The 125,836-nt window shown below is 51.4% G+C and overlaps 5 protein-coding genes and 3 non-coding genes across 12 annotated transcripts; 3 read left to right on the top strand and 5 right to left on the bottom strand.

The window, feature by feature from the left end:
* Window positions 1-13,470: 13,470 nt before the first annotated feature.
* DUOX2 (dual oxidase 2) lies at window positions 13,471-34,737 on the bottom strand. 2 transcript variants are annotated; one of them, XM_012507386.2, is made up of 34 exons: window positions 34,537-34,737; window positions 33,906-33,989; window positions 33,550-33,639; window positions 33,146-33,310; window positions 32,361-32,548; window positions 31,977-32,178; window positions 31,697-31,863; window positions 31,243-31,303; window positions 31,021-31,117; window positions 30,482-30,572; window positions 30,116-30,218; window positions 29,384-29,547; window positions 28,601-28,776; window positions 27,802-27,920; window positions 27,289-27,426; window positions 26,985-27,098; window positions 26,593-26,795; window positions 26,110-26,295; window positions 24,604-24,829; window positions 24,424-24,517; window positions 22,271-22,479; window positions 21,702-21,771; window positions 21,252-21,335; window positions 20,547-20,725; window positions 20,160-20,390; window positions 19,881-19,980; window positions 18,824-18,873; window positions 18,428-18,555; window positions 18,052-18,205; window positions 16,648-16,880; window positions 16,257-16,415; window positions 15,755-15,910; window positions 15,382-15,510; window positions 13,471-15,091 (listed from the first exon to the last, which is right to left on the bottom strand). In XM_012507386.2, exons 2-34 carry the CDS (start codon window positions 33,973-33,975, stop codon window positions 14,969-14,971), a joined length of 4,659 nt encoding a protein of 1,552 aa, XP_012362840.2. In that variant the 5' UTR covers window positions 33,976-33,989; window positions 34,537-34,737; the 3' UTR covers window positions 13,471-14,968. The 2 variants fall into 2 exon arrangements, with proteins under 2 accessions (XP_012362840.2, XP_003266907.2); XM_003266859.2 differs by having other exon boundaries at window positions 33,550-33,635; window positions 33,902-33,989; window positions 34,537-34,725.
* Window positions 34,738-34,890: 153 nt separating this feature from the next.
* Window positions 34,891-38,975, top strand: DUOXA2 (dual oxidase maturation factor 2). The gene is made up of 6 exons (XM_003266860.3): window positions 34,891-35,317; window positions 36,362-36,419; window positions 36,689-36,823; window positions 37,081-37,294; window positions 37,660-37,874; window positions 38,272-38,975. The coding sequence occupies exons 1-6, from the start codon at window positions 35,171-35,173 to the stop codon at window positions 38,463-38,465; spliced, it is 963 nt and encodes a 320-aa protein (XP_003266908.1). The 5' UTR covers window positions 34,891-35,170; the 3' UTR covers window positions 38,466-38,975.
* Window positions 37,935-50,410, bottom strand: DUOXA1 (dual oxidase maturation factor 1). Of its 2 annotated transcripts, none has more exons than XM_030814145.1 (6): window positions 50,389-50,410; window positions 43,420-43,595; window positions 42,738-42,795; window positions 41,142-41,355; window positions 40,653-40,870; window positions 37,935-39,919 (listed from the first exon to the last, which is right to left on the bottom strand). In XM_030814145.1, the coding sequence occupies exons 2-6, from the start codon at window positions 43,564-43,566 to the stop codon at window positions 39,660-39,662; spliced, it is 897 nt and encodes a 298-aa protein (XP_030670005.1). In that variant the 5' UTR covers window positions 43,567-43,595; window positions 50,389-50,410; the 3' UTR covers window positions 37,935-39,659. The 2 variants fall into 2 exon arrangements, with proteins under 2 accessions (XP_030670005.1, XP_030670004.1); XM_030814144.1 differs by lacking the exon at window positions 50,389-50,410 and adding an exon at window positions 41,643-41,777 and having other exon boundaries at window positions 39,627-39,919; window positions 43,420-43,589.
* A 120-nt stretch (window positions 50,411-50,530) lies between these two features.
* On the top strand, window positions 50,531-86,141 carry DUOX1 (dual oxidase 1). Of its 2 annotated transcripts, XM_030814143.1 has the most exons (35): window positions 50,531-50,635; window positions 52,015-52,206; window positions 52,459-52,565; window positions 54,406-54,489; window positions 54,686-54,850; window positions 55,645-55,832; window positions 56,015-56,216; window positions 56,330-56,496; window positions 56,898-56,958; window positions 57,074-57,170; window positions 58,471-58,561; window positions 59,601-59,703; window positions 59,962-60,134; window positions 61,446-61,621; window positions 61,844-61,962; window positions 62,539-62,676; window positions 63,767-63,880; window positions 64,584-64,783; window positions 65,443-65,628; window positions 67,987-68,212; window positions 68,452-68,545; window positions 68,823-68,998; window positions 71,182-71,251; window positions 71,673-71,798; window positions 72,424-72,602; window positions 72,879-73,109; window positions 73,962-74,061; window positions 74,558-74,607; window positions 76,418-76,545; window positions 81,413-81,566; window positions 82,316-82,548; window positions 82,797-82,955; window positions 84,107-84,262; window positions 84,365-84,493; window positions 85,339-86,141. In XM_030814143.1, the coding sequence occupies exons 3-35, from the start codon at window positions 52,508-52,510 to the stop codon at window positions 85,459-85,461; spliced, it is 4,656 nt and encodes a 1,551-aa protein (XP_030670003.1). In that variant the 5' UTR covers window positions 50,531-50,635; window positions 52,015-52,206; window positions 52,459-52,507; the 3' UTR covers window positions 85,462-86,141. The 2 variants fall into 2 exon arrangements, with proteins under 2 accessions (XP_030670003.1, XP_030670002.1); XM_030814142.1 differs by lacking the exon at window positions 52,015-52,206.
* A 1,646-nt stretch (window positions 86,142-87,787) lies between these two features.
* SHF (Src homology 2 domain containing F) lies at window positions 87,788-121,357 on the bottom strand. 2 transcript variants are annotated; one of them, XM_030814141.1, is made up of 8 exons: window positions 120,909-121,357; window positions 118,983-119,337; window positions 98,741-98,882; window positions 95,804-96,010; window positions 94,154-94,294; window positions 92,765-92,936; window positions 92,501-92,620; window positions 87,788-88,704 (listed from the first exon to the last, which is right to left on the bottom strand). In XM_030814141.1, exons 2-8 carry the CDS (start codon window positions 119,289-119,291, stop codon window positions 88,518-88,520), a joined length of 1,278 nt encoding a protein of 425 aa, XP_030670001.1. In that variant the 5' UTR covers window positions 119,292-119,337; window positions 120,909-121,357; the 3' UTR covers window positions 87,788-88,517. The 2 variants fall into 2 exon arrangements, with proteins under 2 accessions (XP_030670001.1, XP_030670000.1); XM_030814140.1 differs by lacking the exons at window positions 118,983-119,337; window positions 120,909-121,357 and adding an exon at window positions 108,000-108,530.
* Window positions 118,817-118,888, bottom strand: TRNAH-GUG. Its single transcript has one exon. It is a non-coding gene; the product is annotated as a tRNA-His (tRNA).
* TRNAH-GUG lies at window positions 120,594-120,665 on the bottom strand. Its single transcript has one exon. It is a non-coding gene; the product is annotated as a tRNA-His (tRNA).
* TRNAH-GUG lies at window positions 121,333-121,404 on the top strand. Its single transcript has one exon. It is a non-coding gene; the product is annotated as a tRNA-His (tRNA).
* The last annotated feature ends 4,432 nt before the right edge of the window (window positions 121,405-125,836 follow it).

The following is a 125,836-nucleotide window of genomic DNA, read 5'->3' as shown; positions in this document are numbered from 1 at the left end:
TCCATTCCTGAGAGAATTAATCCAGTCTTGCCAGAGTGAAAACTCACTACCGCGAGAATGGCACCAACCCATTTGGGAGGAATCTGTCCTTATGACCCAAACACTTCCCATTAGGCATCTGCTCCCAACACTGCCACACTGGGGATCAAATTTCAACATGAGTTTTGGTGGGGACAAACTCAAACCATAGCAGGTGTTAATATGCAGATCTTAGATGCTCAGACCCCAAGAGACTTGGCAATTTGTAGAACCCTTAAGGATCTTTGCCTTCTGAGTGATTCAAAAGCATTTGTCACATTGCTGTTTCATTCTGTGGGCACATATGTGTATGTAATGCTGTGCTTATATAGCTTAACAATACTGTGTAGATTTTTGAGTGCTCTTGCATATTTGCACTACCTGCTTTCAGGAATACCAAAGGGAATCATATCTCTTGCCACCCATCATGTGAGATAGGATAGGGCTGCTAGTGCTGACAGTATTAAGGTTTAATGATTCTCAGGAACTTCTGGAAAAACTGTTATCAGTAAGCAGGAGTCCAACACATGATCTGTGAGAAAGTGAATGCGGAAAAAGCTAGGAGGCAAGGCACTAGTCATCCAGGACAGACTGAAGAAAGTGACTCAGCTCTGGCCTTTGGGGACTGGGGCTGCTGGTTCTGGGGAGCAGCTGGGCTTTCGGCATAGCACAGGGACAGACAGGCTCTAGCCAGAGCCCTCCTGGGCCAACCCCAACTTGCCTTCCCCTGCACCACACACTAAATCCCCACACCTTGCTGAACACCCAACAAAACTAGGACCTGAGGAAGGCCCTTGCTCCTGCCATGCTGCCTTCCTCCAGAATGGGGTTCCAGAGGGAACAATGCTTCCGAAGGGAAGACAGACATTGCCAAGGTGGTTGGCTGGGGAAGTTTCTGTCATCCAGTCCGTGTCTGGCCATGGGCCTGTGGCTGACTGGAGGGACAGCTCTCCTGCATTTGCAAGAGGCACCTGTAAAGGAAGAGACCAGTGGGTTGTGTAGATGTCTTGGGCTCCCTATAGTAAGAAAGAGGTGGGTACGTGTTAGGCTACTCTGCTTCCTGATGACCTCGAGCAACTCACTTGACTCCTTCAAGCTTCAGGTTCCTCATCCTTTAAGTGGGAAAAATAAAACAAGCCTCAGGCTTGTCATAGGGACAGAATAAAGAAGCTTGATGTTCTTCCCCTGGTGAATGGCACTCTGATTATGCTTATTAAGTGCTTGTGCCCCTGTCCTTGTCTCACCAAATTTTCTCTCTTGACCTGTCAAATGAGTAGGATGAATGACCCTCAAGACTTTTCCAGCTCTGAGCCCTGAGTCTGCAAAGGTGCTTGAAGGTACGTGAGGAGTTCCCAGGGTGGCAGAAAAGGCCTCAGCCTGGCCTTGACCCAGCATTCTCAGCAATTCCACAAACCTGCCAGGGAAAGAGAGATGGCGGCAGGCCCAGAGGCCAGGCAGGGAGGAGGAGAGGAACCAGGTGTCAGCACTTAGGAGCTGCCTCTTACCGGCCTGCTCTGCTCTGCTCCCCTGATGCCCCCCTGAAGAGCCGCTGGACCCAGGAGCCCTGGGCAGTTGGTTCACATGGACAGGGACCCCCAGAAGCCATGACCAAGTCTCACACCTACATTATGGAGGCATCCCTAACTGGCTGGCACAGTGCCTGGCATGTAGAAGGAGCTCTGGAAATGTCTGTAGCCTGAGAAGCAACCAGACCTCACTCCCAGCTCCCAGCCATTTCCATCCTGCCCCTTAGCCTGAGCTAAACGCAGAGCAGCCGGGAATCCTCAGGCCGGCAGTGTCAACACGTAGTGACTCACTGTGTGGAAGGGAAGCCAAACCTCAAGGACCAGGAGGGGCACGTCCAGAGACTGCAGCAAGAGGAGGGCTCGCCTGGCCTAGAGCCCCCTGCCCCAGAAACCCACCAGAGACAGCCCAGGGTGCAAATAAGACAACTGAGCTGGACGTCACTGAGGGACAAGGAGTAGGACCAGCTGCTCCATCCAGACCGTTTTGGCTTCTAAGGGGGAATTGTGGGGGACCCTGTGGTGTGGTGAAAACAATACCGGACCAGAGGCAGAGTTCTGAGTTCTGGGCCAGGGTTCCCAACCCATTAATTTTAGGAGAGCTAATAGTGAGTACGTTCTTTTTTTTTTTTTTTTTTTTTTTTTTTTTGAGACAGAATGGAGTCTTGATCTGTTCCCCAGGCTGGAGTGCAGTGGTGTGATCTCAGCTCACTGAAACCTCCTCCTCCCAGGTTCAAGCAATCCTCCTGCCTCAGCCTCCCAAGTAGCTGGGATTGCAGGCGTGAGCTACCACACCTGGCCTTGTGTATGTTCTTGAGTATCCAGGTTGGAGTCGGTGAAACCTCTCAGAATTGTTATCTCTACAATAGAATGCTGAGCTTCTGTGAACAAGAATAAGGAATGAATCACAGCAGCTGAACCTGGGTGCCCACTATAGGCCAGACACTATTCTGAGAATACCAAATATCTTAACTCATATAACCCTCACAATAACCCTATGAGAGTAATATCATTGCCCCCATTTTAAGGCTGAGAAAACTGATGTACAGAGGGATTAAATGATTTGCCCCAGATCCCGCCTAGTTCCTACATACATATGTTTCAATATGTGCAGAAAATAATGTTCAGGCTGATGGACATCAAACTATTAATAGCAGTTAGCTCTGGAGGAAAGGACTTTGGGGTTTTGTGTTGTTTGCCCAGTGGGGTGGTTGGGGACAGGAGGACTTCCATTTTTTACTGTATAAATTCCTCTATAATTTGAAAAATTTTAAAAAAGCATGTTCATGTATCATTTTTGTAAGTTAAGAAAAACTAATAAGAATGTCACACCTTGCTGTGGCTTTCAGGCTCAGCTGCAACCTTTTCATTTCCAGAAAGCCCTTGACTGCAGCCATTTCCTAGGAGCAGTGGAAGGGAGGGAAGCACCCACTCACCACTACGACCCTAGCAGACCCCTGGGCAGCCTGGGCAGGGCGATCTGTCATACCATAGACCACGGAGGTTTGTTATGAGGCCTCGATGGCCGTGGGAGGACAGTTAAACAGATCCCGAAAGCGCTGGTTCCGAAAAGCCAGCTGCTTCCTTTCACCAGCGCTCGGTCTTTTAACTAACTATCTACTTTATCTGATGGTCAGCAGAGTAACAGTAGGGCAGTCCTTGGCACCTCCTTTTAGGTTGTGTGCCTGTATTTTTGGTTTTAGCCATGTTTTGTGGACTCTGAGTCACTGAGCTTTGTTTTTGAATCAAGATTACGAGCCTTTCACTTTTCTGAGGAGTTCATCTGGTTTATGGCTGTGACTATGATGCCTGCACATGCATCCCGCCTTGGATGTGCCTTTATTACTTGCTTCATTTGCTTTCTTTCCCTCTGTATCACCCCCTGTGATTTCTGTAGAGGACTTTGTTTCCTGGGTCCTTTTAAATTAGGTCAGAAGGAAACATTATTTTATCCTTTTAGTTTTTAAACTGGTTTTACCTTAAGAAGCTTTAACAGACTATTTTTTGGCCGGGTGCGGTAGCTCACACCTGTAATCCCAGCACTTTGGGAGGCCAAGGTGGGAGGATCACTTGAGGTCAGGAGCTCAAGACTATCCTGGCCAGCATGATGAAACGCTGTTTCTACTAAAAATACAAAAAGTAGCCAGGTGAGGTGGTGTGCCCTGTAATCCCACTTACTTGGGAAGCTGAGGCAGGAGAATCCCTTGAACCCAGGAGGCAGAGGTTGCAGTCAGCCGCGATCAAGATCACGCCACTGCACCCCAGCCTGGGCAACAGAGCTACACTCAGTCTCAAAAAAAAAAAAAAAAAAAACCCACGAAGCTTTAATACACTATTTTTTTTATCATTCCTACTATTGATATCTATTAATAAGTGGGTTATCTTTTGACTTTGTTTTAAGGAAATGTAGATGTGTTTTCTCCTCTAGCCTTACTCACCCTGTGGTATTATATCCCTGTCTAAAAACTGCTGAATCTCCCTGTTTACCTCCTGGGTACTTCTCACAGTATCATATCTGATAATACTGTTCAATCAGACCTCATGCCATTTGACATGTCTCAGCTAGTCTTTCCAATCGCTTCTCCATGTGCATATCCCCACAGTTCGTAATGATTAGCTCTGTACCTGAAGACATGTGTAGATTAATTCTTTCAAGCCTTCCATTTCTTCAAATATTCTACCAAAGGGGAAAAATAAACTCGGGTCCTTACCTTATGTTGCGAATTTATTTTCCTTTAGGTTGTGCGGCTTCGCTTTCAAACTGTTCTCTTTTCTTTCCTTTTCTTTTTTTGGAGACGGAGGCTCGCTCTCTCGCCCAGGCTGGAGTGCAGTGGCGCAATCTCAGCTCACTGCAGCCTCCACCTCCCAGGTTCAAGCAATTTTCCTACCTCAGCCTCCCGAGTAGCTGGGACTACAGGTGCATACCACCACGCCTGGCTAATTTTTTGTGTTTTAGTAGAGACGGGGTTTCACAGTATTGCCCAGGCTGGTCTTGAACTCCTGAGATCAGGCAATCTGCCCGCCTTAGCCTCCCAAAGTGCTAGGATTACGGGCGTGAGCCCCCACACCCGGCCAAACTGTTCTCTTTTCTAAGGCTTGAGAAGTAATGTCCAAAGACATCTTATTCTAGCCTCTTAAAATATCTCCTTCCTAGCCCTCTGTAACCACTCACAAATACTACGCCCACATCTATATTATCTTATTTGATCTCATCTCTGAATTCAGAGTTGGCAAGTAGATATGTAGAGAAATGTCGTGGAGGATCATGTTGCTCTCTGAGCTTCACAGACATCTCATTTTACCCTCACATTTGGCAGGAAATTGAGGCTCATAGTAGTAATGGAACCTAAATAAAGATAATTGGCATGTCAGGATTTGAGCGCCAGGCTGGTTGCTCCAAAGGCCATTCCCTCAACCACAATGACTGTGTATTTTCTTCATGATATTCTTGGTCACCCTGTTGCCCTTGTACCTTGTATTCTCTTTGTTTAACTGCTATACCCATCAGGGATTTTTCTTTTTGCATTATGATCAACTCTATTTAATTTGGCTCTATTTAGACTTTCTATGCTGGTATTCTTGGCATTGCTAATTATTTGCTGTCTTCTATAATGAGGTTTTAACTCAGGGAAAAATAAAAAGTCCCTACCTTACCTCAAACTCCATTTTCCTAGAGGACTCCATTGTTAACAATTTAGAGTATATCCTTGCAGACATACCCCAAACACTATACCCACACATGTATACTCTCTCTATATATATATATACACACACACACTACACATACATACATATACATACACATTAATTTAATTTTACAAAAATGGGATTATATCCTGGTTATACAGTCAGCCCTTCATATCTATGGGTTCTGCAACCATGGGTTTAACCAACTGAGAATTGAAAATATTCAGAAAAAAACTCCACCAAGTTCCAAAAAGAAAAGCTTGGATTTGCTGCGCACTGGGTACTATGTTGAATCCACACAAACGAAGTGATGTGTTGGTGTCATATGAGGTGCTGTAAGTAATCTAGAGATGATTTAAAATATATGGAAGAATGTACGTAGGTTGTATGCAAATATTACACCATTTTATATAAGGGCATCTACAGATTTTGGTATCCTTAGGGGGTCCTGGAACCAATACCCCATGGATACCAAGGAATTACCATATATATTTCCATGTCAGTAAATGTAAATCATATTTATTCCTTTTCATGCCAACATATTGAATGGATGTATATAACATAACAGCCATTGCACATCACATAGCACCTGTTGTATGGCTGCACCATGTATCATCAGGCATCATTCATCATTCTCCTGTTATTGGGTGTTTTGGTTTCTTCCAATATGTTGCTATTATAAATCAATGAATTTCCTTGCACATAAATCTTTCCATGTAAGTGCAAATTTTTCTATAGGATTCTTAGAAGTAGGACCATTATCCTGAATGATATTAACACAATTATCAAGCATCACTCCTATGCTTCCTTGGGGGTAGGCAAAAATATTTTTCTCTTTTTCTTTCAGAATAAATGCTACTGAATGAGTTGGAGATTTGTTCTTCAGTATTTGTCCCATTGTTTTTTCCTTCGCTGGCCTCCTTTTTCCTTTTGATGGTGAAACGTTGATCTTTTAAATTTTGTTTTGACACAATCATCATAATTAAAAAGCAATAAAAGTTTGATTTTGACAACAGTCATCACTGTAACACATCAACTTTGGATTTTTCTCTGCCGGCCTTCAGTCTTTGTGCATGTGTAATCATGATTATGAAAGCAGTATATACTTGTTATTTTAAAATCTCAGAAATGCATAACACAGAAAATAAAAGTCACTCTTAGTTCTACTCCACCCACAGAGATAAATACTGTTAACGATTTATAGGTAAATGTTCTCATAGTCACAATCAAAATACAGATACAGTTTGTATCTGTATACAGTAGAAATAGAAGTACTATTCCTACTTAATGATATATAAGTAAATATTTTCATAGTCACAATCAAAATACAGATACAATTTGTATCTGTATACAGTAGAAATAGAAGTACTATTCCTACTTAATGATATATAAGTAAATATTTTCATAGTCACAATCAAAATACAGATACAATTTGTATCTGTATACAGTAGAAATAGAAGTACTATTCCTACTTAATGATATATAAGTAAATATTTTCATAGTCACAATCAAAATACAAATAAAATTTGTATCTGTATACTGTAGAAATAGAAGTACTATTTCTACTTAATGATAAATCTTAACTTTTTTTTATCTTTTTTTTTTTTTTGAGACACGATGTGGCTCTGTTGCCCGGGCTGGAATGCAGTTGGCATGATCTTGGGTCACTGCAACCTCCATCTCCTGGGATCAAGCCATCCTCCCGACTCAGCCTCCCAAATAGCTGGGACTACAGGTGCACGCCACCACACCTGGCTAATTTTTGTATTTTTAGTAGAGACGGAGTTTCAACATGTTGCCCAGGATGTTCTCAAACTCCTGACCTCAAGTGATCCACCCACCTTGGCCTTTCAAAGTGCTGGGATTACAGGTGTGAGCCACTGTGCTGGGCCACCCTTATCCATTCTGATGTGCTTTTAAAATATTTGTAATTATAGTTTTTCCAAAAAGAATTTTGTTTGGATTGGAATCTTGTTTTTTTAAGACATGGTCTCACTTTGTCACCTAGGTGGCAGTGCATTGGCATGATCATAGGTCACTGCAGCCTCAAGCTCCTGGTTTCAAGCTATCCTCCTACCTCAGCCTCTTGAGTAGCTGGGACCACAGGTGCGTGCCATCACACCTAACTAACTATTTTATTTTTTGTAGAGAAAGAGTCTCACTATGTTGTCAAGGCTGGTCTCGAACTCCCCTTCCCAAGTAGTCCTCCCACATCAGCTTCCCAAAGTGCTGGGATTACAGGTGTGAGTCACAATACCCAGCTCTTAAAACAAATTTTTCATGTATATTTTTTCTTATTATGAATATTTTATATTTTTGAACAATGTACAAAAGTATAAAAAGGAAAATAAAAACAAATATATCATCACTTAGAAATACTCTTACCATTTTGGTGTGTTTTCGTCTATAAAAGTAAATATTTGTCTGGATTTCTGGTTATTTTCCTAGGACAGGTTCCTACAACAGGAATTAGTGGAACAAACCTTTTAAGATTCTTGAGATATTTTGCTAAAGTTCCTGAATGTAAGATTGCTCATCTAATAATTTTCATTGCACATGGTTATATAATATTCCATTTGGTTGTATAGTTTACTTAATCATTCTCTGATTGTTGGACATCCAGACAATTATGGCTTCCTGGGGTTACCGAGAGAATTACACGAGAGAGCTATTAGGAAACCAGACCTTGGGTCTGACGCAGAGGAAATCTTCATTACTCTTCCTTTGCCTACCCCCTGCTTCAACCACTCCAGGTAATGGGCTTCCTGTCCCCCAGAGAACTCAGCCCTAAATGCCTCCCTTCCCCATCTGGAGCCACTCCAGCACATTCCCCAAAGCTTATGCCTTCCAAAGATGTCAGCCTCTTCTGAATCCTGACGAGGTGCGGCTCCTGTTTTCCGGAACGACAGTGGGTGTTATCTCCATATCACACTGGGTGTTGGCAGATCCAAAGGTAAGAGGAATCCAAAGATGCTCTTTCCTTCAAAAGATGCCATCTTTTGAAGAGGCTGTGGAAGAGGAACGTAGTCCAATCAGCAGGATGAGTACTCCAGCCCAGCGATGAACATGTACACGGACCTTCTTTATCCTTCAAGGTTAAGCTCAAAATCCCCCTCTTGCAAGGACCTTTTCTGAATTCCCTTTCTGAATCCACTCACCTTAGCATTTAATCAGTTGCTTATCACATAGTGTAATGTATTCACGAAATATCCCATGAGAATGTGCTCTCTGTCTGGCACTTTACTAGGCAGCGGAAAAATGACAGTGAACTATAGGCATAGGTCCTGCCCTCTAGGGGGCTTATAGCATAGAAGGAAAGAGGAACATTGAGCAAGCATTGTGCTTGCTGGTGTGACGAGTTACTGTACTTTCTCCCCAGAGCTGGATTGGTTTTTGGCTCCTGGAGGGCAGGAAGTATGTCTTGCTTTTCTTTTGGACCCTGTGGGATCTAGTATGATCTGTGTTCACAGCAGTTGTTCAATGAATACCATCAGAACAATTAACAATGGAAAATATATTATGAAAAAGCTTGGTTGCTTATACCTTTAGAGGCATCAGGATGCAAAGAGCAGAGACTCTGAGATATCACAGGATTCAAACCCTTATTTTGCCTGTTACTAGCTGGATGCCCATGGGCAATGTACTCTGAGTCCCACATACCTCATCTATACAATGGAGGCAGTAATACCTTCTCCAGAGAGTTATTGTGAGGATTAAGTGAGGCAATTTATGTAAATGTGTTACAGGACCCAACACAAAGTAAACCTGTAAATATTAGTTCCCTTTCCCCAGACTATTTAATCTTGGTTGAGAGGCCAAGGAAACTGTTTTCTTCTATCCATTTGAGACACCGAGTGCAGAAGGAAAGAGTGAAGTTGCAGGTCTAGAAGGGGTCTTGGCCTAATCCTTTTTTTTTTTTTTTTTTTTTTTTTTTTTTTGAGACAGGGTCTCACTGTCACTCAGGCTGGAGCGCAGTGGCAATCTCAGCTCACTGCAACCTCTACCTTCCAGGTTCAAGGTTCTTGTGCCTCCACCACCTGAGTAGCTGGGATAATAGGCGCCTGCCACCACATCTGGCTAATTTTTGTGTTTTTGCATTTTTAGTATTTTTGTATTTTCCCCATGGGGAAACATGGGTTTCCCCATGTTGACCAGGCTGATCTGAAACTCCTGGCCTCAAGGGATCCACCTGCCTTGGCCTCCCAAACTGCTGCGATTACAGACGTGAGCCACCGTGCCCGGCCAGCCTAATTCTTTTATTTTCTTGGTAAGACAAATAGAGGCCCATAAAACTCAGGTGACTTCCCTCAGGTTACTTGGTGATTTGAGTAGTAATGCTGGAAACAAAACTCAGGTCCGCTGATTCCAGCATCCAGTGCATTTTGGGCAGCCTTTCCTAAATTCGCACTGCCAGCCTCTCACTCTCAGAAAAGCTAGAGCCTTCATGTTACAGTTCTTCTGAGGTCACTGTCCAGGGAAGATAACGATTCCTGTGAAATCAGGGAGAGACTTCCCAGGAAATGTACAGCTCCCTGGAGACAAGACAGGGAGGTGGTCACTTAGTAATTTTCCACTCCCTGCAAGGTCAGGATTGATTGACTTTCACATGATCGGGGTGGCTGGGGAGTGTGTCCCTGGGGGTTAGAGCAGGCCTCCTCCTGGCTTCACAGAGCCAGAACCTGGTGCGACACAAGAAAGTGAGCGGGAAGCTGGGGAAATGAGGAGGGATGATGAGATAGGGGATAAATCTGGACTAGAAACAAGTCACTCACCATTACTCAAGCCCCACAAACCGCAAACTCCTCAGACTATGGAGCTCTGCCTTCAGAGCTTCAGCTTCTCTTACTAATAGGTGATGCTCGTAACGATATTACTAGGTGCCAGGCACAATTAAGGCTCTCCATACATTAGCTTCACCTGAACGCTTGCAGCCTGCTTTTGAGTGACAGGATAAAGTGGTAGTTAAGGGCATGATCTCTGGTTAAACCTTCTGGGTTCAAATCTGGTCTCCTCCCAAAGTGGGAAGATCTGCTTGAGCCCAGCAGTTCGAGACGAGTCTGGGCAACATAGTGAGACCCTGTCTCTACAAAAAACTTTAAAATTAACTAGGTATGGTAGAGCATGCCTGTAGTCCCAGCTACTGGGGAGACTGAGGCAGGAGGATTGCTGGAGCTTAGAAGTTCAAGGTTACAGTGAGCTATGATCATACCACTGCACTCCAGCCTAGGTGGCAGATCAAGACCCTGTCTCTATAAAAAGAAAAACCTGGTCTGTCTTCTCACTTACATTCTAGATAACTTTGAGCAAGTTGTTTAAGCCTCTTCGTGCTTCAGTATCCCTTATCTGTAAAATGGGGATGGTGGTTGTTCTAAGGATTAAGTGAGTTAATGCATTTCAAGTACTTATGATAGCACTGGGCACACAGCAAGCTCTGTATGCATTAATCGTCACAGTTTTGTTGTCATTGTCTTAGAGGGCTTTCTTTAATCATCTTATCTAAAGGGTTCCCCTTAGTCAGTCACTATCATTTCATAGTTTTATTATCTTCAAAGCACTTGTGATCTGTGACCTCCTTCTTCCCTTCCTCTTCCTCTTCCTTCTGTCTTGTTCATTGTGTGTTTTCTTCCACTAACATTTAAGTTCCCTAGAAGCTGTGCCTGTGCCCGGGACATAATAGATGCTCAACACATATTTGTTGAATTGAATTATATTATTAGATCTTCCCAAACCCTATGAAGCAGGTACTCATGTTATCCCCATTTTATGAAGGAGCAAACTGAGGCCCTGAGAGTTTTCTTTGTTTTCTCAAGGTCACCCAGCTACGACTCAAACCCAGTTTGACTTAAGAGCCCTCACTCTTAAGTACTATGCTGGATTGGCTCCTCTTACTCAAAAATTCTTAATAAATAAGGAGATATCTGCACTCCCATGTTTATTGCAGCACTCTTCACAATAGCAAGATTTGGAAGCAAGCTAAATGTCCATAAACAGATGAGTGGATAAAGAAAAAATGGTACATATCACAGTGGAGAGCTATTCAGTCATTAAAAAGAATGAGATCCTGTCATTTGCAACAATATGGATGGACCTGGAGAGTGTAGTGTTCAGTGAAATAAGCCAAGCACAGAAAGCCAAATGTGGCATGTTCTCACTTATCTGTGGGATCTAAAAATCAAAACAACTGGACTCCTGGAGATAAAGAATAGAACAATGGTTACCTGAGTCGAGGGTGTCGGGGGAAGTGGGGGTTGTTCATGGGTACAAAAATAGAAAGAATGAATAAGACATAGTATTTGCTAGCACAGCAGAGGGACTATAGTAAGAAATAATTTAATTGTACATATTTAAAAATAACTTAAAAAGTATAATTGAATTGTTTGTAACACAAAGGATGAATGTTTGAGGTGATGGATACTCTCCCCTTCAAAAAAAGAAAATATGTTTAGACCTATTTCTAAGCAAAAAAGTTAATGTCAGGACAGTATATGAACTATGATTCAGTCATAATGTGTAGGTAAATACAGTATGTGTATACATGTATAAACAAAACCAAATAAAGCGAAAATTCTTAGTAAGTAGACAGGAATTATGCCACATCTTAGCAACGTTCTCCTCTTTCAGTTGAGGCAGAAGTTGGGGCTGGAAAGTTGGAAAAAGGGGCAAAGATCCAGCCTTCATTCCTTTCCTACAGAACTCAGCTTCAGCCCCTCCTGTCCTCATCCACTCCTTTTCCCCCTGGCCCCAAAGCCCTTCCATCCAGTCTCATGCATGTCCTTCTCTTCTCCGTCCACAATCCCATTACCATCCAATCCCACCCAATTCCTTGTCCATCCCTGTTTCATTCTCATCCTTATCCCTATTCCTGGGAGGCAGGGTTTGGGTTGGGCTTTGTCCCAAAGCCTGAGACCAACATCTCTGTAACCCAGAGCAGGGAAGATTTGCTTTCCTTTACATGGTTTATATGATCATTTCCATGAATTCCCTCTGAGTCATCTTCCATCTTTCTCTGGGACATTTTTGTAGCCTCCCTTGTTTGCACATTTTTCAGTCTAATCCCTCCCCTACACACACTTATGCAATGACCTCACTTTCTCAACCCAAGGTATCACCCAATAGCTGCCTGATCCTGCCTTCTAGCCCACTTCTCAAAGAGTTGGTCATAAAGCCCCAGGAAGGGTAGGACCAGGTTAGTATCCAGGCAAGTGTTGAGGCTGAAGACACTTTTAACCTCTCTGCAAGTCCTTGACTTTTATCCCTGTCATTCAGTGGCTTTCTGGGAATCTGTGCAGGGTTAGACAGAGCAGCCAGATCACATGAATACATGCTTAGGGCTGACATCTACAGCCTGACTGGCGTATGGAGTCAGGACTGAGGCCAGGCAGGCTGAGTGCCATCTGAAGTGACTCAAGATAATGGCAGCATGTCCCTCTATCCAGCTGGACATACACTTGGCATTGCCCGGGGTTTGGGCAAGTGTTGGCAGGGGATACATCTTCGGTGATCCTCACTTAGGCCCCAGCATGGCAGGGAAGTCAGGGCTAAGCAGAGACTGTTATGGATAATCATGATTGCCATGTTAATGCCATTCTCCAGTCTAGTAAGGATAGGTGAATTAGGATGGAATGAATAAACATTTTGCATAGTTTTTAGAAAGGCATAGGGAGGAATTGCAGGGTCAGATTTGGGAGTAAATCTAAGGCTGAGACTGAAGGGGCTGGAGTTCGGGATTACTGACTGGTTGTGCACTTACTAAGGGCAGGAAGGCTGGAGGGCTGCAGGAATGATGCTGTTGATAAATAGGTGGACTCATAATCATCATGCACTGCAACTGTAGAACATAGTCTCCTGCCTTTTCTCATCTGTATAATTGTCTGGGCCAATATTGTTATTTGACTTCCCAATACTCTCACAGACATTTGAATAAATGAGGAAGAGGCCCAGAGGAGTTAAGGGATTTCCCTCCATAGCTATTTGCAGATAAAGTGGGCACTAGAATCCAGGTCTCTTGACTTCTGATTGGTGCTATTCCAGTCTTGTCAGAGAGATACCTTCAACATAGGGGGTTGGGAACCAGAGGCATTTGGCCTGGCTGAAGAGGTAGGGTGGGGCCAATGAGAAGACAAACCTGGTCTGAAACTCTCCCTCCACAGGGCCTACTGGCTGGAGAACTGTATGACCCAGCAATTCCACTCATAGATACATACTCAAGAGAAATGAGTGCATGATGGCCACCAAAAGATGGGTACAAGAACACTCACAGAATTTTTATTTCTAATCATTCAAAATTAGAAACAACCCAAACGTCCATCAACAGAAGAATAAACAAACTGTGGTACATCTCTACAATGGAATACTACTCAGCAATGAAAAGGAACAAACTGCTGATACACACAACAGCATGGATGAATTACAAAGGCATTACGGTGAGTGAAAGAGGCCAGTCTCAAAAGAGTACATTTAGTAGGACCAAAACTGGATTTGGTAGAAATCACATCAGTGGTTGCTTCTAGGAGCTAGGGGAGACTAAGTGGAAGGGGGTACAAGGGGAGTTTCTGGGGTGAGGGTGGAAATGTTGAAATGTTCTATGTCTTGACCTGGGTGGTGGTAAAACATGTACATGATTACTTATTATACCTCGATGTAAAATATTTTACAGCTCAGCTTTCTAGGAAAGATCCCAATGAAAAAGGAAAAAAAAGTTAAAGAGCTGAGTATGGAGGAGATGTTTCAGGCCGGCTCTTGTGTAAGGTGACCAGCTGTCCCAATCTGCCTGGGACTGATGGGGTTTCCTGGGGCAAGAGACTTTCAGTGCTAAAACAGGGAGGGTCCTGGGCAAACTAGGACAGCTGGTCACCCAACTCTTGTGGAAGAGGGGAATTGAGAGCGAGTTCTGAATATGTGGCAGAGAGGCTGGAATCCTTTAGCCCCAGAGCCCAGGGACCACTCCAGTAGACGCAGAGAGGGGCCTGCCCAGGGGTCAGGGCAGTGGGTATCACTAGTGACATCAAGAATATCACCGTTGGGGAGGCATCTTTGTTTCCTGGTGCCCTCCTCAAGGTTGCTGACACTTTGGGGATGGGAAGGGGTAGAAGTAGGGCTGCTCCTTTTGGAGCCAGAGGGAAAAGACCTGGAGACAGAGTTGAGGCAGTCAGGCTGTCCAGATTCTAAGCATCACAGCTTCTGCACTGGGCTCTGAGGAGATTCTCAGCCAGAGCCAGTGAGCCTCCTCCTCCCTCAAATGTCGGGCCAAGCAAATACTAAAGCAATGCATTGATTCTGTGGAAGTCAATTAGAGATGTGGGGAGCTATTGGAGACAAGCACTATTGTACCTCTTCACCTCCACACTTGTCACAACAGGGACTGTCCCCTCCCCACTTTGCTTGCCACGCCTGCCATGGCTTGAGCTGGGGTGAGGAGTGGTCTTCATCTTCTTTGGGAGATCCTGACGGGTTGCGTACTTGCTAAGGGCAGGAAGGCTGGAGGGCTGCAGGAATGGTGCTGTTGATAAATAGGTGGACTTATAATCATCATGCACTGCAATTGTAGAACATAGTCTCCTGCCTTTTCTCATCTGTATAATTGTTTGGGCCAATATTCTCCCAATATTGGGAGGGGCTCTGCAGCCCTCCAGCTGAGGCCCAAGGTGGATTCTGATGGAGAGATTGCCAGCAGGGCTGGGCAACTTAGGTGCACAGAAGGGAAGGCAGGATACTGGAAGCAGCAGCCAGGGAGGACAGGCTCAGAAGTTCTCATAGTGGTGCATGAAGTGGGCTCGGTCCTGCCTGTTGACGAGCTGACAGGCCTTCTCTACATTCTTGGTCATTCCTGGAGGGCCGCAGCTGAACACCCCGATCTTGCGCACCTGTCAGGAGATTGGAGAGAGAGAGAGGCCTGCAGCCTAGAGGTGCTCACTCTCCTTGGGAAAAGCTGCTTCCTGAGCCTGGCTGGAATGACTAGGGCTTCAAGCCCAGGCCTTGAGGAGGAGGATTAAAGTGGAGGGGGTGGAAGTCTCCCATTAACACCTGACCTCATCCTAGGGCCAGGCAAGCGGGTGGAGTTCTCTGCTCAGAACAGAGCGGCAGGGTGCTTCAGGGCCAGGATGTCCTGGCAGGACAAGGCCAGAGTCCCAGAGTGGGAGGGAGTGGGACTGACCTGTGGGTGGACCTCCTGCAGGGAGTTGAAGAAGGGCTCGAAGGGGGGACGGCCAAAGTGGGTGATGGAGCGCAGGCCCGTGAACAGACTCCGGTTCAGCACTTTCTGGAAGTGCCGCTCACAGATGTACTGGGGGCACAGGGGCAGGTCAGAGCAAAGACAGTCAGGGCCAGCACTCAGCCTGAGCCAGCCCACATAGCCCAGGAGACAGAGACTGGGGAGGGGAGGGAGCTGGAGGCTGAGGATCAGGCCACCAGCTCTGTGCCTCCTGCCAGCTCAGCCTGGCCGTCCACCCACCTGCCCTGGCCATCCTGCCTTATGCTGCCAATCCATCTGCCCGCCAAGTTGCCCTGCCTGGCATGCCCTAACATACTAGCATGGTGGTCCTGAGGTCGAACTTCTCAGCCAGCTGGGTGATGTAGATGTGCACAGACACCAGGTCCTGGTGGTCGCTCTCCTCCACCTCTCGGATGATGTCAGCCAGCCACTCAAACTGACGCTGGGTCCGCGTCACCCAGATGAAATAGATCTGGGACCACAGGGCTGGAGCTCAGAACCCAGCTCAGCTCAGCCTCCCTAGATCCCAGGTGCCTTCACCTGAGAGGCTGGGAAGCCCCAGACTACCTGCAGACACCAAAGCTGTGGCAGGACCCACCAGCCTGATCCCAGGCTTCCAACTGACAGGTCCCAGCAGAGGCCCTTCTGGCTACACCACCAACCTCCCTCCAAGTTTGGCATCTCAACCACTGGGTAAGAATGACCCCTTCAGACTCAGTTCCTGGAGCCAGGAGCTTTCTCTCATGCTCCACCACTTGATGCGGGGACACAATTCGGCCACCTATGCCCCATTTGATGAATGAGGGAGAGATGCTCACCTTCTTACACAGCATTTGGCTGCCCAAGGATGACTTGAAGACCAGGTCTTTGAGGATGGAGGCAAAGGGGGTGACCCCAATGCCCCCTCCCACCAACACTGATACCTCAAATTTATGCCACTCCTGATGGCCCTCTCCAAATGGTCCATCAAGGTACAGCTGCCAAGAGAGTGGGGAGATGAAATGAGCCTGGCCCTGCCCCAGCTCTGAGACCAGAAATGGAGACACAGGCAGAGGGAGGATACAGAACATCCTAGTCTTTTCTGAGGCACCCCAGTCCTCTCCCAGGCTGGCTTTGGGATGGCTGGAGCTTCTAGTCTCAGCATAGGGAAGGGCAGAGATCCTCTGCCAGTGCCAGAGGCCCAAAAGCAGGGTTCCCAGTGATGGGCACCTTTGGGTATCCAGCACAGCCATTGCCCTTTGGGGATGAGTAGATCTCCCTGAGGCGAGTGGTCCAGGGCCCCACCGCCCGGATGTGCAGGCTGAGTGTGTCCTCATGGGGCGCAGAGGTCAATGTGAAGGGGTGGTACTCGGTGGTCCCCAGAGCCAGGCAGGCGATGCGCACCCACTGCCCTGACTTGTACTCAAAGCCTTGGGGCCTCTGGAATTGTAGGTAGGTCACTCCTGAAGGTCATAGACAGGGAAAAGCACAGATGAGAAGGCCTGCTCCTGGTACCTGAGGACTGGCAGGCACCTGTCCTCTTCACACCCCTGAGGCCTGGGGAGTAGTCACATGGTCTGAGCAAGCGGGGCTCCTGGGGCTGGGAGTAGGAGGGTCCCCTTCTCTGTTTCCCAGGTAATGCAAGAGCTGGGTTTCTCTGCTCCCCTGTTCCAGCCCCTCTCCTCCTCTCTACTTCCCTCTTCCCATGGAAGGCCCAGGCCTCATACCACTGCCTTGAATACCAACCTGCTGGGTAAAAGGACTCAGGCCCACCAGGGACCATCTCAGTGGCTACCAAACCTCCATTTGAGGGTTACCTTTCTACACACCTCCTGCACTATCATTTATCTAATGCTTTTCTTTAAATTGACTAACTTTTCAATTTATCTTGGCAGGGAACTTTATTGCTAAAGTAAGTGGAAAACAAGTATCATGTGTCCTACATAGAAAATAACATATTTTGTTACCAAATTTTACCTGGATACTGTTCGTATCAGCTATAGCTGAGCCTCAGGCCTGATCTCTTTGTTGAAAAAGGAGATTAGCAAGTGCTGGAGAGTAGAAAGGCATACTAACGCCACTCTGAGATTTTGTCCTTAAGTAATCTCAATTGAAATAACATTGCAATGAGATTAATTTTTTTACAATGTGAGTCCTGAAGGTTAGACAGTCCTGCGATACATAAAATCGTCTTTTGCCACCCTCTATGATGATACCAATCCCGACTTTGGCCAACACTGACTCTCAAGAACAGACTGGCAATCTGGGCATTTGCCTGTCTCTGAGAGAAGGAACGGGACAGACATATGTGACTTTCTGCCCTGCACTTCCCCTGCACCCAGACCACACATGTGGGGGCCTTTCCCATCCTCAAACCCCTCTGTATGTGTGTTCAGCCACCTCTTCTCAGGGTCACTTCTCACCATCTGCAAGTCTCCTGGGAGCTAAGCACAGCCCTTCCTGGGTCTACTTCTATCAGGAAACCTTCAGGAACCCCCAAGAGTGTTTTTTGTTGTTGTTTTTGGAGACAGAGTCAGAGGCAGTGATGGGGTCAGGAGGCATGGTGAGCTGTCTCCCCATGTCTGAAGATTTGGCCTCTGTCACTCCCGACCCAGGTCAGGCCGGGCCTGATACCTGAGGGCAGCAGCTCCGCCTTCACCACGCTGATCTCCACCTTCTTCCGGCTCAGGCTCACCAGCTTGTCACCCCCATAGATGATTGCCGGGACCAGGAAGTAGATGTGGAAAGTGGGCAGCTGGATCAGAGCATAGCTGCCGTGGATGATGAGCTGGAGACATGGCCAGTTAGTACAACTCAGGCCCAGCCAGGCCCCTGCCCGGCACTCCCTCTTGCCCAGACGCTAGGCCTGTGCTGGGGAGATAGGGCTGAGGTCTGGGGTCTTAAATCTCAAAGTCTCATTCTGAAATCTTGGATCCAATTCTCCCTCCTTCACCTTCCTGTCCCATCCTGAGCTCCCTGCTCCATGGGCTGGCCCAGGGAAGTCCCTCACCAGGGCATAGAGCAGGACGTAGAGGTGGTGGGTCAGCCAGAAGCCCCGGAAGCTGCGGCGGCGGAAGTGGTGGGAGGCGAAGACATACATGATGGCCAGGATCAGAAGCAGAAGCACACCTGTCATACCTGGGGGCAGGAGGACAGGGCCAGTGAGTAGTCTCAGGACTTCAGCTTGGGCTAAAAAGACAACAGCACATTCCCCCATCCTTCCCTCCTTCCTCTCTTGTCCCTCCAGGGCCCCCAGAAAAGCCTGTCTGGAGGGATTGGAGCTGGGGGCTTGTCCTGAAGGCTAGAAACAGATCCCATGGCCACTATAGACAAGTGAGTATTCACAGAGAGATGGAGACGAAAGCAGAAGTCCTCAGACACAACCCCTAGGTCCCACATTTCCTACCTGGGACGGTCTGGAAGAACCACCAATAGAACTTCTGGGGAAGCTTGGACCTGGGGGGCAAAGGCACCTTGAGCCTCTGGCTGGGGCAGGAGGGGTTCCAGCACTGTCACAACACAGCATGACTCCTTTCCTGCTGGCCCTGACTGCTGAGGGTATGGGGCCTCCACCCAGTTGGCCAAGGATCCCTCCAAGGAACTTGGCACCAGCCTTCCATGGTTCCACCCTCCGCAGTCAGCAATTTTTCCTTCTGTGTTATCCTGAACTCTCTTACTGTGGTTGACCCCTGCTTCCTTGAGTCCCTGGTTCATTATTCTGTAAGCTCCAGGAGGGCAGGGATTTTTGTTTCATTCACTGCTCCATCCCTAGGCTTAGAACAATACAAGGCACACAGCAAATCTCGGTAAGTAGTTGTTGAATGACTGCATGTATCTTGACATCCCTACTCTGGCATCTGGGTGGACACATGGGACATGCTCCATAAATGTCTATCCAGTGAATGGATAGAAGGCAGAGATGTCAGGTATCTATGAGAAAGAGTCTCCGACTTCATCTCCCAAACACCTTTCCTGGCCAATCAGCCAGCTTCCTTCCTGAGGGCAAGAAGTTTACCTTTCAGCTTCCCCCAGGGGACTAGCTTAGCACTGAGCTTCTTGCTGAGTGTCTGGGACTGTCTATTTCTTTTTTCTTTTTTTTTTTTTTTTTTCAAGACAGAGTCTTGCTCTGTCGCCCTGGCTGGAATGCAGTGGTACTGATCATGGCTCACTGCAACCTCAAACTCCTGGGCTCAAGCAATCCTCCTGCCTCAGCCTCCTGAATAGCTGGGACTACAGATGTGCACCACAGTGCCCCGCTAATCTTTTTTACTTTTTGTACAGATGGAGTCTCACTTTGTTGTTCAGGCTTGTCTGGAACTCCTGGCCTCAAGCGATCCTCCTGCCTCAGCCTTCCAAAGTGCTGGGCTTACAGGTGTGAACCATTGTGCTCTGCCTATTTCTTTTTCTGTTCTACCCCTGGGCCCGCCCTATGAGTCTCAGGAGAAACCTTCCCCAGAACTGACCCATCATTCACAAAGACGTTGGGGAATACGCAGGCCAGCAGGCTGAGGGGGCTGACTGAGAAGATGTAGACATTGACTGCGTGGCCAGCACTGTGCAAAACTGGAAGAGACAGACCCTGTTAGAGACGCCAAACAGGACAGACTCTACCTCTGATCCCGAGGGAGAGAGGAGGCATGGGGAGGAGAGACGGAGGTATAAGGAGTTCCATCTCCCCACTGTTTCCCCCAACTAGACTCAGGGTGCTGCAGCAAAGAGGAAGAAGCCTGGGAGTCACATACTGGCCAGGACAACAGCAGCCATGGCGATCCAGCGGTGAAAGTCCACCGCGGCGTCAAAAGGCACATAGCGGTTGAGGAAAGTCTCTCGCAGGAAGGTTATGAGGTTGCGGCACATGGTGAGCAGGATATAGGAGAACATGAAGGAGACACTGGCCGCCGTGCCTCGCGACAGGATGATGCCCACGAGGGTGGTCTGTGCAATGTCCGAGGGTGGTGAGGCAAAGCCATAGTCTGGGGCGGGAGTGAGGTTACATTAGCTTGGCACAAGAGGCCAGGGTCCCGAGCCCTGGGCTCTCCCATGCAGACTCCTAGGATCAGAGGGCTTTCCACTCTCTCCAAGGGTCAGAGCCTGCTCCCTGCCCACGGCCCACAGCCTGGAACTCTTACAGTAAGCACGATCTGCAAACACGCCAACACAGATGGCCGAGAAGATTGCCACACACACAACGTGCCTCCGGTAGTTCTCCACGAAGCGCTTGTACTGCTGCAGCTTTTGGGTTAGGAAGCCTCGCTGCATCTTCTCTTGCAGTGCCTCTGTGTACAGCCGGGGAGTGGGCACCGCTGCCCTATAGCAAGGGGAGGCAGGGCAGCAGTGTGGTAAGGGCCCTCTGGCCTTCCCTTAATGCCACCCCATGAAAGGTGACCTGGGGATCTGGCAGGCATCAGAATGGGCCACAACAGATGAAGGGAAAAAAGCAATCTGGGGGCTTCTTCCTCCTCCAACCCTTTACTTCCATCTTTGCTCCATCCACCCACTCACTGTCTCCCTGCTACTCCCCCTCCTCCTGTCTGTTCTATCCTTGTTTCTTCCTGATCCCAGCACAGGCCTCAAGGCTGTGCCCAAAGCAGGCAGGAGCCAGGAGACCCCTTACTATCATCCTGTTGAGCCAGGACCCTTGCCTGAAGAATGGGGTGCGGAGGTTGGAAGAGGATGAAAAGTCATTCAACACAATAACCCCTCAGTCAGGTCAGGAACAAAGGGAATGAGACTCAGGATGGTCGCTTATATGTCAAGGATATGTGGGTGGGGCCTAGGGACCCTGAGACTTCTCTCCATGTCTCTTTGGGCCCAGAGATTTGGGAGACACTCACTTTTTGCCAAACCTCTTCTTCAGTCCAGGGCCTCCCAGCTCTGGGGCTTCTGGGGCAGGGGGCCCCAGTCCCTGGGGGTGGGAGCTGAGAAAAAGAAATGGGGCTGTTCTGCCCTTGTCTTTGCAGCCAGGAGAACAACTCCCAGGGCAGAGCATGGGGCAGAGGTAGGGAGTGGCTCCTGGTACCAGGCAGGGGACAAGGCACAAAATGAATTAATAGGATCTCATGATTTGTTTTGTAGAATGATTCTGGCCTGGAATGGCAGGGAGAGAGCCAAGCATCCGAGTAGCATAGGGTGAGAGAGGCAGCTGGAATTTTTGTGCTACCAAGAGCTACTTTTAAAGGGCAAATGCTTGATTTTACCGGGGGCTGATCAGCCAGTCCTACCCCCTTCATTTCTCTGCAGGAGGCTCAGCCAGGCCGACCTGCCAGAGCCCCATTCCTGCTCACCGCTCCCCAGGTGTCCGAGTGATGAATGAGACTCGAGAGCTGATGTTTTGTTTAAAGATATCTCTAACACCTAGAGAAGCGAACAAGACGCAGGACTGGCTTCCTCACAAGGGCAGTGGGGTAGGATGGGAGACTGTGCCCTCCTCCCTTCTGGGAAAGTCATGTCCAGATCTCTGACTCCAGTCCTGTTTCCCTCCTTCCCCAGACTAAGCACTCACTGTACACAGGGCAGACAATGTGGCAACTTTGCACAAGAAAGGGGACATCTTCTTAGGTGGACACAACCCTGCAGGTCCTTTGTGTAAAAGAAACAATGCCTCTTCTTCTGGCCAGATATATCTTAGACCAACGCCGGTGGCTGTGAGCAGTGTGTGGGATAGATTTCACCCTGCTCCTTGACCTCAGTGGGTATCGTTGTGCATTAGACAACTTGCACACCTACATGTGCCACCCCAATTACATGTGCTTGGTTCTATACTAGGTACCAAGGACTCAGAAAAGAGTAAGACCTGGGTCCTGCCCACCGGGAACTCTCATTTTGAGGACACGCCCCCCTCCCTGACGCCAACCATTCCTCACACACTCACCACCTCCACCTCCACCTTTGACACAGAGCTGTGTGAAGCGGAGCTCGCTGTCATGGTCCCGCAGCATGAAGTGAAAATCCTCCCATGTCAGCTCCTCCTTGTCCTGGAATCCCGACTCCCGGAACATGGACTCCACCACCTCGGCCAGCTGGGCCTTGGACAGGCAGTTGTTGGAGATCTCGATGAAGGACCTGGAGGAGGACCAGAGACACAGCAGCCTGTCACCCAGCAAGGTCAGGCTTGGGTAGGTGCAGGGTGGGGCAGGCCCCAGATTATCTAATGTGGTTACCAGTGACCCGGGAAATGGCACTGAGAAGGCGCTCCTCCAGCCTGCAGCTGACACTAAGCTGGGTGGGGTAGCCATGGACTCAAAAGGCAGAACAGAATTGAAAGTGACCTTGACCAATCAGAGAAAACAGCCCTCAAACAGGAGGCATCTACAACTGGGAAGATAGCCCACTGAGTGCAGGGATGTGTCCAGGGTGTGCATGGCCCTCTCTCGTGGCAGGCTGTCTGTCCACTCTCTTCTGCTGATGCCTCCCACACCACCCCTGGGTTCCCCCTTTCATAGTCCAGTGGGGGCACCAGGCAGCCGGGTGCCAGGGAGGGGACCTAGCTGCAATGCTGCTGCTTCCTTGTGCCAACACCCCGGGGCACAGGAGGGAGCGTCTCCATGCCCAACCTGATAGCACCCACAGTGGCACCTGCAATAGCCAAGCTCTATTCATAGGTTGTGCCTCAGGACAGAAAAGACAGACTATGCAAGTTTGTGTAGGTCCGGCAGCAATGCCGTGCCATGCTGGGCCTATAAAACACAGCAAGCACAGCCATCACATTAAAAACGTCGTCCCACTGACAGTAAGCAAGATACACACTGAGTTACAGGACAAGAAGGTAGGAATTCACCAGGTGTGGTGGCTCACGCCTGTAACCCCCGCACTTTGGGAGGCTGAGGTGGGCTGATCACCTGAGGTCAGGAGTTCGAGACTAGCCTGGCCAACATGGTGAAACCCCATCTCTACTAAAAATACAAAAATTAGCTGGACGTGGTGGCACATGCCTGTAATCCCAGCTACTTGGGAGTCTGAGGCAGGAGAATCACTTGAACCTGGGCGGTGGAGGTTGCAGTGAGCCGAGATCGTGGCACTGCACTCCAGCCTGGGTGACAGTGACTCCATCTCAAAACAAACAAACAAACAAACCAAAAAAAGAAGGTGGGAACTCAGCCCTTGGAGGCAGGGACCCTCTCCTAGATTCCCTTCAGCCTCACCTGGGGCTGGGCCTGCAATGACATACCCAGTGAGGTACAGACTGCAATAGCTTTGCCCTTTCAGAAGCCCTTGTCCAGTTGGGGTATCTGGACTATGTGAGGAATGTAGCAGTTAAGGGGAATGCTTACTGCAATGTTAAGGCTTAACAGGAATAGAAAAATTAAAATAATGTGGGCTGTTACATCTATACTTTGTATTCATTTGCTCACTTATTTCATTTTGTCTTAGTTATGTGTGAAATGCCTGCCCTGTGCCAATCACAGGGATTCAACAGGGAACAAACCCTGCCCTTATGGCATGGAGGGGAGCTGTGTTACTGACGCATTCATTGTCTTCAGGAATGACAAGCACAAAGCTGGTTTTTTTTATCGGCACAACAAAACCAGAAAGGGCTTAAGATGCGAGAAGAAAGAATGGTTGGAATATGGAGAAGCCTTCCACGTTTCTCCTCCTGACTATCATGGTGATGAATATTGGAGCAGCGACCCAGGTCATCCATTCACTGTTTCACTGGGTAGAGCACAGTGTTGGGCATGCCGTAAAATAGTTCACAAAGATCCAAGGGCATCCAAAAGGGATTAGTGGATTTTTGTCATTGGCCATATTGGTGTTGGGTTTTTGTTGTTTAACTAGGGAGACTTTTCTGGCTGGGGTTGACAGTCCAGACAGAGACTCTCCCAGAGGCAGGAGCCAGTCAGGTAAATATTTGAAGGTGGACGCTCTGAGAGTTTAGGATGTAGTGTCTCGGCCACCTCTCAGCACAGATGACCGCATAGCCTCTTTGCCAGCCCTCCTCTGACTAGACCTGTTTCCCTGTTTGAAACACACCAGGAAGTCTCAGGATTAGAAAGGCACACCCCATACCGCATCATGGTGAAGAATTCGTCCTTGGAGAGGAAGCCATTCTCATCCAGGTCATACATGGTAAACATTAGACGGGACTTATCCTCTGGGGAGCCTGGGAAGAAAAAAGGGGATGCAGGTCATCTCCTTGCTGAAAGACCCCTGGATTCTTGGATAGCCTGCCACCTCCCAGCCCCCTACCTTTCATGAAGACCACCAGGATGTCCAGGAACTCTCGGAAGGACAGGTAGCCATTGCCATCCTTGTCAGCCAGAGAGAACATGGACTCCAGAAACATGTCCTGGGGCTTGAGGCCCAGGGACTCGGCAAACTCGGCCCTGCTCAGCTCGCAGGTCAGGGCCTCCCGCACCTTCTGGGAGGAGTCCAGGGGCAGGGTCCCTGCGTCAGCCTGGTTGATGTCCAGCACCTGCACTTGGGCAGCAGCAGAGAGAGGGAAAGAGAAGGAGGTGAAGCCTGTGCTGGAAGCAGTTCCGTGACCCTTCATATCTACCCAAGTCCAAATCAGAAAGGCTAAACTCTGATGGTTCTCCTGATCCTTAGATATACTGACTGGGGCCTCTGTTATCCTATAGATGGGGGAATCAAATCTCTAGCAGCCTGCCCATTTCTCCCTGGGCCCAAGAACTGGGAACTTCATGCAGTGGGCATGGTGCTGGGGTATGGAAGGGGAAGGGCAAAGTTAAGGGGAATGGAAAGTGAGAGAGCCTATACTGGGGACAGAAGATGTAGAGACATGATGGTAGACAGGCAGGAAGGGGCTGGGGCTGTGCTCTCTTGCCAATTCAGATAAGGCTGCCATGTGCCTATGATTTGCCCATTGTGCAAAAACTTTAAAAGTCACGTGTAACAACCATTTATTGTTTTTTGTTTGTTTTTTTGAGATGGAGTCTTGCTCTGTCACCCAGTCTGGAGTGCAGTGGCATGATCTTGGCTCACTGCAACCTCCGCCACCTGGGTTCAAGCGATTCTCCTGCCTCAGCCTCCCAAGTAGCTGGGATTACAGGTGTGAGCCACTATGTCCAGCTAATTTCTGTATTTTTAGTAGAGATGGGGCTTCACCATGTTGGCCAGGCTAGTCTCGAACTCCTGACCTTAGGTGATCTGCCCACCTTGGCCTCCCAAAGTGCTGGGATTACAGGCATGAGCCACTGTGCCTGGCCACAACCATTTGTTAAATGCCTGCAACATACCTAGCACTTGGGCCAATAAGCACTGTACATAAAACAATGCTTTTCAAACATTAGAGTATATCCGAATCATCTGGGGAGCTTGTTAAAACACAGATTGCCAGGCCCCACCCACAGAGTTCCTGGTTCAGTCTGACTGGGTAGGTGCATTTCTAACACTTTCCCAGGTGAGGCTGATGCTCTCGGGTCCAGAGGCCAACCTCTGTGTACCACTCATGTAGACGATCTCACCGAATCCTCACAACAATGCAATGGGATGGATACAGTTTTCATCACTGTTTTATAGATGAGGAAACAGAGATACAGAACAGTGATAATGTGACTTGCCTAAGGTCACAGAGCTAAGTAAAGTGGCAATGCCAGGATTCAGACAAGGCTATTTGTCTCCAGGCCATGGAGTGAGTGGAAGCTTAGTTCACCCACAGGGGGGTTCTATGCAGCCCAGGTTTCCTCCATTTCTGGGGCTGGGCCCATCTCCAAAAGGCACAGATCATCGCACCTGAGCAAAAAGGTGTCTGAAGAAGATCTCCAGGATGCGTTCCCGCTGCTGCTTTGTCACAGCCTTCCTAAATAGCTCCTTCTCGCTCATCTCAGCCACATGGAGGCCCAAAGCCCAGCGCACACAGAAGTCCCGTAGCTGCTGCACAAAGGCGCCCCGTTCCTCTTCAGAACTAAACAGCAGCACCTGGGTGGGAGGAAGGTGGCACCGACGCAGGGAGCTTGCTGGACCTTCTGCTTCAGCCTCCCCTCAACGGATCTTGGGTTGAGGGGAGGAGAGAAAAGCTCCTCCCCATCCATCCAGGCTGGAGCCAGGTGTGTGGACGAAGGGGGTCAGGTTGTGTCTGGGGGCCTCTGAAAGGAGCCCCTCTCCCCAGCAGCAGCTGTCATAGGTGAGCTCTATAGCTGAGGATAGGGTGGCCTCGCTTGTGATAATGGAGTCGTGTGAGGGCAGCCCAGGCAGGGGAGGCAGGACGAGCCATACCAGGTCATACTCCTTAGGGATCTTGAGCAGCAGGGTGCGGCATCCTTGGTTGCTGGACAGGATGAGGTTGACCTGCTGCAGAGGCTGCAGCTGAACCACGCGGAGCACAGTGAGACGCCTGTTCAGGACCTGCAGACACCTGTCTGACAGCAGCTGGATGATGATGGGACTGCTCCTCTCCTTGGGGCCTGGCCACTCCATCGCTGGGGAAGGGATGATTGGGCCAGGTAGTTCAGCAGATGTCCCCAGGTCCCCGCCTTCAGGTCAACTCCACTGTGAGTCTGAGCAGGCGCCCTGGCTTTCCTCTCACTCTGTAACTCGGTTCTTCCTCCCAGACTCCTGTCTCTCCCCTCCCCCGTGCCTCCTCCCTCCTCTGCCCAGCCCCTTCTCACCTGGCACTCCATCTTTGGCTGCTTCCTTCTTCACGCTCTCTTTGACTTTCTTTTGCAGCTTCTTGCGTTCTCGGCCCCGGAAATAGGCCACCACTCCAGAGAGAAGCAGACTCACTGAAGTGGATCAGAAGGAGCAGTGAGGAGGGAGCCCCTCGCCTGGAGCTTCACTGTGGCTTAGGCTACGGCCCCTCCCTTCCAGAGGTTCCTTGAGCCTGGTCTCAAATGGTACCAAATAGCTAGCCCCTCAGGCCAGCAGGGAACGAGGGGCAGGGCCAGTCTGCAGAGAGGCTGCCTAAGAGCTCACCTAAGGGAAGGCAGCAGAGAGCAATGATGGTGATGGCAAAACCAGGGCTGCTGCCCTCAAAGAAGTCAAGCACAGTCAGGGGTGCGCACTGGGGCAGGCCGTCGGTTGTGAGCTGCTTAGGCTGAGGGCAGGGTGCACCTGAGGGAGAGGGCAGGGAAGACCTCAAAGTCTGAGGATCCCGCTACGTGGCCAGACCTCTTTCCCCTCTATCCTATAAAAGACCAAGGTATCATCCGTCTTCCCCAGGCCCACCTCCCTGAAACTGTCTCCCTCAAAAAGTCCCCATCCATATCCTGTCTCTTGGCATCTACCCCATCCACCCCTTCTTGACTGTAGGGTGCAGCTTGTGTGCTAGTTGAGGTCCCTGCTGTGGGAGCCAGCCAAATGCAGGCCTCCTAGTCCAACACAGAAGGTGCCTGCCTCCCTGGACAGCACCAAGTGATTCCCCCGCACCCTCAGTCTTGAACCTTCTGTGGCCACTGTCACTCACTTGTGTTCTCCCAGGGCACTCACCTTTATGCCAGACAAAGACATTGGGCTGCAGGGCACTGGGGTTAATGTTGATAACAGTGACCAGCACGTCCCGCAGGGTGGTATTTCGGATTTCTTCAATCTCCTTCTTGGAGAACAGCCTAAGTTGGAGGAAGTAGAAGTCACTGGGATGGGAAGGGGATGCAGGCCTCCAGCAACCCCAGGCCCAAGGACCCAGGTGAGAAAAGAGATCCAGAGGGGCCGGGTGCAGTGGCTCATGCCTGTAATCCCAACACTTTGGGAGGCCAAGGCGAGTGAATCACTTGAGGTCAGGAGTTTGAGACCAGCCTGACCAGCATGGTGAAACCCCATCTCTACTAAAAATATTTTTTAAAAAAATTAGCCGGGCATGTTGGTGCATGCCTGTAATCCCAGCTACTCGGGAGGCTGAGGCAGGAGAATCACTTGAACCTGGGAGGCGGAAGGTGCATCAAGCCAAGATCGTACCACTGCACTCCAGCCTGGGTGACAAAGCTAGACTCTGTCTCAAAAAAAAAAAAAAGGAAAGAAAAAGAAAAGAAAAGGAAAGGAAAGGAAAGAAAAAAGGAAAGGAAAGGAAAGGAAAGGAAAGGAAAGGAAAGAAAAGAAAAGAAAAGAAAAGAAAAGAAAAGAAAAGAAAGGAAAAGAAAAGAAAAGAAAAAAAGAGAGACCCAGAGGGGTTGGGTAGGGTGTGGTGGGCTGACTGGGAATCAAAGGCTCATAAGGGCTGTCTAAGGCCAGACAGAGGGTCTGGGGCTCAGGCTGAGGAGCAGTTTGAGGTGGGGGCCCAGGCAAGCCTTACCCATTTCTGGTGTTCTCAAACCAGTAGCGGTCACCATCCCGCAGCCGTACAAACTGGTCGAGGACAATGGCACTGAACAGGGGTCCAGGGTCCCCATGGCTCTCCAGGAGTCCCCCAAGGAGCAGCTCTAGCTGGGATAGGTCCTGGTTGTACAGGGCAGCTGTGGCCTCCAACACCTGGGGCACCACAGGAGATAAGAGGTGAGTGTATGTTTGCTGGGGAGGGCAGCCACTGTTGCCCCGTCCCTCGGACACAGGACCCCAGCAGCTGCCTGGCTTGCTGCTCAGGCCTGATTTCCTTTTCTTAGGCAAGCCCCCTCAGGCAGGACAAGTCTGGTGGAAGGATCAGTGTGTCCCTACCCACGGTAAGACCACGGTCAGGTGCCCTAGGACCGTATCATGTGACCATCACCAGCCTGCCTGACCTCAATGATTAGCAGCTTCAGGGCACACAGCCCTTGGGGTGGGACCCTGCAGCAATAGGACAATGGCACCTAACCCAGAAGCCACCCTGCAGGAATGGTACAATGCCACTGCAATAGGAATGTATTCTGGTTAGGAATATATTCTGGTTAGGTTAAGAATATACTCTGGAATCAGATGGCTGAATTTAAGTCCCGCCTCTATGATTTACCAACTATGTCATCAGTAAAATGGGGAAAATGATTATATATACCTTACGGTATTATTATGTAGATTAAATGAGTCAACATATTTAAAGGGTTTGGAACAGTATTGCCATAGGAAAGCTTTAGCTGCCATTATTATCATTACTATTCCTGACCTGGGGGTCCGCATTAGGGTTGAGATCACTCCAGTTCCTTGGGATGTCCAGCCCAAAGGCCAGCAGGGCCTGGCTATAGCTGGGTAGCCCCATATCTCGGCCACGTTGGATGCTGCTGGCCACATAGTCTGTACGGGAGAATTTGCCAGGGCCAGGCCAGTAATCTGAAGAGGAGAGAAGACCAGACTATGGGCTTTGTCCTCTCCATCCTTTTTTGCCCTGCAGCCTTGTACTGACTATTGGCACTATGGTTCTTCCCTCCCGGCTACCCCCAGTGATCCACATGAGATCTGTGCCCATGCTGACCTTGGCTTGCTGCAAGGCCAACGTCACCATGTGCAATCAGGGCCAGTTTTTCCAGTAAGACCATTCCTCTAAGACTCAAGACTGTTCTAGTCACCAAGTAGTAAATTCCTTGTCCTATGCCTCCCTAATTTCAAGACAGGGCTGAATGAAAACCTTTAGAGACCTAACTAAGACCAAAGAGATTGTGGTACCACCCCTCCCCAATACTCAGACATAGTTAATTTAAAATAAAAGCAACACAAAAGTGTAAATTAAGCAAAAAAAAAAAAAAGTTCAAAGTTCATTTTCTTCTTATGGCTCCTTGAAGTCTGTGTTTGTATCTGTGTTCCTGCATCATGAGTGCCCTAGGTCTGCTGTTGATGAACCCAGAGGGATCCTCAGGCTTCCTGGCCCCTTACCATCCACCCCTTCTGGTTCTGAGCTCACCCCTCAGATCTTCAACCACTATGTTGTCCTCCAGCTCCGAAATCTGGGAGGCCATTCCCAGCAGCAGCTCATTCACCTCCTGAGTACTGTTCAGATTGGGGTTCTGTAAGTAAACAATGCACTCAAGATAGGCCCCTACCCAAAACTCAGTCTCTCTCAGCCTGGACCACTTTAGTACCCCAGGACAAAGGGCCCTTGGCCAGTCCCAGACTCTCTTGAGCTGTTGTCCCCGGATAATTTCCTCTACCCTTCATCTCCCATGAACCTGGGGCAGCAACACCCAAGAACTGGGATTGTTGCTTTTCCCAGCCTGTGTGAAGAGACTGACGTTGACCCATCTTCCCCTGACCCTGACCCCAGCCTGACCTCCCGAATCCAGTAGTTGTTGCAGACCCTGAGAGCTTGGGAGCTTTGAAAACCCTCGTTCAGGACGTTCCGGAAATGACAGCTGGCATTTCTGAAATTGAGAACAAAGGATGTGGTGAGGGAATTTGGAGAAGAATCAAAGATGGGGTTTAGTGGGCTGAGGGACTCAGTGGGGGTTCACTAGGATTGAGCAGTGGCCCAGGAACTTCCTTGAACATGGCAGAGATTTGGCAACGTGCATTTACTGAAGATAGAGTGCGCTCCTAGACCAGGTAGGGTAGGGAGAGGAGGGAAGGGAATGACCCAGCTGCTGGACAAATCCTACACCCAGCAACCAAATTTCAGCCCTTAGGAGAGCTGGGGAGATTTCCCTACTAAGCCCACACATCTTACCCCAGGGTTCTGTTTCAGGGCCCCAAATTTTTGCTTCCCCTTCTCTAGTGAAACTGCGAAGGAGTGTGAAAGGCCCCAGCCTCCAAGGCAGCTCATTCTGCACCTTTCTCACTGTGGTGCCCCCTCTCTGCCAACCCCACCCTCACCTCATGTAGACACCAGGGGGCACCATGGTAGAGAAGAACTGCTCAGAGGCAACCACAAATTCCGGGGAGATGCTGGGGTCTAGGAAAGGACGGTATCCTGCAGGAAGGAGACGGTGATGATGGGGAGATAGGCTCCTTGCCTCCACATCCTCCCATCACACGCACCTGTCTCCTTCCCCGCAGGATTCTCAGCACAGGTGTCCTCCTTCCCCACTCCCTCACCTGTATACTCCGGGGGTGTTTTCTGCAGGAAGCTGGGCAGCCACTCATACACAGCGATGTTCTGAGGGGCAGAGAGGGGCGAGGGGAGGCACGAGTTGGATGGGGCGGGGCCTGGAAGGGTCTGAGCCCAAGGACGGCTTCCGTGTGGAGATGAGGACCGGGCAGGGTCAGTCATGGGAGAAGCAACTCAAACAGGAGCGGTGTGAGGCCTGTCCCCCAAAGGAACCAGGGGATTTGAGGGAGTGGGGGGTGGGGAGGTGATAAATAATAATCACCAGCCAGATTTCTCCTATAAACAGCGCGTGCCTCCCTATCATTTACAGGGGCTTCCCCAGACCTCGGCTGTCTGGGGAGGGGTTTCTGGGTGGAGGTTGTCCACAGATGGGGAGCTCCGTGGGGCAGCCCAGGTGCAAGCCCACGGGAGGGAGGACGTCGCGGGGCGCGGACGGCTGACCTGGTAGGTGGCGATGACCCTCTTGCGCGCGTGCTGGAACAGCTCCTCGTCCCCCCAGTCTGGGTGCTGGCGGGCCAGCCTCTGCGCCCACAGGTTGTGGTAGCGGAACCAGAGCAGGCCCAGCGCCTGCAGGAAGGGTTCCCGGTTCCCTCGCTCCGCCCCGAAGGCTGCATCCGACGTGGGGGGCGCAGGGGAGGAGATGAGCGGTAGCGTGATCGTGATCGGGGGAGCCCACACTCGCAGACCCCCAGCCGGCCCCGTCCCGCCCCCGCGGCCTCACCGTACAGCCCCCGGGGCCCGTTCTGCCCGGTGGCGGGGTCGGGCGCCGCCCACATGAGCAGGGGGTTCTGAGAGTCTCGGGGGAAAGCGGGGTCGGGCCCTGACGCCAGCTGTCCCTCGGAGAAGCTCCGCAGCGCGTCGCTCCAGGAGTGCGAGGAGCCATAGATGGCGCTGCCGTCCAGCCAGCCCGTCACCTGGTTGGTCTGCGGGGCACGCGGCGGGTAAGCCGGGTTCTAGGGGCGGTGGCGAGCTAGGGAAGGCCGGGGCCCGGCGGGTGTCCGAGGCTGGGGAGTGGGCGCCTCTCCCCTCCAGGCCCTGCCAGGCCCGAAGCCCCGGCCCCACCTGGCTGGGGTGCCGTCCCTTCCCGCCGCCTTCCCCGCCTCACCAGGTCCCGGGGGTTGCTGGGACTCCGTCCGGTCTCGGGGTCCCAGCGGCTCCTCTGGAAGGGCAGCACCACGTCCCCGCGCTGGTCGGGGTCGAACACGGGGTCTCCAGGTGGGATGCGGATGTTGAGGAACTCGGCGGGGCAGCCGGGCGTTTCCACGCTCACCACGTCGGAAAGAACATGGTAGCCTGCGGGCATGGGGCGCAAATAGGTGACAAACCGTCCTTATTGCGCCCTCCCCAAGGCCAGGGCGTCCTCCAACTGTCCTCAGGAGCCAAAAGACAGAGGTCCCAGTGCCAGCTCTGCCACCAGCTCTGCAGGTTAGCCCCAGGGAGGCTCAATTTTCTAATCTGCAAAGTAAAACTATAGTGAGTTCCCTTCCTACTCAATTCATAAAGCTGTTGTGAGAATCAAAATGATATAATTTATGTAGGGGTACCCCAAGTCAGTCCTCCTCCCTCTGGGCTAGGGAGAGGTAAGATGGTCACAAGCACGTGGTGAGGAGAGCGGTGGCTGGGGAGCTCTGTTCCCAAGAGCTATAATGGGGGTCCAGTGACACCCCTAGTTTGGAGTAAGGCGTCAGAGAAAGGTTAGGGGAGCAAATATCACTGTATCAACATCGCAAAATCTCTCCGAGATGAAGGCAGTCTCGAAGTGCTGCTTAAAGAGGAAATGGTTGGGAGTCTCGGATGGGTCTCCTGTGGACTCGCAGAGGGTATCTGGCCCCTCCCCCAGGCTGAGCAGAGCGCCAGATCAACCCCACTGGTCTCCCCCTTTGCCCTCACCAAAGAAGACCCCCAGTACGGTGCGGTTGTGGAGCGACGGCAGGCCGGCTATGCCCCGCGTGGCTGCGTTGCTGAGCCGGCGAGGGTTGGGCAGCTGCGGCTCCTCCAGAGCCTGATACACACCGTCGGCGTAATTGGCTGGTACGCGGCGCTGCAACCGGCAGCCTGCGGAGGCAGGGAGCAGGGCTCTGTCTAAGCACTCCATCCCCAAAGATCCCCCAAACCTCGCCCTAAGTCTCCCTCAACCCCCACCCTACTTCACTGACAGAACCTTCCCTCAAGGGTCTCTTGGCCCCGGGAGCGCGTAAGATTGCGCTGTGTAGGCAGATTCTCCGCTCAGGGCCTCCCGTGCCCCTGCCCTTCGCGAGCCACGGCCCCAGCACGCCCGGACCCCCAGAACGCACCAACAGCACCACGCTCGTGGTGCCTCAGGTTGTTAAACCAGCCGTCGTAGCGCTGCACTTCCCAGGGCAGTGAGAGTACGTCCTGACTGCCTGTGGGCACAGAGAAGGGCCTCCTCAACACTACGCTCCCAGCTACCCCTCCCGAGCAACGAAGGCCTTGGCCAGTCCTTCCCCAGCTCGCGGAACGCCCCTAACCGGACCCAAGTGTTGGGCCGCACTGGGAAGTTTCCCATCCCGCTGAGCTGCACGGCGAAATGACCTTCCAGTCTCAGGGAGCCGCTTGCCGCACCTCTCCCCTCCCCACCTTCCTGGGGATCCTGGGGAACACCCCGCCGCTAGAGGAGCCTGATACTTGCCCGATGGATCCAGGGATCCAGTCAGAAGAGCTCCCAGGAGCATCAGTGCCTCTGGTCTTGCACGGAGCATGCCAACCCTGCCGCCTGCGGGGTGAGGGTGGGGGTGGTAGGTGGTATGCGAAAGCCACTGTTAGGGCGTCCTCTATGCCTCCCCTCTTGTTCCTACAGCTAGTACTGGAGGAGGAGCGCCAGCTGTTTCCACTTCTGGAACGTAGCTGTTAGAAGCATCACCGAGGACCTGCATCCAAACGCCACTCTTTCCAGGACAATTGGCAGCTCTGGAGGCATTGACACTGTTCCCCATCCGCCACCCCATCAGAGAGTTAACCCCCGACCATAGGAACCCACTGGGCAGGAGTCTTCTGGGGCATGTCAGTCCAGGGCAGGACTGTTCCAGCCTCCCAGGGTGCGCCCAATGTCTCCAGTGTTTCACCTCCACCCGCCCCCAATCCGTCAGGCTCCGCTTCTCCTCCAGGAGGCAGGGAAGGGAAAAAGGTTACTGAGCTGGGAGCTAGGGACCGCAGCACCCTTCCGCAATGAATCCCCCCTTCCCCAATGAACTCCCCTTCTGCAATGAACGCCTGTGCATGATGGGCGAGGGCTAAGGTCAGGTCCCAAACTCTGGTCTAACCTGTGGTTTAGGGTGGTGTTGGGTTCAGATGTCTTCTTTCCTCTTAAAATCTTTGCTTCTGTGCTCTGCTTCTTGCCTTCACCCTCACTCATCCAGCTCCGCCGATCCTCAGCCTCCCCGGCTGCACTCTCACCTTTCTTTCTGGGTCCTTGGTCTCCCCACTGTGCAGATGTGGGCTCAGGACAGACCTGCGCCGAGTGTGAGCATCTGGACCCAGGGCTCACCCTCCTGCTGTGGAGGTGGGGCCCTTATTTGCATGACCTCTTCCCGCTCAGACCAGCCCCTGGGCTGGGACATCTGTGTGGCACGCCGCCCACGCTGCTATAAAAGGGGTCCCGCGCGACTTCCAAACTCAGCGCGAACCCGCAGAACCAGGAAGGTAAGGGCTACAGACAGTGAGAAATAGTTTCGCTCGCCAGCTAGAACAACTCTGTCGGTACCAACCCCAGAGCGTTGAGAGCAGCCCACCTCCACGCTTCCTTAACGGAGAGGTGCAGGACTCAGACTTCACCAGCCCACTCGGTACCGGCCTTGGACGCGAAGAGACGCCAAGGACGCGCTCTCCCGCGTCCAGGCAGCCCCAGCTTGCTGGCTTGCCTGCCTGCCTGCGTGCAGCTCTCGGCCGGCGTGCAGCATGACCCTGTGGAACGGCGTACTGCCTTTTTACCCCCAGCCCCGGCATGCCGCAGGCTTCAGCGTTCCACTGCTCATCGTTATTCTAGTGTTTTTGGCTTTAGCAGCAAGCTTCCTGCTCATCTTGCCGGGGATCCGTGGCCACTCGGTAAGGGTGTCCTCACAGTGCAGGTAGAGTGGGGGAAGGCTCATGGGCAGATTGTCTCCTGAGGGACCCAGAACAGGTAAGACTGTACAAGAGCCTCCATGAATAGTCGAACTGAGGCTCAGGTGGAGCGAAGTCAGGAGTCTGGTGCAACAAGCACCGCTTTCCAAGGATAGGGAGAGCTCCCCATCCTTGGGGAGAAGGACCCCAGCTGGGTCCTTGGGAAGGCTGCTGCAGAGAATGGGCGCCCAGTCCAGTAATCCTGAGGCAGAGTCTAGGCTTCATGTGCTGGAGGGCCTCCCACCTCTCCAAGGACTAAAGCTGCACTCTCATCCCATCCGGTGGGTGATGACCTTTAGGCCAAAAGGACAGATGCCAGCAGCTCAGACTGTGGTGTTCCCCTTTGCACTGGGTTGAGACCCATGTGTGTGGGTGCCCCATCCTAAGAACTGAGACTCCCACATCGGATTAGAAGTTGGAGCCAACTGGGTGCATTGTCTTAGACTTTTCCCCTCTCCCAGAACCTAGGTTGTGCATTTTTCAGTTCTGGGAGGACCCAGCTTTTCCGCATCTTAATCTGTGTTGGTTTCCCTGCAACTGGTGCACCTAGGAGTATCTGCATTCCCACCTCCTCCACTTGGAGATCAGGCCCTGGGGCCTCCCTCTTCTGAGGGAGGTGACCCCTGCGTGCCTAGCACTTCTGGACTCACTGAGCCTCACCAAGCAGTGAGTGGACCAGGAGGCAGAACCAGGACCAGGCGCCAGACAGCTAGGGTAGTGAAGGTGGTGGAAGAGTGCCAGGAAGTGGGAGTGGGGGGGCGGGGTGCTGTTAGGGTAGATGGGAAATGGGGCTAGGGAGGTGAAAGTGCATGGTCACAAAACATCAGAAATGCCAGTAGCCCAGAGGGACTTGCAGGAAAAGCGTGCCTAGCATTAGTCTTAAAGGTCTGGATGTAACTAAAGATCCAGGTGAAGTGGGATCAAGGGTGGTCTTGGGGACTCTGGTTTGGCAGGGCTCAGGCCTGACCTGGGTGCCTATTCCTGCAGCGCTGGTTTTGGTTGGTGAGAGTTCTTCTCAGTCTGTTCATAGGCGCAGAAATTGTGGGTGAGTGTGTGGTGCAGCCCATGGGGAGAGGACAGGGGTGAGGAAGGAGGTGGGCAGAGTGCACCTGGGACAATAGGGAACTGGGGTTGGTTTTCTGTTCCCTCTTCCCACTCTCCAGCTCCTTCTAGGGGCCACTTTTTGGCCCTTACCATGCAACCACATTGGACCTCTAAGTCCCCATCTCTCTGCAGTGTCCCACCTCCCATCACCACTCTCTAATTCCATTTTCCCACCCTCATCCCACCCCCACCGTGTGCCTTTCCCTACAGCTGTGCACTTCAGTGCAGAATGGTTCGTGGGTAGAGTGAACACCAACACATCCTACAAAGCCTTCAGCGCAGCGCGTGTTACAGCCCGTGTCGGTCTGCTTGTGGGCCTGCAGGGCATTAATATTACACTCACAGGTGAGGGGGCTGGGGCTAAATGAACTCCTGGGGCTGGGAGATCCCCGGTTAGGTGAGTGTGTCAGGGGTAACTGGAGGGCCTCTCACATGCCACAAGCTCAAATAGCTTGTGGTTCTCGTGGATTTGCGTTTTCTCCAACCACCACCGAACCCATTTCTCCCGCCGAGAGCGCCACACTCCCACTTTCCTGTCTGAATCCGCTTAGTTGCGAGGTCTCCGACCGTGCGCAGCCCCATGAGCCCGCCTCACCCCGCAGGGACCCCAGTGCATCAGCTGAACGAGACCATTGACTACAACGAGCAGTTCACCTGGCGTCTGAAAGAGAATTACGCCGCGGAGTACGCGAACGCACTGGAGAAGGGGCTGCCGGACCCAGTGCTCTACCTGGCGGAGAAGTTCACACCGGGTAGCCCTTGCGGCCTGTACCACCAGTACCACCTGGCGGGACACTACGCCTCGGCCACGCTGTGGTAAGCGCTGGAGGGAAGGCTGTGTGCACGTGTGTGTGTGCCGGGAGCTGGGCCGTACGAGCGGGAGGATGCAGGCCTCGGAGGCGCTGAGCAGCTGCAGCCAGACCCGACGCGCTCGGGATGGGCATGACAGCCTCGCGGGTTAGAAGATCCACGAGATCTGCACAGACCATCGGAATCCAGAGAGACTCCAGCCACCGCCTGGACCTCAGGAGCCCGCTTCTCCCCCAGGGAATTCCCCTGCGCCGCCGCCATCCCAGCCCCTGGCTTTGGCGCTGGGGTAGGGACAAAGAGGAGCGAGGCTGTGGGAACCCCGGTGGGCTGGGAGAAGCCTGCTCACGGCCGTTCCCCCCACTCCCCGGCAGGGTGGCGTTCTGCTTCTGGCTCCTCTCCAACGTGCTGCTCTCCACGCCGGCCCCGCTCTACGGAGGCCTCGCACTGCTGACCACCGGAGCCTTCGCGCTCTTCGGGGTCTTCGCCTTGGCCTCCATCTCCAGCGTGCCGCTCTGCCCGCTCCGCCTAGGCTCCTCCGCGCTCACCCCTCAGTACGGCGCCGCCTTCTGGGTCACGCTGGCAACCGGTGAGGACCGAGGGAATGGGCCCCGGGGGCTAAGGGTGGGGACAGGATTCGCACCGGGTGTGCACTTTCCAGTTTACAGAATGAATTCACATCTATTCATCTATTCAAGAAACGGCAGTTATGACCATTTTACAGATGAAAAGTGGGGGGCTCAGAAGGGTTTGGTGTCTTGCCGTGTTTCACGTAATCCAGATTAGAGGTGTGTAGGGGGCCGGGGGAGGTAACACAAGGGGTAGGCTCCAAAAGATGGAAGAAGGCCCGGGCATCACGCCTGTAATCCCAGCACTTTGGGAGGTCAAGGCAGGAAGGTCGTTTGAGGCCAGGAGTTCGAGACCAGCCTGGGCAACATAGCCCTGACTCCACATGCCCTCCTTTCTTTCGATCGCCACCGCCACAGGCATCCTGTGCCTCTTCCTCGGAGGGGCCGTGGTGAGTCTCCACTATGTTCGGCCCGGCGCTCTTCGCACCCTTCTGGACCAAAGCGCCAAGGACTGCAGCCAGGAGAGAGGGGGCTCACCTCTTATCTTCAGCGACCCACCGCACAAGCAGGCCGCGCTCCCGGACTTAAAATGTATCACCACTAACCTGTGAGGGGGACCCAATCTGGACTCCTTCCCCGCCTTGGGACATCGCAGGCCGGGAAGCAGTGCCCGCCAGGCCTGGCCCAGGAGAGCTCCAGGAAGGGCACTGAGCGCTGCTGGCGCGAGGCCTCGGACATCCGCAGGCACCAGGGAAAGTCTCCTGGGGCGAGCTGTAAATAAACTTTTTTTCTTTTGTTTTTTAAAAACTGTTTTTCCCATTAATTTTCATGGCTTCTCCGCGCCGGGGTCGCACGCCCTCAGGAGCTTCGCTGGGCTGGAGACAGCCTAGTACACTCTCCGCTGTGCTGTGAAACCTGATTCTCTGCGTGGACTCCAGGGTAATAGGGGCGCCCTCTAGTGAGGCCGGAGGGACCCTACCAGAACTAGCATCTTTCTGAGCCACCCCAGGTGGATGTTAGATGGCAGTGATGCGGCAGGTCACCCACTCCTGGTCCTGAACGCCACTCAGCTAGCTCAGCTGAGTGGGGTGGGAAGGAATAGCGTTTTGGAGTTGATTCCCTAACTTCCCACCTGGCTTCTTGTGAGGTGGTGTCTGAGGGCCAAGGTAGGTGTCAGCAAGGCATAGAAAGATAAATGCCGAGATTCTTGGCAAGTCCTGCAATCTTATTTAGCAAATTTGGGAACTGAAGCTCAAAGAGAATGTGGCATAGTTGGTTAATGTTAGACCTAGGATGAGAAGTTTGGTTTCCCCTCCTTTCCAGTGCTGTCTTTCATTGTACCAAAAGGCCACACAAGCTGGGGAAGCAAAGGAAGAACAAAAGGAACCCAGGAAAAAGGAAAACAAGAGGTGCCGAGGGATGAGAGGAAACCATAGGAGAATCATATGTAACCCCCGCCCTGCCGGTTTATTGGGGTGAAGTTAGGTTTCGGTGAATAGCATCTTGAAGAGGCAAGGCAGCACGGAAAGGCTGGGTTGCTGTGCGGAGACGAGATGGCCCCTGCTTGGCCTTATCATGGCAACAGGCTTTATGGACAGGCCCAGCATCTCTTCAGCCCCTTAGGGCTTTTTGTTTTGCTTTGTTTCTTAACATCAGTATGTACAGCCTCCTTTTTCTACTCCGTCTGTAGATTGGTGCTGGAGGTCTGGTACCAGCCACCTGAGGGCAGTTCTGCTGGTTTTATGGGACTCCAGTGAGGTTTGGAGCCAGACTGGAAGTCCAGGTGGCCTCCACGGGGAGGAATGTTATAGAGCACAGTCAGGATCTTCGGGGTGTGCCTCCTTACAGTATGCGTTGGTGGAGGAAGCCTCTGACAAGGGAATGTCCTGGGACTCTGGACTGTCAGCCATGGACCGGTAGCGGGGGCTCAGGAGTCCACCTTCCTCAGGACTCCACTCCAGCATGGGGTCTTCATCCACACTCTGGTTGAAGAAAGCCTTCAGCTTGTGAGGCTGCATCCTGTGGGCCACCGCCATAGCCAGGCCCAGCAGCACGCACAGCAGTCCTGGAGACGAGGGCAACAATTGTCCCACCTTAGTGCTAGTAACATCTGCCAAGGATATCTTCCCCTGGGAGTGTCAGAACAACTCTAAGGGAAGCCTAGAGCCCCTGCTTCAGGGCAACTTGGGCTCAGAGAGGTGACTGGCTGAGGGGCATGTGGCTGGTGTGGCTCTGTTGTCCTGAGTTTCCAGACTCCAAGCCCAGTCTCCTTCTGTTATATCCCGGGAGAGAGAGAAAGGGGAAGAGGGAGAACTCTGAAAATAGGGAGAGAAAAGAAAAAAACCCTGGGGAAGGGCAGGGCACAGAGGAGCAGGCATGAGGAGGCACATGAGGGAGTAGACAGTGGGACAGGAGAGGAGAATAAGACTGCAGGACAATTTAGGGATGTGTAAGGCAGGACAGGGAAGGGTTTAAGAATGGGGACCCAGAGAAGGGTATTTGGAGGAAGCAAGAGGGGACAGGGGGTTGGAAGATTTTAGAAGCAGCTGGGTGAAGAGAGTTAGGGGATGACAGAGACAGAGAAGATACAAGGGAGTGGGCATCTCTGAGGAGGGAGGGGAAGTGGCACTGGGGAGAGCAAATCAGGAGCTAAGAGATACAAGAGGGTGGGGCTTTAAAGAGGGCAAAGCTATCCTGGCCCCTAGGAACAGACCCGCAACTCTACTGACATGATGCCCCCAGGCCCTCCATCCCTGGCCTTGAGCCTTCTAGTGCTTCTCTTTAGGGCTGGGTCTTACCCGTGGTCAATGTGATCCAGAAAGCAGGCCCCTGGTGAGTATGCAGCACAGAAGCACCCAGGTGCAGGGGACAGGGTGAGGTGAGTGATGTGGCCATGGAGAAGAAGAGCAGAGCCAACAGCTGGAAGATGCCTGTGGCCAATAGCATGTAGCCACCATATACCAGCACAGGCATGGAGAGCATCACATTGGCCAGCAGCCAGCAGAGGAATGCCACCCTGGAGAGCCAGGACCCAGTGAGGACTGGCCCAGGTACTTCTACCTGCTGGTGAATTTGGACGGGCCCAGGCGGAGGTTCAGGGACCCAAGAGTGACCCAAAGATATGAGGTAGGGATTCTTTCCCATGGACTTCCCAAGCCAGCACCATGGGGACTGGTGCCAGGCCGCCCCACCTGAGATATCCACATGAGTGGAGGAGAGATGGGTAGAAACCCTGTTCCTGAATCTAGGCTACCAGGGCCTCCACCCCATCCCCTTCCCATCCTCACCATAGCATGGCTGAGGCATAGTGTCCTGCCAGGCTGTACTGGCGGTATAGGCCACATGGGCTTCTTGGAGTGAACTTCTCAGCTAGGTAGAGCACAGGGTCTGGCAGCCCCTTCTCCAGAGCCTTTGCATACTCCTCAGCATAGTTCTCGCCCAGGCGCCAGGTGAACTCCTCGTTGTAATTGATGGTCTCATTCAGCTGCTGCACGGGGGTCCCTGGGGCACAAGGCAGCTGTGCTCAGCAGGAACCCAAGGGCCAGAGTGGGGCCTAGGTAGGGACTCACCCACACTGGGCAGAGGGACAGGAAGTGGTCTCAACTGAGAGAAGGCAGCTTCCAAGGCCCTGAACTTCCCTTCCTACCATGCCTCTGACCTCCCACCTCACACATCCTCCCAGCCCCAGTGCCAGGCATCCTATAGCTCTTTGGACCACACCAAACATAGATCCCGAAGATGGCAGAGCCTTCCCCCACCACCCCCAACAGGTAAGAGCCCTCCCTCACCTGTGAGTGTGATGTTGACTCCACTTAGCCCGACCTGCAGCCCAATATCAGCGCTGATCCACTCAGAACTGAAGGCCTTGTATGATGTGTTGGTGCTGACCTGGCCCACAGACCACTCAGAACTGAAATTCACAGCTGTGGTTGGGGAGTTGGACATTTGGGAACTCAGATATGACTGGGTATTACTAGGTTAGAGTGAGAAGGAGAACTACAAGGGGTCCATGTCTGTTTTGGTCATAATTGGATACCCGTTAACTAGCCATGGTCTGGCTCATGGTAATTCTGCCAACCACATGTGTGAGATTTCCCTTGGCCACATTCTGTTTACCTCTTCCCTCCCTTTCTCCCTGCTTTAGGGAGAGTCACTCAGGGAGCTGGGAAGGAAGCATGAACCTAAACCATGCCAGGCAAGGCAAATGCAGATAGCTTCAACGAAGACTTTCTTTGAGATGGAGTCTTGCTCTGTCTCCCAGGCTGGAGTGTAATGGCATGATCTTGGCTCACTGCAGCCTCCACCTCCCGGGTTCAAGCAATTCTCCTGCCTCAGCCTCCCGAGTAGCTGGGACTGCAGGTGTCTGCCATCACGCCCAGCTAATTTTTGTATTTTTAGTAGAGACGGGTTTCCCCATGTTGGTCAGGCTGATCTTGAACTCCTGACCTCAGGTGATCTACCTGCCTCAGCCTCTCAAAGTGCTGGGATTCCAGGCATGAGCCACCGTGCCCGGCCTCATGGAGACTTTCATCTCTCCTATTTGGCTAATCACCAAACCAAAGCAAACAGCCCTTTCCCATTTCCTCCCTTCCTCTCTGGGGCCCTCTCCCCACAGACATTCATTTTGACCTCCTTTCCCCTGAATAAAAGTGCTAGGAAAGTTGAGGAGATGCATCCAGCTTGTTTTCCAGGGTGACACCTCTCCAGGCAAGGGTAAGAGTGAGGAGATAAGGCCATGGTGAGAGAGGCATATGGGCAGGGTCTGGAAGCCACCTTGAAGCAAGGGCCCACCGCTGTGGAGAAACAAGGAGAGGAGAGGCAGGCTGCTGAGGGAGTTGAAGGGATGGAGGCAGCTGCCCAAGTCAGCTGCACTTCGCACTCACCCAGGATTGCAGCCCCGATGAATAAGCTGGTCACCACCCGAAGCAGCCAGAACAGCCTCTGAGTCACAAGGTGGGTGGGTTAAGTAAAGAGTGCCTTCCTTCCACATCTACCCTTCCTGTTTCCAGACTTGGGGGAGGGGCGGGAATTCTAAAGCTGAGATCACTTGGTCAATTGAAATCAGAGTGTTTGGCACATAATAAGTGCTTATGTATTTATGTATGTATGTATTTATTTATTAGAGACAGGATCTTACTCTGTTGCCCAGGCTGGAGGGCAGTGATGCGATCTCAAATCACTACAGCCACTCAAGTGATCCTCCCACCTCAGCCTCCCAAGTAGCTGGGACTACAGATGCACACCACGATGCCCAGCTAATTTTTTTTTTAAGACATGAGGTCTATACTATAAACCCAGGCTGGCCTTGAACTCCTGGGCTCAAGCAATCCGCCCATCTCAGCCTCCCAAAGTGCTGGGATTGCAGGCATGAGCCACCATGCCCCACCAGCGCTCAATAGTGAACCGTTGAATCAATAAATGGGGGGCTTTCTGCCTCGGGTTGTGGCGATGTTTTCTCTGCACTGAGTTCTCCTTCCTTAGTCTGGTTGTAGTCACAGACTCTGGACCCCTTAGCCTGAGGCTGAGGTCTCTCTGGGCTGGGGTTTTCAGGACTGGGTTTCTCACCGTCTTTCCCCGAATGCCAGGCAGGATAACAATGAACGTGGCCAGTGCAGTCAGAAAGATCATGATGATGGTGGCCGAAGTGGTGTCCATCGGGAAGGTTGGCTTGGGGCCAGCATAGAAGGGGAATGTGTGTCCCAAAGCAGCCATCTTGGTGAGGTTGTGCAGTGGGGACAATGCTGTACAACAACAATAGACATTTATTGCATGTCCTCAATGTACCTGGCACTGTTTTTAGTGCTGGAAATACAGCACAGAATGAGCCAGAATAGGTTCCTCTTCTCTGGAGCTCACATTTTGTGCATCATCAGACTCTGCTATTACTACCGTTCCACTGCCCCTCAGCCATCCATCTCCCCATCTTTTAGGTGACAGAATGAGGGCCTTTGCCATCAGTCTCCGTTGCCCCATTCTCCTCTCTTAACCTCCAGGTTCCATAAATCAGTACTACCACCACCCTTGGGGCTTCTCTGTTTCTTCTGGGACTGTCTCAAGAAATAAAATTCTCTTCTCTCTCCTTCAGGCCCCTAGCACAGATAGATCACAGAACATAAAAGGAGCTATATTTATTATCAGGTGAAGGCATAAGGTGAAAGATGGTACAGATTACAAAAAGATTGGCTTTCTTCCTCAGTCCCCAAAGGAACAAAGGCCAGGCAGCTCTCTGCTAAGTATATAATCCAGCCACATCATCAGAGGACTGAGTTCCAGACCTGGCACTGCCCACACAGGTCCGTCCAGCTTTCTCAAGCACCCTGGCTCTTGTTCTGGTAACTGCAGAACAGTTGAGCTTCACTGAGTTCACCTAACTAAGCACTGAAGGGGCACCTGCCCTCTATCAGGCAGTGCTGGGGCCAGATGTCCTTCTATTCCACACATTATCAACATTGGCCCTTCTCTTTGATTCAAATTCCCAGGCCAAGTTTCAGCTCAAACCTTAGCTGTGGTCTTCTCTGCTCATCCCCTGATCTGAGAACTTGTTTGACTCTTATTTGTTCTTTTGCAGACAGGATATTGGGAAAATGGTACCTGAACTTAATGTGTTTAGTTAAATCTCAGGCAGAATGGATTGCATGACACACTATTATTTTAGCACAAATAAAGGCGAAAAAAAAGTCTTGCCAATTAAACCATGGCCACCATTGCTGGTGAGTTGTACCTAATTTCAGAGATGTCAAAATGTGAAAAAAAAAATGCATCTTAGAGTCAATGATCCCAGTTTTCCTCATTTCCTGCAGTGTGATCTGTACTGGGGTTTCAGTTTGCCCAGAAGGCTCCATAATTTAGTGTGACCACACATTGTCTTATTAAGCGTTATAATGAAAGAATGAGATTGGGAGTCAAGTAGCTCCAAAGGGTTTGAATTCTGCCTCTGCCTCTTGCAAGTTACTTGACCTCTACAGACATCCAGTTTTATTAAAAATTTGAGATAGTAATGTCTATCTTGTAGGCATCATTGTGAGCATGAAATGAGATTGTGTATATAAAGTGCTAAGAATAGTACTGGAAACAAATAAGCTATCAAGTTGGGAAAGAGGGGGCATTTCGTTACTCCATTTATCTCTTTCTCCAATCTTTCTTTTTGTATTTTAAGTAAATAAAAAATGGAGTACATTTAAATTTTTTATTAAATTCTTACATTTCATTATTTTGTTTGTTTGTTTGTTTGTTTGTTTGTTTGAGACAGAGTCTTGCTCTGTCACCCAAGCTGGAGTGCAGTGGCACGATCTTGGTTCACTGCAACCTCCGCCTCCCAGAATCAAGCAATTCTCATGCCTCAGCCACCTGAGTAGCTGGGATTACAGGCGCGCGCCATCACACCTGGCTAATGTTTAAGTTTTTTTTTAGCAGAGACGGGGTTTCGCCATGTTGGCCAGGCTGGTCTTGAGCTCCTGATCTCAAGCAATCCACCGTCCTCGGCCTCCCAAAGTGCTGGGATTGCAGGCATAAACCACCATGCCCGGCCTCTCCAATCTTTTTTGAAGAGAACCCTGAGCTGGAATCCATTCTGGGACTAGTTTCAGTTCTTTACTAATATTGTCATATTGGACAGGTAAGCGACAACCTCTTGAGTCCTTGGTTTCTTCATCTGTAAATGGATTTCATAATCTCCAGGTCCCTTTTAGTTCTAATGCTGGGATTCTCCTAATATGCCCTAGCTCCCAGCCTTCCTCTCTCCTTCTAAGCTGGCCACCATCTTGTGCTGTCTGTGAGAGTAGCATGGTGTCAGGCAAAGAGACAGAAAGCCAGACAGTTTTAACTTCTAATCCTATCTTTTGGGCAAGTCACTTAATCCCTGAGTGTCAGTTTTAACATAAACTTTTTTGCTTTTTCTTAACTACTCAACTCTCCCATCCCTGAGGAATAGGTGTCTCTCTCCTCTCCTATTCTGTGAATCCATCCTCCTGGGCCCTAGCCATTCATGCCTGCCTTTTCCACCACCTTTATCATCAGTTGTCCCCCTTCCCTTCATAGCATCCCAGCTTCTTTTTGTCTGCTGGCTCCTTCTCTCAAGGGCATACTGAAATTTTCCCCACCTTAAGAACACACAGAAAAAGAACCTTCTCCCTTGATCTTCTTGGTCCCCTCCAGCTACCCTCCTATTTTACGCTATTCCTGTCACAGCCAGGCTTTTGAAAAAACAGTGTATTTTGGCATTTCCACTGCCTTATCTCTTCAACCTACCACAATCTGACTTTTCCTCATCCCTGCCTTCTCCATTAGGTCACTAAGTGTTAAATCCAAAGGGCAGTTTTCGCTTTTCATGATTCTTGACCTCTCTGTGGTATTTAACACTGCAGACCATGCCCCCTTTCCTCAAACTTTACCTCCTTGCACTTCCATCACACCACGTTCTCCAGGGGCTCCTGCTTTGGGCCATCTCTTTGCGGCTCCTCTACTAGTTCTTTTTCCTCCCTGTTAAATGTTGATGCTCCCCAGGAATCTGTGGTGGCTCTCTTCTTTTAGCAGTATTCCAGATTCCCTGGGCAATCTCATCCATTCCCATGGCTGATGGTTCTCAAATGTCTTCAGGTAGTCCTCCTACCTGAGCTCCAAATTCAAAAGGGCCAACCACCCTGTGGACATTTTCACTTGGATGTTCCCTTGGTGCCTCAAATTTTAATAGCCCCTCAAATGGAATTCATTGTCTCTGCCCTGCATTTTATTCTATTGTCTTTGTATGTTTGGCAACATCACCACTGGTCAATCAAATTAGCCAGACACCTGGACCATCTTACCTCCTAAATATTTCTTGAAACTATCCATGCATTTCCTTCTGTACTGCCTCTGTCCTAACCCAGGCTCATCCTCTCTTACCTGGTTCCAGAATAATTTTTTTTTCTAGTAAGCCAATATAATCATTTCACTTCTCTGCTCTGGCTAAAATCTCATCTTCTTACTTTCCCATATAAAGTGCTTTATAACCCGGTCCCACCTATACTCTCTCCATCATTTGCCCAGCCTGGTCTATAGCCATACTGAATGACTGGCCTCTCCCTGAATCTGACATGCTCTTTCAAGCCTTCAATACATTTGCTATTTCCTCTGCCTGGAATGTGCTCACTCTCTTGGCAAATGCCTTTTCACCCTTCAAGTCTCAGCTTGTGTTACCTCCTCTGTGAAGTTTCCTCTGGTGCCATTGGGCCAATGTAGAGGTTCCCACTTTGAACATTCTGATTGCATTTTGAACATACCTTCATGATAACAATGATTACACTGTACTCTAATTGTCTGAACATCTGTCTCCCAATTAGACTGTAATCTCCTTGAGGGCAGAGATTTCATCTTTCCATCTTTGCACCCCCTGCATGTAGAGTATACTAATCAGGCTCTGGATCAAATGAATAAATATGAATGAGTTCCTCTCCCCACAGGTGGCTTCTGATTTTGCACACAAGGGGGAGCTATGCTCCCTTATTGCCGTGTACTATACTTATAATTCAATATTAACTGAGTATCACCAATACAGAGCTAAGGACTGGGCACAAAGGGATTTGACTAACCCTGTCAACTTTTAGTAATTTCTCAAAATTTTCAGGAAGCCTCTTCCAATAGTTAGAGTCTCCGAGACTAACAAAGACCCACATACATCTCAATCTTAGTAAAATGAGTAACTAAGAATTCGTGAATTAAATTATTTTATAAAATATGTGATAGTGGTATTTATTTTAAAGCAGATGTTTACTGACCTAAGAATTCTTTATTTATGACATTTAGACTGAAGCTATTATATTTTTAAATAAAAGTCTATAGGAGGAAAGCCTATAAAATGTAAAATATCTTGGCTAATAAGATAGAAGATAAAGCGAGGCTAACAGCAAGAACACATGTGATATGCTGGAGTTCAAAAAGGAGTATTTTTAATATATGTGAATAAGAGATAATATAATGTATTTTGGTCAGGGTTAAATATTATTCCTGCATTTATTTAAAGGGAGGTTATAAAAAAATTTACAGGAATGTTTCATCTCTATTAACATGTGCTTATAAGAAACACTGACAAAAGGCTTTTTGTATTTTAAGTATAGAACAATGTGAATTTATTTCCAGCTCTCCAAAATGTCATATTTACTAAAGATGACAGAAGCAAAAAAATCAGTTGGTAAATGAAATTTGCCTTTCTTAATTCCTTCTTGTTCCGTTTCATAACTTAGGTCTTCCTTTATTTGCATTACCTAATTTAAAGTTAATTTTTCATGACCCTGACCCTAATTTGGTTTTCATTATTAGGCTAACAGGGCTCATGCATGAAGAGGTGGGACAGAAATGAGAAGACCCCACAGCCCGCAGTCCTGCTTTTCCTACAAAGCTTGTGTTTCCCTGGGGAACATCTTTCTTCCTGGCTTGTCAAGTAACATCTGACAGTAAAATTACTTTTAATGTGAGAAAATCTCATATCAATATTAACTTGACCCACTCCTCCCCTACCTCATCACCATGACTAGGATGTATGCACAGTGTACATTGATATAAATAAGCAGACACAAGATACAGTCAAACATACACCTACAAATTTAGATAAACAGAGACACAGATGCAAGAACCACCCAGATGCTGTCATTCTCAGTAATATAGACTTCATCCGAGGCCCCTGTGACAAAATTGGGATGCTTTCTCATGGGGTGGGGGGAGTTTCCCATACTTCAGGGTCCTCCTTTCTCACCTGGCCTAGGGAGGAGGAGGCAGCATCCTCCCTTTCCAGGCTCCCTTATGTACTGAAGACTTTCCTTATGCTCAATCTTCTTATAAACACAGTTACCCAATCCTTACCCACCACAGGCTGAAGTGGTGTTCCTATGTGTGTATGAGAGGTAGGTAAAACATAAAGTTACAATGTTTAAGAAAATTCAGCCTAGAACAACCTCCAGCCTTCATCATTCAAAGTTATGTGCTAACGTCCTGTGGCCTCTCTTGTAGCCTGACAGGACTTTTTTCCTGAAGTCTTCCCCCTTGCCCACCTCCCCCATCTGCTGGAACCTATAGAGTAAGGGCCACTAATTCTCCACAAGTGGGGAGTGGGTGACATGGCTGGAATTGCCAAGACCTCTGATTGGTAATGCACAGATACTGCAATGTGATGCTTTTTTCTCTGATTGGGGTAGACCCCATTAAACGTTTACAGCTGTGGCTAGCTAAGGGGACCCTGTCAGGAACTCCTGTCCTAGACTTTCCTCTTCAAGGAAGGGGTCTGTGTGTATGTGTGTATCTGTATATGAATGTATATGTGTGTTGTTGCACAAAAGTAGGAGTTAAGTGGAGAAATTGAACAAGATCTGAAAAGTGGATTGGAGGCAGGATTCCCCAGTAAGGGCTGATGTGGATAAGGAATTCAAGGGTGCAGAATCATGCAAGCCAAAGTATCCAGACTCGAGTTAAACTGGGATGACGATTCAATGTCTATAAACCTTGTGGCATTTATGGCCTTAAGAGGTTTTCCTTGCCTCCCCAGTTTCTTATTAAACTGTCTCTTCGAAGAACTCCCACTTGATCCGAACTTGGTCTGGATGAAAGCAGGAAGTGTAACCCTAGGTGCCAGGACGGCAGCAAGCACTTCAAGACCCCCTCCAAAATCACCTGGACCGCACAGATCTAAGAAGCAGCATCCCCCACCACCCACACCAGGACCACTGTTCCCTACCTTCGCCTCTTCCAAACAGTGCGTGGGTGGCAGCCTGCGCCTCTCTCCTTCCCCCGTGGAACCTCACGCGAAGAGCCCCCGGGGGTGTGAGTAAAGAGGGAACCAGGTCCCGACGTTCTGTGAACAAACGCGCGCCCTTACTCTCAGTGGGGCTCCCGTCCGACCCCCACTCCTCTCCTAACTCACGTAAGGACCCGGCTGTGACCCGACAAACCGGGTCTGGGGTGCTTCCAGTCACTCTTCAAGTCACTCCCAAACTTCTCAGACTGCACCCGAGGCTCTGCGGCGCCGCCTCCCTCACCGGGTCTGGTACAGAGAAGGGCTGGGTGCGCCAGGACAGTAGTACCGGGGTCTGCCAGCTCCGCAGAGGTCCCTCCAATCCCCCGTCCTCCTCTGCGCCCCCCACCTATGCCCAGCAATCCCAGCAGCTCCAGCGCAAACCTAGCGATGCAGTTCCGGGTCTGGCGGGGCGCGGGCGCGGCTCGCAGGGCGGTGGGACCCCCGACACCTCACGAGGATCCCCGGAGGGAGACGTGACCCCAGGCTCTTAGAGGGGTTTAGGTCGGATGGGTGACTTGCTTTGACGCCTGGCCTGGTCTGTGGGCGGCAGGTGATCGATGGCCTTGGACTTGGAGCCCAGACCCGACGGTGTCGAGAGGATTTGAGGAGAGTCTCCCCTCCCCATACCCTCTCCGCCTCCCACCCTCTCCCCAGCCCCATGGGACTTGTGAAGGCGGACTTGCTTTTTCCGCCGTCCACACAACCGCACTGGCCGGGCCTTCGGCACCGACGGAACATCTCTACCTGCGCCCCGCGAGCCCTCGCCGTCTCACCTCGCTCGCTGCGGTCCCCTGGAAGCACCTCCGCGGCTCCCCAGGCGCCAGCCTCCATCCCGCCCCACTGCGCCCCGCCCCGTGGCTGAGCCGAGCCGGGCCGCGCCGTCCCCTCCTCACCCCCAGCCCCGCCCGTCCCGGCGCAGAGCTGGAGAGGCACCGGACGAGAGAGGGCTCCGCGGGCTCAGCTGGGAGCCAGGCCGGAGACAAGTTGCAGTCCCGGGCTCTGGTGACGCCGTGGCCGCAGGTCAGATTTGAGAGGGCTTTTCCCGGCCCGCGGGCCTGGGCGCTCCGGGGGAGGGAGCTCCAAGTGCAGGGTGGCGGGGGAGCCGCAGCTCCTCCACGTTATGGAAGAAAGGGGAATGCTAGCTCCCTGCGCCTCCGATCTTATGCTAAGGCTAAAACGAGTCCTGTTAGGGCCTGTCCTCTGCCCAATCAAGGTTTTGAGAGACTGGGTTCTTTGGGACCTGGGAATGTTGGGTGGCCTAGTTTGCCTGGGCCTACGGGTTCTTCTCCTGGCACCAGCACAACACACCAGGGAGGGAGCTTTGGGCTTTAGGATCCAAGCTTTCCCCCTCAGCCCTCCCTTGGGACCAAGATGGCCTTGACCCATCTTCCTCCCACCTCAGGGCCACCAGGGTCACCACTCTAGGGCTTCAGGCTGGAAAAGCAGCCATGTGGGGCAAGAACAGGCAGGCCTATGTTCTCTCTCTGGTTCTGCCGCTGGCTCTGCCTGGGGCTTCACTGCCCTGTCCTGGGCAACTTTCCTGTCAAGGTTGTTGAGAAGTTACTGCCCCATCGTTGTGTAAATCATTAAGGGCAACCCACCCACAAGGAGTGGTTATTAAGCACGTCCACCTTCCTCCTCAGGTTATCCCCACACAGCCAGGTCTGAAAGCCCATTTGATGCCCTTAGGGGCTGAGTGGTACATTAGCGTTGAGGCCCAGGATCCTGAAGACATGGTGGTGGGGGGTGAGGGGAAGGATATCTTGGGATCAGGGAAGGACTGTTGTGGCTACTTCAGTATATCCAGCTTTACAGCTTCAACCACCCAGAGCCTAGCTCTTCACGCACTATTAAAGGCCAGCACCTGGACAGACTCTGTGAAATGCAGCAGGTGATACTGAGCTTTCCAGTTATGGCAGGGCCTAGGTTTTTTCATTTAATAGGAGATGGAGTAGGGATGAGGTCACTCCCTGGGTTCTCTCCTCCAGACAACCCATCCAGGAACCCTGATGTTTGGCTGGGGATGAGGCTTTCCCTGACCTCCTTTCTTCCTCTATCCTATCCCCAATCTCCAGGTTGCCTTCAGGAGGTCTTCACTGGCTTTAGGTACTCCGTACTCCCACTCGGGAGTCCCAGCCTGAGTCCTCTGCTGCCTCTGTTTCCCTGTTGACTCTGGGTGGAGAGAGAGAGAGAGCAGGAAGCTTGCACTAAATACATGAGCACCTGGTAGTGCATCCCTTCTGGATCCAGCCAGAGGAGACAAGCTCCCGCCTACCCTCTCTATATCACCTTTGCACAACACCTGTCACTTTTCTTGCTTTGAATTAAACCTCATTCACACATCTGATTCTGGCAACCATGCTTAGAAGTAAACAGTTCAGGCATATTTGCTCCCATAGCTGGAAGAGGAAAACAAGGATCAGATTGGAGAAGTGATTTCTCTAAGATCCCACAGTGGACTGGGAGCAGCACTGAGACCTCAGCCTAGTCTCGTGATCCCCAAGCAGGGCTCTGTCCAAGGAACACACTCTGTGGAGTGCTGGGCCAAAGCAGGGTTTTCCAACTAATCTTAGAAGGTAAAGTCCACGAAGGTATGTACCAGGGATTTCTGTTTGTTTTGTTCGTCACTTAATCTCCAGTGTCTATGTCAGTGGCTGGTATGTAGTGGTGCTCATGAAGTATTTGCCGAATGAATTAACGAATTTTGGGAAAGAGTGAGTCTCTTGAACTTTGCTACCTACTGTGACCTTGGCCCAGCCCCAGACCTTGATTCACAGAGGCCTGCAGAGTCCTTCACCTGATTCTTCTGAGTAGCTGAGGCTCATTCTCTGTCCTTTTTCTAGGGTCTCCATTTTGGGACATTCTAATCCCTGAGCCCCTATTATTTTCATCATGGGCTTCTGCCTGGCTCTAGCATGGACACTTCTGGTTGGGGCATGGACCCCTCTGGGTGAGTACAGATTGGAGGAGAAACATGGTTAGGAGCAGAGGAACCCAGCATCCTCTGGGCTCCCCCAAGGACAGGATCTGTTTGGTATTCATCTGTATCCTTAGTCTCTAGCTGACACAGTGCCCTGCACGTGAGAGTTGCTCATTTCTAGCTGCTGAAGAAATAGATGGATAATGGAAGGAAAATTATCCCCAAATACACAGAATTAGGGAGCCTTCCGCTGCTGTCCGCACTTCCTATTTTATTCTTACAGTTTGGGGGCCCTTTTTCTCTCCTCTATCTTCTCTTGTTTTCCGTAAAGTGAGGGCCTCTGACTCAAAATAGGAAAAGATTGATTAGACACAACAAGACAATAAAGGATCTTGGGGTCAGATTGGACCTGAAGCTGAAGAGGAGTCATCAATATGTTTAAACATTACGATGAGAAACAAAAGCAATATCTTCCACAAGAGTTTCATGTTGCTACCTTCAGTAAACAGTTTCTTGCTGGAATCTGAGGCTGCTCTCTGTAGTCTGGATCTCTGTGGAGGGAAGTGGACCTACAGTGCCACAAGTTAAAGTTAAAAGATCAAGTCCCTGATCACTGGGGATGGGAGATGCAAAAGCAGAAAGCAGAGAAAACCTGTAGAAGGATCTGTCCTGGCTGGAGGTGACAGGATGGTGACACCTTCCCTACAACTTCTCCCTTGCCAGAGCTGCTCACATCCACGTTCCTTCCAGCCCTCTTCTTTCCTTGGCTTTGGATTTTCCTTTTTTCCCTCAGCAATCACCTCTTATCCCCAAGAGGTGCTTTCCCTGTACTGTCCTGCAAAGGCTCTCTCCTTTATGTGCCACAGGTTCATTTTATTTTAGAGATCACATGTGTGGCCCTGCCCAAAGTCTCGGACCCTTAGCTGGGTTCTTTGCTCAAACATCAGGCCCTGAGTCATTTTCCCCCCCTGACTCTCTGCTAAGTGAATGTGCGAATGTGTGTGTCTGTTCTCTGAAGTGAGCAGAGAAGCCCCAGGCCTATAGACTCCTAGTTTGGGGGAAAGAATCAGGCCAGCTATCTGATCTACTGATCAGAAAGATCCCTGCTCCATCCCTGATTCCATTATCCATTCTGGATCTTCCCTCTGTCCCTCATTCCTTAGTTCTTTCCCCAGCAGCTGAGTGCTCCCTCCTGGACCCTCATTTTGGAGAGTACAACAGGATCAAGAGGAGGAATTGTATGGGGGACAAGATGCCCCAGAGAAGGGGCAAAGTCATCCACATCACCAGTCCAGTCCCTGGTCCTACCCAAGAAATTGGAGAAAAAAGCAGTAGCAACACCACACCCTTGCCCTGGGCTCTGCTCAGCCAGAGAGGACTAGTCCCCTCACCACACTGACCCTGCCCAGGGATAGGTCACAGAATGACATGTCCTTCTCGGGTATAGAGTGTGGCTGGCTCTTGCTATGTGCGGTGTCTTAGGGCTGGGGATGGATTTTGTCCTGTTGTGTCCCCTCAGGGAGCTAAAGTTTAACGGGAGTAAAGTCCCCTGCATCCTATTCCCCATCGCCACTGCTCTCCTCCAGCCCCCTCTCCCTCTCTGAGGTCATCTTTCAGCACACAGCTCCCTGCTCCACTGCTTTTTGGCTCCCTGCCATGTCTCCCCCACTGAGCAGCTTAAAGATCTGGCTTGAGTTTGGACACTACTTTGCCCTGGTTTTTCCCTCTGCACCCTACCTCTCACATCCACTCCAGGTATCCACTTTCTGCTGCTCCAAGTGCCAGGCTCACAGCACCCATATACGGCAGGACTGCCTGTCCTCTCACACACTGACTTGTCTAGCTGCCCTTTCCCTCCATTCTCACACAGGAGCTCAGAACCCCATTTCGTGGGAGGTGCAGCGATTTGATGGGTGGTACAACAACCTCATGGAGCACAGATGGGGCAGCAAAGGTAAGTGAGAGCCAAGTGGGGAGAGAACCCCAGGGCCGGGGGGTACTGAGTGCTGCGGGGCAAGAGCTGGCAAGTACCAGCAAAGGCCATCCATTTTCAAGGTTTTAGGATCCATGACATAGAGGGAAGCCTGGGAGAGAGGGGGTCAAGAATGCCCCCTGAAGATTCATCCTTATTCTTACCCCTCCTAACCCAGGCTCCCGGCTGCAGCGCCTGGTCCCAGCCAGCTATGCAGATGGCGTGTACCAGCCCTTGGGAGAACCCCACCTGCCCAACCCCCGAGACCTTAGCAACACCATCTCAAGGGGCCCTGCAGGGCTGGCCTCCCTGCGAAACCGCACAGTGTTGGGGGTCTTCTTTGGTGAGAACTTCAACCTCTGGGGAAGGAAGCTGGTGGGGTCAGCTGGACACCTCTGCATGTGAAGAGGGGTCAGAGGATGAGAGAGAAGTGCTAGAGGGCCTGAGGGATGAGGGTGAGACGTGGAGGAGGCAGTGGGGTATGGTAGGGGTAGAAGCAGGTGGAGAGAGGATCCATGCTGAAGTGAACTCTGGTTGGGGAGGCAGAAATCTGCCTCACGCAGAAAGATGAAGGGTGGGGTTAGGGAAAAGGGGCATCCCTCCATGTTGGGTTGTTGGTAGGGGTAAGGGGGTGGTAGAGGCAGAAACATGAAAATAATCTGGGAGGGCCTCTCCGTGGGACCCTGTTCTTAGGCATTGCCCCATGGCTTCTAGGACAGGCTCAGGGCAGGGTTCTGATTCTGGCAGAGTGGACTGAGGGGAAGTCAAAGTGGGGGTGATAGGGTGGCTTGACCCCGGTGACAGGATTGGTGGCTGGCCCATCAGGAATGCCTGGCTCCTGCTGCGTGTTGGAGCTGGTGCTGCCAGCCCGTTTGCCTAGGCACACTCACAGGGCACCTCCCAGTTACCAAGGAGAAAGCCAAACTGTCAATGACAACAGCTTGGATCAGGTGTAGGCACAGAGGGACAGAAAAGACAAAAGACTGGGAGGGAGTGCCTGAGGTCAAGGCTTGGACTTGCCCATAATTGCTGCTGAGTCTTTTGAAGCTTCAGGGGAGGGAAGGAGACTGGATACCTAGGGTAGGAAGGAAAGTGGCCCTCCGTTTGCCCTAGCACCCGCTCCTGCATTGTCCGCAGGCTATCACGTGCTCTCGGACTTGGTGAGCGTGGAAACGCCCGGCTGCCCCGCCGAGTTCCTCAACATCCGCATCCCGCCCGGAGACCCCGTGTTCGACCCCGACCAGCGCGGGGACGTGGTGCTGCCCTTCCAGAGGAGCCGCTGGGACCCCGAGACCGGACGGAGTCCCAGCAACCCCCGGGACCTGGTGAGGCGGGGAAGGCGGCGGGAAGGGACGGCACCCCAGCCAGGTGGGGCCAGGGCTTCGGGCCTGGCAGGGCCTGGAGGGGAGAGGCGCCCACTCCCCAGCCGCGGACACCCGCCAGGCCCCGGCCTTCCCTAGCTCGCCACCGCCCCTCGACCCCGGCTCACCCGCCGCGTGCCCCGCAGACCAACCAGGTGACGGGCTGGCTGGACGGCAGCGCCATCTATGGCTCCTCGCACTCCTGGAGCGACGCGCTGCGGAGCTTCTCCGAGGGACAGCTGGCGTCAGGGCCCGACCCCGCTTTCCCCCGAGACTCTCAGAACCCCCTGCTCATGTGGGCGGCGCCCGATCCTGCCACCGGGCAGAACGGGCCCCGGGGGCTGTACGGTGAGGCCGCGGGGGCGGGACGGGGCCGGCTGGGGGTCTGCGAGTGTGGGCTCCCCCGATCACGATCACGCTACCGCTCATCTCCTCCCCTGCGCCCCCCACGTCGGATGCAGCCTTCGGGGCGGAGCGAGGGAACCGGGAACCCTTCCTGCAGGCGCTGGGCCTGCTCTGGTTCCGCTACCACAACCTGTGGGCGCAGAGGCTGGCCCGCCAGCACCCAGACTGGGGGGACGAGGAGCTGTTCCAGCACGCGCGCAAGAGGGTCATCGCCACCTACCAGGTCAGCCGTCCGCGCCCCGCGACGTCCTCTCTTCCGCGTGCAAGCCCACGGGAGACTCCGCTGCCACACGGAGCTCCCCATCTGTGGACAACCTCCACCCAGAAACCCCTCCCCAGACAGCCGAGGTCTGGGGAAGCCCCTGTAAATGATAGGGAGGCACGCGCTGTTTATAGGAGAAATCTGGCTGGTGATTATTATTTATCACCTCCCCACCCCCCACTCCCTCAAATCCCCTGGTTCCTTGGGAGGACAGGCCTCACACCACTCCTGTTTGAGTTGCTTCTCCCATGACTGACCCTGCCCGGTCCTCATCTCCACACGGAAGCCGTCCTTGGGCTCAGACCCTTCCAGGCCCCGCCCCATCCAACTCGTGCCTCCCCTCGCCCCTCTCTGCCCCTCAGAACATCGCTGTGTATGAGTGGCTGCCCAGCTTCCTGCAGAAAACACCCCCGGAGTATACAGGTGAGGGAGTGGGGAAGGAGGATGGGAGAGCTTACGTGTGTTTTGCGGGGTGGAGTGGGGAGTACGTTGGGGATTTTAGGGCTAAATTCTTCTGTCCTCTCTTCTATTTCCCCAGGATACCGGCCATTTCTGGACCCCAGCATCTCCTCGGAGTTCGTGGCGGCCTCTGAGCAGTTCCTCTCCACCATGGTGCCCCCTGGCGTCTACATGAGGTGAGGGAGGGGCTCAAAGGTTTGTGTGCTGGGAGGGATGGGGCTGTCAACTGAGGAAAATCTGCCCTCAGGAGCCCTCTGTATAGGATTATCAGTCTGAAGTGTCCCCAAGGGAACGACGAATAGAGAGGGGAAGAAAAACAATTGTTTTAAAAGATACATCACTGTGGTTTTTAAGTATTTTTACTTCCATTCTCCTGCTGCTGGTGTAGATATACCCTCCCCCCCACCATTAAATATAGAGTAATAAAGGTTCAGAGGGTGTCACAGAGCCCACTGGTCTAAACCTCATATCTTGACACTACACTGGGGACATTTTTAGCTATAATCACAGGGCCCAGGGCCTGCAACCTTTTGGGGGCAGAGGGTTCTAAAATGTGTGCAATCTGAAGGAAAATATTGGCTTCAAAATAATGAAAAGGGAACTTTAAAAAGACATAGGCCAGGAGCGGTGGCTCATGCCTGTAATCCCAGCACTTTGGGAGCCTGAGGTGGGTGGTTCACCTGAGGTTGGGAGTTAGAGACCAGCCTGACCAACATGCAGAAACCTTGTCTCTACTAAAAAAAAAAAAAAAATACAAAATTAGCCAGGTATGGTGGTGCGTGCCTGTAATCCCAGCCACTCGGGAGGCTGAGGCAGAAAAATCGCTTGAACCCGGAAGGCAGAGGTTGTGGTGAGCCAAGATCGTGCCGTTGCACTCTGGCCTGGACAACAAGAGTGAAACTCCATCTCAAAAAAAAAAAAAAACAAAAAAAAAAGACAGATTTAAATAATGTATATGTATGTATATGTATATGAAACAAAGCATGTCTGTTTATATTTTTACAATTGCTTTATAATTTAAAACAATTCATAGATTAGATTTACTCTGGAATAATCTCGGGGGTATGCCTGATGGTGTCTGAGAAATAGCCAACTGAGTTATTCATAGACAAGTAGTTTCGAAAGAACAATTTTTGAATCCTTTAAAAAGGTATATATGTACACATATATTGTACATATAACTGTGTATATATATATATATATAATATGTGTGTGTATATACATATATTGAGAGACAGTCAGAGAGAGAGAGTGCGTGTTAATGAGCTGTGAATACATTTTAGATATTTGGTCTGATGTTGTGGGTGGGACCTTCCAAAAGTCAGATCCTCCAGGATGTACCAAGGTCCCAACCATACACCACCTCGGAAAGACGATGGCCTGGGGTCCCTGGCTACCGCCTCGGAGACCAGAACTGATGCCTGACATTATAACCTCATTATCTCAATCACCATCTCCCTGCTCCTTGCATTTCAGAAATGCCAGCTGCCACTTCCAGGGGGTCATCAATCGGAATTCAAGTGTCTCCAGAGCTCTCCGGGTCTGCAACAGCTACTGGAGCCGTGAGGTCTGAGCTGGGGGCCACATATGTGGTGGATATGTGTGTGTGCATGCGTGTGTGTGTGTATGTGTGTGTGTGTGTGAGTGCATGGTGAAAGTGGGCAGTAAGGCTGAGGCGGGTAGCTGGGATAGGCTGGGGTGAAGGAGGCAGCCTGGAGGACCTCAGGCATCTCCCCTACAAATTCTGAGGTGACCAGGTAGCTGAACATGGCCAAAGGCCAACCCACCACCCCAACCTCAGGGCTGTGGGAGAGCCAGTGGGACCTGTGCAGGTATGGTTCTGCCTTCGTTGCTCCCTCCCACGTTTTCCCTCTCCCTCGACAGCTTTGGGCATCCTGTAGGCCTTGGAGTGCCCCAACTAGTCTCACTTGCCCCAAGGAAACGTCCCATTAGACACACATCCCAGGCAGTGTGTGAATGCGTATGTGTGAGGGGGGTGGGGAGGAAGCAGGGGTTCTTAGAGATTACTGGGGATTGTCCATCCGTCCAAATCAGGCCAGCATGGGTAAAGAACATTGATCATGAATTTAAAGCAAAATGAGATACTTTGTGTAAAGTATTTACTAAGGGGAAGGGAGTGGGGAGGAAGAAAAAAGAAGCCATAGAATCAGAGCCCTGAGCTGAGTTGAAAGAGGCCTCAGTGTCCCCCTCATCAGAGTCCCTTTTTATTAAGGGAAGGAAACTGAGTTCAGAGAGGGCCTGTGACTTGCCCAAGGTCATACAGCTGGTTAGCAACAGAGGACTAAGACCTAGATCTTCTAGTGACTTTGCCAACCACACTGTCAAGTATCCCAAGGTCAAAGTAAAATTTTAAGACCCCTTGTACTTGTATAGACCTCTGTCAGGCAGCACTGACTTTGGATGGGGACACCCCTCACCCTGAGTGTGGAATCAACCTGCAGAAGAGGAATGTCCCACCGGTTTGGGAGCAAACAGCAGGACTGGGTGGGCTCAGGGATAAGGATGATGGTGCGGGGGGAGCCTGGCTGTCTAACCTCTGACACCATTAACCACACCCCTCTCCTCCCCACCCCCAACCTATAAAGCACCCAAGCCTACAAAGTGCTGAAGATGTCGATGCACTGCTGTTGGGCATGGCCTCCCAGATCGCAGAGCGAGAGGACCATGTGTTGGTTGAAGATGTGCGGGGTGAGTCTGAGGCTGTCCCTGCAGGTTGTGATCTCCTGGCCTCTGGGAAGAGGCTCAGCTGGACTTCCAGAGCCAGGTATGAGGGGGTGCCTGGGGCTGGGAGCCTGCACTGCACTCACTGATGAGAGAGCTTCTGACATGCTGACCATGGCTCCTTCTGGCTCAAGTCTCCTGGGGCTGGTTGGGGCCTGGGGCCTGGACTGGAGACTGCTGTGGTGGCCCTGAGCTCCCTCAGACTGTCTGGTATCTCGTCTCCAGATTTCTGGCCTGGGCCTCTGAAGTTTTCCCGCACAGACCACCTGGCCAGCTGCCTGCAGCGGGGCCGGGATCTGGGCCTGCCCTCTTACGCCAAGGCCAGGGCAGCACTGGGCTTGTCTCCCATTACCCGCTGGCAGGACATCAACCCTGCACTCTCCCGGAGCAATGACATTGTGAGGAGGGGTCAGGACCCAGAGGGTAGAGGGTAGGGTGGGAGGGATAAGGCAGGTGGGCCTGAGACATGGAAGATAGGCAGTAAAACTTGAGCACAGGAGACAAGCACCTAATGGGAGGGGCAGGGCTTACCGAGATCACTTTTCCCAATATTACATATCAGGATGAAGATTACCAGACCAGCAAGATGTGGCTTTGCACTCGGATTGTTCAGATCCAGCAAGCATGTATTAAGCATCTATTGTTTGCTAGGCACTTAATAGGCACTATCTCATTTACTATTTTTTACTGTTCTCTCCACCCTCCTGAGTGGGTATAGAAGGTCCTTGACTTAGGAACAATCTGTGCTTTCTTGCACTGATGTTTAAGTTGCCTTTCAGGAGTCAGCTGTTACACCCTGAGCTATCACCTGGACTGGTGGCCCAGGCCAAGGTAGAGCCTGAGGTGGAGGCCCAGCATGCCTTACCCATTCCTGGTGTTCTCAAACCAGTAGCGGTCACCATCCCGCAGCCGCACAAATTGGTCAAGGATGATGGTGCTGAACAGGGGTCCTGTTCAGCTGCTAGCCAAGAGACCAGACTGGGATACCTTACCATCTTGACACAGCAGTGTTTCTACAGTTGTGTGCCTATTCTATTGTATTTCGCCCTGACTATTTTATAAAATTATTGGAAAGTGGAGATTCGAAAGGCCAATAAAGAAGTGATATGAGCATGGGGGCTCGTAAACTTTATAAAATCAATATATAGATAGGAATCACCAGGCATCCCAAAAGTAGCAAATCTTTAGCTTCAAATGGGCCTCAGTGGAATTAAGCTGGTCAAGTGCTATTTACACTGTGGAGAAAAGAAAACTAAAATAAAGGTCAGGTAGAAAATGCTGGTGATATGTTTTTGAAAACTGTCTCCAAAAGGCAATATATAATCAGGCATTTGATTAAAAAAAATTTAGTTCTAAAGAATAGAAACCTTTTATAACACATCATTCTGCCATTCAACTTTTGCACATTCTGATTTTGTCCCTTCAACTTTCATACCTTTTCAAGAACAAGTTATGAATGGGGATTGTCTGGCTGTTTTCTTACTTTATAAAATAGGCAGCTGAGTGTGTGAGAGGGTTCCCATAAATGGAGTTCACTTATGTAAAACACTCAGAGCAGTGCCTGGGGCATAATAAGCACTATATAGGAGTGAGTTACTGTTATTCTCATTTATTATCATCATCCCTGGGGCTAATCCCTGGGAGCCACCTCTTTGCCTTAGGGTGGGTGCAGTGTCCTTTCTCTTACTTCTGCCCCTTCTTGGTTCCAGGTACTGGAGGCCACAGCCGCCCTGTACAACCAGGACTTATCCTGGCTAGAGCTGCTCCCTGGGGGACTCCTGGAGAGCCACCAGGACCCTGGACCTCTGTTCAGCACCATCGTCCTTGAACAATTTGTGCGGCTGCGGGATGGTGACCGCTACTGGTTTGAGAACACCAGGAATGGGTAAGGCATGCTGGGCCTCTGCCTCAGGCTCTACTTCGGCCTGGGCCCCAGACCCTCTTTCTGGCCTTAGACAACCCCCATGAGCCCTTAATTCCAAGCCAGCCCACCACCCTCTTCCCAACACCCCTGGGTTCTATTTTCTCACCTGGGTCCTTGGGCCTGGGGTTGCTGGAGGCCTGCATCCCCTTCCCATCCCAGTGACTTCTACTTCCTCCAACTTAGGCTGTTCTCCAAGAAGGAGATTGAAGAAATCCGAAATACCACCCTGCGGGACGTGCTGGTCACTGTTATCAACATTGACCCTAGTGCCCTGCAGCCCAATGTCTTTGTCTGGCATAAAGGTGAGTGGCCAAGGGGTGGCTGGAGGAGTGGTAGGTCTGGAGCTTCGTCCCTCTTCAGCTCTGGGCTTGGCTCAATGTGGCTGAATGTCAATCTCTGTGCTCCAAGAGGGGAGTGAGCTATGGTTCTGCCCTTGAGAACTCCAGGTGCCAGGGCCACCACTTGCAGCTGTGTAGGGTCCCCTCTGCACAACTCCAGGAAGTGCTGAGTGAGGGCAGAAATGAGACTCAGAGAGAGCTGGTGAGGAGATTCACATTTGGCTGAGATGGAGCTGGGGCTAGGTATAATATTAGGAGGGCTCAGTGCAGTGAGGATATCCCAACCCTACAGCAGTGAGGGAAGCGTGTGTGTGTGTGTGTGTGTGTGTGTGTGTGTGTGTGTGTGTGTACACTTCTGTGTGTGAGCGAGAGATGGAGGTTGGGATTCATTTTTTACCCCACTTGTTACCCAAGGTAGCCCCTTCCCCTCAGCTACCCAGAGTGCCCCCACCCCCTTTCTGCCACCCTAACCTCCTCAGTGATCCTGTGCCAGCACCTGTGGCCCAGCACCCAGGACGCTGGCTTCCTCTGCCTTCCCAGGAGACCCCTGTCCGCAGCCGAGACAGCTCAGCACTGAAGGCCTGCCAGCATGTGCTCCTTCTGTTGTTCGTGACTATTTTGAGGGCAGTGGATTTGGCTTCGGGGTCACCATCGGGACCCTCTGCTGCTTCCCTTTGGGTAAAATGATGGACAGAGTGGGGTGGGGAGAGAGATGCAAGCTAGGGGATGCAGTTTGGGTGGTTCCACTAATGACAGCAAACCACGCAAACCACACAGAGCATGGTCCCTCTCGGTAGGAGAATGAAACACTAGAGGAGGAAGGGACAAGAGAAGTGTCTGACCTACAGAGAAGTCAGCTCCAGGGAGAATTGCCTCCCTGTTTTCCTGGGACTCCCCCCAGGGCCCAGCATTGGTCAGGAGCCAGGGGGAATCTATAATCCACAGCTTTTTGCAGGCCTGAGCCTAGAGGACTGTCAGACGCAAATCCCTGTTTAAGAACAAGGGCTAAGGCCGGGCGCCGTGGCTCACGCCTGTAATCCCAACACTTTGAGAGGCCAAGGCAGGTGGATCACCTGAGGTCAGGAGTTCGAGACCAGCCTGATCAACATGGAGAAACCCTGTCTCTACTAAAAATACAAAATTAGCTGGGCATGGTGGTGCATGCCTGTAATCCCAGCTACTTGGGAGGCTGAGGCAGGAGAATCAATTGAATCCGGGAGGCAGAGGTTGCGGTGAGCTTAGACCACGCCATTGCACTCCAGCCTGGGCAACAAGAGCAAAACTCTGTCAAAAAAAGAAAGAGAGAGAGAGAGAATGGAAGGAAGGAAGGAAGGAAGGAAGGAAGGAAGGGAGGGAGGGAGGGAGGGGAGGGAGGGAGGGAGGGAGGAAGGGAGGGCTGGGGCAGACATAGTCGCTGGAGTGAGGGCTTGGGGCTTAGTCTTTGGCAAGGCTGTGTGTGGGTCAGCTAGCAGCCTGGTGGGGTGAGTCTAGTCTCTGACACAAGGACTCTGGACTTAGTCTCTGGCTAGGAAGGGATGTGAGTGATGGAATCTGAGGAGGCAGGGTGGGTATCTTAGATGCTACCCAAAGCTCCCCATGGGATGCTGAGCAGCTTCCCCCAGGGACCTTCCCAATTTGAAACAATTGAGCAAGCTGACCTAGGAGGTGGGGACAATAGGTGGTATTGCCAGGAAAGGAGCTGAGAAAGGAGCCGCTTCCATCCCCTAGACCCCCACCTCTCCCTGAGCCTCTGCCTCTGCCCTCCCAGTGAGCCTGCTCAGCGCCTGGATTGTTGCCCGGCTCCGGATGAGAAATTTCAAGAGGCTCCAAGGCCAGGACCGCCAGAGCATCGTGTCTGAGAAGCTCGTGGGAGGCATGGAAGGTAGGCCTAGGGCTGGCCAGGGTGGAGGTAGGGAGGACACGGCTCAGCGCTACAGCTACCCACCTCCACCCCAGCAGCCTAAGGAAAAGGCCTCCCTTTTCTAGGACTGCAGGCAAGGCCACAGTGGCATTAAGCAGAAGTTGGACCTGGAGTCCTGCAGCCTCCGGAGTTCCTCATGTGCAGCAGTCATTGGACCCTGCCTAGACCTTACAGGGTCACTATGACTTGCGAATCCCTGGGAACTGCTGATTTGTAGCATCTCTCGCTGGAACTCCAGGCAACAGAGAAGTGATTAATGAAGGTCCAGAGTCAGACTGGGATTGGAATCTTAGTTCTACCACCACTATGGGCTATTGGGCCTTAGGCAGGTTTTTGAATCTCTCTAAACCCTTTTTTTCTTATCCATAAAATAGGAATAATAATAGCACCTACCTCACAGGTTTATAATTAAATGAAATAGTTCATGCAAAGCACTTGGTATAGTATTGAGCACATAGAAAACATTCAGGAAATGATAGTTACTATTCTTTTCATGGGGCTAGAGGCACAGCCAGGCTTTCAGGGAGGGAATGACTCTCAGTACCCCAGAAGGGGACAATGAACTGTGGAGGCCTCGATCTAATTTCAGCCCTGAGCTGGCCCTCTTCCTCCCAATGTACCTCTGATGGGTCCCGCTGACGAAGCCCTGTCTCTCTCCCGCTAGCTTTGGAATGGCAAGGCCGCAAGGAGCCCTACCGGCCCGTGCTCGTGCACCTGCAGCCCGGGCAGATCCGTGTGGTAGACGGCAGGCTCACTGTGCTCCGCACCATCCAGCTGCAGCCTCCACAGAAGGTCAACCTCGTCCTGTCCAGCAACCGTGGACGCCGCACTCTGCTGCTCAAGATCCCCAAGGAGTATGACCTGGTATGGCTCAGCTGGCATCTGGCTCCTTGTCCACAGCCAAGGCCAGGGAGGCAGCCAGGTGGAGGGGAAGGAGCATGGGGTCAGGAGGCAGGAAATGATAGTTACTGTGCAGGAGTCTGGCTTCTTGTTCCCGGGTGGAGTACCTGATAGAGAGATAAACTTGGACACATTTATCCCGCTCCGGGTCTGCTGGATGACATAATCTCCATGGTTTCCTCCTAACTCTTGCAACCACAGTCTGCCTCCTCCTTTTCTAAGGACAACCTGTCAGGTCCCAGCTGGATGTCCTTGGAAGAAGCAAAGCCCTCTTCCCTGTCCTCTTATCTCAGAATGTAGTGAATTTTTAGAGATTTTGTAGGACAGCTAAATCAGAGGCCTGGCCCATGGTCCCCTCCATCCTCTGGCCTTCCTGCCCTCCTCTCCCTTCTCTATTATGGAATAGAGGGAAGAATGTCTTTGTACATGTGCCTTTAAATGCAAACTCTGCACCTATCAGCAAGTCACTTAACCCTACTAAGCCCCTTTCCTCTTCTGTAAAAGGAGATACAATATCTCTTTTGCAAGGCCACCCCAGTGGCCCCTCTGACATAACCCACATAAACTGCCTAACCTCCAGAGGCCTTGGCAAATGGTTGCGTTTGCTCGGGCTGCCCCTTTAGGTGCTGCTGTTTAACTTGGAGGAAGAGCGGCAGGCGCTGGTGGAAAATCTCCGGGGAGCTCTGAAGGAGAGCGGGTTGAGCATCCAGGAGTGGGAGCTGCGGGAGCAGGAGCTGATGAGAGCAGCTGTGACGCGGGAGCAGCGGAGCCACCTGCTGGAGACCTTTTTCAGGCACCTTTTCTCCCAGGTGTGTACATGAGACCAGATCAGTCCTTATGCTGTGGTGGCATCCTTACCTGCATGAGGCCATGGGGTGACTCGAGGTGAAGTCAGAGCCCAGAGTTCTCAGCTAATAATCAAGTCTATTGCAATTTTGGATGAATCACCAGACTTTATCATAAGGAGTTGCCCCTGCCCCACCTGAACCCCACCTCCAACTACAAGGCCCCACTGTGGGGATGCCCAGGAATGGGCTTCTCTGCATGTGTTGCTTATCGCGCTCCTCAGGGCTGCCCAGACTTTCCATCCTCGCTCATCTCAGCCTGCCTCAAAGGCTGCAGAGACCCAAGGCAGTGTGGGCACCATGAGGGATATTGTTCACCCCTTCTTGGGGGAGTGCAGCTGCCAGGGCCCTCCATGGGGCATTGATGTCCACTTTGCAGACTTCTGAGAGAGATTGGGAGGATATAGGGAAACAAGACAAAAATGCAGAGACTTGAGTCCACAGCTGGCACAAAAATAGAGGCAGCCTGGGAGCAGGGTAGTGGAGTGGAGAAACATGGTAGATAAAGATAAATATGGTCAGGTGCAGTGGCTCACACCTGTAATCCTAGCACTTTGGGAGGTGGGGCAGGTGGATCATTTGAGGTCAGGGGTGGCCTCATGGCGAACATGGCAAAACCCCGTCTCTACTAAAAATACAAAAATTAGCCAGGTGTAGTGGCGGGTGCCTGTAATCCCAGCTACTTGGGAGGCTGAGGCAGGAGACTCACTTGAACCTGGGAGGCAGAGGTTGCAGTGAGCCAAGATCGCACCACTGCACTCCAGCCTGGGTAACAGAGTAAGACTCCATCTCAATTAAAAAAAAAAAAAAAAAGATAAATACAGCATGGTTCTCCCACTGAAGAAGCTTATCCTTCCACTGGGGAGATGGAACATGCACAGAAAGGAAGATAACTGGCAAAGAATGAAGGCTACAAAAGTGATTCAGGAAATCATCGATCCAGGAGCTCAGAGAAGACAGTGAGTCTTCAGCCTGCTGTGAGATCACGATGGAGGTGATATTTGGCAAGGACTTAAAGTTGGACAAGTTTTGGGTCAGAGGAAAGGAACAGGAGGGACTGAAAAGAGGGCTCCATGGAAGAGCAAAAAAATTAATGTTTGAGGAGAAAGAGCAGGATCATGTGGTTGGGGAGAGGATTCATGAGAGAAGCATCCATTGAACAGACATTTACTCTGTGCCAGGAACATGATTTAAAGTCATTTGAGGACAAACAAGTTGAACTTGAATATGTACAAGAACAGAGGGACCCTCAGCTGGGTGACTCCTTCCTAGAGCCCAAGCAGGACTGGGCATCTCCATTCATTCAGGATCCATCGGGGCTATGGGAACTCCCTGTGCTGAGACACGAAGTGTGCTGATATATCCTGGGGGTGGCTGTCAGTGTCTCATATCTGCACAGTGATTTCAGCTTTCAGAACATTTTCAACACAACTACTTTTGTTGGTCTCTCAATAAACCTGTGAGATAAGTAGGGCAGATGAGGAAATGAATCCCAGGCAACCGAAGAGACTTGCCTGAGGTCATTCAGCAAGCAGGTGACAGAGTTGGGACATGAACCCAGGTCTCTTGCCTCCAGCCCTAGGCTCTTTCCACTACAGTACCTTGTTTGAAGCTGTAAGGTTTACCTCATGAAACTATCACCAGACTTGGAGTAGGCACCTCACTTGACAGGCAGGAAAGACAGGTACTGTGGCCTGTGGCCTGCCTGCTTCCTCACTGTCTGTCATCTCATACTGGGGCAGCCTCTGGGTGGGCTGGGGATGGCCACAATGAGAATTCCCCTTTCCCAAGCCCAGCTTTTCCTCAATCCAGCTGAAGCCTTGTCTTAGTTAAAACTTTTTTTACATATAAATAAGAGAAACCCCAATAAGCTAGCATTGACAAAGGGTCACTTGACTCTGAGAATACAGAGATGTCTCAGGAATTCCAAAGAGAGGACATCAACCTGGCCTGAAAGGACCTAGAAAAGGAAAGCTGTCAGCCAATGAGGCCATTCGTGTCCTAGGCTGCCTTTGCCTTACTTGGTCTCTAAGTGGCTGAGCACTTGGAGGAAGAGAGTGGTCCACACTTTCTGAGCTTTCTTGCGCTCAAGTCAAGACAGACCTCACACTTCTTAATTCCAAGTGAGTCCCCTGTCCAGTCAGCTAAGGCAGAGGGTCAGGGTTCTGTAGAACAAACATGGCCTCAGGCACCACCATAGGGCCTCCTAGCAGAGGGGTCCTGGGCAGACACCTCAAAAGGTGGCTCCTACAGGGCTCAGCTGAACTTCAAGTCAAGGAAACCTTGTCTCCTCTCCCTCCCTCTGCTGCTGCCCAAGTGCAGGTGCTGGACATCAACCAGGCCGACGCAGGGACCCTGCCCCTGGACTCCTCCCAGAAGGTGCGGGAGGCCCTGACCTGTGAACTGAGCAGGGCCGAGTTTGCCGAGTCCCTGGGCCTCAAGCCCCAGGACATGTTTGTGGAGTCAATGTTCTCTCTGGCTGACAAGGATGGCAATGGCTACCTGTCCTTCCGAGAGTTCTTGGACATCCTGGTGGTCTTCATGAAAGGTGAGGGAGGAGGGAATGATAGGAGAGGCTGGACAGGGGCTGGATCTGTTGGAGGTGGGGAAGCCCTGGGACCAGGTCTCCAGCCATGGCAGATGCCCAGAAAGCCGGGGTCAGGAAGCAGAGTAACCCTTGCTGTGTCCAGAAGTGGGTCATCACACTGGTGTGAGGCCCCTTTTGGCCAGCCTGGGGGTTCAGGCAGGCAGGCGGGGGCTCTCCTTATGGAGTCCTCCCTCTCCCAGGCTCTCCTGAGGAAAAGTCTCGCCTTATGTTCCGCATGTACGACTTTGATGGGAATGGCCTCATTTCCAAGGATGAGTTCATCAGGATGCTGAGGTTGGTTCTCTGGGACAGCCAGGAGAATGGGCCAGGGCAGGGATGCCAGGACAAAGAGGTGGGACCTGAAGGAGAGAGCAGAAGGGCCAAGGAAGGCAGAGGCCTCCTCCTTACCCATGTAACCAGAGGCTGTTCCAACTAGCAGGGGGCTTGGGATGTGGCCAGTCGGGGCCCCTCCACGTGGGTACAGAGAACTTGGTGCGATGCAGTCAGTGTGCCCTGTGTCTGGGTCGCAGGCCCCAGTCAGGGCCTGATGGTTCCTCTCCCCCAACCCCAGATCCTTCATTGAGATCTCCAACAACTGCCTGTCCAAGACCCAGCTGGCTGAGGTGGTGGAGTCCATGTTCCGGGAGTCGGGATTCCAGGACAAGGAGGAGCTGACATGGGAGGATTTTCACTTTATGCTGCGGGACCACAACAGCGAGCTCCGCTTCACGCAGCTCTGTGTCAAAGGTGGGGCAGCCTGGTAGGCAGCGCCGACTCATTGGTTAGGCATAGTAGGCACAATGCCCACATACTTTTAGGAGTCCACAGAAATGATTTCATTTCCATTAAAATCAGAAGAAAAAAATGAATGTAGTAATATGTAATAATGTATCCAATCTGGATTGTAGTTTTCTTTATATCAACATAATTATACAATATAATTTTAAAATATTATTTTTTATTTTTATGGAGGAAAGGACCCAAAAAGGTGAAAGTGCCTAGGGCCCACGAAAGTCATAATGCAGCTCTGCTGGTGGGGTGGGTAGGGTCAGGATAGGGTAGAGAATGGTGGTTGGAACTCTGCTTCCCTGGCTCCCTGTGCCTGGTGCCCAGGGCAGGGGGAGACTGTCTCCCTGTTACAGCCCTACTCAGGCCATACTCCCTTCAGCTGGGATGTCTGGTTGTGGGGGTGGGGTGGTATCTCTTGGGGGTTTTTTTTGCCACTATATCTCCTGGCTGAGTGCTCAGTAAATGTTTGCTGAATACATGAAGACCTGGTTCTGTTGTCCTTCCCCCTACTTCCTGCCCCACCAGTGTCTGATTGAAGTGGGTGGGGGCTAGAGTTAGAGTGAGAAGGGGCAAGCAGCAGGCAGGAGGGTCTGTCTGTGGCCTTCTCTGAGCTGTTATGGTATCTTCTCATCTTAGGACTCTCACTGGGGCATGTTGAGACCAAACCCAGCCCGTCCCAGAATTATGAGAAGGGGTAGGCTGAGCAGCCTCCACAGGCAAGAGGGGCAAGTTAGATAAGACACAGATGAGCCTCTGGTCAGGGCTTCCCCCTGGGGGTAAGGAGAGCTGGAAGAGAGGGAACCCAGCACTCCTGATTCTGCAACTTTTTACCTTTCCCAGGCAGCCAGGACAGCAGGCACCTGAGCCTAAGGGCAGGAGCAAGGAAGGTGCATGGAAGGGAGCCCACACCACAGAGTCCCAGGGACATCCAACACCTGGGGTGGAGGGTAAAACCAGGCTTGGGGATTGAGGAAGATTAGCACTGAATATTGGTTTTTTTTTTAATTGTTGTTGACTCCAGATTTTTTTTTTTTGAAAGATTTTAAAACTAAAGAAAAGGAACAAAGGGCCAGGTGCAATAGCTCATGCCTGTAATCCCAGCACTTTGGGAGGCCAAAGCAGGAGGATCACTTGAGGTCAGGCGTTCAAGACCAGCCTGGCCAACATAGAGAAACCCCATCTCTATAAAAAAAAAAAAAAGTACAAAAATTACCCAGGTATGGTGGCACACGCCTGTAGTCCCAAGTTTTACTCCAGAGGCTGAGGCACAAGAATCACCTGAACCAGGAGGCAGAGGCTGCAGTGAGCCAAGATTGTGCCACTGCACTCCAACCTGGGCGACAGAGACTCTGTCTCAAAAAAAGAGATGTTCCTTCACTTTTCACCTAGATATGCTATTTGTTACCATTTTACCACATTTGCTGTTTGTGGAACATTTGAGAGTACAGGCATTAATACTTTGTTTTAAACATTCTGATTTAATTTTAATATAGTTCAGCTTACCTTCTTTTGACCTCAACTATAGACCAGGGTCATCTTCAGGCTTGGTTCAGCACTTGGAAGAAACCCAGAGATTCCCAGGACTCCTGTAAGAACTTGGCTTTGCAGCTTAGTCCTGCCCTGCCTTCAGTGCCCAGCCTAGACAGGAACAATGGGGTGGCTCCTGGGAGAGCTTTTCTCCTGCATATTTTATTATGAACATTTTCAAACAAAGAAAAGTAAAAAGAACTGTAGCATGGTCTCCCATATACCTACCACCTAGATTCTACATTTAGCTCTTGGAGGTTTTAAGCTGGAGGATTTTAAGCCAAATTTTTATGGCAGAGCGGGCTCAGAAGGCAGGTTATATACAGTTCCTGAACTCTGCCCCATAGTCCCAGAAGTGGGACTGATGATGGACACACTTTAGGGAAGCCTGCCTGGCCAACTTTCTTTCAGGCCTTTTCCCTGCCCACCTATGGCTGGGTCCAGCTCCCACTGGGGACAAGGGCTGAGGTTGGGGCACCCGAAGGCAGGGCCTCCATTGGTCTGGGACTGTCTACTGTGTCTGAGCATGGGATGGTAGGAGTGCTCTGCGTTTGAGCCAGGTCTTCCTGGGCTCTGGACCCTGAGCTGCTCCCTAGCCCAGCTCTGCTTTGCAGGGGTGGAGGTGCCTGAAGTCATCAAGGACCTCTGCCGGCGAGCCTCCTACATCAGCCAGGAGATGATCTGGTAAGCCCCCATCTGGGAATGTCGGAGGGAGGAGTTGGGGAGTTGCCATTTCTCTCCCCTGAATGCCTGGGATCAGGGCCACCGCTAGCCCATGCAGCACCTTCAAACAAATTAGAAAAAGGCACCCCTTTCTCTAGGCAGACACAGCCCTGTGCCAGGGCAAGCAGAAAGCCTGCTGGATTTCCGCTGTCACTTACAGCCTGGCCCAGATGGCCTTGTGAAGGGTAAAGGCATATGCAGCAGCCTTAGCGAGGACCCCCAAGATCAGACTCTGTCTATAGGTGACTGTGGGAATCCTGCTGTCCCCTTGCTGACAGCTCTGATCCTTCCTCAGCAGAATGGGTTTGGAGGCAGACCAGGACAGCAGAGGAATGAGTGGTTGAGATGGCCAGCATCCTATCTCTTACCATTCTTGTCTTAGTCCCTCTCCCAGAGTGAGTGCCCGCTGTTCCCGCAGCGACATCGAGACTGAGTTGACACCTCAGAGACTGCAGTGCCCCATGGACACAGACCCTCCCCAGGAGATTCGGCGGAGGTTTGGCAAGAAGTATGTCTGCTCTTCCCCTTAAGCCCAGGCAGTTCATCCATTCCTTCAGCTTACAAACATCCTTTCCTTGGTGCCAGGCACTGTGCTAAACATTGTGGGTACAGGCGGGGTGAATAGTTCTTGCCCAAGAACATCACAATCTAAGAAGAGAGTCCGGTACACTGATAATTTCAATGTCCCACTGATGACTGTTCTAACAGTGGTAAGAGCGAAGGGCTTTGGAACTCAAGGAAGCACTCACCTCTGCCAGGGAGGTCAGAGATGTCTTCATGGAAGAGGTGTCCTTTGAGTCTCTAGTAAAGGCTGAATATGGGTGCCGGGTGGGAGTTGGGAGCTACAGACTGGAAGGAGAGGGACTGAGTGTGAATGAACACAGGTAGATGGAGTGCATCCCCTGGGAAGAAATGAGCACTCCGGGCCATCCCTCCACTGCCAGCTTGCTTATGCAGTGCAATATAGCCTGATGCGGTGAGGTCTGAACCCTACTTCCACAAGGGTCACTAGGTTTCTTTCTCGGAAGCACTGGGCTTCCCTCACTTCTGGGCGGCTCCCCTCCGTGAAGTGGGGCCCCACTAGCGTTGGGTCCGATGGTGGGTGCCAAAGGCTAAGGCTTCCTGTCTCCCAGGGTAACGTCATTCCAGCCCTTGCTGTTCACTGAGGCGCACCGACAGAAGTTCCAACGCAGCCGTCTCAACCAGACGGTGCAACAGTTCAAGCGCTTCATTGAGAACTACCGGCGCCACATCGGCTGCGTGGCCGTGTTCTACGCCATTGCTGGGGGGCTTTTCCTGGAGAGGGCCTACTGTGAGTGACTTCACTTACCACAAGCCCTGTCCCTAGGCTTGCAATGAGTGATCGCCCTGGGGGTGGGGCCTACTGTGAGTGACGGACAGCCCTGGGGTGGGGCCTGCGATAAGTGCCAGCCCTGGGTGGGGTGGGTGGAGCCTGTTTGAGTGAAGACTGTGCGGAGAAGGCCTGTTGTGAGTGGCAGCCGGCCAGGGCCTACCACTGATGACCTCCCTAACCAGCTCTCTCTCCTCTGCACTGACCCTCGCTTGCCTGCCTGGGCCCCCTCCACAGACTACGCCTTTGCCGCACACCACACGGGCATCACGGACACCACCCGCGTGGGAATCATCCTGTCGCGGGGCACAGCAGCCAGCATCTCCTTCATGTTCTCCTACATCCTGCTCACCATGTGCCGCAATCTCATCACCTTCCTGCGAGAAACCTTCCTCAACCGCTACGTGCCCTTCGACGCCGCTGTGGACTTCCATCGCCTCATTGCCTCCACCGCCATCGTCCTCACAGGCAGGGCCTGGGTGTCCCAGGGAGGCTCTCCAAAGCCTCCCGCCCCCGCTGACTTCCCCTCCTATGAAAGCACCCCTCTCTGCTGGCACTTACCTTTAACGTCCTTCTCCATCAGGATGGAGTTGGCCTGGGCCAGGGTGTGAAGTAAGCCCGGGAGCCTGTAGCTGGTCACTGCCAAGTGCCTCTTCCCACACTTTCCAGGGTGCCTCACCAGCCTCAGCTGACAAGTTACTAACACCCCAGAATGAGTGTGCATGTGTCATTTCTCCCAATTTTTATGTTTTAAAGCATGACTCTGAGAGAAAGCAAAGGAGTGAAATTCTAATGCTGTAATTTCAGACTCACATGGTTGTGCACATGGATGGTGTGTCTGTGGGGTGTTGGGTAGGGCCAGGAGATTGTTTAGAGATCAGAAGTCCAGGCCCGCGCGGCGGCTTATGCCCCTAATCCCAGCACTTTGGGAAGCCGAGGTGGGTGGATCACTTGAGGTCAGGAGTTCGAGACCAGCCTGGCCAAAATGGTGAAACCCCGTCTCTACTAAAAATACAAAAATCAGCTGGGTGTGGTGGCACATGCCGGTAATCCCAGCTACTCAGGAGGCTGAAGTAGGAGAACTGCTTGAACCTGGGTGGCAGAGGTTGCAGTGAGCCGAGATCGTGCCACTGCCCTCCAGCCTGGGTGACAGAGTGCGACTCCATCTAAAAAAAAAAAAAAAAAAAGAGGTCAGAAGTCGAGACTCCTAGGGTACTTCTTTGGGCCCCCCACTCTGGCCAGGGTCCTCCATCTGGGGCTGAATGAGTGAGCACCCACCCTAGGCTGCCCCAAGCTCACCACCTGGTCTGCTCTTCTTAGTCTTACACAGCGTGGGCCATGTGGTGAATGTGTACCTGTTCTCCATCAGCCCCCTCAGCGTCCTCGCCTGCCTCTTTCCTGGCCTCTTCCATGATGACGGGTGAGTAAGTGCGAATGTGTGTGTGCGTACGTGTGTGTGTGTGTGTGTGTGTGTACGTGTGTGTGTGTGTGTGTGTGATGGGGAGGATTCCTTTTGGGTGGAAAGAAACAAACTATCTGGCTCCAGAGGAGACTGTCACCTTCTAGGTTACAGAACAGACAGTGACCAGCCTCAGCCCCTAATGCTAAGTCAGCAGGAGAAACTGGTGTCTGAGTTGGGGTGCCTCCCCTGAAGGGTCCCATCTGGAAGTCCCAGAGATCTCCTTTCATTAGCTGGGTGTGGTGGTGTGTGCCTGTAATCCCAGCTACTGGGGAGGCTGAGGCAGGAGAATGGCTTGAACCCAGGAGGTGGAGGTTGCAGTGAGCCGAGATCATGCCACTGCACTCCAGTCTGGGTGACAGAGCAAGACTCTGCCTCAAAAAAAAAAAAAAAAAAAAAAAAAAACAGAGAGAAAGATCTCCTCTCAAGGTCTCTCTTTGCTGTCCCTTCCACACAGGTCTGAGTTCCCCCAGAAGTATTACTGGTGGTTCTTCCAGACCGTACCAGGTGAGAACCCTCCTTGATCCATGAATTTCTGGACCTGACTGGGAGCTCAAGGCTCTGGGTTCTCTGTACCCCAGAGCAACCCAGGTTCACTCACTTAGCTCTTCCGGTGACCCAGGCTCTGTCCTCTGGCCTGAGGACACTTCTGGGTGGCAGGAGACTTAGACTACTCTGCATTCCACTCCTTCTCGCAGGAGCTCAACTGGGTTCCTGCCCCTACTTTGGACTAGTTCCTCCTCTAGTAGGGTTAGGAGGAGAAATATCTCCTACTGTGGACTAGTTCCAGTGGAATAGGAGTGGCTACCTCTTCCCCCAATACACACACATACCGTAACAGTAGCTTTGAGGAGTGCTGTGCCCCAGCCGCATGGGGGAGGGAGCAGGCTCTTTGTCAAGCCAGACAGAGGCACCTACCCTGTATGCCTTGAAAGGAGCCTTTGGGGGATATTCCTAACTCCCTATAATCACCCATCTTAGAGCTATTAGCTGTGAATCTATTCAAACTCTCTTGAACCTATTTATATTTTCAGTCTGTTCCCTCCTTGGAGTAACACAATTTCTATACTGGCTCCTCTCTGTGAAACACAGCATGGTTTTTTGTTGTTGTTGTTGTTGTTTTAATCCTAAAATGATCTGCTTTGAACTTCAGAGGGTGCTTGCTAATTCCTGCACACTGAGATTTAGTGGATAAGGCTGTGTTTATGCTCTCCTCTCCTTTTAGGACTTTACAGGCTTTGGTTAGATCCCTTCTTAACCTTTACTTTTTTATACTTCAGGGCTCTAATCTTCTTAACTTCTGCCTCTCTTCTCCTTGATCACTTGAGGGACCATTCTCTGTCCTCCCTACCCTGCCCTGGCTCCAGTATTATCCCCCTGTATACCCATGGCCTGGATCCCCTGTGAGAGGAGGGGCCTCCCACCAACTCTGGGTTGTACTTGGGGACCCTGGTGATGAGCAGGGACAGTGTGGTCCTTCCCAGTCACTAACAGTGCCAGTGCTCATGCTGTGTGCTGTGGCAGCCAACGAAGAGTGGTGCAGGGACAAGGACCAAACCTTGACTCGATGACAGTACGGCCTGTCATTTCCATTGTTTGGCCCAGAGGGCCCAGAGTGGACACCCTGTGCATCCATTCATTCAGCACACATTTATATAGGGCCCACAGTGTGCCAGCCCCTTGCACTAGGCACTAGGATTCAGTGGCAAACTAGCTTAGCCTGTTCCTCGTTCTTGAGAACCCGAGAGTAAGGAAAGTGACACACAAAAACCAAATAATCACATGGGTGAAAAACTGGCTGGGTGTGGTGGCTCATGCCTGTAATCCCAGCACTTTGGGAGGCCAAGGTGGGCAGATCACCTGAGGCCAGGAGTTCAAGACCAGCCTGGCCAACATGGTGGAACCCTGTCTCTACTAAAAATAAAAAAAATTAGCTGGGCAGGGCGGTGCATGCCTGTAGTTCCAGCTACTCGGGAGGCTGAGGCAGAAGAATCATTTGAACCTGGGAGGCAGAGGTTGCAGTGAGCCGAGATTGCACCAATGCACTCCAGGGAGCCTGGGTGACAGAGTGAGACTCCATCTCAAAACAAACAAACAAACAAAAATCATGTTGATAAGGGCTATGAAAAGTGAACAATGTCTGCTGAAATGAAAGGTACCTGTGATCAGTGGTGCGGGAGGAGAGGACCAGAGGAGAATGCTGGGACATTCTTACCCCAACTTGGGCAGTGGAGTGGAGAGGGGACCTTGGAAGCCCCAAAACAGTCCCCTTTCAAGGCACTGATCTTCTGCCTTCCACCCTATGTTCATTTTGCAGGCCTCACGGGGGTTGTGCTGCTCCTGATCCTGGCCATCATGTATGTCTTCGCCTCCCACCACTTCCGCCGCCGCAGTTTCCGGGGCTTCTGGCTGACCCACCATCTCTACATCCTACTCTATGTCCTGGTGAGGGCTTTTGGCTGTGAGCCAGGCCAGGAGGGTATGGGCAGGACATTTCCAGGGAGGCAAGGAGAGCTGGGACATTCATTCAATTTCAAGCTATTTGAAGCCTCCTCTTCACTTCTCGACGTCCCTCTTTGAAGGTGGAGATGATAGTACAGGGCTCTCCATTAGGATGACCCCAATATGTAGCACTTGGAAGCTTGGCTCCCTGGCACTGGTTTTGCAGTAGCAGCCCTGCCAGACTGATCTCCATTCCTCGCAGACACCTCCACATCACTTCTGCCCAGCTAGTCTTTCCCACTTTGGGTGGCTGGTTTTGGCTCCTGGGTGGACTACCTGCACCCAAGAGGGCATCACCCTTTTTGAAGAAACTTATCTTAAATGGGTTCTGCCACTTTTGTTCTGATCCTGTTTTGGGGGGCATTAGTCACACCTGCTAAGTGCCACCTGTACAGTATATAAGCTTGTTCAAAATGACTTCAGTTGGATTGCTGATCTAATGAATTTTTGTTTTTTATTTTTTGAGACAGAGTCTCACCCTGTCACCTAGGCTGGAGTGCAATGGCACGATCTTGACTCACTGTAACCTCCGCCTTCCGGGTTCAAGCAATTCTCCTGCCTCAGCCTCCTGAGTAGCTGGGACTGCAGGCACGCACCACCACGCCCGGCTAATGTTTGTATCTTTAGTAGAGACAGGGTTTCACCATGTTGGCCAGGCTGGTCTCGAATTCCTGACCTCGTGATCCACCCACCTCAGCCTCCCAAAGTGCTGGGATTACAGGCATGAGCTACCGCGCCAGGCCAATCAAATGGATTTTTAAGACTCTACCTATCTCCTTTCCTTCTCCTTAACCTTGGCTCCTGCCTCCCTCTCTCCAAGTTGCCTCCCTTCTCATGTTCCCTTCACCCTCCCCTGGGTTTCTCATCGGCTGCCTAGCTGGTTAGTTCCTGAGCTGATTCTGTGTCCCTGTGTTGTGGCTCTGCTTGTCTGCCTTCCTCATGAGCAGAGGCAATTCCCCAAAGGGTACTCTGAGGGCCTCACTTAGAAGCTAAACCAAATCCCAAGGCTCCAGCTCTTCCCTGCAGCAGAACTGCATACAGGGCTCTCCTTTGTGCCAAGACAAAGAGAAACTGCACCATGGCCTGGGGCAGTTTGGCTCCTGCCGTCTGACCTGCCTTCTCTCAGGTGCAGTTCTGTTCTCACTGACAGATAGGAGGGTCTGTTTCATCTTGCCTGTAGCTCAGCATTTCACAGTTCTGAAGATGACTACTTAGCCTTGGCTTAGGATGCTTCCTAGAACTGATGATATGCATTTCCTAAGAAACATCTCTTTCTTTGGAAGCTATGACTCATTTACCCTCTCTCCTTCTCTTCCCAATAATGAGTGGAGCCCTAGCATTCTCGGCTACTGCTTCTGTTGGGGGGTGGAAATGACATTCTTGTTCCTGGTGATAAAGCAGCTACTTTGAACTAGATGAGAGATCCACAAGAGCAGCCAGGCAGGCTCCCTAAGACTCAGAGCCCTTTCTGATTTGTCCTGGGGTGTAGGCATCACTAGGATTCCGAGCCACCCTTCCTGCCAGCAGGAAAGTCAGGGGCTCAAAAGGTGTGGCCAGGCGCGGTGGCTCACATCTGTAATCCAAGCACTTTGAGACGCCGAGGCGGGTGGATTACCTGAGGCGAGGAGCTCAAGACCAGCCTGGTCAACATGGCGAAACCTCGTCTCTACTAAAAATACAAAAATTAGCTGAGTGTGGTGATGCACACCTATAGTCCCAGCTACTCAGGAGGCTGAGGCATGAGAATCGCTTGAACCCAGGAGGTGAAGGTTGCAGTGAACCGAGATCGCGCCATTACACTCTACCCTGGGCGACAGATGGAGAGCCTGTTTAAAAAAAAAAAAAAGAAAGAAAAAAGGAAAAAAGAAAGGAGGAGGCTCTATGTTAGGCTATCCTTGCCAGCAGTTTGGGACAATCTCATCTCAGGGAGATCAGGGCAAAAGCACCCTCTTTGTTCCCACTTGTCCCAGGCGTGACCACTTGACTTCAAGAAAGATAAATTACAAGTAAAGGACCCCAGTATAGACTAGACCCTGGGGAAGGATGGCCAGGCTTCTCATCCAGGTAGAAGAGGGCAGGGCTAGCACATCAGAGGCTGAGCTGGCTGAGCCACCACCCCATCCCACCAGCCAACAAGGAATCTGCAGCAGCCTTGTGGTTTAAAAGGAAAGCCAGCACAAAATAGGGTGTAGAAACAGAGCAGCATGACGTCACCCTGCCATTGTACTCAGCCTGTTTGGATGCTCAGAAAGCCTTGAGGGTGGGTGTGGGCTCCACAATGAAACAGTGAACTTGGGGGAAGAAAGAGCCAGTTCAAAGAAGAGCTCAGAGAGGTTTAAGAATCTAGGAAGACTTAGCTGGGGGAAGGGAACGCCTGAATGGGGAACCAGAGTTCAGTTTAAAAGCTATCTGTTGGCCGGGCGTGGTGGCTCACGCCTGTAATCCCAGCATTTTGGGAGGCTGAGGCGGGTGGATTACCTGAGATCAGGAGCTGGAGACCAGTCTGGCCAACATGGTGAAACCCCGTCTCTACAAAAAAATTAGCCGGGTGTGGTGGCATGCACCTCTAATCCCAGCTACTCAGGAGGCTGAGGCAGGGGAATTTTCTGAACCAGGGAGGTGGAGGTTGCATTAAGCCAAGATCACACCACTGCACTCCAGCCTAGGTGACAGCGAGACTCCATCTCAAAAAAAAAAAGCAGCTATCTGTGTATCTGTGGAGGGTCTATTATGTACTAGCTCTCTGTAGGGCCCAGCAGCAGAAGAGGAGACTCTAATTTCTTCCTTAGGAACTTAGGATTCGCTGTGACAAAAAGTGGCACATGCATGAAATGATCAAAATGAACACTTTATATAGGATTAATTGCTGAGCGGAGTGTTCCCAGCAGTAAGTTATAGTTCACTGAAGGGAGTTTCGCTTGGGCTCAATTGGCTAGGGAAGACTTTGAGGAGAAGATTGGACTTGGGCCAAGGGTCTGGGAGAGGTAAGCTAAGCTTCGACAGGGCAGAGTGGAAACTGAAGAGCAATCCAGGTAAAAGGAAGGGCATGAGCACAGGCAGAGGTGGGAATGGTGATAGGATATTCAGGAGACAGAGGGGACAGGGCTGGCTGTGGATGGCCACAGGGCATTAGGTGGTGGCAGGACATGCTGCTGGTGATCATGTGGCGGCTGCAGTTGAAACTGAGGGGCTGTGGCTCAGCTGAGAGGCCATGCCACATGGCGGAGCATAGAAAGAGATGAGCAGAGGGTGACAAAACCAGGCTTGGGCAACACCCATGACTAGGGGTGGCAGAAGGAATGAAGCCAGTGGAGGAGATGGAAAGCGAGTGGCCCAAAGTGGGAGAACCAGTAGAGCATTGTTGCAGAAGTGGCGAGAAGGAGGTGGTCACTAGTGCCTCAGGCTTCTAAGAGTAGGAGCCAACATGGCCTGAAAGGATACCTTGAAGTTTGGCCATTTGTGGGGCTGCTGGGCTCTCAGTGGGAAGGTCCTAAGGAGAGGTGGAGGCAGAAGTCAGACTGAGCCAGACTCAGGAGCAAGCAAGTGGGAAGAATGTGGCCAAGTAGTGTCTGACCATGTTAGACAAACTTATTAGGGAAAGGACCAGAGCTGGATGATACTTGTCAGTTATTACACCGAAAAGGGAGACTAGTTAGGTATTCTTAGCCTGGAAAAGGAGAGGATAAACTGGGGAAGCGCCTTTCCCCAACAGTTATTGAGTGCCTATCATACGCCAGGCAGAAACTGCTAGGAGCTTATAATGGCAAACAGTCCCTACCCCTTCAGTCCGGTGGGGAAAACGACAGTAAACATCTAAATGAATGAGGAAGCAAAAGTACTGTTGGCTGGGCGTGGTGGCTCACGCCTATAATCCCAGCACTTTGGGAGGCTGAGGTGGGCGGATCATTTGAGGTCAGGAGTTCGAGACCAGCCTGGCCAACATGGTGAAACCCCATCTCTACTAAAAATACAAAAATTGTCTGGGTGTGGTGGCGGGTGCCTGTAATCCCAGCTACTCAGGAGGCTGAGGCAGGAGATTCTCTTGAACCTGGGAGGCAGAGGTTACAGTGAGCTAAGATCATGCCATTGCACCCCAGCCTGGGTGACAGAACGAGACTCTGTCCCCCCAACCCCAAAAAAACAAAAGTACTGTGGATGACAACGCATGCACTAAGAGAGTTAACAGGCAGATGTGGTAGAGAGGACTGAGGGGAGGCCTGAGGAGGTGGTGTTTCTACTGAGACCTGAAAAATGAGATGGAGCTAGCCATGGGAAGAACCAGGAGAAGGGCATTCCAGGCAGGAGATGCAAAGATCCTTAAGCAGAAAGGACTGGCTATGTTTGAGGAACAGGGAGGGGAGAACGGCTGGCAGGCAGAAGTCAAGAGTATTTGAGAGGCCTTGTAGTGCAATGGGAAGGCCACCAAAGCTTTTAAAGCTGGGGATGAACAGGATAAAATGAACTTTAAAAAGTCACACCGGCTGCTTTGAAGAGACAGGAATTATAGTGAGGCAAGACCAGTAGAAGACCTACTTCCACTGGAAGGCTCCTGCATGAGTCCAGGTGACAGGTGACATCACTTGGTCTAGGGTGGTGTCAGGGATCTAGAAAATACTCTAATTCCTCCTGGAATGCTATGGAGGATGGAGTTGGGAATGGTGAGGTTTTGCAACCTAGAAGGAGCATGGTATGTGGTGAGGTGGGAGCTGGATATACCAGCGGGGAAGGATGCAGGATCTAAGGCCTGAGCTGGCCCCATACTCTGCTGTGGGCATCGCTAGGTCTGAGCAGAGCTCTTTCCTCCATCCAGCTCATCATCCATGGTAGCTTTGCTCTGATCCAGCTGCCCCGTTTCCACATCTTCTTCCTGGTCCCAGCAATCATCTATGGGGGCGACAAGCTGGTGAGCCTGAGCCGGAAGAAGGTGGAGATCAGCGTGGTGAAGGCGGAGCTGCTGCCCTCAGGTACTAACCTGGCAGGAGATCAGCTTGGTGGCACTGAGGGAGCTGACAGGGCAGAGGCAGAGTCTAGACCGCACAGTCTCCTGTGGAGCTGGCAGGTGCCTTGGGTGGCAGGGACAAAGGAGCTGGTAGAGGCAAGGTGCAGTGGCTCACGCCTGTATTCCCAGCACTTTGGGAGGCCAAGGCAAGTGGATCACGAGGTCAAGAGATCGAGACCATCCTGGCCAACATGGTGAAATCCCAACTCTACTACAAAAAAAAAAAAAAAAAAAAAAAAAAAAAAAAAAATTAGCTGGGTGTGGCGGCGTGCACCTGTAGTCCCAGCTACTCAGGAGGCTGAGGCAGGAGAATCGGTTGAACCTGGTAGGCAGAAGTTGCAGTGAGCTGAGATCGTGCCACTGCACTCCAGCCTGGCAACAGAGCGAGACTCCGTCAAAAAAAAAAAAAGGAAGGAAGGAGGAAGGGAGGGAGGGAGGAAGGAAGGAAGGAAGGAAAGGAAAGGAGGGCTCTTTGCCAGGGGACCTGAGCCTCTCTCATCACAGAGAGCAGAGAAGCTCAGGTCAGGCTGCCCCTTGTCTGGCTGACCCTCAGCCCCAGTGCTGCCTGGCCCCCCACAGGGTGAGCTTCTGATGGGGGAGGTCTCCCTTGTCATATTCCAGAAGCAGAGCTGAGGCTGTGGGTGGGGAGCTCTCTGGAGGCCACATTGTTGCTGGGTTCAGGGCAGCAGCTTCTCACCCACCATCCCTCCCCAGGAGTGACCTACCTGCGGTTCCAGCGGCCCCAAGGCTTTGAGTACAAGTCAGGGCAGTGGGTGCGGATTGCTTGCCTGGCTCTGGGGACCACCGAGTACCACCCCTTCACACTGACCTCTGCGCCCCATGAGGACACGCTTAGCCTGCACATCCGGGCAGCAGGGCCCTGGACCACTCGCCTCAGGGAGATCTACTCAGCCCCGACGGGTGACAGATGTGCCAGATACCCAAAGGTACCGGACCCAGGCCAGATGTGCCACATGCTCCCATATCCCCTTTGAAGGCCTTGGCCCGGCAGCACTAGACTCCCCGCTCTGTGCCTCCCCTCTCTGTACCTAGAGACTGGTTGTTCCAGATAATGCCACAAACCCTCCTCTTCCCCTCACTCCATATACGTATCTGCCTTTCCTTTTCTCTCATTTCTGGCTTCCGATCTATGGTGGTGGCCAAGCTTAACTGAAACCCATGCCCCTCCCTACAGCTGTACCTTGATGGACCATTTGGAGAGGGCCACCAGGAGTGGCATAAGTTTGAGGTGTCAGTGCTAGTGGGAGGGGGCATTGGGGTCACCCCTTTTGCCTCCATCCTCAAAGACCTGGTCTTCAAGTCATCTGTCAGCTGCCAAGTGTTCTGTAAGAAGGTGAGTACCCCCTCTTCCCACCAACCCATGGCCCCTTCTTCCTTGTCATGGTACCCATCTGTGCCTTTCTCCTCTGCCTTTGTTCTTGGCTTCCCTGAACTGGGCAGGGGCAAGGTGGTTTGAAACCTGGGGTTGGGTGGTGGGTGGGGTGGTATCAGGATATCCCTAGACCCTGAAGGACAGAACTGCTTTGCGGATGCCTCCAGGATCCTGCCTGGTTTACAAAGACTCCTTCCCTCAGTTAGGGGTGCTCCACATAGGATTTGCTTCTGGGAGTTCCTCCAGGCAAGGTTGGAGGGGGTAAAGAAACCCATTCCTTCTTACAGAGGAGCACAGCACTTGGAGCCTTATTGGGCTGGGAGAGGGAAGGGCATGCTGGGTGGGGCACAAGTGAAACTGGCTCAGCTCTCAAGAGGAAGAGGAGGAGTGGTGGCAAGGCAGGGCTGGTGGGCCAGGTTGGCCCCAGGAACACAGCTCAAACCCTCAGGCCCTCACACGGGTCCTTTCACACCAGCCTGGACCTGGTGGCAGGCCCCTGCTCGTTTCTCTGGGCCTGGCAGGTGAGTCAGGGGCGCTGGAATGCAGTGGGCAGAGGCCCAGCCCATGTGCTGTCAGCATTCAGAGGGTGACAGCTCCCCTCCTCTCCTCTGCCCTCTGCTTCTTAACTACACAGCCCCACTTTCCTCCCTCGGAAGCTGCAGAGGGCCCCCCGCAGGGCAGCTTCCACCCGCTGGTCTCTCTTTGAGCCCATTCCCATCTGCTCAGGCAGCTGCTGGGTCTCCCTGAGGCTGCTCTGTGAAATGCCCTTTAGCCACTAGGTGCCTGGCAGCCTGACCAGGGACCACTGGAGGGAGCTGTAGGACAGGCTGAGCATGAAAGTTGCTTCCCACCCCACAGACCGTCACCTCCCAATCACCAAGTGATCTTTCCCATGGCCCAGGGGTCTCTCACTTCCACCTCTCCATGCCCTGGGCCAACTCCATCTCTGGCCTCAGAGCCTGGCCCTGTGGCCCATACACTCCATCTCCCCAGGCTGTCTGGGGAAGGGCACAAGCTAGCTGAGGTCAGAAGAGTTCTATCGGTATGGACACCCGTGGGGTTTAGGGAGGCTGAGCTGAGCTGGGTCCTGAGCTCCAGCCCTGTGTCCCCAGATCTATTTCATCTGGGTGACGCGGACCCAGCGTCAGTTTGAGTGGCTGGCTGACATCATCCGAGAGGTGGAGGAGAACGACCACCAGGACCTGGTGTCTGTGCACATCTACATCACCCAGCTGGCTGAGAAGTTCGACCTCAGGACCACCATGCTGGTATGTCAGGGCCCACCAGGAGGGTATGTGGGCCACTGTCTGAGCTAGGAGTTGACCCTAGCTGTGCCTGGCTGAACTTTGTTCCACCCTTCCCTACCATAGTACATCTGTGAGCGGCACTTCCAGAAGGTTCTGAACCGGAGTCTATTCACAGGCCTGCGCTCCATCACCCACTTTGGCCGCCCTCCCTTTGAGCCCTTCTTCAACTCCCTGCAGGAGGTCCACCCCCAGGTCAGTCCAACCCATAACCAGGTTCTCTTCCTCTTTATCATTTGGGGTCTGAGCAAAGCTCCCAAACCTTCCCCACCAAGGAAGAAATCGACTGTTGATGAGAACCCATCCCCTGGGAGATTGGTGGGGTAATGGAATGGAAAGGATAGGTGGGGGTCACCCTTAGGTGCTAAAGGAGGAGGCAGGTAATAGGGACTTGCCATCTCTGAAGCCATGACGTATTGTCCAGAAGGAAGAGCTCAATCATTGAGCTAGTCCTCGCCATAAACTCAGGGCTACCCTCACCAATACTGAGTCAGTCCTCACCCTGGACACTGAGGGAACCTTTACCATGAATGGGCTAGTCACTACTCACAAATACTGGTCTAGCCCTTCATGAGACCCCGAGCTGTTCTTCAACTTGAACACTGATTAACCCAAGCCCTATTAGAAATGTTGATCTAGCACTTAGCAAAATTCCACTAGACTTATAAACACTGAGCCAGCCCTCCCCATGCATAGTACAAAGCAAACCATCAGGAGCACTGCTGGCTTTTTTTTTTTTTTTTAATTTAAAGAAAGGGTATTGCTCTGTTGCCCAGGCTGTAATGCAGTGGTGCAATACCAGTTTACTGTAACCTCCAACTCCTGGGCGCAAGCAATCCTCCTGCCTCAGCCTCCCAAGTAGCTGGGACTACAGGAGTGCACCACTATGCCCGGCTAATTAAAAATAAAAAAATTAGAGTCAGGGATGTTGCTATGTTGCCAGGCTGGTCTTGAACTAGGGAGCTACCCCTTCCTCTGAACACTGAGTTATCCCTGCCTCTGAGCAATGAGTTAGCCTTCACTTATTCCTCCTGCAACAGGTCCGGAAGATCGGGGTGTTTAGCTGTGGCCCCCCTGGCATGACCAAGAATGTGGAAAAGGCCTGTCAGCTCATCAACAGGCAGGACCGGACTCACTTCTCCCACCATTATGAGAACTTCTAGGCCCCTGCCCAGGGGTTCTGCCCACTGCCCAGTTGAGCAGAGGTTTCAGCCCACACCTCACCTCTGTTCTTCCTATTTCTGGCTGCCTTAGTCTTCTCTGATTTCTCACCTCCCAACCTTGTTCCAGGTGGCCATGGTCAGTCACCATGGGTGGGCTCAGGGACCCCCAGAACCAGGATGTGTCTCAGCCTGGAGAAATGGTGGGGGGGCAGTGTCTAGGGACTAGAGTGAGAAGTAGGGGAGCTACTGGTTTGGGGCAAAGTGAAACCTCTGCTTCCAGACTTCAGAAACAAAACAAATCTCAAAAGACAAGCTGACCTGACAAGTACTATGTGTGTGCATGTCTGTATGTGTGTTGGGGCGGTGAGTGTAAGGATGCAGTGGGAGCACGGATGCTGGCATCTTAGAACCCTCCCTACTCTCAGACCTCCTCCTCTTCTGGGCTCCCCACTGTCAGACGGCTGGCAAATGCCTTGCAGGAGGTAGAGGCTGGACCCATGGCAAGCCATTTACAGAAACCCACTCGGCACTCCAGTCTAACACCACAACTAATTTCACCCAAGGTTTTAAGCACGTTCTTTCATCAGACCCTTGCCCAATACCTAGGTATGCAATGCTTCTCAGCCCTCTTCTCCCTGCTCCAGTAGTCTCCCTTCCAAATAAATCACTTTTCTGCCTTCGGGGTTTCTTTATTCTACCCTAGGACCGGAAGGGGCATGGGGAGAGGAAGCCACTCACCCAGCCAGCTCACCAGGCTGGCCCAGACATCTCTCAAGCTGGCCAGTGTCCTGAGTAAAGGAGCTGGCCCAAGGCAGAGTGCCCCAGCTGGAGATCCCTTCCCCGGCCCAGGGGTACCCTTTCTGACAGAGGGCCTGTCAGCCACTGGTGTGAGGCCTGGTGAGCCTGCTCAGGAGGGGCAGAAAGAGAGGGTGTGGAAGCTTCTGGAGGAGGTGGGCTGGGGAAGAAAACGCGGGAGGGGCTAGACTCAGCTGGAGCCTATAGGGAGCCAGAGCTGCCTGGCTTGTTACCAGGACCTCACTCACTCCCGGCCCTTCTCTGAGCAAAGGGAGAGTTGGGCACCTGTGCCTACATGGCTCTTCCAGGCAGTGAGATGATAGCAAGGAGACAAATGAACACATCACCCAACCTGTTCTCTGGGCCTGTTTTCTCATCTGCAAAATGGCTGGATGCTCTCCAAGTCGACTTAAAGACAGGACAACCCTCTGAGGGAATTTCTCTGAGTGCGCCCCCCCTTTTTTTTTTTTTGAGACAGTTTCGCTCTTGTTGCCCACGCTGGAGTGCAATGGCGCGATCTCCACTTACCGCAACCTCTGTCTCCCGGGTTCAAGCGATTTCTCCTGCCTCAGCCTCCCGAGTAGCTGGGATTACAGGCATGCACCATCACGCCCGGCTAATTTTGTATTTTTAGTAGACACGGGGTTTCTCCATGTTGGTTAGGCTGGTCTCGAACTCCCGACCTGAGGTGATCTGCCGCCTCGGCCTTCCAAAGTGCTGGGACTATAAGTGTGAGCCACCGCGCCAGGCAAGAGAGTGCCCAATTTTAAGTGATCCTTCCTATTGTTTCCACAAAACGCCTACATAACCACATATCCTCAATTTCGAGAAAACAGCCACTGGTTTAGAAACTCTTAAGTACTGTGATTCACAGCACACTTTGGAGGTTGCACGTTTAGGTTCTGGAAAAGGCCCTCAGACGGCCCTTTGACGCAGCGGTCCCCCGAAGGTGCCTGACCAGCACGTCGAGGGGTCCTGACCAGCCTGCCCGCGGGGTGGGGCGGGCCTGGGGCAGCCTGAGAGCCGCTCCGCCTGGCGGCCCAGTGGGCCTCCCTGGGTCGGCCCAGAGGCCTGGGCGAGTTCCAGCGGTGGGCGCCGGTCGGGGTGCGGTCCTAGGCCGCAGGCCGGTGGTTAGGGGCTCGCAGGCCCGCCACGCCCGCGGGTCTCCCCGGGACAAACCCTTCCGTCAGGGCGCGAGGGGGGCGCTGCAGGCCCTCAGTTCTTCGGCCAAGCAGACGAGCGCGGCCCCCGCGACCCGCCCCGCCGGCCTTCCCGCCTCCGCTGGCGCGCGGCTTCCGCGTAGCAGGCCGCCCCGCGCCCGGGCCTGGCGCGCTGCCTCTTTGTCTCTCCGCGCCTCCCCTCCTCCCAGACAAATGGCTGTTGGCAGGAAATTGGACGCGCTCTGGGGAAGCCGCGCGCCGTGGGGACGGGGCGCCGCGCGGCCAGCGGGCCTCGGGTGCCCCTAGCCGGGGCGGGGGCGGCGGGGATGTTTTGACATCTCATCAAAGAAAGGAACTTGATGCTTCGAAAGTGCTTTTCACAGCCGGGCTGTGTCTGCTCCAGAGCTGATTTATAAGCAGAATCTGCGCTCGCTTCTCCGCTCCCTCCCCCGTAAGCCCGGGGACGGCGCCGGAGGCGCGGGCGCGGCTGTGCCCGGCAGGATCGGGTTTATTTATTGCCTCTGGCCCGGAGCCGGGACGGCCTGGGGACTGCACAGTTCCCTCTGCCCGAGCTCCTCCCCTTCTCTCCCCACCCCCCAAAGCCCGCTGCTTCCCAGGGGCCTGTCTTCCCCAAACCTTGTACCAGACTCTGGGCGGAGCCCTCCGACGGTCTGGGGTGGAAGTCGGGGACGGAGGCCGAGAGGTGGTCAGGCGCCCCATGGGGCCAAATTCTGCTCTACCTCGCACGGACCCAGTGGGGAGAGGGTGGTGGTGGTGGAGGTCACCACCTCTGCCCTAAGGTCGGAAAGGAGCCGGAGCTGCCAATCTGAAACTCCCTAAGACCCCAGCAGCTCTGGAACCCCCTTCCTCCAGGGGCTATCCTTTCTCTCCAGGGATTCCTCTATCCCCAGCTCCAGACAACCCCTTACTCCAAGGCCCCAGGAGCCCTTTCCCTTTAGAATAAATTACGGAATCTCCAGCTTCTACTGGATCCCAGGAGAAGGGTTTGAAAGATCATGTCCCTGGCAAGAGCCACAGCCCTCAGCCAGGTGATGGGCACAGGGCTGGGTACAGGTCTATCACAGTGCCCTGACTTCACATCTAAAGAGTCCGGATGGCTACAGGGTAGAGCAGGGACATGTGTTCGGCTCCCTTAATGGGTAGCTTGCGGCTGGCATAGTGGTGCACAATTTCAGGGACGCTGCTGAAGGGCGGGCTGTTCTGGCCCAGCACATATTTGTGTTCCTTGGTTCGGGACAGCTTCATGTGCATGAATCCCTGGCTGCTCCTGGGAAGAGGAGAGGAGACTTTGGTGAGTGGGGGCTCTCCTCAGCCCCCCATCCAGCCATCCAGTAACCCTCCCCAACCCTACAGCAAATGCGGTGGTTCCGAAGCCAGCTGAGAATCCCTACAGCAAATGCGGTGGTTCCGAAGCCAGCTGAGAATGACAGGTGATTAGGGGAGGTGGGGGTCAGTCCAGAAAGCAGGGGTGGTGGTGGTGTAAGTAGGTAGCACTGGGCATTGGCTTTGTGGTGAGGCCACTGGGTGTGCCAAGAATGTGTGTAGAGGGAGCATACAGGGTGTGTGCAGGTGGAAACTGAGCGGCCAGCACCACCCCCGACCCCTGCTGGCCAACCCTGGAGTCCAGGCACCCCGGCCCTCCAGCCTCTGTGGCCAGGGCCAGTTTAACCTCATCTTTCGTGAGCTGTTTGGTAGGACACCCGTGAGGGGCTCCTGGTGACTCATGTGGAACCACATATGCCCTTGGCAGGCGGGTGGACAGATGTGACAACCAAGCTAGTCTTCGTTGGGGCTCTCCCTTCTAATGAGTAGGGGGAAGGGGGAAGCTGATCTGGAAGATCCCCCAAAATCTGGGAGTGCTCAGCTGCGTCCTCCTGGGGATATCCCTTCACTCTCTTCCTTTCTGGGTCTTGAACCAAGCCCCTAGCTCATTTATCCGGCCCTTCAGCCTACAATGACTTCACTCCCTTGCTCAGAGGGGACATGCTCCTGCCTCTCCCATCTCCCTGCCACAATCAGGAAATCTGCATTAGTGCCTGGTCCCACCCTCAAGACAAGGACCCCACTGCTCAGAGCTCTGGATAGCTCCTAAATGTCCAGGGACCCTCGGCCCATGAGAGGGCATGGGAGTGAGACCAAGAACATTTGTCTAAACTACCACAGGCTTGGTCTGTCAGGCCTCAGGTCTGAAACCCAAGCACAGGCAAGGGGTAAGGAATGTTTTGGGGAGCCCTGAAGCCTAAGTGTTATATACTGCTGGCCAGAGCCTACTTGGGGACAAGGACAGGGCTTAGAGATTAGTGTGGAAAGCAGAACCAGTGAGGGGGCTGCCTCCATCCTGAGGTCCACCCCCTGGAGAGGGGAGGCTGGCAATCCTCATCACTTGCCTCCCCTGCCTGGGTACAAAGGCTCTGCCTGGACCCATTTCACCAGGCCCACAAGCGAGAAATCAGAGTTGGGAGGCTGAAGAGAGGTGACAGATAGGAGGAAAAAAGGAGGCCCCAAACTCCATCTCTCTGCCTCCCCAGGTATGGAGTCCTCAGGAGCCTAGCAGACTGCTAGGAAAAGGCCTGGGGCCCCAGGGCTGGGCGTGTCAGGGTGCAGGGTGGCCGGGGCCATCTGTAGGCCTGAGATAATGGGCTGACAGCACAGGCCCCTGGGGAAAGGAGCCAAGGGCCTGAGGCAAACAGCCCCTGTGGGGAGGGGAGGCAGTGTCCCTGTCAGGCCCAAGGCTGTGGGCAGCAGCATGGGCCCTGCTTTCCTTCACCTCTTTTCAGTTTGGGGCTGACCCCTTCTCCCTTAGTCCACCTGGGGAATTGTCTCTTCTAAAAGCTGTACATTGTATCTTCTCAAAAGACAGATCTGGCTAAGGACAAGTGGCCAGAGAGCTCAGCCGCCATCTGGATAACCAACCTCCTGCAGAGGGGATGGCTGTGCTTTCTCACCTCCTGGGACAAAGTCCCAAGGGTCCATTAGGACACAGCAAAGCCCTTGCCAGACCCTCAGGGTACAGGGGTTAGGACCAGCTGGGCTGCAGGACCAGGCTGGCAAGCCTTTTTGAGGAAGTTGTTTAATTACCAATGAAAGCTCTTCCATTAGGGAGAGAAGAGAAACCATAATTGTATTTCAGATAAGCCATTTATATGCAAATGAGGCTCTGGCAGACAGATTTGGAGCCAGGTCAGCCAGGGCGGGAGCAGGTCTCCAGGCCTGCCTTGCCATTTTACCTCCCAGGCTAAGGCAGGCTGGCAGGGCTCCACTCTGGAAGCCAGACCCCTGGCATCTCCCCTTACCTTGGCCTGTACCAAACAATAATATGGCACTGGTGGAGCCCTGGAATACCACAGTTTGTGGAGTCAGACAGAGCTGGGTTCAAATCCTGGTTTGGGGACTTTATTACCTGGTGGCCTTGGGCAAGTAACAAACCTCTTTGAATTTATTTTCTGTCTATAAAAAAGAGATCTATCTTGCAGGGGAGTAGTTGGTTTAGAAATGGTATATAGGCTGCTTGGTATGCTCCATGAAGTTTATAATTTTTAAAGCAATACACATTTCTGAGGTTATGTAAATCAAATTTTGACAAAAACTTTTCTGGGAAATGTTTCTTTGATTTTATAATTCAGACTCCTAGAGTATGACAGCTGGGAAAAAAGTGATAATCTATCAACTCATTTGACAAAGGTAGAAACCGAGGCTCAGAGATATTAAGTGATTTCCCTAGGATCACATAGCTAGTTTATCAAATCCAAGAATAGAACTCAGGTTACCTGACTATAGTCCGGCACTTTTTCTATTATCTTTTTTTTTTTTTTTTTTTTTTTTTGAGACAGAGTCTTGCTGTTGTTGGCCTGGGCTGGAGTGCAATGGCGCAATATCGGCTCACTACAACCTCTGCCTCCTGGGTTCAAACGCTTCTCCTGCCTCAGCCTCCCGAGTAGCTGGCATTACAGGTGCTCACCACCACACCCAGCTAATTTTTGTATTTTTAGTAGAGACGGGTTTTCACCATGTTGGTCAGGTTGGTCTCGAACTCCTGACTTCAGGTGATCCACCTGCCTCGGCCTTCCAAAGTGCTGGGATTACAGGTGTGAGCCAACACGCCCACCACTTTTTCTATTATCTTTTAGTGAAGTTGAATAATTATCCCCCAAATATGTCTGGTTTAGCAGCCCCAAGTTTCCATAGATTGGATTTGTTTGAATGGGAGGGTATACCTATATTCTGACGGTCCCAGAGAATGTGGTAGAAAGTGGTGCAGGTGTCCTACTAGTGATGGCGGGAGGCAAATGAACATACCACCCCACTGGCTTCCTAACATGGGTTGCAGGGTCTACCAGGCAGAACTGCTGGTTGCCTAGGGCAGGGCTGGCCATGCTACCAGGGAGTCTGGGAGGCTGATCTGCTGCTCCTGGGAGGAAAGCCTGATGGGGAGGGAGGGCCTTGCCTCCTCTACCTCTTCCAGGACCCAAAAGCTCAGACACCCCCCATCCCCAAACACACCCACACACACACACACACACACACACACACACACACACACCCTTCCTCAGAGTAAACAGGAATACTTTGTGTCCACTGCCCTGCCCTCTTTCCAGGAACCAGCCCCCCTGCACCCTACAGACTCCCTCACACAAAGCTCCTATCTCCTTGCCTGTGCTTCTAGAACATCTTGGGCTTCCATTAATAATGACAGTGATAATTTATTGAGCCGTTAGCACTATGCTAAGCACTTCCCATGCATTATTTCACCTAATCCTTCCCTATATTATCCCCCATCCATTTCATTAGTAAGGAAACTGAGGCCTAGAAAGGTTAAGGGGGCCCAGGCCACACAGCTAGAACAGAACCCTTCTGAGCTGGATGCTGCGGATCAACTATTTCTCCCAGTGGACTCTGAGCTCCTTGAGAGCAGGGGCTGAGTCTCAGACATCTCAGGACCCCCAGTGCCTGGGGATTATTCATGGGGGATGGGGACCTCCCCAGCTTAGTTGGGCATAAGGGGAATCCTGGAGTCCCCTTCCACCCTGCTGGCTGTCCCTGCACCCACAACCGTCCTCACTCACTTGAGGGAGAGGGAGAAGTCATTCTTGCTGGTCTCGCTGTTGCGCACCAGGTAGCTGGCCTCTCTGCACAGCCGGAGCAGGTTCTCGGCGTCGGTTCGGCTGATGGCCCCGTGATACCAGCTAAGGATGAGAGAGAGGAAGGGGGGCATCTCTGCTGGGTCCCTCGCCGTCCAGGCCCACCCATTGTGGGTGTCCCCTGTAGGGAAGCCAGTGCCAGGAGGGGAGGACCGGGGAGGGAGTCCCCAGCTGGACACAGACACTCACACCTGGTTTTCCAGAGGCAGTGCTGGATCTGTCCACTCCCCCAGGGGGCTGCTGGGCTCCATGCTTAGGGGCTTAGCTGACTTGGGGTTCCCTGCAGAGAGTCGGGGAGGTAGCCGCCCCTTCTCCTCCCGGCCAGGTGACAGGCAGCTCTTCTCCGGTCCTTCAAACTGGGCTGTGGGGAACACATCAATCATGGACTCTAAGGACCCTAGAGGTCCTCAGAGGTCCCTATTGAATAGCCAGTGCCCAACCCCTACTTCTTCTAGCCCCAGAAAGGATCAAAGGAATGTTCTAGGATCCATCCCCTGGTGGGGGTGGGCCCAGCCTTCTGTGCCACACAGGGCCTCGCAGTCCCCACAGTGTGGGAGGAGAGGGCAGAGGAGCAACCCAAGAAACCATGCATGCTTCTCCCTCCAGAGCAGCTGCCTGCCTTCCCCCAGTCCATCCTCTCAGGGTGGCTTCAGCACTGATAATATTGTTTCTTTCTCCTCCTCAGAGTTCATTACCGTTCTCCAAATCACCCTGCCAAGCCATTCTGTAGAAATGACTTATCGATCTGAGAACAATTATCTGATTCCCCTTGGTGCCATCCTGACAGGCTAATCCCGCCCAAAGCCACCAGCCAGCCTGTCCCTCCCCCACCCCCAACGTTGCTGCCCACTGGCTCCCCTCCCCAACCCACAGAGGCCCAGAGGCAGCACCTCTGCCCTCCCAGACCAGGGGAGCCTGACGGCTGAGCCCATAAGGGAAGGCTGAGTCCCCGTGGGTCCCCCGGCCACAGGCACACATGCGCACATGCACGTACGGACAGACACCCTCCTTCATCCCATATTTTAAAATACAACATTCAGGCACAAATGTACAAACAGATGCTCATGCCTCTGCACACACACCCTTGGGTGCCCATTCTTGGCAGAACTGAACATAGAGGAAGAATTAAGTGCGTTCTTTCTCCTCATTTGGGCTCTTTTTCTCTCCTTGTAGCACTTTGAAGCCCTTACTGTCTTTCAGTCACCAGATGCAAGGGTCAGATCTGCTCCTCTGCACCAAGGAGTTCCACACTTGCTGTGTCTCTCCCACCCCCACCTCGGAGTATTTGCATTGCTAAAGGAGCTGGCCAAGCAAAGCTCTCCCCAAAGTGAATTTAAAATGGTGGATTTTCATAGCATGGTGAGGAACACATTAGAAAGGGGCCTCCCTGTAGAAGACACCATCCCACAGCTGTGGGGAAGGGAGGAATGTGCATTTTGTCTCTTCCTTCTTCTTCCCAAATGAGATTCTTCCTGGGGTCTCCAAACCCTGCCCCACCTCTCAGCTCCTCCAACCCAACCCACAGGGCCTGGAGGGGTGAGGACATGTCACCCTGGCCAGAAGCCCCCCAGGACCCACCGCTGCTGTCCTCCAGGCTGGGCTCAGGGAGGGGCGAGGCTGGACCGGAGATGTCCCTGTCCCCATCAGGCAGGGAGGGGCTGCTGTCCAGCTGTCCCACAGGTGGAGGCCAAGGTAGGTCTTTGATGACCTTAATGTCAACTGGAGCCAGCAGCAGAAGTGAGGAGACAGACAGTGACAGAGACAGAAAGAGGTAGAGGTTGAGACACCAAAACCAAGAGCCAGGACACAGGACAGCCTAGAAAGGAGGAGAGGCAGAGGCAGAGGCAGGTCAGCTTTTGGGGAGGGACTCAAGGGCTGGGCAGAGCCAACGTTGACCACACCAGGCTGGCCTGGTCAGAGGGAGGGAGGCTTGGGTGGCAAGCAGCAGGATGCAGGGGCTTGCACTGTCAGCCCGTGGGTCCCCTTCATTTGACCTCTCACAAGCCTCCAGGGCCCAAAGGTACCAGGAACAAAGGAAATGAAGGACTAGGAGTGACCAGCACCTCCCAGCACCACATCTGGGTTCCCATAGCCTCCCGGCACCCACAGCCTTGCCTCCCTTTCTCCTTTTCCCCTCAGCCTGGGAACTCGCAGGCAGCGAGAAAGAGCCAGCCTTGCCTCAGGCTGTCAGGATTACTCAGACTTGGGGGCAGATGTTTTATTGAAATTTAATCCCCACCCCCCATCTTGAGAAGAGTGATGCCACTGGTGGCTGCTGGACTGCTAACGAGGTTTCCTAATGACGAGCATAGATTTTCCCATTAAGCAATCCAAACAGTATTGATTCTCCAAGGAGACTTCTGGAGATAAACGGCCCATCCTCAATGGTGTGTGCTTTACAGGAAGAATATTAGAATCCTGTGGTTTTCCAGTCTGGCTGTCAGGGTGGGGAGGGCAGAGGAGGGCTGAGTCCAGCTCCAGGATGAGCCCCTTGCCCAAGCAGGGGAGAGGGGCATATGTGGGCAGGAATGAAGTCGAATGGCATTTGAGCCCTTTATGTTCCCCCTGAATCAAGGACCCAGGAGCAAAAGCCCTCTCCCTGCTCCAGGCTCTTGCTCCACCCACCTCAGACCGCTAACATGAACTTTTCCATGGTGGACTTGGACTTGGGACGGACAGCAGTGTGGCTGGAACAGAAGAAACCTGATCTTCATTTGGCAATCAAAAGATTTCTCATAGCCTCACTCTGCTCCTCAGAAATCTCCTTGGGGCCAGACACCCCTGGTCTGCCAGGGCCTACCACTGGGAGGCAGAGCCCTAGAATTCAGATTACACCCATAGCTGTCTTTATTGTTTGAAGTAAGTGCCTTCTTTTATTAAATGTAAGTATTTTAACATATGTCACGAGTTTCATAAGTTTGTTTTGGAATTTATTTTTAAATATACCCAGTCCCCAAAAGAGAGAAGTAGTCCAAGCCTCTTAGCTTCCAAGAGGTGGTGATGCAGGGGAATGCCTTCATCCTTCGCCTGTACCCATTCCTTGACCCTGCACACAGCGCTGTGTCCATACTGCCAACCCCACCCCCTGTGGTACAGAACTCAACTGCATTTCCCTGGAGTCCTGATCCTGGGCCTCTCTGGGTTCCTGGGATCCACTTCTTCCATTCTCTTGAGCCTGGAAAGCTGCTCAGAGGCCCCAGCTGAACTGCCCTCTCCACCAGGACTCACCTGCAAAGGCTTTGGAAATCCGCTCCTTTTTCCACTCCCAGGGCTGGTCATACTCCTCGGGGGGCCTCTCATCATCCTCTGGCAGGCGGGACTCCCGGGGCCAGGGGGCCCCCTCACCTTCCGGGGTGGCCCCATCCTCCTCTGGCTCATAGGGTGTGTCATACAGAGGTAAGGGCTGAGTTGCTGTCTCCTTGGAGCCCCGGATCTCTGCCGGAGCAGGGCAGGAAGGGAAAGGTGAGGGCTCAGCCTTGGCTTTCTGGCTCCCCTCCTCCAATGCTTCTCAGCAACAAGCCAGGCCTCCTTCAGCGGAGATACCCTGGCTCTGGGGGGAGCTCAGCAACCACACATCCTGAGTTCCTCACCCTCAAAACACTTCTGGGTCTCTAAAAGCAAGGGAGCCAATGAAGGCAAGGGAAGGTGGGCACCAGAGTAAAAGACAGGAAAAGGATCCTGCAACAGCTAGCGAGGGCTGGGTAGCTAAAATTTATGAGTTTAGGAAACTGAGGCACAACCCTCCCGTTGTCCACTTCCTCCCTGATGCCAAGCTCCATTTGTTTCCTTCTGTCTCAAATGATATCATTCCCTTTTTCTTTCTTTTTTTTTTTTTTTTGAGACAGAATCTTGCTCTCTCACCCAGGCTGGAGTGCAATGGCACGATCTTGGCTCACTACAACCTCCGCCTTCCTGGTTCAAGCGATTCTCCCACCTCAGCCTCCTGAGTAGCTGGGATTACAGACATCCGCCATCATGCCTGGCTAATTTTTGTATTTTTGTAGAGATGGGGGTTTCACCACGTTGGCAGGCTGGTCTCGAACTCCTGACCTGAGGTGATCTGCCTGCCTCGGCCTTCCAAAGTGCTGGGATTACAGGCATTAGCCACCGCGCCCAGCCCGCAAGTGATATCGTTTCACAATCACAGAATTATTTTTTGCTGCCCAGACACTGTGGACCACCCGCTCCTTGAAACTTTCCCTTCGACAAGTTACATTCATCGTCATAAAGACCCTTCACTTTGACATTCCATGGTTTCAAACTCATCACCTTCTCTAAAGCTAATTGGTTCTCTTTTTGGGATCACTGACCCAGCCCTCACCATTATTTTGTCCTTCCTGACTATCTCGAATGCTAACATCCGACCGTCAGTTGTGTGGCCTCCTGTACCACTTCAGGTCACACAAGTCACATCTGCTTCTCCAAAATGACTATTGGAAAGGCAGTGACCATCCTCCCCAAGGACCTGGCAAAGACTTTCTTTCTGATCACCCCCATCTGGCCTCTCCCTAGATCCTCTCTTGGCCTCTGTTCCCCAAGACTAGGTCTTATGCATTTCTCCCTATCCTAATTCCTTGAACTATATGCCCAGCCTCATGGCACTTGCTGCATCTGTATTTTCAGTCATTTGTGTCCATTGCCATAAAGACCTTTCGCTTTGACATACCATTGTTTCAAACTGACCACCTTCTCCAAAGCTAGTAGTTCTTTTATTGGGATCATTGACCCCGGTGAAAATATGATAAAAGCTATGGAGCTCCTCCCCCCAAAAATGTGCTCCCATATTTTCACATATAATTTCAGGGCATTCATGGGGGCTTCCTGGGGTCCACACCCTCTGACCTAAATGGAGTAGTCAGCTTCTCACTTTCTCCATTTCTGTCTACTACACTGTTCTCCTTGGACCTGGCCCTCCTTCATTCTTCAAATCCCATCTGTTCTTTGCCAATACCCAGTGACCTTCACCCTCATCTTTCCGTATGTAGATTAATGCTAGGGTGAAACTCCATTCTGTAGGCTTATGTTTCCAAGGGCTCCATGGAATAGTATTCCTGGGATATTCTTGACCACTCTCTGCCTCCCTTGCCACCTCTCCCAAGTAGGAAGAGCAGTGTATTGCATTGGTCAGTGAATGCACACTCTCCTTCTCTTGAAGAGAAAGAACATTCTGGTTCATGCAGTCAGTGGCCTGCTCCTGTGCTGCCTTTGACCCAGAGCCCCAGGTACTGAAGGGCAGGCTCTGAGCTTGGATGGGGACAAGCTCTGGCTCTTCCTTTGCAGGGTTCCCCCACTAGGCCTACTGAGTTGCCCAAGCCTGATTGGGCAAGTTTAATTCTGTGGTGAAGTATTAAGAAGCCCATTGTGATGACACATAAGCCCATTGCAGTGAACATAAGTAATGTTCTCTAATCAACTTTATCAGTAATAAAGCTGACATTTTCATCCTGTTCCTCTCTTGCTCAAGAATTCATCATGGCTCCACTCCCCGTTTTGAAGCAGGTCCAGATACCTCATTCTAGCTTATGAAGCACTGCCTTGCCCCTCTTGGACTCTCTCATCTAGGTTCCCGTGCACACCCAGCACTAACATCATCTGCTCCTGAACAAACTTCCTCTCACCCTGCCTCAGGGCCGTGGCTTGGACAGACCCATCCTGTCCTCTCTGATCTCCCCTATTTGATCTCTTTCCCCTGGACTCTCTCTCAGCCTGTTCCCAAGACCAGGTCTTACTCTTTTCTCCCTAGCCTCACTCTTTGGACTACTTGCCCAGGCTCGTGGCACCCACTGTAACTATATTTCTAGTCATCTTTCTCCAACTGCCATGAAGATGTTTCATTTCAAACTCATCCCCTCTCCCAAGGCTACTGGTTCTCTTTTTGGGATCACTGATCCTCCCAGCCCTCGCCACTATCTTTTCCTTCCTGTCTTGAATACTTCTATCTGACCTTCAGTTCCGTGGCCTCCTGTACCACTTCAGGTCTCACAGGTCACAGCTGCTTCTCCAAAATGACTCTGAAAGGCAGTGATCATCCTCCCTAAGGACCTGGAAAAGACTTTCTCCATATTTTCCAGGGACCAAAGAATCAGTCCTTAGACTTGTGAGTCGCAAAGGCTGTTCTGCAGAGCCCAGGCCTCAGGGAGCACCTCCCCTGCCCCTGTCACTCACCGGCCATCATCTTTTGAGCCTCATAGGGCTCCATGTAGCCATCATTTTCAGGGACCTTCTCTGGGGCTCCTGAAGCTCCTGCTGAGCCTTCACCAGTCTCCTGAACATCAAACGGGTCCGCATAGTCTTCTAGGATAGCTAGCTGTGGGAGGAGAGTGAAGAGAGTGGGCTTCAGGGAGCAGAGAGGCAACTCTGCTTCTCCCAAGGTACTCTGTCCATGGGAGCAAGAGTCCCAAGTAGGCTGCCTTTGACCCAGACCCCCAGGTACTCAAGGGAAGGCTCTGAGCTTGGATGGGGACAAGCTCTGGCTCTTCCTTTACAGGGCTCCCCCACTAGGCTGCCAACCAAGTGGTACCTCTTTCTTTTTTTTTTTTTTTTTTGAGATGGAGTCTCGCTCTGTCACCCAGGCTGGAGTGCAGTGGCGTGATCTCGGCTCACTGCAACCTCCACCTACCAGGTTCACGCCATTCTCCTGCCTCAGCCTCCCGAGTAGCTGGGACTACAGGCGCCCACCACCAAGTCCAGCTAATTTTTGTATTTTTAGCAGAGATGGGGTTTCACCATGTTGGCTAGGATGGTCTTAATCTCTTGACCTTGTGATCCGCCCGCCTCGGCCTCCCAAAGTGCTGGGATTACAGGCGTGAGCCACCGCGCCCGGCCCCAAGTGGTACATATTTTCTACTAATTTTGTGCCTCTAGGCCATCTCCTAGGCTAAATGGCCAGAAGGAGGCTACTGGGCCATAGGGCCTGCCTCAAGGCAGGGTCCAAGCAGGACCATAGCTTACACCAGGTGGTTCAACAAAGGGAATTACTTCAGAGAAACAGTTACAAAGGTGTTGGAAGAGTTCAAAGAGCAAGCAAAGAATAGTGAGACAACTCAGAGATTAGCATGGTCCATGCCTATGAGGGCGCTTCCAGATGGTGAACAAATAAACAGCTGCTGAGCACCGGGGAACGGAAGGCTGAGTAGTCACTTTTTCAGTTCTGCTGATGGATCCTCACAACATCCCTGTCATGTGGGTACTACTGTCCCCATTTTAAGGAGTCAGAGGCTCAAGGAAGTTAGGGAACATGTCCAGGACGATTCTACATAAGTGGAGGAACCAGGTGATTGGAACCCCATGCCCTTTGTGCAAAAGGCTGCCAACCTGCCACCAGGGGCATCTTAGCTGTTCTGGGAGAGAGAATGCTGGAGCTGGCTTTGGGCAGCCCTGAAGTTGTGCTGAAGTCCCTGTGGCTCCTGGAGGGCAAGGACAGGAAAGGCTTCACTTTGGCCCTTCACTTCCCACGCTGCCCCTTTCTCCCACACAAGTGGCTCACGGCCACTCCTCTATGCCTGCTGCCATTCAGCGCAGAGTGAACTGCAAACCACACACTCCGAAGAGGCACTCAAGGTGCTCAGGGCGGCGCACAGCTGAGGACAATAGAACCTTTCTCCAAGCTGGGCTTGGGCTTGGGCTTCTCCTGATGGGGCGCTGGCTGAGGCAGAGACTGAACCCGGTTCACCCAAGGCTGCCAGCACCCCAGGAGCACTGCACCACTGGGTTGACAGGCGATGACAGGAGGTGGCTCCAGGGCCTGCAGCATGGGGGGAGGCCACTCTTGCCTTTCCCTAAATCTCAGTCTAGGCTTTGATTCTGAGCCAGATCAGGGCTGTAGGAGCCAGCTGGGCTGGGAGGCCGTGGGGTGACTGGCCTGCTCTGGGTTAGAGAAACTGGGAATGGTGACCCCTAGCAAGGCAGAGATGAAGAAAGGAAGCTCTTCACCTCAGAGACCCCTTCTGCATGTTCCTTCCACCCTGCTATTCCCTCTGAGGCACCTCCCAATGGCTCCTGCCATCTCATCTGGGGTCTTCAGCTCCCACCTTGTTCTATTCATGCCCTCAGCTCCTTTACTACCTCCTTTGTGTCTCTGCCTGCTTGTGGGATAACCACCATCTCAGATCATCCCATTACCGCCACCGGGCTATCCATATCTGGAGCTCTTTGTTGTTTTTGTCTTTCCAGCTCCAGTAAGCACCTGGCATACAGTAGGCACTAGACAAATGTTTCTCCTTGATCATCGCCTATCTCCCCTTGGAGCCCTTCACCCCTAGTCCTCCTTCCACCAGGAAGTAGAGAAAATAAATCCACTCACCCCTACCCACCCAAGCTGCTTCCTCCCAGGCCAACTGGCACCCACAGCCCCACCCCTTGACCAAGGGGGCTCTGTAGTCAGCCCACCTTCGATGATTCTGTCAGTCGGCAGCCAGCATCACACTCTTGTGGCAGCCGCTTAACAGTGTCTGAATCAACCAACACGTTATCCATAAACCTTGCGATGGCTCTCCAGTGCTTCAGGAGAAAGTCTGTAGTTAAAGAGATTTGAAAGCTTCCACTTTCCTCTTTAGTTTCTCTCTACTCACCTTGGATCACTTTGTTACCAGAAAGCTGCATGTTCTTTCTACTTCAAAGGCTTTCCCTCTGCCTGGATCACTTTCCCCTTCCTCATCAAGAGCTAACTCTCATAGATTATTTCTTCAGAAAGCCTTTTCATACTCCCCCCAGGTCTGTTAGGTGTCTCTGTGCTGGGCTTCCTGAAGACTGTGAGCTTCCTGAGGGCAGGAACCATGTTTACTGTCAAATTCCTGACAGTGTTAACTCCATTCATATAAAACAGGAAGAATGGACAAAGGAAGTACTTTTCCTTGTTCATTCGGGAGAGGAAGCCCAAATCTGGATCGGGTGGGGTCGTATGAGGGGACAGTCTTTCCAAGTGAAGCTGTGTCACCAGAAGCTGCTTGGCCAGCAGAGGTATGTGATCTAAGCCCCCGATAGTCCCCCCACCCCTGCTCCTCCACTCCACAGAGCCCCTCCAGCCTCTCCCTCACCAAGCCTGCAGGCAGCACCCTTCTTACCCAAGTCCTGGGTCCATGCCCAGAGCCGCGACCCCTCCCAGGCTGGCGTGGGCCTCCTCAGCTCTAGCCTGCAGTGCCTGTGGGCACCCAGGTGGCAACTCTGCGGGCAGCTCAATGGCTCCTCTGTTCCATTCCTGGCTCCACACCCAGCTCCAGGAAGCCCCGGCCCCACGCCCTGGGCTGGGATGCCCAAACGAGCCACCCACAGGGCTGGGGGTTGGGAGCAGCCGCAGAGATGCCAGTTGGGAAGGATGGCAGGACAGGCACCCACCCTGGGCACAGAAGTTCCCGGGCAGAACCCAGGCCTGCTTTCCTATGGCTTCTAGGTCCCCAGGATAAACTGCTCAGTGGAGGAAGCTGCCCCTATAGGCTTCCAACCCCTTTGACCTACCCTAATATGTTATTTTGTTTATGGCCCCTTTGCCCCACTGTGACGTGCTCACTACTGTATCCTGCATCAATCTCAGGGCTAGCACACAGTAAGTACTCAATGTATATTAAGGGACGCTCAACAGGCGTCCTCTCCAGACTCCATCCTCTGGAGTGACATCACCTTTCAGATCCCCATTCACCGTGACCTCTAATGGCTGCGGGATCAGGCTCTCAGCAGATCTACATCTGAATAGAAATCAAAGACTCTGGCGCAAAGGCCAAAGGGAGGAATTGTCCGCAAAGGACCTTTGGGGAAGACACCTAAAACCACGGCGGAGGGGTGAAATTAAAAACTTTCAAAACTTAAAAGTAAATAAATAAATAAATAAAAAATAAAACCACGGCTGGTATTTAGGCACATTCTCTGATTTAGCCAGAATGCTGCCGAAATGCTGAAAGATTTCCAAACTAGTAAAGTAGCTACTACCCAGAGGATCCCATCCCTCTCCTTCCTGCCACCCAGCAGGGTGCCTCCAGGACTCTGCTATTGTGTCTGTTCCAATTGGGCAGTACCCCTCCCAAAGCAGCTGTCATACTTTGAATCTCCTTCCTGCTCAAGCCTCTCCTGTGGTAGCTAGCAGGCCCACCATCTGGTTCCTCTTCCATTCTGCAACTGGGCCACGCAACACATTCCTGACCCCCACCACGGGGCTCCGGAGGGTGTGGATCCAGGAGGAGCAAGAGGGGCACATGTTACAATGTGTGCCTTGCTCTGCAAGGTCCCCAAAGTCTACCACTGCCCCTTTCCTCTGTTTCTTTAGTTTACATTGAGTGTCTGGAAACCTCTTTTTTATCTGGAGACCACTGTTTTTTTATTTGTAGACAAAAGGTGGTAATAGTACCCATATCATAGGGTTGGGAAGAGGAAAATGAATTTGTAAAAGTTCTTAGCCCAGAGGCTGGCATGGAATCAGTGCTGAATAAATGTTAGCTCTGAGGATAATCTTTTATATTCAGGTATTAAGGCCTCAGAGTTTAGGTGCTTGTCCAGGGCATGCAGCTTGTCAGCAGCAGAGACAAGATAGGGACCCTGGCCTCCTGACTTGTAGTATCTTATCACAGATTTTCCAAACATTTGGAAAATGCAGCATCTTCTCTCCTCTATTTGTAGATTTAAAATACACTTTAAATCTAAGGAGTCCTACAGCAAAGAAATCAGTCTACTTTTGTTTAATTCTGTAATTTCCCAAAGACATTTAACCATGGAAGCCCTTTGTCACTGAAAACCTATTAACCTGTCACAGTTTGGGAAATGGTACATTACTTAACCTTCCTCGAGATCAAACTTTTTATACCCATTGTTCCTGCTTATTGGAATATCCTTCTCCTATTTTATCTGAGAAATCCCTTGACATAAAACAAATGTCTTTCCCTTTTCTAATTACAAGAACAATGCCATGTTTATAAAACAGTTAAACATTACAGACATGCAGTCGATCCTAGCAACACTCATAAGACCCTTGGGTGTGTCTGGTGCCACCTTGGGATTGGGTAGCAAGTGGTGGTCCCCAGCATTCAGGAAGTGGTAAACTCAGTACAGAACACACCCCTCATTCCTTCCCTAAGAGTCTGCTTCCTCTTGTTCATTAGCAAATGCTTAGTGAATACCTCCTCTCTGCCAGGCACCTGCTGGTAGGTGCTGAGGGTCCAGACATTGGGCTCACTCTACTACCTGCTGGCTGAGAAACCGTGCAAGCGTGACTCAGCATTCCTGTGCTCTGGTTTCCCCATTTATAATCTGGGGATAGTAGTAGAATCTTCCTCACAGGATTGTTTTAAAGATCAGTTGGTCTAACACATGTCAGCTGCTTCAAAATGGTACCAGGCACAAGGTAGGTGCTTAGTAAGTGTTAGCCACTATATTATTAAAGACAAAAAGACCAAATTTCTGAGTCCTTCTGGAGGAGGCCCACAGTGATAGAAACAAAATAAGCTCCAAGTTGTGAAGCCCTAAGGCTTGGCACCAGGCTCTGGGGGCACCCACAGGCCCACCGCATGCAGGGTTTGGGCCCCACTTTTGCTCTCACATAATATAGTGACTCTGTGGTGAGGGCTAATGGAGTGGGCAGCAAGTATCCTTCAAGCCCTGGGCCCCAGCCAGGGCTTGCTCAGCCTAGCCAGCAGCTCCCATCCATGGTCCTCGGGGTCCCAGCTGTTCCTGGCTCCCAACAGGCAAAGTGCCAGAGCTGAGTTGTCATTGAGTCACTCACTGGCCAAGGTAAGAAGCACAGATGTCTTCCAGACAGAGTTGGTGCCGCAATGTGGGGTGACGACACTGGGTAGAGTGGACAGGCCTGCCATCCAATCCCCCAGTAGCTGCAGGCCTCAGCCATCCTCAAAGCAGCAACGGCAGCACAGATGGCCAACCTGGGCCACAGAGGCTTAAGAGGTTTAACTAGTCTACAAAAGTTCCTTCACCTGGACTCCTCCCTTCTCCTCCCTCCCTTCCCCAGACTCTCCTCCTCCCTCTATCTCCATCTGCAAGATAAGCAGATTGGACCTACAGATTCTGTGGAAGTCTTAAGAAGAAACATTAAAGCAAACAAGCAAACAAACCCCAAAAAGGCAAGTAGGAGTTCTTCCAGGTGCTGTGTCCCTTTCAGCGCCTAATGACATACACTTAAGGAACACTGGCTAAGGGATGGTCCTACATTGACTGGCAGCCCCTACCAATCCTCCTAACCTCAGGGCAGGAATATTTTGTTCAACTTCAGATGCCCTGACTGTATCCCTCACTTTACTCTTCCTATCTCTGTCTGTTTACTCCTTTCCAAATCTGTGCCTGGAGGATCCAAGTCCTGTGGATATCATCTGTGAGGTACATCTATTTTTTAAAGTTCTTAATATTTTGGGGCCTGTGAACCCCTAGGAGACTCTAAGAGCTATACCTTTCCCCAGAAAAATAGGAAATATCTGCACACAATTTCTGACGGTTCATGAAGCCCAGGAACCTCTCCATGAGCTAAGAAGAGCCCTGGTTTTAATACAGGGTGCCTGACTGTCTTATTGTCCATGTTACCTCTCCACCCAGCCCCAAACACGTATCTTGGCATGAGGGAGGCAAAGGACACACTGCACAGATGGTCACAGGCAGCTCAGAGCTTTGTCCAATCAGAGCCCTGTTCCCATATCCATCCCCTTCCCTAATTACACCAGGTTTTTCCTGCTGAAGGTCTGAGAAAAGGGAGCAAAGCAAGGGAAGGCCCAGCTCTCTAGCCCCCCTGCCAGAGCATGGCCTGGGGGCCAGACGAGGGCCCAGCACCATGAAGCTCTTCCTCTGGCCAGATGGCAAGGCCCTGCCTGCCCGTTGCAGGGTGCGGCTCCTGCTGCTCCCACACCTGCCCTGCCAGGCCTGCCCAGATGGCCACCCCTGCACCCCTGCCAGCTACGGCAGTGGATCCCAGGGTGGGCTGGCAGCCAGAACCCCACATGGGGAGAAGGCTAATGGTCCTGAGCCCCCTGGGCCTCTCAGGGTACTGTCGAGGACCTGGTTCTCTCCTGCCCCCATCCTAACTGGGTTTCTGCTCAATCCCTCTGGCTTGTCATAGAAACACCTCCACCCATTTCATCAAATCTCATGACCCATCCCTTCTCAGAGGGTTCTGACTCCCCCAGCCCCAGCCACTGGGCTCCAGAGGAGAGAAGAGGCCAGCACAAAGCACATCCCTGTTCCCAGGCCTCATCTCATGTCAGGAGGAGACCTCAAAGCAAGCCAGAAGGCCTGAGAGAAGGAGGAACAGAAAACAGAGAGAAAGCGGCCACACAGTACATAAGCACCAGCTCCACTGGGCCACAGGGGCATGCGCCAGCTCACATCCAGGAGCAGCATCTCTTAGGTTTAGGGTAAGGGACTCAGGCACCTTGTCTGAGCTTTCACTAGGGGAAGACTCATACCCCAAATTCTGCTCCTAAAGGGGTGGGGAGCTGCTCTCTCCAAATGGTGGGAGGCCCCAGGTCAGGGCCTAGAGAGATATAGCATCCCTGCCCCAGGCCAACTCAGATGGCATCCTGGGTCTTTCTCATCACACCCATTAAAGAAACCACAGACTGTATGGCTCCTGGGAGAGCCTGCTGGATTTCATTCCTGTCCCTGTAGCTGACAAAGGAGTCAGACATCTCTTGGCCCCTAAGTCTGAACAGCACACAGATCACAGAGCTGACCCAAGCTGAGGCATGGAGGCCCTTGGCAAGAAGAGGCCGTGAGTCTCTGCATAGAACTGTGTGGGTGCATCCCTTCCTTGGGGGTGTCTGGGAAAATGTGCAAGGGAAGCTGTGGCTAGGGGAGTCCCCGACCCTCAGGCCACCCTGATAATGGACAGTCACCATTCAGGACATATTTATGCACCCTTCTTTATGTCAAGCATTGTGTCAGGCACTTGGGAGACACAAGAAGACATGGTTTGTGTCCTGGAGGAGCCCATGGCTTGGTGGGCAGCCTGTTAGGGCATCCAAGCCACTGTAGAGAGGAGAAGGGCCAAAGACAGCTCAGGCCCATGTTGCCTGTGCCAAACAGGCAGTGGTTAGAGAGGAGGAGACTGACTGGTCAGTGGGAAGAACAGGGCCTATCCCTCTCCTCTGCCTCACTGTCACTACCTCCATCACATCACACAATAGCAGGGGACAAGAAGCAGACGAGCACAGCCTTGGAGAAGTGCCCTTGAACCTTCCTCTGCAGAATAAGTATCCTGGCCCAGGATGGGCAGCCATGCCCCATAGCAAAAACTAGGGGAAAAATAATTTGCATTCCTGAGGCTTCTGCTCTGACCCTGACAGATCTCTCTCATCCAGGAAATCTGAAGGAACGGCGCTCTCTCAGCTAAAAAGCCTCAATCCTGGAGCCAACGGATTCAGAAAGCAACTTTGCACTCCAATCAAATAAAAATGTTCTTCTCTGCTGAGGAGAGGGGGGCAGGCCCCAGAACTGAGCTCTCGGGATGAGTGAAGAAGCACAACAGAGCCAAGGCAGCCCACAGAGTCATCATCACAGAATTTAGGAGCCTGAGATGGCTTTCAGCTCTCACTCTGCTAGGGAGGGATAAGAGCGACCGGAGTCAGGGCAGGGCCCCGAGGCATGGTGGATGTCCTGTTCTCCCTCCCTATCCTGGCGCCTGCAGACCCAGGAAAAGCTCCAGCCTCCCTCAGAATGGACCCGGGGGAGAGGGAGGCCAGGAGGAGAGGAGGAATGGGCTCAGCTGCTTAGCCCCATGTGGGCAACAGGTACTGAGCACTGACTATCCTCATACCTGAGAGGACAAGGGAAGGAGGGAGGAGTGGGCCTGGACCCCAGGAAGCCCCCTTGGCAAGAGCTGTAAGCTGCCTGTCTTGGCCTCCTGAGAACAACAGCCCATAGGGCAAAGGCCAGCTCGTGCTGTGTCCGCAAGGAGAAACCCTTCTTCACCTCCTTTCTGGGGCTTCAGCACCTGCAAGGATGCTTAGGCTAGAGAAACAGGAGGAGGAAGAGGAGGAGGAAGCAAAGTGGCAACAGGAGGGAAGAGCTTTGTGCTGGCTATGCCCTGGGGGAAGGGTCAGAGATCAAAGGGCAGTGAGCTGCTGCTTCCAGAGGGGCAGAGAGGCCATCAACCAGTGGGGGTTGGGAGGTGCGCCTCAATTCCCGTTAGAAAAAGGCTCACGGATCAGGCTAGAGGGGGCTACGAAGTGGAGAGCCAGCCCGGGAGGGGGAGGGTCACCAGTCCTGGGGCCATTACAGGGGATGGGGCACAGGGGCAGAGTTTGAGGCTTCCGTCTCAGATTAGTCGGCTGAGAATCTGAACAAAGGTGGGTGAAGGCTCGGAGCCCCGGGGTTAGGGGCTCGCGTCTGCCAGGAGCTGAGACACCGAGGGGCCCGGGCCAGGCCACCTTTGTCCCTCTCGCAGCCTCCAGACCCCTGACCGCCTTCCCTCCTGGCCATCCCGGCCCGGCGCGGCACTCACCCTATCGCTGCTGGCGGGGGGTCCGGAGATCCTCTCATCAGCAGGCGGCGCCGGGGGCCCCGGGGTCTCGACCCGAATAAGTCGGTGTGGGGGAGAGCCGTGGCGCGGGGGCGGCGTGGGGCCGGGGGCGGCAGGGGTGGCGAGGGCGGCGGAGCCGGACGACCCCCCGGAGTAGGGGTCTTCGAAGTCGCGGTCCCGCTGCAGCCTGTAGGCGGCCAGGATGTCCGGGGGCGGCGCGGGGGGCGCGGCCGGAGAGGGCGCAGGGGGGCGGTAGTCTGGCTCGGGAGGCGCCGGCTTGCTGCCCCCTCCGCCGCCGCCCCCGCCGCGGAAGCCCAGGTGCTCCCGGAGCCACTTGGCTACTCCGCCGCTGCCGCCCCCTCCTGGGCCGGCTCCCGCACCCCCGGCGCCCCGGCGGGAGCCCCCCGGGCCGCCCCCAGCGCTCCCCTGCGCCCGCGGCCCCGGGCGGGAGCCCGCCGGAGGAGCTCCGCTCAGTAACATGGGGCCAGCCAGACTGAGCGAGGGGAGCGCAGCGGCGGGTGGGGGGCGGGAGGGGGGAGGGGGGCGGGGCTCCGCCGGGCGGGGAGGGGCGGGGCGCGTCAGTAACAAGGGAGAGGCGGGGCTCCGCTCCCTAACAGGGTCTTCCTCCTGCCGTAGCTCAGAAGAGCGTACGCGGGCTTCCAGCTGGTGTGCACACGCAAGAAGTGAAGTGGGCAGCCCTGGGGCAGAGGATGCGACTACTGGACTGAGGCTGAATCCTTCACGTGTCGCCACGCGGTTCCCTGTGGGACGCGCATCCATCCCCATCTGTTCTTTTCCACAGCTCCCAGCTCGTGGGAGACGCAGAGAGGGGAGCCCCCAGACTCCTGACTCTAGGGCGCCTTCCGCCTCTCCTCTTCCCTCTCCCAGGATCTCGCAACTGGGAAACTATAATCTAGGAGGAAAATCTAGGCGGGCAAGAAAAGCGGCTGTTCTGTAAGATGTGTCTGTAAGCCTCCTCCTCCCGTGCTACCTTGGGAGCCCCACAACCTTCTCCCATCCAACCGTACGCACTGCACATACCCGAACCTACGTTACTTCCCAATCCAGGCAAACACATCTCACATCACATACAAACAACTCCCTAGAGACGCCCACTTCTCCCGTGTCGTTTCCACACACGCCCTTCTCACACGCAAACAGCCCTCGCTCAAACATCCCCCACCCACGGGAGCACCTGCTCTGAGCGGGCCCACCCGGCCGTGACGGTAGCATGCGCACGCACGCAGAAATCCCTTCCAGCCACATCCCCGGGCTTCATTGTCAATCAGATTAGTAACAGAATGGAAACAGACAAGTCAATAAATCAAGTCTAGAAACAGTCCCAGTGTTGTCTATCACAAACTCCTTATCCTCTCGAGGCTCGGATGCTCAAGTGCTAGGCGTTTTTGTCTTAGAAATAAAGCCAGTTCCGGCTGGGCGCGGTGGCTCACGCCTGTAATCCCAGCACTTTGGGAGGCCGAGGCGGGTGGATCACGAGTACAGGAGATCGAGACCATCCTGTCTAACACGGTGAAAACCCCTCTCTACCAAAAATACAAAAAAATTAGCTGGGCGTGGTGGCGGACACCTGTAGTCCCAGCTACTCGGGAGGCTGAGGCAGGAGAATCGCTTGAACCCAGGAGGCAGAGGTTGCAGTGAGCTGAGATCGTGCCACTGCACTCCACCCAGGGCGACAGAGTGAGACTCAGTCTCAAAAAAACAAAAAAAGAAAAGAAAAGAAATAAAGCCAGTTCCTCAACATAAATGTACCCCTGAAGCCAACACCAACAGTTGCTTTTGGCTCTGCTGGGAAAGTAGCTATCTTACCTCACTTTCCCCCACCCCCTTTCCCCCACTGCCTCAGTGTCTCCGCACTCCTAGGGTTCATGTCTGCCTTTTTTTTTTTTTTTTTTTTTTTGAAACGGAGTCTCACTCCGTCGCTGGAGTACAGTGGCAAGATCTCAGCTTACAGCAACCTCCACCTCCCAGGTTCAAGCAATGCTTCTGCCTCAGCCTCCCTAGTAGCTGCGATTACAAGCGTGCACCACTACACCTGGTTAATTTTTTGTATTTTTAGTAGAGACAGTGTTTCACCATGTTGGCTAGGCTGGTCTCGAACTCCTGACCTCAAGTGATTCACCCACCTCGGCCTTCCAAAGTGCTGGGATTACAGGTGTGAGCCAACGGCACCTGGCCATATCTGCCTTTTGAGGGCACCAAAAAGCCAAGAGGTCCCAAAGGAAAGGAGTTCAAAGCAGGGAGTGTAAAGAAGGATGTAATGGCAAAACTGTGAATCTCCTGGGATTCCCAGGGCCCCAAGTCTCAAAATATTTGTTGAGTTCCTGCTTTGTGCAAATTCTAGTTGGGCGAGGTGGCTCATGCTTGTAGTCCCAGGTACCAAGGAGGTTGAGGTGGGAGAATTGCTTGAGCCCAGAAGTTCAAGGCTGCAGTGAGCTATGATTGTGCCACTGGTCAGACAGTGCTGCTTGTATTTAGGACAGTGCTTCTGGTCAAGCCAGGGCTGCTTGTATTTAGGACAGTGCTTCTCAAACTTTAACGTGGACACTAACCTCCTGGGGATCTTGTTAAGTTACAGATTCTGACTCTCTAGGTCTAGCTGGGGTGGGGTCCCAGGTGATACAGATACTGCTGCTCCCAGATCACATATTGAGTAGCTGGACTGTAGGAGATACTGGAGAATCTGATGTTGAACTTGGTTTGATGAAGTACAATAGAGAAAATAACATGCGTGTATTTTTAAAATGTGCAGTTAAATTGACTAATGGTGCAAAACAAAGCTGGACATAGAGATGATAAATACAGAAGAATGGTCCAGTTAATGTATATCAGAGAGTCTCCACAGTCACCAGGTGTGAGGGCATGGATAGGTAACTAATAAGAAATCCAATAGTTGTGGGCTGTAGCCAGGTATTTGGGGAAGGTACTCAATGCTACTGATCCTTGCTTTCATGATCTCTGGAAAGGGCATGATAATCATTGTGTGAGGATTAAGGGAGATGATGAATATGAAAAAGGTGTGAAAACTGTAAAATGCTTACAGTGGAAGGTGTAACATGAGTTAAACTGCTTGACAGCTCAGAGGAATGAAATCAATCAAGTCTGCAGGCTTCATGCAGGACAGGAGGTAGACCTGAGCTGGGTAAGATTTGGACAGATGAAGCAAAGGAGTGAAAGGTCATTCCAAGACAGGAGGTCAGCATTAGCTGGACAAAGGCATAGAGGTGGGAACCCGCACACCATAAAAAAGGGGAGTATTCATGGTGGGAAGAGTAGGAATAAAATTAGATGGGAAGGAGGGAAGATGTCATAAAGGTAGGGTTTAAACAATAATTTTTAAATTACAATACCTTGTGTGCACCATACACTTACTCTTGTTTTAAAAGATCTGCGAATGTACTTTCCTCCATTACCAGACTGTGAGCTCCTAAAAGCAGGCAGTTTGAGCACCTCATGGGGTCAGGCAGCTTGATAGGAACCAAGGAGACAGAGGTGAGGCCATCACAGCAAGGCTCCTCTGAGAATTGGGTGGAATTTTCTAGATCCAAATTCTGTTTACCTTTTCTTTCCTTTAGAGATGGGGTCTCACTCTCTTACCCAGGCTGGAGTGCAGTGGTACAATCATAGCTCACTGCAGCCTTGAACTTCTGGGCTCAAGCGATTCTCCTACCTCAACCTCCCGAGTGTGATCCGCCTCACCCAACTAATATTTAATTTTTTGTAAAGATGGGGCCTCCGTACGTTGCTCAGACTGGTCTTGAACTCCTGGCCTCAAGCAATCCTCCCACCTCGGCTTCCCAAAGCACTGGAACTACAGGTGCACACTACCATACCTGGCTAATTTATTGTATTTTATTTTCTAGAGATGAAGTTCTTGCTATGTTCCTTTGACTGGTCTCAAACTCCTGGCTTCAAGTGATCCTCCTGCTTGGGCCTCCCAAAGTGCTGGGATTACAGGTGTGAGCCATTGCACCCAGCTTAGATTCAAATTCTTGCATGTTAAGCAGTTCGCCATAGTATCAGGATTCTGTAAGGAAGCATGGGTGCTCCCATCACCAAGTGCAGAGCCTGTCACATGGCATCAGTTTAACAAATGTTGAAATGGATAAAGACAATTTCTCTTATTCTTAGTTTTATATAGCTACAATTGTGGTACACACATAATTTTATATCTTTTTTAACTTAACATTGTATGATCATTTCCCCATTTTTGTCATGTAAGTTTATTTTCTTCCAAATTTTTTTGGGGAAAACTATCAACCCTACAGAAAAATCCAAAGGAAGTACAGTGGAGGCTGGGCACAGTGGCTGAAGCCTGTAATCCCAGCACTTTGGGTGGACGAGGTGGGCGGATCACTTGAGCTCAGGTGTTCAAGACCAGGCTGGGCAACATGGTGGAAACCCTGTCTCTATTAAAAAAAAAAAAAAAAAGTGTAGTGTAAACCTATTTACCCTTCAGCTAGATTCACCTCTTTTTAAATTTTGCCATATTTGCCCTATTCCTCTCCTTTTTCTTTCATTTTCTTACTCATTTGGTACAAATTACAAATATCATGACACTTTGGTTTTACGCACTTTAGCAGGCATTGCCTAAGAATAAGGAATTCTATCAGGCTACAAGATCATTATCACATTTAGGAAATTTAATATTTATTTAATACTATTGTCTGTCATAGTCTGTCATACAGTGCTTATTAAATTTTTTGATTTTTCCTGAAAGTGTCTTTTATGGTTTATTTTTTGTTTGTTTGTTTTGTTTTTAAAAATTTCTTTAATTTTCCTTCAGGCAGCCTCCTGAGCCAGAGTAGGCTCAGAGAAACTCCCTACAGTTTTTTTTTTTTCTGATTCCAGATTTTTTTTTTTTTTTTTTTTTTTTTTTTGAGACAGAGTCTTGCTCTGTCACCCAGGCTGGAGTGCAGTGGTGCAATCTGGGCTCACTGCAAGCTCCGCCTCCCGGGTTCACGCCATTCTCCCACCTCAGCCTCCCGAGTAGCTGGGACTACAGGCGCCCGCCACCATGCCCGGCTAATTTTAATTTTGTATTTTTAGTAGAGACGGGGTTTCCCCGTGTTAGCCGAGATGGTCTCGAACTCCTGACCTCGTGATCCGCCTGCCTTGGCCTCCCAAAGTGCTGGGATTACAAGCGTGAGCCACCGCGCCCGGCCGTGATTCCAGATTTAATTAAGTTTCCCCATTTCATTTGTTTGTTATATTCCTTTAGTCTATTTTAATTTTGAACAGTCCCCTATTATTTTGTTGCTAGTTTGTTTTTCATCACATTTATCCTTTTGAAATGTCCGGGCCAATTGTCATGTAGGATGTCCCACATTCTGGACTTTTCCATAGTTTCTTCATGATTAGATTCAGGTTACACATTTCTGAAAGGAGCACTACATAGGGGATGTTGTGGACTTTCTAGTGTGTTACACCAGAAGGCCCATAATGCCCATTGTCCCTTTACTGGTGATGTTAGGCTTGATCACTTGGTTAAACTGGAGTCCACCAGATCTCTCCACTTTACAATTTAAAGAAAGCTGTGGAATGATATTCTGAGACCTTTTAGCTATTTTCTTCAAGCAGCATTTTACCCCGTTGTTTTATCCCCCACATTGATGATCTATACTTAAATTTGCTATTACACTGGGGATTGCACAATAGTGACTCTCTAATTCTATAATTCTATGAACTCAAAATATCTGAGACAGGTCTCAACTAATTTAGAAAGTTTATTTTGCCAAGGCTAAGGATGCACCCATGACACAGCCTCAGGAGGTCCTGAGGACAGGTGCCCAAGGTGGTCACGGCCCAATCAATATGTGTAAAATGTACATTGGTCTGGTCTGGAAAGGTGGGACAACTGGAGGCCAGGGAGGGGGCTTCCAGTTCATAAGTAGATGAGAGACAAATGGTTGTATTCTTTTATGTGTCTCATTGGCCTTTCACTGAATACACGATATGCATGTGAGAGGAGAGGAGAGGAATAGTCACTTATGCCTTAGTCTGGTTTAGTGAAACAATAGGGCAGAGGAAACAATCAGATATGCATTTGTCTCAAATGCATATAATATTCAATAATGAGCCTCAGAGGGATGGTTGAGTTCCACAAGGAAATTCCTTGTGGGCAAATTGGAGGAAAGTATGTCGCTTTTTAAAATCTTCGTAGCTATCTTATTTAGGAATAAAATGGGGCCAGGTGCAGTGGCTCACGCCTATAATCCCAGCACTTTGGGAGGCCAAGGCGAGCAGCCTTATGCAGGCTTCATGCAGGACAGGAGGTAGCCCTGAGCTGGTAGGATTTGGACACATGAAGCAAAGGAGTGAAAGGTCATTCCAAGCCAAGAGGTCAGGAGTTCAAGGGCTTGAGCTCAGGAATTAGAGACCAGCTTAGGCAACATGGCAAAACCCCTTCTGTACCAAAAAAAAAAAAAAAAAAAAAATTAGCCAGGTATGGTGGTGTGAGCCTGTAGTCACAGCTACTCAGGAGGCTGAGGTGGGGGGACTGCTTAAGCCTGGGAGGTGGAGGTTGCTGTGAGCCGAGATCGTGGCACCGCACTCCAGCCTGGGCAGCATAGTGAGACTTTGTCTCAAAAAAAAAAAAAAAAAAAAGATAGGCAGCATTGCCTGACATAGTTCCCAGCTTGACTGTTCCTAGCTGGCATTTGGCATTCTTCTGTAAAGGAGAGCTTTCTTACCTCTCCCCTAACCTCCATCATGGAGTGAATTTTTTTTAATTCAATATGATATAATCCATTATTATCATATTATTATTATTTTTGGTGCCGAAATTACCCACAATTTGGCTATTGGGAGCCTTTTCAAGAGGCTCCTGTGTCCTTCTTCTGTTTTGTTTCGTTTTTTTGAGATGGAGTCTTGCCCTGTCGCCTAGGCTGGAGTGCAGTGGCACGATCTTGGCTCACTGCAACCTACACCTCCCGAGTTCCAGCGATTCTCCTGCCTCAGCCTCCTTAGTAGCTGAGATTACAGGTGCCTGCCACCACACCAAGCTAATTTTTGTATTTTTAGTACAGATGGGGTTTCACCATGTTGGCCAGGGTGGTCTCAAACTCCTGACCTCAGGTGATTCGCCCACTTCAGCCTCCCAAAGTGCTGGGATTACAGGTGTGAGCCACTGCGCCTGGCCTCCTGTGTCCTTTTGACTTGGTCCCCTCAATGTTTAAGCTCTTCCGTACTTTCTCACACAAGGTGTTCCAGAATCACTTTGTACCTCCCCTGCTGCAGACTTAGAATCAGTCATTTCTTGAAGGAAACCTTACTCCTTTTATTTGGGAACGGTATTTTAAAATTGACTTTTTACTTTGTAATTTTATTTTATTTTTGAGACAGGCTGTCACTCTGTCTTGCAGGCTGAGTACAGTGGTGTGATCACGGCTCACTGCAGCCTCAACCTCCTGGGTTCAAGCGATCCTCCCACCTCAGCTGCTCCAGTAGCTAGGACTTACAGGCATGCACCACCATGCCCAGCTAATATTTTGATTTTTTTTCAGAGACGAGGTCTCACTCTGTTGCCCAGGCTGCTCTCAAACTCTTGAGTTCAAATGATCCTCCTGCCTCGGCCTCCCAAAGTATCGAAATTATAGGCATGAGCCACCATGCCTGGTCTATAATTTTAAAATGGTTATTTAATATATCACCAAATGAACATACCTCAGTTTAGTTCAACATTACCTGATTTGTTGAGTACTTAGGCTATTTCCAAACTCCCTTTTTCTAAACACCTCTTTATGCAGGTGACTTTTCCTAGTTTAGCATTATTTCCTTTGGTGAGATTCTCAAAAGTAGAAATCTTGGGGCAGAGCATAAACTTTTTTGACTCTTGCTACACACTGCCCAGTTGCTCTCATGGGTAGTTTTAAAAGTCAACCATGACTTCTAAATGTCAAACCTAATTATTTTGTCTCATTTTTTTTCCCTTGACTTCTTTGCACCACCTGAGTCTGTTGACTCCTGTCCTTGAAAACTTCTTCTTCTAAACTTTCTTAAAATGAAACTTTCCTGATTTTCTCTTCTCTCAGGCCACATTCTTTTATTTAAAATCTATTTTTTTTAAATAAATGTAATACAGCACCAGAGATACTGCTCCTTTTAAGAGCAGGGCTACCCCATAGGCACTGTGCCTAGAGCAGCCTCAGGCCACATTCTTGTTTCCCCTCTTAACCTCCTAAAGTTGTGCATATTCCAAGGCTACGTCCTTAGCCCTCACTTTTCTCGCTGGGTACTGAGTACAGCATCTTCACTCCTGTTTGCCTAGCTTTGGGTGTCCAGTTCTGTCCTGAACTCTGATTCTTCCTAAGTTTTGATGTCCAACTCTGGTCCTTGCCTTTTGTCTCCAGCCTTGTCTTGGGTCCATCTCTGTCCATAACCTTGAGAGGACAAGCACATCCTAGTGTTCTCACATATGCACTTTGTTTGTTGGGATCTTGGATGTTAAGACAGAGCTCCATTTGGGCCAAGTTTTGTTTTGCCTATATAGTTTTGGTCAACTCAGTGTTTAAAAAAATAATTCAATTAGTTGCCGATATTTAAAAATTTATAACATCTCACACAAAACTCCAGATTGCTGACTTCTTTTTTTTTTTTTTTTTTTTGAGATGGAGTCTGGCTCTGTCACCTAGGCCGGAGTGCAGTGGCCTGATCTCAGCTCACTGCAACCTCCGCCCCCTGGGTTCAAGCGATTCTCCTGCCTCAACCTCCCTACAGGGACTACAGGGGCGTGCCACCATAGCCAGCTAAGTTTTGTATTTTTAGTAGAGACAGGGTTTCCCCATGTTGGCCAGGCTGGTCTCGAACTCCTGACCTCAGGTGATCCACCTGCCTCGGCCTCCCACAGTGCTGGAATTACAGGTGTGAGCCACTGCGCCTGGCTGACTTCCTCTGAAATATCAGAAGATCCGATGCATTAGGCTTATATTCCCATCAGAACATCTGGTCCAACTGGTGGAAGATAAGTAGCCTGACTGGTTTCAGATGAGGCCATATCTCCAAAGACCATCCTAGGTCCTTCCTAGGATTTCATTGAAGCCCCAAGTCAGTTGTTTTCACCAACTTTCTTTTTTTCTTCCCTCCTTACTATAGAGTTAAGAGGAAAGTGCACTATTTCTCCAAGTCATGTCCCTATCAAGGATAGTAAAAGGGAAAAAAAGAAAGAAAGATCTAAAAGGGCTACAAATTACTAGAAAAATAGGAGCACACACTTTTCTTTTTAGTGGAAATACAGACTATTTCTATTTGATATGAAAAACATGATTCTGCGTTGAAAGGACACAATTTGAGATGCAGCAGCTCTAACCTATAATCCTAGCACTTTGGGAGGTCAAGGTAGAAGAATCGCTTAAGGCCAGTTCCAGGCTGCCGTAAGCCAAGATTGCTCCACTGCACACCAGCCTGGGTGACAGAGCAAGACCTTATCTCTAAAAAAAAAAAAAAAAAAAAAAAAAAAAAAGCAAACCTGGCCATTTCACTCATTTATGGACTCCATAAGAAACCTCTGTTCAAATATTTATGGAGAGACTGTGTGCTTGGAACACAAACATATGTTAAGATCTAGTCCTGCCTTCAATGAGCTTGAATTTTGAGTTTCGTAACTGTAGTGGTTTGTGACTTAAAGTTGGATCCCGATAGTAAGAGAAGGGGGACATGGGAGTGGAGGGTCTCCAAATGGCCTGCCAAGTCAAGTCGTTCTATCTTACTCCAAATTCAAGATGCTTCCCTGCCCTTCCCACCTGAAATCAAAATAGGGCTGCTTCCTAATAGAGCCCAGGCTCCCATCCAAAGGTTTATATGGGTATAGTAAAGAGTCCCTTTCCCCTATCTTACCAACACAAACTGTTTCCCCATCTCCCCAGCCTGGAGTCAGGGCCTGGGTAAGAGAGCAACAGGACCAGAAATAAGTAGAGATTCACATCCTTCAGGGTATGTGAACTCTTCCCAGTAAAGGGAGATTGCCTACCAATACAAACCTATCACCTCATGTTCTGTTCACATTCCATCACCTCAGGAAAAAAAATAGAGAGCGGGCAAGGGAGAGCATGTTTGTGTTTTATGCAAAAAGCAAGGAGGAATAGATTCACATACGTATATGCATATATAAATATGTGTTCATACAAGGACTGTTGTGGAAAGACATAGTGGAAACTGAAAATAATTGGTGGATAGGGTGAAAAATGAAAAAGAGCTGTACTTTTTACTAGACTTTAGCGCACGTATTTCCCTATTTAAAAATAAATGACCCAGAGCCTCCGTCTCAAAAACAATTTTTTTAAATTAAAAAAACAAAAAACCAAAAATTATCTGGGCATGGCGATGCATGCCTGTAGTACCAGCTACTCGGTTGGCTGAGGCAGGATAATCGCTTGAACCCGGGAGGCGGAGGCTGCAGTGAACCAAGACGGCGCCACTGCACTCCAGCCTGGGCGACAGGAGAGTCTCTGTCTCAAAAATCAATAAATAAGTAAAAATAAAAATAAATGACTCGATAAAAAAATGTACATGAAAAGAGAAAAAAATCACAAGGTTATGGGGGAGCTGTTTTGCTGGTGTGGAATGATTCAGACAACGATATTTGGTAAGAAAAGGATTACAGGTTGAAGTTGTATCAGAGAATTACGAGAGAGTTACTGTAGGTGGCGATCCTCCCAGTGCCTCAATTTTCAAAGGAGAGAAACATTGGTTCGTTTCAAGAAAGTGAATTACGATTTATATAAAATGTTACAAACAAGGGGAAAAAAAACGCTGAACCCCTTGCCGTGCCATTGTTCCCACAATGCCGTGACTCGGATTCGAACCGAGGTTGCTGCGGCCACAACGCAGAGTACTAACCACTATACGATCACGGCGAGCTACCGGGGACCCGTAGAAACTGGCTTCTGATTACCGTCTTCAACAGTTACAGGCCTTCCCAGTTTGCGCGTCATTAAATGGCCTACTTACGGGGCGGGGTTCCAGCCTGCTGCTGAGTCTGATAACGCGCAGGCGCGTTGTACTCCGCCAGTTGCTTTTCTTCTTCTGTTTTGGCCCATTAGCCACGGGCGGTGGTGATGATGATGAGATGGGCTCCCGGTGAGGGCAGTGGGAGTTTAGGGGAGACGGCCTGAGCATCCAGGAATGGGGCTGGGCGGAACTCAGACTACCCTTGGGGGATGCCCGTTTCCTATGCCCCGGAGACACTTGCCACGAACCCTCCAGGGTTTCGGGCCTGCAGGGGGCGCGCCTCACGAGTCCTCGTGCATCTTGCTGCATCCTCCAGCGGTGACCCAATGCCGCCTCTGTGGAGATTGTGGACACCCTAGAACCGGGTTCCACGTAGAAAAAAAAATCAACAAACGCATCTCCCCCTCTTCCCAACACCCACTTCCGGCCTCTCATACTCCCCCGACAGCCCTGACTCCTCCTTCCGCAATGCTTCCGCCGTGCCGGGTGCCCACCTAGGCTGTGTCACGGGGCCGCAACAGGGACTAAGTCCGATTTTAATTATTGTCCATCAGTGCTGTCGCCCCCACGGCGCCTAGAACCGGGCCGAGTACACAGCAGGCAGTGGCTATTTGCTAAAACTCAGAACGTGCCATTGGTATTTAACAAATGAATTCCAGAGAGACCACCTGTCTCTCCAATGTCACCCGCTCCCATCAATCCTCCCTATGCAAAGCCGCGGGAGGGATCTTGCTAAACACGATTTGAATATTTTCACTCCTACCCTCCTCACCCTCACCCCTAGACGGCAGGAACTTCCTCTGCCTTTTCCAGCTCATCTCTTGGCCCTCCTTCAGTGTCGTTCCCCATTCCTCAATTGCACTCATTCACTCAACACGTCCTTGAGAAGCGCCTACTACCTGTCAGACCAGAGCCTTTGGGCGTTGTTGGGGTGGGGACTTACAAAGAAGACAGAAGACTTATAAAGAGGAATTAAGATCTTTCCTTTTCGGTGAAACCTCGTCTCTACTAAAAATACAAAAAAACTAGCCGGTCTTGGTGGCGGGTGCCTGTAGTCCCAGCTACTCGGGAAGCTGAGGCAGGAGAATCGCTTGAACCCAGGAGGCGGAGGTTGCAGTGAGCAAAGACCGCGCCACTGCACTCCAGCCTGGGTGACAGAGCGAGGCTCCACCTCAAAAAAACAAACAAAAAAAGATTTTTCCTTTTTAAGACTCCCTTCAAGCCTCTGCACAAGAAATCATCCTGGCTGCCTGACAAATTCTCATTGTGCCTTTAAGAGCTACCTTGATCCTCACTTCCTTTGCTAAGCCTTCTTTTCCTGTCATTAGGAATCCGCTCCCAGTGCTTCCGTGGAAATTTGTACGTATGTCTACCACAACACTTTTTAAACAGGCGAGTGGTCTGTGCTTTGTCTTCAAGAACGCGCCCAGGCTCAGAGGACCCGGAAGCCTGTATCTTTCCAAAGTCCAATTTAGCCAGAGCCAGCGTAAACGTCGCTCTCAAATGTCACAAGAGGATGGGGGTCCATTTTCCACAATGTTGTGAACTCAGGATTAAAAACCGATTGGTACAATAAAACAAAGTCCCCTTGCCGTGCCATTGTCCTCACAATGCCGTGACTCGGATTCGAACCGAGGTTGCTGCGGCCACAACGCAGAGTACTAACCACTATACGATCACGGCGAGCTACTAGGGACACGGGGCCTCGCCTTGTCGCCTGAACTCTTCTCTGTTGAAAGCCCCGCCCCCTTGCAATGTCATTGATTTGTCACTGTTTGTTCTCGCGTATTTCCACCCTCGCAGCCGTCTGAGGGCACACAGGCGCATTAATCTCTGCTTTCTCGATTTTTGGTCCACACTTGCCTGCGCACCAGACACGGTGGCCGGTTTCTCCACCGTGGAGGCTGCTCTTGGGGTTCCCCTTACCTCGCGCCTCAAGGAAGTTGTATGGTGGTGGGTCAGAACTGATTTTCCTTCTTGTAAAATTTAAGAGCTCCAGACCTAGCCAAAGTCGTTCAGATAGCATGATAGCCAGGGCATGGGTGAGCGTCAGAGAGACTTCGGGCCACCATTCGGGCGTCCCCAGGGGCTTCACATCATTGCAGGCCCGGCCTCATAGGAATCCTTTGGTGGCAAAGCATTTTCATGTCCCTTCTTTTGCGGTACGTGCATATAGCCAAGAGGAGACTTCGGGCTAGGGAGTCCACAGCGCTCCCGGTGCTCTTGCGCGTGAACGTGGGTGCGAGAAGAACCTGGTAGATAATGGAAGCTTAGGAAAGCTGGAATGGCCGCCATCTAGACGAGAAGGGCAACACTGGGTCACCTGCTCGTCGTGGCGTCCCGGTAGCTCGCCGTGATCGTATAGTGGTTAGTACTCTGCGTTGTGGCCGCAGCAACCTCGGTTCGAATCCGAGTCACGGCATTGTAAAAACAATAGCACGGCAAGGGCGTCTTTTTAGACTGGGAAAGCCACATTCTTCTGGGAAGCTAACTCTAAAAGCTGTTATCGGCCGGGGCTGAAATTATGATGGACAAAAAGTTCTGTGCACACTCTAGGGCTTTCCTTTCTGTTTTTAATTTTTCATCTGCTAGTGAATCAGTCATCCCCCACCTTCCCCAATATGTGATTATTTTATTTTTGTGTAGTTTCTGTGTGGTACTCTTTATTTTACCCTTGTGAGTGGCCGAATCATATATTGGTCCTCTAAAAAGCTTCACACTAGCTAAAACGTCAATACTTTGGGACAAAGGGGTGATAGGAGCAATGTGCAAACATTAAGGGTTAGAAGAATGCAGATTAGACCATACGCTGAACCGTTTTGCTTCAGATCCCGTGACAAGTGAAAAATATGACTGCACTAGACATGCTGGTTCCTGTAGCCACTATGAGGGGTGCTAATGAGAGGTTTGTGGACCTCATCTCCACAGTCTCCTAGGTGACAGGGGGTTTTCTCCTGGAGGGTTTTCCCCTAATCTACCTCAAGTTTAAGCACATTTTGTTTGCTTGTTTTATGTGGACCTAAAAAACCCAAACTCAGCAAATTCAGGTCTGTCATTTGGCATTAGGCAAAATGAAGTGAGTTTTGGATTTGACTTTCAGGCAGCTGGTGGCGGCTATGTCACTCTTAAGGAGGGAATGAGAGGGGACTGAGGAATGAGCCTCTCCAGCTCCTCTCAGGTGTCCTGAGGGTGGCAAGGCAAGTCCGAGACCATTCCTGGGAGAGACAGACATTACAATGGGGTTGTGCCCCCCTACCCACAATCAGTAAACAATGAACAGCACTTAAAAGCTAGGCACTGGCTTCACACCTGTAATCCTAGCACTTTGGGAGGCCAAGGTGGGCGGATCTCTTGAGCTCCGGAGTTCGAGACCAACCTGGGCAACATGGCAAAACCCTGTCTCTATCCAAAATACAAAAATTAGGGCATGGTGGTGCGTGCCTGTAGTCCCAGCTACCTCGGAGGCTGAGGTGGAAGGATTGCTCGAACTCGAGAGGCAGGGGCTGCAGTGAGCTGAGATCACACCACTGCATTCCAGCCTGGGCAACAGAGAAAGACCCTGTCTCAAAAAAGAAAAAAAAAAAAAAAAGCAAGGCACTGTGTGGGGGCTGTAATCTCCCCCAGTCTCCAGTCTCCCAGTTCTCTGCATTTGGTGAGTTTAAACCACACAACAGGACAGCTCAGACCACAAGAGTGTTCTGCGCAAAATAGAATGGGGAAAGGTGAGCCTGAGAACTTGCCAGGCTTTGGATGACTGATTCAAAAGTTATATGTCTAGAAAATCAACATCGCCAACAACAAAAAAAGAACTGGCCAACAGGAATGTGGTGACTTATATTCCTCCAACCCCTCACCAAATAACTGCCGTGACGGATTTCAATCTGTGGGCTGGAATAAGGTGTCAGGGTGGGATGCCAGGAAAGGCTCTGGCTTTTCCTCTGAAGACCAGCCCCCACTGCCCTGCTGCAGGTGCTTCAGTAGGTAATGAGCTGTTTCCACACCCTGAGGAGAAAGTCAGGAGTAGCCACTCTCTAAGAGTACTACAAGGAAAAAGTGTCAACCAAAAGGCTGGGCATGGTGGTTCATGACTGTAATCCCAGCACTTTGGGAGGCTGAGGTGGGAGGATTGCTTGAGCTCCGGGGTTTCAGACCAGTCTGGACAACATGGTGAGAAGCTATCTCTACAAAAAATACAAAAATTAGCCAGATGTGGCGGTATGTACCTGCAGTCCCAGCTACTCAGGAGGCTGAGGTGGGAGGATTGCTTGAGCCTGGGAGGGGGAGATTACAGTGAGCCGTGATTATGCCACTGAACTCCAGCCTGGGCAACAGAACAAGACCCTGTCTCAAAAAAAAAAAAAAAAAAAGAGTCAACCAATAAAACAAAAATCACAAACATTCACCATCTGAGATAACCCGCTAGCCATCCATGTCTGAGGTCAGGAATGCTAAAGAAAGCTGAACTGAAAGTGTTGTATTGTGACCTAGTTGCAGGAAGAGTGACAAGAGGGGAGGGTGCTCTCCCGCACTTCGGACTGATGGCCTTTTCGACAGCTACGCAGTAGTCCATGAGATGGGCGCATCCAGCTCTCAAGATTTCATAACATCCTCTTCTGAGGTCACTCAGTCAATTTTCCTTACAAAACAGACTTTGATAATGATTTGCCCATTAGACCTCCCTGCAGGAAAAAGCATGCTTTGAACAAGCTTATTGGCACTGTTCTCCTAACTGTGGGTGTTTTGGTTTAGACTCTTAAGAGTCTGGTTAGCATAATTCATTTCCGTTGTGCCTACTTATCTCTAGATACACTGACAAAATGGAATGTCTAGGCTGGCAAAGCCCTGCTCCTGGAGACCGTGGCCTGGAATGATCTCATCAAGACCCTGCTGCCCTGGGACACCCTCTCTGAGCAATCAGTCAGCACCTCCTTCCTGTTGGTCTCTTGCTTTTAAAATTGTTTTATGATTTCTGATTCTGGGAATGGAATGTTTCCTCCTATCACTTCCAGTTTGAGGTTGGAACTCTTCTCTAGGTCTCAGTGCCAAGAAAGAGGTAGGGTGCTTATACTTAAGAGCACCCTGTTCACACATTCCAGCTCCAGTTGTTCCCATCTTGGTTGGATTTGTTAATTTCTGCAGGTTTCCAGCCTCTAAGTCGCTTTGACTTTTTTTCCCTTCCATCTGATAGACCCTGAGGTACAGTAGTTGACAGTACTAGACTAGTCCTAACTCTAATTAAGGGGTAGCATAAGCTGGGCACGGTGGCTCACGCCTGTAATCCCAGCACTTTGGGAGGCTAAGGTGGGAGGATTGCTTGAGCCCAGGAGTTCAAGACCAGACTAGACAGTATAGTGAGACCTCGTCTCTGTTGGGGGAGCTAGCATAGCTTAGTAATGAAGCCTCTGGCACCCGAAAGTAGGCTGCTTAAGATTTGAGTCTCAACTCATCCACTTACTAACTGGGTGACCCTGAGGAAGCAACATGTCTCCATGCCTCAGTTTTCTCACTTGTAAAATGACTGTAAAATGACTTCTCATTTGTAAAAGGATTGTCATGAAGATTAAATGAATGAATATTTGTAAAGCAATAGTGCCTGGCACTTACTAAGCCCTACTGAAGTTTTACTTAAATAATACAGTAGATGGGAATGTAACATAATGAAATCAACTCCTTAAAAATGAACACCCTGGGACATAAACATCCAAATGAGTATTGTGTTTCAAATCAGGCATTCCACTTTCTCCAAACAGCTGCCCAAAATATTTTTGGAATTCTTATTTGGAGATTATTTTCAGGGCTAATTTATAAGCCATATGAGTACATCCACCTCAATATTTATAATCACATTCTATTTTGAAATAACTTTTGACTGCTTTTAAAGCCACCTTCAAAGAGAAAAATGTCACCACTGAGTCTTTTAAGGCACAAAAATTTAAATGACAATGCCAGAAATGTTTTATAAGTAACATTCCAGCAAAAGAAAAACAGTTTTTTTTTTGGTAGGAGTGTGTAGACTTCAAAGGGCAAACCTTGAAAGGGACAGCAGTAATTTATAAGCTTCAGATTGTCTGCTTAAACCATCAACCCCACAGCTTCCTGGTTGATACTTCCTGGTTATACCTTGTATATCTGGGAGCTGCCAGCCCTCACAGGGGCTCAGTGTTGAGCAGCTGCCACTGGACCAGCAGGCTCTGGTCCTGGAAGGCTTGTTCAAAATTCAGGATCTTGATCCACAGCTCAGAATTACCCCGTGAAAATCTTCATTTTTAACAAGGTCCTCTCCAAGTGATTCATCTGCACAGGAAAGTTTGAGGAGTGCTGCTCTAGCCTAAAGCTCTAATGGAATCCTTCATTGTTCATCTTGTGAGTACTTGGGTTACTAGAAGGGACCTGCCTGAATCTACTGAGCCTCATCAATGGGGGTGTCATTGAGGTTTTCACAGTGAGGAGATGGTGATCTGGGAGGGAGTCATCAAAGGGCCCATGTTTAGGGCCGTCTAGGGGGGAGGCAGCACATCTGGATTTCCACTAGAAGGTGCTGTGCCCCAGGAAGTAGTTGTGAAAAGCTGAGTCTGGAAAAGACTCTTTTAATTTGCAACATACCACTTCTGACTTAACTGAGCCTGCTCCACAGGGATTCTCTGGATATTGAGGACTCAAATTTCACCCATCTACTTATCTATCCATCCATCCATCCATCCATCCATCCATCCACTCATTCATTCATTCATTCTTCCCATAAACTAGCATCTTTTAGTTCTTAAGTCACAGGGAGCTGCAAAGCTGTATAAGATACTTCTGGCCTAGAGTAGCTTATTTTTGAGCTGAGTTTGTCAACTGAGATTTGCCCCTCA

The sequence above is a fragment of the Nomascus leucogenys genome, chromosome 6 (genome assembly GCF_006542625.1).
Source record: "Nomascus leucogenys isolate Asia chromosome 6, Asia_NLE_v1, whole genome shotgun sequence".
Classification (NCBI taxonomy): domain Eukaryota; kingdom Metazoa; phylum Chordata; class Mammalia; order Primates; family Hylobatidae; genus Nomascus; species Nomascus leucogenys.
Note: the sequence above shows the minus strand (reverse complement) of the source record. Positions and strands in the feature narration are given on the sequence as shown.

Bases quoted from the DNA above. Each gene is read 5' to 3' on its own strand.
- DUOX2 (XM_012507386.2), bottom strand. From the start codon at position 33,975: ATGCTCCGTGCAAGACCAGAGGCACTGATGCTCCTGGGAGCTCTTCTG. The intron at 20,391-20,546 runs GTAAGAGTTCCA...CTCCCGCCCCAG, and splicing joins GTTTGCAGATCGTGCTTACT to ACTATGGCTTTGCCTCACCA. The intron at 15,911-16,256 runs GTGAGCATCTCT...CTGTGGTCCCAG, and splicing joins GCCAAATGCTGTGTAAGAAG to ATCTATTTCATCTGGGTGAC.
- DUOXA2 (XM_003266860.3), top strand. From the start codon at position 35,171: ATGACCCTGTGGAACGGCGTACTGCCTTTTTACCCCCAGCCCCGGCAT. The intron at 35,318-36,361 runs GTAAGGGTGTCC...CTATTCCTGCAG, and splicing joins CGGGGATCCGTGGCCACTCG to CGCTGGTTTTGGTTGGTGAG. The intron at 37,295-37,659 runs GTAAGCGCTGGA...ACTCCCCGGCAG, and splicing joins TACGCCTCGGCCACGCTGTG to GGTGGCGTTCTGCTTCTGGC.
- DUOXA1 (XM_030814144.1), bottom strand. From the start codon at position 43,566: ATGGCTGCTTTGGGACACACATTCCCCTTCTATGCTGGCCCCAAGCCA. The intron at 42,796-43,419 runs GTGAGAAACCCA...CTTGTGACTCAG, and splicing joins CTGGCATTCGGGGAAAGACG to AGGCTGTTCTGGCTGCTTCG. The intron at 40,871-41,141 runs GTGAGGATGGGA...CTGGCTCTCCAG, and splicing joins TATGCCTCAGCCATGCTATG to GGTGGCATTCCTCTGCTGGC.
- DUOX1 (XM_030814142.1), top strand. From the start codon at position 52,508: ATGGGCTTCTGCCTGGCTCTAGCATGGACACTTCTGGTTGGGGCATGG. The intron at 52,566-54,405 runs GTGAGTACAGAT...ATTCTCACACAG, and splicing joins TGGGGCATGGACCCCTCTGG to GAGCTCAGAACCCCATTTCG. The intron at 60,135-61,445 runs GTGAGGAGGGGT...TCTTGGTTCCAG, and splicing joins TCTCCCGGAGCAATGACATT to GTACTGGAGGCCACAGCCGC.
- SHF (XM_030814140.1), bottom strand. From the start codon at position 108,497: ATGTTACTGAGCGGAGCTCCTCCGGCGGGCTCCCGCCCGGGGCCGCGG. The intron at 94,295-95,803 runs GTGAGTCCTGGT...TGCTGGCTCCAG, and splicing joins GATTTCCAAAGCCTTTGCAG to TTGACATTAAGGTCATCAAA. The intron at 92,937-94,153 runs GTGGGTCCTGGG...TGTTCCCCACAG, and splicing joins CAGCCTGGAGGACAGCAGCG to CCCAGTTTGAAGGACCGGAG.